Source organism: Lytechinus variegatus, chromosome 18, assembly GCF_018143015.1.
Source record: "Lytechinus variegatus isolate NC3 chromosome 18, Lvar_3.0, whole genome shotgun sequence".
NCBI classification, from domain to species: domain Eukaryota; kingdom Metazoa; phylum Echinodermata; class Echinoidea; order Temnopleuroida; family Toxopneustidae; genus Lytechinus; species Lytechinus variegatus.
Window position 1 is genome coordinate 14,714,858 of NC_054757.1, and position 121,896 is coordinate 14,836,753.

General features: G+C 35.4%; 4 protein-coding genes and 1 long non-coding RNA gene across 6 annotated transcripts; 2 read left to right on the forward strand and 3 right to left on the reverse strand.

Moving 5' to 3' along the window:
* The first annotated feature begins 12,541 nt into the window (after positions 1 to 12,541).
* LOC121431998 (QRFP-like peptide receptor) lies at positions 12,542 to 14,753 on the forward strand. The gene has a single exon (XM_041629806.1). The coding sequence runs from the start codon at positions 13,464 to 13,466 to the stop codon at positions 14,622 to 14,624; it is 1,161 nt and encodes a 386-aa protein (XP_041485740.1). The 5' UTR covers positions 12,542 to 13,463; the 3' UTR covers positions 14,625 to 14,753.
* A 9,259-nt stretch (positions 14,754 to 24,012) lies between these two features.
* Positions 24,013 to 26,000, forward strand: LOC121431762. Its single transcript, XM_041629460.1, has 2 exons — positions 24,013 to 24,455; positions 25,269 to 26,000. The coding sequence occupies exons 1-2, from the start codon at positions 24,156 to 24,158 to the stop codon at positions 25,998 to 26,000; spliced, it is 1,032 nt and encodes a 343-aa protein (XP_041485394.1). The 5' UTR covers positions 24,013 to 24,155.
* A 5,568-nt stretch (positions 26,001 to 31,568) lies between these two features.
* Positions 31,569 to 84,720, reverse strand: LOC121431763 (tetraspanin-5-like). Its single transcript, XM_041629463.1, has 9 exons — positions 83,906 to 84,720; positions 76,671 to 76,721; positions 74,658 to 74,804; positions 55,970 to 56,044; positions 42,721 to 42,819; positions 42,068 to 42,199; positions 41,418 to 41,474; positions 40,341 to 40,457; positions 31,569 to 39,140 (listed from the first exon to the last, which is right to left on the reverse strand). Exons 1-9 carry the CDS (start codon positions 84,296 to 84,298, stop codon positions 39,066 to 39,068), a joined length of 1,146 nt encoding a protein of 381 aa, XP_041485397.1. The 5' UTR covers positions 84,299 to 84,720; the 3' UTR covers positions 31,569 to 39,065.
* LOC121431764 lies at positions 64,542 to 66,567 on the reverse strand. Its single transcript, XR_005972158.1, has 3 exons — positions 66,249 to 66,567; positions 65,258 to 65,360; positions 64,542 to 64,747 (listed from the first exon to the last, which is right to left on the reverse strand). It is a non-coding gene; the product is annotated as an uncharacterized LOC121431764 (long non-coding RNA).
* Positions 84,721 to 89,685: 4,965 nt separating the features above from the next.
* LOC121432076 (glutamate dehydrogenase, mitochondrial-like) lies at positions 89,686 to 121,138 on the reverse strand. Of its 2 annotated transcripts, none has more exons than XM_041629921.1 (12): positions 120,836 to 121,138; positions 115,556 to 115,680; positions 114,779 to 114,920; positions 114,088 to 114,288; positions 113,321 to 113,460; positions 112,153 to 112,287; positions 111,478 to 111,615; positions 109,698 to 109,835; positions 108,921 to 109,001; positions 107,265 to 107,388; positions 105,960 to 106,114; positions 89,686 to 91,545 (listed from the first exon to the last, which is right to left on the reverse strand). In XM_041629921.1, the coding sequence occupies exons 1-12, from the start codon at positions 120,969 to 120,971 to the stop codon at positions 91,426 to 91,428; spliced, it is 1,635 nt and encodes a 544-aa protein (XP_041485855.1). In that variant the 5' UTR covers positions 120,972 to 121,138; the 3' UTR covers positions 89,686 to 91,425. The 2 variants fall into 2 exon arrangements, with proteins under 2 accessions (XP_041485855.1, XP_041485854.1); XM_041629920.1 differs by lacking the exon at positions 89,686 to 91,545 and adding an exon at positions 96,518 to 96,912.
* Between the last annotated feature and the right edge of the window lie 758 nt (positions 121,139 to 121,896).

Below are 121,896 nucleotides of genomic sequence, written 5' to 3' on the forward strand. Positions count from 1 at the left end.
TGTTATAGTCAATGGCAGAAATCAGACTAACCTTAGTTTTCATGTTTTACCAGAGTTTTCTCAGGTAAAAAGTTTTATGCAACAGGCCCTAGGTGTGTTCTTTGGTATTATTGCTGTATTTTAACTGAATTTAGAATAAATGTCGCATATAATGAGAGGGAGCAGTGCCCCCACCACTAAGAGTGCCACAACCAAGAAAAAAAGGAAGGAAACGGTTGAAATGTGATTTTGTGTTCTGAATATTATGCCATAATCTATCACAATAGATTTTAATCTTAAAAAAGTCTTTTTTTTTGCTCGTCGAATAGATAATTTTCCCCATGCATAATGCTCTACCCCTAAAAACGTTTGTCTCATTTCGCTATTTAGCCAGTTCGTAGTTCCTTTCTGCACATGATCAAAAGATTCTGATCAGAGGAAGTTTATTTGTACTAAAGTGACATGGTGGTTTAAAATCTAATGAGATAAGCACCAACTTTGATGTCTTGATTATTAATATGTTCTTTTGAATTGTTGTTTTCATTAATACCTTGGTCACATTTGTTCTACGGCGGCCGTACGGCGAGTCGAGAACAGCCGTTTAACCACTATTTTTTCCAACTATATATAAGTAGTTTGAATTAAAATGAATAAAACGGCTGTTTTCGACTCGCCGTACGGCGGCCGTAGAGCAAATGTGACCAAAGTATTACATCCACAAAAACAACAATGCGTCCACGAACGACTGGTATTTCACAGTTTGCCAAGTACATCGTGCAACATGCTATGATATGCATTCAAAGTAGGTATGCAACAAATACCTTCATAAAGGGTTCATTCTAGTCACCCCCGGTCTATTCAATTTCTTCCTCGTGCTATGTAAGGCAAGCTTACGTAATATTTTGCTTTGAAATCTACCTATCATAATGAAAGAAATGAAAGGTCATTTGACCAAAATTGACCATGAAGTAACTACGAACTGGTTTATTGCTTTGTAGTCAGGTCCAGATTTGAGAAAAGTAGACTGCCTTAGGCAAATCGTGTTAATGCTGAATTAAGAAGTGCTTTAACATAATTTGAGGGCGCTGAGTCCAAATTTGCTGTTTGCCAACCTTGATTTTGATGTTAAAATCCTCAAATTGGCAAAAACAAAATGGCCGCCATTCTACACCCATTTTTACTCTATTCTGACCCCCAAAACTTGTAACAAAAATGTTTGTCAACGGTTTTTGGTACTATTTGATCTAAAAAATAACATACTTAAAATCCACCAAAATCCGTATCCGGGAAAGTGGTTATTTTCAAGATGGCATCTAAGATGGCCGCCATTAACTGAAAATTAAAATAACCGGCACTTTATCTACCCTAGACACCTTTTTCGGTGCATATATGTATTCAATGGTGGAGGGCGAAAAAGGAAAGAGTGAACATAAGCACTCCAGGGTACCTGAAAATCCAAGATTGCGGAAAAATGGCTGCCATGGCCTAAAATTTCATAATTCATCTTAACGTATTTTATTGTCTTTTATTTGGGTTGTATTCATTGGTGATTTCAAGGGTCAAGAAGTAAACCGGGACAAGTTACAAGGACAGTCAACAGTCCTTTATGTCCAAAAATCCAAGATGACTTTCAAAATTGGAGTCTAAAATAGCTATTGTTATCTAAATACCCCAAACCCGACATAGTTTGTTTAATACCTGCCTTGGGCAAATGATGTTGATGTCTAACCCATGGTTTAATGGGTCAAGAAATACGTTGGGACAAGTAAAAAAAACAGTCTATGGTCCTCCATGTCCAAAATCCAGGATGGTTTGCAAAAATGGAGTATAAAATGTCTATCGTTAATTACAAACCAACACAGTTTGTTTAATAACCGCCTGGAGAATATGATTTTTTAGTATAACACATGGTTTAAAGGGTCAAGTATTAGATTGGGACAAGTTACAAGGACAGTTAGTGGTTCCATTATGTCCAAAAATCCATAATGGCTTCCAAAAATGGAGTCTATATTGGCCGTTCTCACCGAAAAACTGACATAGTTTGTTTAGTATCAGCCCGGGGTATATGATTTTGGTGTTTAACCCATGGTTTAAAGGGTCAAGTAATAAATAAGGACAAGTTACAAGGACAGTCAGAGGTCCAGCATGTCCAAGAATCCAAAAAGGCTTCCAAAATTGGAGTCTAAAATGGCTATTGTTAACTAAAAACTGTCATAGTTTGTTTAATATCCGCCTGGGGTATATGATTATCTTGTCTAACCCTTGGTTTAAATGGTCAAGTAATACATTAGGATAAGTTACAAGGGCAATCAATGGTCCTGTATGTCTAAAAATCCAAGATGGCTTCCAATTAAGGAGTCTAAAATGGCTACTGATACTCAAAAATTGACATAATCTATTTAAAATCCACTTGGGAAATATGATGTTGATGTCTACACTATGGTTTCAAGGGCTGAATAATACTTTTGGACTAGTTACAATGGTATGAAGCGGTCCATTTTGCCTATTATTTAAAGTTGGCTTTCAAAGTGAGTCTTAAAATACTTCCATCAGCTAAACATAGTCATAATTAGGTGAACAAAATCTTCACTACATGTATAGTGGTTTGAAGGCTGAAATAATAAATCGGAACAAATAAAAAAGATGGTCAGTTTCCTTTTCTTCGTAAAAAGTCCAAAGCGACTTCTAAAATTGCGTGAAAATGACTGCAATCCCCTAATCATGAAACCATAGGATAGTCCTGAGCACAAAAATGACATGTCTTGATATACTTATCAGTGAATTATGGAAATTTTTAGGTGAAAGTGTACCTTATTTTTTAAAGTTTGTTTTTGGATGTTTACTTATTGTTGCACCACCACCTAATTATGTCACTAATTCTTGTCAAACATAATTTCATGAGTCTTAGAAACCGAGACACCAAAATAGTGGCACTAGATGAGATATAAAGTATTGTCATTTTTGTAACAATGGTGGCCAATTTGAATGTAATTTTTGGAGCGTTCTTCAATTTTTTGACAAAATGGACAACAGTGGTTACCTGTAATCTGTCTTCACCTATATCATATGACCCTTGAAATCATGAGAAAGGCAAAAAAATGTTCTTACATTGTAGGTAGATAGTATATGAACTTTGCAGCCAGATTTTTAAGAAATAGCAACTATTTTTAAGCCATTATTATTATTTTTTTTTGGGGGGGGGGCAAAACTGCACCACTGATAAACCTTGAAATTTTTCCATTGTAAATTTTCCCTTTGGAATCATGATTTTTGTTTTATTCTCGGTAGACCCCAAAGTTATTTCTACCAGGTGGATATTATATGAATTTGGACCATTTCAAAGTTACAACGTCCATTATAGACGCCATTTTGGAAGGTAATCTTGAATTCTCTGACACACTCACTATCTTGTAAACATGTCCTGATTCATTATTTGCCTTGAAAGCTTTTTGATGATTTTGATTTTGAGGATTTACTTTATTTTTGATAATTTTGATAGTACAACGACTGCCGTTGTGGACGCTATGTTGAATTTCCCGGTAACCTTGACAACGTTTTGTAACTATAACCTGTGTCAATAGACTTTGTTTAATCCTAACATGCCTAAGTTTCATGAAATAGACATCTAAACCCTAAAAATTATGAAATTTCAAAAACTTAACCGCGGTTAAGATTTTATGTTGACTTCGCCGCCGCCGCCGTCGGAAAAGCGACGTCCATGTCTTGCTTCTGCTATGCAGGCGAGGAAAAAATGGCGGACACGTTAAAGATATCCAATGTGAATATGCCAGCATTGCCCCCAAATTATCAAACATTTTGCCATATTATTTATCAAGTCAGCAGCTCTGAATCATGGCAGCCATCTTGGAATTAAAGATGGCTGACAAATCAATCGGACACATTATGTTTGCAACCCTGGGTATCAAAAATAACGCATAGATCCCAAATTTTTAAATACAATCACCCATAAAAATCGTTTAATATGGGAAACTGCATTAAAAATGCCGCCATTTTGTTTTTTGCCGATTTGAGGGTGAAAACGTCGGAATCAAGTTTGGCAAACAGCATTTTTGGGTTCAGCACCCCTGAATTACCTTAAAACAATTGATAAATCAGCATTAACACAAAATGCCTAAAGCACTTTTTCTGAGCACATTTTTTTAAATCTGGACCTGACTATTGAACGATGTTGTCTATCAGAAATCACTGAGGGACTGACCATGTATTTTTTTGTGTGTGATGGCTTCCAAGGTTCAGAGTCATAAAATGTGCGTTGAATAAAGAGTTTTCGCCTCGCGCCGCAGAACTGTGTATTGAATCCTAAAACACAGAAATTGTATTGAATAATAATAATAATCCGCTTTTATATAGCGCTTAATCCATCGGAACGACGTGTCTAAGCGCTTTTTACCCCGGTCATCGGATTAAATCAGTCATTCCCGCACACAATGTGTGCACATCCTCCACTCCCTGGGAAGTATTCAAGTCAGTCGCCTGTGAGTCACACACAGTACTTGACAAGCTACAATGACGTTCACATCCTACTGGGTATCCATTTAGCACCTGGGTCGAGAGTGGCAAAGTGTGGATAAACGCCTTGCCAAAGGACGCCAGACCGCGGTGGGATTCGAACACACGACCCTCTGTTTTTCTGTTTTTCTGTTTTTCTATTTCTGTTTGTGGTAACTCCCGTATAGGAACTCGGCATGACAGCATTTTGCTGGAAAACGCCAAGCTGGTATATAACTAATTACCTATGAAACATTTTACGTCTAGGTTAATCAGTCATAGTGGCTGACGTTATAGACGACAGATATCACTCTCGGGCCTTTTTATCAAAGTGGAGACAATGGCAGAGTAGGGATTCGAACTCACAACCTTGCGATTATGAGTCCAATGATCTAACCACTGGACCACACGACCCACGTGTTTACAAGGCGAGAGTCAGAACCACTACACGGCTCCTCCACGGTTCCTCAAAAAAAAAAAAATGTTTTTCAATTTTTATGTACGGACTTGCTGAAAAACAGCCTTGCGGCTGAAAGCAGGTTTTTTTTATCCCGTATTTGAATAAATAAATAAAACATAAACAAACATAACACGAAATGCAGGTCAAATCACAACGAACAACTGGGAGGTCTTTGTCGAAAATTAGTGAACTAGAACGGTAGTTCCGTCCCATATTTCGGAGCTGACAAAAAATTGCTAATATGTCGTTTGTCTAGAGTCCAGAACGAAACCATCATTTCGATTCATCATCAACCTCTGTGACAGAGACTTCATTGTCATGAAGGCATTTGGCAAAACATTTTCTATGTTCCCGAAAGCCTTCTGCAAACTCCATATCAACTCTTCAAACCAAAGCCGTCAGTAGTTTGCATCTTGCCTGGATGGAAAATGTGATACTCGGGTAGCCATGATAAATTTGAAAATATCAAGTTCTGTCACATTTGAAGGATATAATAGTCTGCTGTCCAAACCCTTCACTCGAGTTAGGTAGTCTGATTACGCAGCCCACAATGACTTATTTACTGGAGGACCCTTAACATCAAGTTTTATATGTGCTAGTCCTGTGTGAAGACCCGTTTGTTGAGCAAAGTTTCAATCAGGGTCTGTCTCTGGAGACTAGTTTTAGCCAGCGTGTTCCGATGTGATTGTATGGCAAGCAGCTTATTCGAAACGGAGGGAGGGGGCGTTTTATAAAGCTGTTAAGAGTGACTTTAAGAACGACTTTTTTCCGTTTCTTATGGTGAATGATATTCACCATTAAAAGGTTCATAGGTGATTATGTATAGCGCGTAAGAAAGGATCACCAGTCAAGAGTCACTCTTAACTTACGAGCAGCTTTATGAAACACCCGCCAGGGTGCCGTTTCATAAAGCTGTTCGGAATTTAAAAGCGACTTTAAGAACGACTGGTGATCCTTTCTTACGCGCTAAACCATCGCCAATGAACATTTTGGTGTACACCATTTAACACAAGAAAGGATCACCAGTCTTTCTTAAAGTCACTCTTAACTTACGAACAGCTTTATGAAACACCCAGCAGGGGTGGTATCATTTTGATATAGTGAGAGACGACCTTATTTTTTCTGAACTTCAGGTGTAATATAGATTTGCACAACCGATAACCCTCTTTCTTTTTTTCTTCATCTTTCTTCGTGTTTTTACTACCTAAAAATCACGGGGGTCAATAGCAATCTTGCTCCCTGTAACGCCCACTATAATTGTATTCCAATAAATCATAAACGCAAAACTGAAAGTAAGAAATAAACTAGCAAAATCAGTGTTTTAAGTCACAATTTATCTTTATCTTGGATTTAAATTTCAAAATGATAATTATTTAGCTATTCGATGGATGATGTTAGGGGAATTATTTTTCTTAAGAGCCTATATGACTTGAATGCCTTTCAAAGAAATCACACCCATTAGTTTATTTTGCAATCATAAGATATTTACCTATATGCATTTCATCTTTTGGATAAGTGATAACATTTCCATTTATCATTAGTCGCACCCGGACTTCATCTCAATCCTTTACAGGGAATCCATTAAAGATGCAAGGAACCCTTAAGGGCATGTTGTGATGGGCCCACCCGCCTTTACAATGATATCTTGTAAACAACATATTTTGATTCAAATTACTGTAAGAGAAAATATACACGTTACTAGTGGGCAATAGATATTTTCTGCATTATCAAAATAATTCTATATCTGCCGTGGGGCATGTAGCAGATGGTACTTACATGTTTCTCTTGACGAAGATTGTTTTACTTTGTTCGATGTGATGGTATTGGTTACAAGGAAGGCTGAGTGAGACACACGAGGGAATTCGCATCTACCACTCCTTCTGGTTATACTTGGCAGAGACTTAGGATGTTAAATTATTATTGTAATCCGAAGCTGCTGTGCATAAGATTTAAAGGATTCAGTTGAATCTGCTTCCCTAAAGATTCATGGAGTGCAAGCTCGATAGCTATCAGTAATTTGGAATTGATATTCATCTGAAGTGACACTGGCTGAGCATCGAAATCGGTAATGCATATCCCCTGGCAAAATCTAACCGTATCTAAAATCGTATAGATATCGTCGATATTAGGAAAAATAAAGATACTGGTCAGGATTAGTTCATAAATCCAGAGGCGGCGGAAGCGGGGGGGGGGAGGGGGACAGGTTCCCCCTCCCCTAAATTCTTAGTTGATAATTTTTTTTTTTTTGCTTGCTTGTCAATTTTGTTTTCTGCGTCCCCCCTAAATCTGGTGGACCTCCCTTAAAATGTCTCTTATTCCCCCCCCCACAATTTTTTTTTTGCTTGTCAATTTCTTTTACCTGTGTCCATCACAAAATTTCAGGTGGACCCCCTCTAATTTTTTTGGGCTTCCGCCGCCAATGCATAATTCATCCTCATATCAAAACCATGATGATTTGTAGGATTTTGTTCATGACCAGTCGTCATTGGTAAGCATGATCTGAGAAATTGAGTGATATACTGCAAATACATTGGTGGTGACCGGGCATGATGGCTCAGTGATAGAGCGCCAGCCACATACATGGGAGGTCATGGGTTGGATCCCTGACAGGGTCATACCAAAGACTTACACAAATGTGACCTTTTGCCTTCTTGCCGACTGTTACACTATTACATAGTATTAAACCGTTTTATCATTCTTGATTATGAATAATTGTAAACATTTTCAGACAACACACCAATAATTATATTTCTGAAAAGATCTAGATACAATATCAATCATGAAAATAAAGGAATAGAGGTCATGATAATACTAATAGTAATAATAATTCATGGGATTTATAGAGCGTTTTTTTTTTCAATTTTGATTAAATGCCCAAGGCGCTTAGAAAAGAGCAAAAACAAAAAAATAAAGAGATTCGAGAGGTACAAGAAAAGGCACATTAAACACGAATTAATGTCGTCAAGCTTATTACCTGCGTGCTGGTGAAAAAAATGCGATTTCAGGTTGCCCTTAGAGGATGTTGCAGAGTGTGAGTTCTTCAGCTCATTTGGTAGTGAATTCCATAGGGCATGAGCAAATGCTTAAATACGCTTTCCCGAGAAAATTACTTCTTAATTTACCTTTGCCACCTAACGTAAAAAAATCATACTTATAGTGCTGTAGGCAGGTGGGTACCCCCACAAAACAAAGTAGTCTGTATCTAACTGATATCAATGTCCCAATAAAGAAATGAGAAGGAATGAGCCTCCGGATAGAGGATGAACTGGAAGATATTTTCATTTATTGTGTGTGTGAATGGTTTAGTTTGGATGTTAGCCGAATTCCCTTCAGGCGCCGCGGATAATATGAGATATATAGTATCCTCATTTTTTTCTCTCCCCCCTCCCTTTCTCCCCCGCCCTCTCTCCCTCTCTGCATCGCTCTCTCCCCCTCTCTTCTCCTCTCTTCCTACTGCACCCTCCCCTCTGATTCCCTCTTTCTCTGCCTCGCTCTACCCCCTCTCTCTCTTTCTCTCTTCCTCCCTCGGGTAAGTTTTCTTTCCTGTTTTTTGTTGGTAGTTCCCAATAAGGAATAACATACATAAAAAAAATTATATACCAATATTTGAAATATGCGCAAGATGATAATGAAGGGAAATGCTAAGATAGTGAACTTGAGAATTCCTATATTCCGTAATGACCTTAACCCTAAAAGGACTGCATGGGTTATTTAAGATTTATTTGGCACGAAATTTGGCACGCATATTCTTTATCACATAAACTACAAGCTTGTATAAAACAAAATTCTGAAATTAATTGTTTGTATTTATTATGAATAAAATATGCAAATTTATTCATGAAAAACATTATTTGCATATTCAACACCCAATTTCACTTCAAATTTTTGCAGATGTGATCTTTGTAAACTAATTTAAAGGTTTACATAAAGAAATATTGGGAAAACCAAATTTGTTCCTTATGTATTTCTTTGTTTTTAGAATTTCTTTTGTATATCTATATTTTTTCATCGTTTGTTTTTCATTTTGTTTTTTTCCAATGCAAATTATTACAGACCATTTAACAACTAAATTAAACCCAAAGTTAATTAAGCAGACCAATTAGAGCGAAAAATAATCACCCTTTTATGAATGCCATCTCCAATATAGACTTTGTACACAAGAATAAAAATGAGCCATTTTTCGGCATGACATTGTCTCGTTATAAGTCACGTGACGTCGCGATTTTATACCCGTATGTCGCGAATTTGGTCTCAAAAGTTGGGCGAGACTTCAAAGAAAAAAAATTGCGGCGCTATTTTTTAGTTTGGGAAATATCACGTGAAGCTTCGAGGGGGGATCATGCCCTCTGTCCTTTTAGGGTTAAGATAGCTTTTCGTGTTTCAGTGTTTCATGTAGTTAATCCATTTACCAAGTCATAAAGTTGATTATGGAATTGTTTCTCAATTCAAATCTTTGCGTGCTTTGACATGCTAAATAATGAGTTTATTGGCAAAACACGTGTAATAGTCCAGACTTTTTGAATGATGTGGTCTTTTCTTTAAATTGGTCACTATGCTTGAAAAAATATACCGGGTACAGGGTCTGAAGATACTAATCGCATAATAGATTCATATCTTCATACGAAAGCAATCAGAATTGGAAAGGGTTAAATGCTCATTTTACAGCGACTGACTTCCTGCATGGTGCATATTTAGTGTATTGGCTATTGGGCCTGTGGTTTTGACTCTAAGCCTATGTTTATTTTTTTAATAACGCTAATAAGAGTGCATCCATGAGTTATGAACATGGTATTTCAGAGGATTTGGGGTTCGAATTCCAGTCAAATCGTTTTCTTCAGAATTCATCCACTCTATGATGGATCCGACACATGTGAATTAAATCACATCTTATTCATACAAAGCTTCTCTGTACTGAACACTATTCGTAATTAAAAATAAATAATTTCTCAAAATATGTTCATATCTTCATAAGACAGCATTCGGAATAAGTGCTGAAGTCACACGATAAACATCCGTGATAAATTGGCTTTAATGGTATATTAATGACCTAGTGGTTTGAATCTTAACGTCAGATAGAAGAAAATGCTATAAAATGCATCAGCAAAGGATTTAAAATGCGTCGCTAGTCGGGGTGTATGGATGTGGCATCTTCTCACCCCGATTAATGATTTCTTGTTGCTAATGTCGTAAATGCCGTCGGATTCAGTCTGTAAAAGAAAAAGGAGGATGGAGACCGAAGAAGAAAAAGGCAAGAAAACTTTTTTTCTTGCTTTCTTGATTCCCTTTTATTTCTGTCTCATTTACCTCCCAGACGCAATGGCAGTTCTGCCAACAAGAATTTACACTGAAAGAAAAACATATAAGGTCAACAGTGCCTACTTACTTTGTTCGTTTGCATTGGTCCTTGATAAAGCAATGTCGGATATATATGTTTTGTCATAACAGAAGTAGGTCATCAATATCTAACAAACTTCAGTCATGTCCTACTCATACAATATAAACAGCTTTATATATATTTTTTGTACCGAGGATGAGAAAATAAAACGAAATTTTGGCTATTCATTATTGTCAGATTGCTGATAAATCGTCTTCCTATCCGATTTTTACGCTATGATAGAGTTAGACAGAATAAGTTGTTTAAAACAGCAGCAATCTCGCTTTCTCAAGCCGAGAGATGCTCCCAAATTCACAAATGTATATACATCTCTAAAGAAAAGCAATGAATTTTGGTGCTCGCTTTGTTCGTAGGCTGAAATAGAATGGCTTCGAAACAGCAAAAGCGAGGTCACCAAATCTAGCTATTCTAGGGAGATAATATATTAATGTATAAATTTGATATGCTTCGAACCATTGGAAACGGCTATGGCGGCAGCAAGAGTTCAAGAAGTGTCATCCATGTAAATGTTATCTATTCAGACTCGCAAATCATTACCCTGAGGGAATAATTTGCGACCTGAAATTATACAAGGAATAGATTTAAACACCATTTATACTATGTAATGTTTTTAGTATAGTAGAGAAATGGTAATACCGTACATGTAATACTATGCTATTTTGTAGAAGTTGTATATAGTATTTTATCATCATCTTTATCATCATCTTCATTAATTATAATAAATTCTAGTGCTCTTGTTGCTGCTGTTGATGTTAACTTTATTGCCAGAATAGTCGTGGTATTTCTTCGCATATTTTACAAAGAGATGCTTTAGTTTGTGAACAAATTTTCGGCATCACTCCTATGTGTTTAAGATCGCATGCTCGATCTTGATAAAAATCATAAAGTTTGAAAGTGACATGTCATTCTATATTGATATTTTGATGTACCGAAATGATATCATTTTACCGCCTTTCTCCCTCTTTCTTTTGTTCTTTCTATCTCTTTTTTATCTATTTCTTTATTTATATATCATTTGTTTTATTCATTCATTCATTACTTTCTTGTTTTCTCTTCTTTATCTCTGTGCTTCATTCAATTTCCCTCATCGTTCTCCCTCTTTAATCTTTATGTTCATATCACAATATGAAGAGTTTAGTTGCAAAAGGGGTTAGATCCACGTTGAACCATTCCGTGAAAAGCCATGTTTTTTATTCTCACTATTATTAATTGTGGACCTTACCCCTTTGCAAGCAAACTGAAGTGAATCCAATGTCTTTTGATTATAAAAGTGACTTTTCTTTGCCACTTTCAGTCACGTTTTCATTTGAATTTCAAATTTTCTTTGGTATCATCAGAGTGACTAAAAACTTAGAGGTTTGGAGACAGAAAACAATAAAATTTATGAAAAATGGACCTAGCCCCTATTGACAAATGAGTTCTTCAGAAGAGAGGGGTAAGGTCCACTCCAAGAAAATCATTTTTTTTCCAATATTGCAATATTCTTATGCGAAACTAAATTTACATGATACCCTACCATGAGAACATAAAATTGGGTATGAAAAATATCCAGCTGTCTTCATATTTTTTAAGATATTCTTTTCCAAAAAAATTATGTGTGGACCCAACCCCTTTTGCAACTAAACTGAAATGTACCTTACCCCTTTTGAAAAAGGGTGATTTTTCTTTGCCATTTTAGTTCACTTTTTCTTCATCATCATCATCTTATATAGCTTCTAAAAATCTATACATTGAGACATAAAAATCAAATTTGATGAAACATGGACCTAACCCCTTTTGCAAGTGATGGGCTCTTATGTTTCCTTCAGGATATTACATGAATATTTCCACTATCAGTTTTTCCGTTCCTCCTTCCTAACACCTACTCTCTGTTTTTCTTTCGATCTCCTGCTTTTCTATCATTCTGACAAAAATCATCACTATGCACCCCTCTTCACTCCGACATCCGAGCTCATCTTCACATTTCCATTTCTCTTAAATATCTCAATCAAGACACATGCTGCGAACCTCTCACAAACGCCGCTAAATCTGACGTCATGAGACAGCAAACCAATCACAATTCACTGATGAATTATGCAAGATCGGATCAACAATGCGATGGCCAGAAGACGATAAAGCTTCCAGGTATTGCATTATCGAATAAGGAATCGTTCTCGATGGAAGATGGTTTGCTGCCTAAATCCTCGCGATACGTATTAGCATTGTCATGATCGCTCACCTTAATCGCTCGCGAATTACCCAGTAATTCCTTCGCAGTTAACGAATTAGATGGTTTTCCGTCGAATAATTTCATCCTTGGAAAGGGATTTTCTCTCTGAAGGCATGTTTCTTTGTTTCCTCTCCGCATTGAGTAAGATTCAAGGAAGCCGGCTAAGATTTTTGAGAGGCGGAAGCTCCAAACTTGAAGGAATATTTCGATTTTGTCCTCAGTTCGAGCTTTTCAACTGTGAAAGACAAGCAGAAAGTTTGCTAATACAAACTGTTTGGTGATATTGTTCAATACAGTTGAAAAACAATTGCCGTAAGGAAAGCTGTATATTTGTATGCCTGCTGGCTCTTTTCATGTTCACTTATTAACGATGGATGGTTGCAACATTTACGTGGAAGGATAACATATCTCTAGAACTTGAAAGACTCTTTTTCAGAGTGCTCGCTGAATTAAGTGCACAGATTTATTCTGTTTGGAGAGATATAGACTTTGATGTGTTGCAAGTAATACTTACTGGAACGGATCGAATTAAACTTATTTGGTTATTTTTTTTAGTAGACCCAATTGCATTCCCGGGTTTTTTTCCTGTCGATGATTTAATCATGAGGCCAACACGTATGTTTTGCTCAAATATGCTAAAAACCCTCGAGGGATGTTCAATCGATATTTAAAGAGTATTTTACTTGCATGACCCTGACTGCATTTGAAATATTCGTGATGTATTTCGTTGACATTTGAAACATTCTTTTCACCTTCGAGGTAGAATCATAAATGACTTAAACGCCAGTCGATATTGCGGAGTCTTCGGGTCAAAACCAATGCTTTCTTACGATTCGAGATTCTTTTTTTTATAAGTAGGGCTTGCCTGAAATCCTTTGTATCATTTTGATGAGATAGCGCATACTGCAACGATGGAGAGAGACGAAACTTTTCTTTATCCGGGTACATACTCATTCCAAGGAGAATTGAAAAATAAAAGTCTTGATTACCTTCTTGCTCTGCTAAACCTGAGCGATGCCAAAGACTTTCTGGATTTCTATGACTATGACTTCCATTCCATCGCACACGATCTATCACCCACAGCTGATATCATCTTAATCACCTGCTACACCATTATCTTCGTGCTTGCGTTGGGCGGGAATCTTTTGGTGATCTTCGTGGTGGCGCGAAAGAAGTACATGCAGACAGCCATTAATATCTTCTTTGCTTCGCTAGCCATATCTGATCTTCTAATCGCTGTATTCTGCGTCCCTTTCACGCTAATTGAAGCCATCACGGTAGATTGGGTGCTAGGATCATTCATGTGTAAGGCTCTCAACTATGTCACATCTGTTGGGGTTGTCTCAAGTATCCTTGCCATGATGTCCATTGCGGTAGAGCGCCACCAAGCAATCTGCCATCCTTTGCGCTCCAGAGTCATCCAGACGCCTCGTCGTGCTGTCTTCCTGCTGACCTTCCTCTGGATCATGTCAATGACCTTTGTCTCGCCATTTCTCTTCGTGCTTCAACTCGAAATCAAGATCGACCCCATGACTGCGACACGTTACCGATTTTGCAGAGAACAGTGGTACAACCCCCAACAGCAGAAGAACTACACTCTGCTACTCGTCCTCCTGCTCTACGTATCGCCCTTAGTTATCATGATAGTTCTTTACCTACAGGTTGTCCACAAGCTCTGGATCCGGAAGCCGATCGTTCCTGCTGATTCAGTCCTGACGCAGAACCCAGGAATCAACACGGCTACATCCCTTCGGTACAAGAAGCGAGCCATCAAGATGATCCTCATGGTGGTCGGTCTATTCACTGTCTGTTGGCTTCCGTATCACGTCGTCCTTCTAATGCGGGAGTTCTCCTTTATGGCGGACGGTGAAAGGAACCGACTTCTGTTCGCCGCTGTTCAGTTGGTGGGTCTAAGCAATAGCTGCAACAACCCCATCGTGTATGCGTTTCTCAATGACAATTTCAAGAGAAATTTCGCAAAGGTACTTTGTCGCCGTCGAAAATTTGCAAATTTCAAAGGCTCAGCAAACAATAACGTCAATGTCAAACCATTTGCGTTGGCCACCATATAACTTAATGAAGTTTCTTGTTTATTTTGAATGACACTACTTGTATTATTGCACAGTGGAGTCATCTGGGGAGCGTTTCATGAAAGGACTTGTCGGACGTTTTATCTGACAAGTCCCATTTTATCCGACAGTTACTATAGTAACAGTGCCTCTCAGCCAATCAGAATCACGAAAAGATGTTAGATCTGACAACTTGTCAGACAAAAATGTTGATGAAACGGTCCCCAGATAGACCCATACCCTGTATACTATTCTTGATCGATATAATTTATGATAAACAAATATAATTATATTGGGATGTTTTGTATGAATTATACTGCTCAATTTATCTTCATCGGAAAATTCTAATGCTTCCACATCCAGCTCATAAAAGACGAGTTTCGTAAAACATGTAAAATTACTTTATTTTCACACTTCTCGGAGGATAAACTAAATTTCGGATAGCTTCTCGGAATCATCACAATCTAGGTCATAGCCGCACAATACTCTGACTACGTAACTTACATCTAGGCTCTATTTTCTCACTTCCTTATAAGGATAACTCTTTGGAGACTCTCTAACAATTCCCGAAGGCGCCGCGGGGGGGGGGGTGGATAGGAGGGGGCTGGGCAGTTGCTCCAGTGCAATTAAGTTCGCAGGTTTTCTATAGGTTTTTCACACATTGTTGCGCTCACTGTGCGCAAGCGGTATTAATCAAATATCATTATTAATCTTTTGGATCGATCTTCAACTTCCCCGTCCAAAAGACATGGCCAAGACTCCAAATACTTTGTAAATTCGTATCTTCCCCCATTTTGTATCTTGGATTACAGGCGCATGCCACAACTCTCAGTTAAAGTTAATTTAAAGGGTCTTTTTAAATAACAATTAAAAACAGTACCGAAAGAATGATGTAGATATTCAAGTTTTCACAATTGAATTTCAGAAGAAAATCTACGTCTATTATACTGTTGTAATGTTAGAATTATTCCTGACCGTTTACCATTTTTTTGGATGGGGTTAGAGCAATGTGCACCAAGATGACTGCCAGGCTAAAACCACGGTAGGCCTAATAACTACAATTAGAGCATGCCCTTTCCTTTTTATCATCATTGTCATCGTTTCTTGTTCATTAGATTTTATTTTGTTTTTATATTGGTTTTGTTTATTCCTTCATAAGTTCATTTGGACGATGTAAGAAAAGTTAGAAAGCGGTTGCTATTATGATGGGGTTTTTAAATGGTCTTAGGTTTTTCATTTTTTGATCAAGAAATGAGAACGGGCAATATTATTAGAGCTCCATGTCTCGATGAATTTGTCTTTATTACTCATTACTCGTTCCTTGAACATGAATAGTATTTGGAATGTGAGAAGCCTTTTGTCAGCTTTCTTGATAATAAAATCACAACGCTGTTGCCTTAAAAATATATTACCATTTTCTAATGCGTCATGCGTAAAATTAAGTAAGTTAATATGATGGTCATGATGATGGTGATCATGGTGAGAATGTTGGAAGTAATGATATTTATCCAATCCAATCCAAAGGTCATTTAATATAGCACCTTTTCCTTTCGGTGACAAAGCACTGCGCACACATAACTCCATGTTTGGAGTATTTAAGGTGATGATGATAATGGTGGACGGTGTTAATATTTAAGGTGATGAGGATTTTTGTGAACATGGTAGAAGATGAAAATGATAATGATGCCAATGACGGTAATGGTAATAGTGTTTTTGATGATGTTGGCGATGATGATGGTGATGATAATGTAAATGGTGATGATAATTATGGTGCTGAAGTTTAGGTTGAAGATGATGGTAGTGATTACAATAATAATAATTCAAGGATGATGATCATGGTGATGATCATTATGATTTCGATAATGACTGCCGATAATGAAGAAGAAGGTGATGATTATGATTAAAGATGAAAATGTCGATGTTGATAATAATGATGATGCTGATTATGATGATACTGATGATGCTGCTGATTATGATGATGATGATGACTGAATACCGAATACCTACGAATATAACCTGACAGAAAGTATTCGAGTTGCTTTTGAGATATTGATTCTCGAAGATCTCCACACAATGACAATTATTCCTTGGGGATATCGTAAAGGACGATACAGAATATCTTCTGCTGATATCGATACTTCCTCCACTGTAGCTTAAAAAGGAAATGAGGTCGTATTGTCAGCACTCTCCAATTCTAGAAATTGAATTCGATCCTTTTAGCATCGATCTAGATTGGTCTCGTATTTACCGAGGCCCAGCTGCAATTGAAACACAGAAAAAAAAAACCCGGGTGATCGACTTGGAAGTGAGATAGGGCAGGGAGAAGTCAGAAGACGTCCCCATTTATCCATTATGTTTTACCAAGAAAACCTGCATTTTTTTAAACAAAAAAATCACATTACTTAGTGCTACATTCACATCAACGAAATCGATTCCAAATCGATCGATCCATTCGTAATAACGAAATAGCTTTGATCGGTCTGGAGAGGGTTTCGTTGCTATGACCCTCGAGTAACTTTCTTGCAAGAGTCCCCTCCCCCCCCCCCCCCCCCCCCCCCACTCCTTTCTACCGTTATGACACCGACGACGCCATACCCCATATCGTGCTGAGATACGGAGGTGAAAAGCACTCGGGGTCGTAAAACGAGACCACTTAAAAACACGATGGATTCGAATAACAGAATCAAATGGCGACGAAGTGTGATGTGACACAAGTAGCTTGGAGTATCTATCATAAAAGGTGGTGTATGTAAGTATGTCATCATGAATAACCAGAATAATGATGGGTGCAGCTATTGCCCAGACAGGGAGTCGGACCAAATTGCACTTCAGACATTCGCGATAGGCATACTTCAAATAATCAAATTGCATGAGGGAATATAAAGATTACCATTACAAAGATTTATTTTCATAACATTGCTGTAAATTCATTGTTAACATATATTCCATTTTCTTCCTCTGGATTTCTAACATGAATATAAACTTACCAAAAAGATTGCCGCACTCTCGAAGTGGTTGATCACTGTTTTGACTAATCCTTGAAAAAAGGTAAGGTTTGTCGATTAAAGATTTAGGCATTTTTTTTAATTGCCCAAACTATTCTGTTTAATAGGATGACCTACCGGTCCATCCCGAGTGAATATTTCGCGATGTTGGGCAAAATTCTAAATAACAATATGTTGCCGCCCAACTAGAGCTACCCAAGTCCTTAATAGTGCATTTGCATGCGAATCTGTGAAATGCTAGGAATGGCGTATCGGAAAGTAGAGAATATGGCATTTTCCAGATTACATGTCCATATTTGACAAAAATCCTAAAATGAGAGCAAAATCTAGAAACTTTATTAATATTGGCAACGTTGTATCGATCCTTGATAGTTGTAATGTTTATTGAAGTAATTTAAGTGAAAAGTTGCGCTTGTTGCAAGTAAATCACATATTATGTATGTTTTCTCTTATTTGCGAAGACGCGCTTGAATAAATATCTAACTCCAAATGCAATTAGAAATCTAGCAAATACCACTTTCAATTCAATAGATTCCTAGTATTATGAGATCATTTACAGCAAATACTGGGCGTTCATAATATACGACCTCAGTGGATTTTGTTTTGCTCGCCATTTCTAAGAACTCTGCAATCAATCATGTGGTTTCAATGGTAGTGAGTGACTAGATTCCCTGATATCGATTCGGGGAGGCAGTCTCAAGCCCTCGCCGTCGATTTTTTATTAATCCAATTTATTTGGAAAGGATATAGGATAGAGAGTCTACACCATTCGGATGAGCACACTGGCACATTTTCAATGAGAGGAGGGGGTTGAATTTTCCTACTTAAAAAGAAACAAATTATATTCATTTTTCTCTAAATGTCTTAATTGAATCTTGATTAGAATCGTATATTTCATATAAAAACAAAGATTTTTTTTTCTTTTTTACTATAATACTGACTCAATACAAACTCTTGACTTCAATATCGGAAAAAACCATTTGCTCCAAATCAGTCAAATTCATCACGGGCAAACGAAGGCGAATGCCCTGAATATATACACTCTAAAAAATGAAGTGCTCTTAAAGAGCGTGTATAGTGACTGCACTTCGGAGTGCTGATTTGTCTAGTTCAAATTTGAACTAGACAAATCAGCACTCCAAAGTGCAGTCACTATACACGCTCTGATTGCACTTTGGAGTGCTGATTTGTCTAGTTCAAATTTGAACTAGACAAATCAGCACTCCGAAGTGCAGTCACTATACACGCTCTGTAATAGATAAATTAGCACTTCATCTTTTAGAGTGTACTCACATGATGTCTTCATCGGTTTGTTTTTGTTTTGTATATTGCAAATTTTTGCAAATCCTGATGAGTTAATGTATTTGCCCGTGTGTAATATATAAGAAAATAAACCTACATTTGGGCGATAATCCGTAAAAGACATTTGATACGCCATCAATGTAAATAAGTATTTTTTAACGAGTTTGGCCTTGTTCCAAGCCCTGGAAAACGCCAGCATGAAACTAGATTCTTCGACGGAGCACGTACAAATTAAAATTATGTGTTTGATTGGCGAACACCTTAAAAAAAATTTCCTGAAACATAACATTTCTTGACAAAGCGTCGCAGAGACAGCTCTCTATATAAACAGTGACGTCTAGATTCGTCAGACAGTATACGCAGCAGTCGCCTATACTAACATTATTATACTTCATGTGAAGCATAGGCCTGTTTCGTGAAGAAATAAACAGTTACATTAACAAACCATCAACAGATTAGTTTGAATAAAATCCAGCTTTTACAACATTGAAGTTGATTTCGAGTTTCTGATAATTTGAAGAGAATCCAGTTGCCTGCGGAGCTGCTGCTGAAACTGAAAACATAGAAATTGTTCATACCCTAAATGAGACGGTAAAATATCTTTAATTCTAAAAGAATGGTTGTAGACAATTATGTAGCGATGTCTACAATAATTTTTATAGATAGGCAGATAGTCATATGAGTTCAAATGGAGTTGTTAATGTATCTTAAATCTGCGGGATAAGAAAACTACACTGTGCGTATACTTCTAATCACTTTGCATCTTACATTCTTTATGAATGGCTCCGTCACATTAACTCGAAATCACCAGGATTTATCCGGAACTTGCAGTAATAAAGATGTTTTCAAAATTCATAAGACATTCTACAGGAAATTCCAACTCATTGATACCATGTTCCGTTCAAGCTAGGAGCAACAGCCCGCGTTTTGAAGAGGATTGTTGTCCGTAAGTAATCCTGATGTTCCTCGAATACGACCAATATCGTTCTTCAGGGGCCCGTTGCATGAAACTTTTTACCTGAGAAAACTCAGGTTGTTTTTACCGGAGATTTGGGCCTGTGCTAAAGTCAATGGCGGAAATCAGTCTAACCTTAGTTTTCAGTTTTTACCAGAGTTTTCTTAAGTAAAAAGTTTTATACAACAGGCTTCAGGCATGTCAGGGGTCCGTTGCAGAAAGAGTTGCGTCTAAACGCAACTCAATCGCAAGTCCCAAATGCGCGCTGTTGATTGGTTGAAAATCAAGTTGCGCATGATTTTTAGAATTGCGGTTGATTGAACTCTTTCTACATCTGGCCCTTCTTGGTAGAATAGCTTATTGAAGATTCATCCTCCACTCCGTTCATCTTTTTTTAAGGATTTGCTTTCAAATAGATCGAAATGTTTAAAATTTTCTCCACAAAACTATAGGAAGAGTGTTAAGAGTGTCAGGAATATACACTTGTTATTTTTGCGACCAGTTAAGACTTTCAGTTTTCCAGTGATATACGATTGCACAGGAATGACCCAAGCATCGTTATTCGGACACTTTGAACCTCGAGTGTGACAATACTAGAAGTGTGAAAAATAATAGCTATTTTGAGATAACAAGCTCCTTTTCCCGCCTCTGCAGAAAAAAACAAAATGAATATGATCGTGAAAGATTGATGACTTAAAAGTAATTTTCAGAATAGGCAACAGATAATTATCATGCCTACTTCGTTTAATGTTTTTGGTCGTCGAGGTTATGCATCATACATTGTTCAATTTTTAAGGGCGAGGACGAATTGAATTCGTGATTTCAATTTCTTGGTTTAAGGCGATAGCTGTCTCGGGATGGCCTTCAATTACCCCTTGAAATCGGAAAACTTATGAGACGTGTTTTCAACCAAGCAAATGCCATTTCAGCATTATACCTAAGCATATTACAATCGGAAATTGAAACCTTTAAACTCTACAGGGATTTAAGTAATGCATTCTGTAATTTATGTAAAAATGCCAAGCAAAACAGTCATTAGATAGTTGATGTATCCTTTTATTTTGAAAGAAAAAACCTTGTTATATATTAGGGCCTATATCTCTCATCTTACACAATAGCGTTTTATGATGAAAATGATAATGACATATATATAATGAGAATAATAAATATGTTAATCATAATATAAAAAACCACAAGATATATAGCACTCATATTATGAAAAATGATAATATCGATGATGGGAATGAAAATGATCATGTTATTGATGACGATTGATGATCTCATTAGACTGATATTCGAAATGAGAATAACAATGATGATAAATGATAATGATACTCAGAAATTATTGTATTGATCACTATGATAACAAAAAGCAAAGGAAACCCCTCCCCCCATACACGACCTAACACACCGTAGATTATAACATTGATCAGAATGATAACAATCAGAGGATAGAACCCTCCCCTCTCACACACACACACACACACATACACACACGCTCAGTTATTATTATAGCATTAATCACAATGATAACAAACAAGCAAAGAAAAACCATCTCCTTCAAACACCCCACACCCTACACTTTAACATTAATCAGAATTATTGCAATACACACACATACACACACCCTTGCTATATAACATTGATCATAGTGATAATAACAAGAGCAAAGTGTACCCTAGCTCTCCCTCCAATACTCACACACCCACCCACACACACACACACACACACACACACACACACACACACACACACACACACACACAAACACCCTACAATATAACACTTATCAGGATGGTAACGACGAAATCAAAGAAAATCATATCCTTCCCACACATACACGCACACACCCTCACGCTCCCTAAATTGTAAAATTGATCATAATGATTACAACGAAATGCATTGACAGACCATACAGCTATTAACAGACAGTCCGGACACGGTGGCTCGCTGGTAAAGCGTCCGCCTCATGAACGGGAGGTCGTGGGTTCGATACCCGGCCGAGTCATACCAAAGACTTATAAAAATGGGACCAAAGACTTATAAATATGGGGCCTTCTTTTCAGGCGCTCGATGTGTGAATGGAGAAGGGTAATAACAACATATTATGTTATTATGTTATGCAGGAAGAACAGCTTACATCTGAGAGTTGTTACCCTGGGTAAATAAGAGTTATTATTATTTACCTCCCGCTCCCACTTACACACATTCGCACACAATCCTTTCCTGTATTAAAATTATAACAGAGAAAACACTCTTCCACATAATCACATTTGCTCACCCTCACACACGCAAAGGACTCCTCGCACGACTCCTTGGGATAAGGAATTTGATACCCTTGCATGGATTTTTACAAGTTTTCGCACCTCTCCACAGAACGAATTACAAACTAAGTAAATTTATTGTGAATAAAAGTCAGATCAACAGTTGTGGGTCTTAGACGGAAATTGGTGACCCGAAACCGCAGGTCGTCATGAGTTTCGGAGCTGACAGGAAATTGCAAATATGTCATGTGTCCAGAGCCTAGGATAGTTTCCAAGCAAAGATTCATATTTGACACCTCAATAGAGTGAGGACGAGACGCTGTTGAAAATTATATATATCATGATCTTTACAGTAGATTTTTTTACAGTTTAAACAAACATGCTTGATTGTAATTGAACATTGAATATTAAAAAACTAATTAAAACACTTGTTTAAAGTATAAACAACAGGGAAATTTATATGGTAAACAATAAAAACATCGATCTTACATTGTATGTAGGCTACAGTACATCTCATGTTCGGCTGACAAGTGAAATACTTTTAGTTAAAAGAATCGAAACTCATATGCCTTCCGCTAATGAGAATGTATGTTATTTTTTCATTCGGTATTGTGCACTTTAGACTTGCTATCCGGTGAAACTTGAAGGGTATGTTAATGTTCAAAGAAAATGGTGTATAAGGACGGACCATTAGGAGGTGTGTGACTAAAATCATGAGATATTCTGAATATCTTATGCATTAAATCAGTTGTCAATCATTATTATTTCATTTTCGGTGGTTGTTGAATAAAAGTGATTTCATCTATTCAATTCTTTATTCCATTCAAAACATACAAAATAATATAAAGTAATACAATTCAGATACAATTTTTACAGACGAGCATTCTTACTTCGTAAAAAACCAACAAAAATAATATTGTGCATAAATGGAAATGAGGGGGTCCACTAAAAAGCAAAGCATATGATAAAATACAAAAGAAAAAATGGGATAACATCAGCTTGCTCATACATCCATGCAGACATGTATAGAACTGTTCCACAGAAACAATGTTAAGTTTTGATATGTCATATCTTTTTCGTATTCGTTGTTCGATTTTGATGAAATTTTCACTGTTCTGTTTGTCTGATTATGCTTAAACTGTTAAAATCATTTTATGTTCAGCCTGGGGTAGCCCCCACCCCCGCCTCTTTTTTATGGTAAAGTGAAGTCAGGCCATGAATTATACTGGAATGAAATTGTATTTCTCGATTTCCTCAAAGTTAAAAGGTAATTATCGCGAGAAATATAAAAGTCTACCATTGCATCTGTCGGCCTACATTGTGGCCTTGAAAATAAAGAAATATACGCGTTCAGTTTCAATACCCGCATCTATTTCCTGTGTACTTTGATAGCAAATGTTCAGATTTACACAGAATAGCCCTGGACGTATTAAAACTACTGATTTATTTGTAAATATGATGTTATTTGCTGTGTGTTTTGAAGATTAAATACGTTATTCCATTCATCCATCGCTCACGCTTAAATGCTCATGGTCGCGAGTAATACCAAATGTTTAGCTTTACAAAGAATGGCCCTCAACATATTGAAATACTGATTCGTTTGTAAATATCATGTATCAGTATCAATATGCTGAGTATTTTTAAGGTAAAAGAACATTTAATCCACGCATTCAAGCATTCAGAGTGATCAACGCCCAATCATATCCTCTACATGGTCACGTGACCCCAACGATAGAATATACATCTCAGAACTATGCCAGATGTAGATAGGAGAATATAATTCCGAAGCTTCTAAAGTTACAACAGTCTATAAAAGTACAATTCATATTGATATCCGCATTACAATATGAAATCGAACCCACGCACTGTATTCATGACATATAGCTGATACGGTATTCAATAAACACACAATCACTGTAAATAATGGTAAAATGAACATGTCGTAGACTTAGGCACGGACTACTCTACGAGTCTATTTCTAAGTAGAAAAAATCACTTTGAGACGGGAATGGACGTCGGAATGAATGACACCGCATATGATGACCATACTACACAGTTCATGGACGTTGATTACGACTTCGAAGCCGTGAATGGTTGCGGGAAGATTGCCTTCAAAGCTCTCAACCACGCGTCCGGGGTCGTTCCCGCTGTCGGGATCTTTCTTACGATCTGCACGATGATCATTATCGCCCGTAATAATCGACTTCGCAGGAAACGCAACGTGTTCCCATTCAACATCGTTCTCGCTGATTTCGTGCTTGATGCTGTGTTGTTTGCAGACTACGTGAAATGGGAATTTGGTGTGATGGTAAGATTAGTCCCTGGGGTGTTTCTTAAAGCTGATCGTAAGATACGAATGACTTTACGCACGACTGGTGATCCTTTCTTGTGCTATGTGATATCCCTATGTAATTGAGTTATGACCTAAGAACATGTTCCAGTCGTGCGTAAAGTCGTTCGTAACTTTACGAACAGCTTTATGAAACACCCACCTGGTAAGATAGAGGACTGCACTTCAAATTTATAAAATGTAAAACTGATCCGGATTGGCCCTTGAAATCCTTAGAGGTCAAGTCCACTTCAGAAAATGTTGATTTAAATCAATAGAGAAAAGCAGACAAGCATACTGCCGGAAATTTCATCAAAATAGGATGTAAAATAAGGAAGTTATGATATTTTGAAGGGAGAAATAAACTTTCTTTCACAGGAAAAGGAGGAGAAAATAAGAATAAAACTGAATTGAACTGACTTTAATACTTCACGTCATTCCATGTCTTTGTCTAACAATAATTATTTCATACAAGGGGAATTATTATGATAAACTAGATCAAATCACTGAGCCATGGTAGAATTTCTTATATTTCTATGTTCATGATGTCCATAGTCAGATCCAAAAATAAATTTCTGGGTTTTTATAATTTGTCAGTTTTTTTAAAATATGATGCACAAATGACAAAATTAGATCCGACTTCCCAGATTTAAAGTCAGTAAGGAACTATAATCTAATCCCATGTTAGAAAGGCCGACTCTACTAGGAGAAAACACAATTGTAGCACTTCTAATAAAAAAATAAATGAGTAAAATACTGTTTTCTTTATATTTTTATTTCAATCCATTACAGAGTAATAATGACGCATGGAAATACGCAATAGGAATACCCTATCGGGCTACGCACATGGTATCGACCGGTAGTATCTTTCTGGTGGCCATTGATCAGCTAATAGCCTTCAAGATCGACTCCTTCGGCTCCAGGAACATCCTGACTAAATGCCGCTGTATCTGCCTTTGTGCCGCCCTCTGGGTGGTAATGCTTGTGGTGTCGACGTGCATTAATGTCTGGGCGACCGACCCAAAGAGTGTGCGGTTTGTTCTGTCCAACCTTGCCCTAGTCCTAACCGGTGTCTGCTACTTCTCGGTCTACAAGACAATCTCCAAGCCACAGCCAGGTGGAGGACACCAGCTCCAAGAACGGAGGAAGGAGAACAAGCGCGTCCTGACGACGTATATTCTTATCTTAGGGACAACGTTGCTCTTGTTCACGTTACCAGATTTGGTGTTTTTCCTGCTCTACGATTTAGAGAATAAGTTCTTCCCTTCGTGTGTTTTCTTTGGTTGGTACATCCTGCAGACACTCAATACGATTACCAATTGTTTTATATACTGGTGGCGTTTAAAGGACTTCCGCGCCATTATCGCCAAGAAGATACGCCACATGAAAGAGGTAGGCAGGTTCAAGACGTCTCTGCAGTTGAACACTATTGATGGAAGCGGAGTGAACACTCTGTCCAAGCAGTTTAGCAATAATAACATGAATAGTGAGAAAAGCACTTCTACTGACGAAAAATGTGTATGACATTTCGGAGAAAAGAGGTAGTTCTCTTGGGAAGATTGAGGGACAGTTTGACAGTCATTTCGAGTGGATTCACTGTCCATCTGCGCAAATGAACGGACTGTGGGGTCAAACAGAAGGCGAGTCTCAAGGATTACATCCTAAAAAGCAAATCAACAGTTCACCTAGGCAAATCGAGAATCCTTCGGGACGAACTGCCTCCCAGCCAATACTACAGACCCGTGCATATGATGAAGTGGACAACTCGGTTAGGCAAGTGAACAGTCCATCTGGGCCAACTGACAATGTGTCAGCACATGTTGACACTCCTGGTGATGAAATCCACAGTCCGTCTGGACAAATGGACAATATGTCTAGGCACTTAAGGAACCCTGATGATGAATCCGAAAAACTTTCGGTGCAAATAGACAACCTTTCTGAAGAAATTAGTCTTCAAGAGAAAGAGAATGAGCTAATTGCCAGATTGTCTGGACACTTGGGTAGTCCTGATGATGAAATCCACATTCCGTTTGGGCAATTGCACAGACTGTCTGAAGAAATCAGGCTTCCAGAGAAAGAGACCAGTCAGTCCAGTCTTACAGAGAGTGGGTCTGGACACCTCGACAACCCTGATGCTGAATCCGACAATCTTTCTGGGCAAGTACCTTTCTGAAGAAATACATCTGCCAGCGAAAGTGACCACTCAGTCTTGACAAACTGAAGATGCGTCTGGATGTTTTAAGCAAACCTATTGATGAATTTGACAATCTGTATGGGCAAATAAACAACCGTTCTGAAAAATGACTCTTCCAGAGAAAGTGACCATGCAGTCAGCCATGCAGGGCTAGCGAATGATGTGTCTGGACACTTGAGCAATCGTGAAGACGAAGTTTACATTTCGTATGGGCGAAAGAGAAGTCTGAAATGAGTATTCTGCAAACAGTCAGTCTGAACAAAGTGACAGTGTGTCTGGATGTATCATGGTAATGAAAAAACGCAATCCGTCTGGGCAAATGGAAAAGTCCTTCCGAGGAAATAGATCCAATATGGACAGTCCGAATTAAAAAAATAAACAATCCTGGTAGGTGTTTCATAAAACTGTTCGTAAGATAAGATCGACTTTAAGAACGACGGGTGATCCTTTCTTATGCGCTAAACCTTCGCCAATGAATATACCATTTAACACAAGAAAGAATCACCAGTCGTTCTTAAAGTCGCTCTTAAATTACGAACAGCTTTATGAAACACCCACCAGATGGAGAAATGAGCACTTGGTTTTATCTTTAACTTGATAACCTTATTCATTATTTTCATTTAGGCCTATCTATTTAACGTATTTATACAATATTTTTTAAAAAATCGATTCAATCAGCAAAGTTGTTTTCCATCGAATTCCCGTTGGCATATCCTGACATATCTTAACAAATCTGGAAAAAATAATGCACCAGTCCTGAAGATTGATTCGAAGATCCAAAAGAATGAAAAGGACGTGTCATATTAGTACACGGTCAAACATTTAGCACCTTTATCATGTTTATAGACGGATCATCTTTTTATAAAGACCACAAGTTTTATTTCTCTATGAAAATTGTCTCCATTGAAACAGCAGAAAGTGGACGATGAATCTATGATAAAAGGACAGTCTCATAGCAAATGATATTTCTGTTTGTGCAGAAGTAAAGAACAACAACAAACCTCAAGTCTTGTCAAATAAACAATCGGCATCTAGACCTACATACCCCCCCCCCCCATTCCCGCGACACAGGATCTTTGAAGAAATGAAAAGCCGGTTTGGGTAAATGAGCAATCATTTTAGGTTATTGAACAATATGCTTTGTAATTTATCAGTGACAAATGCATTTGGATATGTGGAAAGTGTAGAAATAAATGTGCAGAATGTTATTCCTAATATTGACAAATGGGCAGTAAAAACTGGTCACATTTCCTTTTTTCAATACGAGAATAAAAAAAGTGTTTCAGTGAAAAAAGCATTTTCAGTTAAGTAATTCTTTCTTGGCTGGAAAAATCTGAGAAAGGATAAAAAATACAAACTATAATAAATATTGGGGGGGGGGGAGTGTGGTAATCCTCACCTACGTTGGAGAATGATTGTCATTTCTAATCGAATTAGAAATCATTCTTCCATGATTGTGTTGTATAGTTAAGAACTACTCGTTTTGATGAGAATCATCATGATTTGTTTAATACGCCTACATTCTAAATTGCTAATGATTTTAGCCGTCTTCATGATATTGACGTAGCTACAATATGCAATGACCAAGGACGCATTAAAATGTCAATTCCTAATAAACAATCAATTATTGTTCATTTAATTTGAATAATGATTGTTAAGGGTATATGATTGCTTCCGTAAAACGTACCCGCATTTTTCGATATTTTTTTATTATTATTATTTACTCTTATTATAAAAGTTCTTGTCTTTCGCTGAATGTTCACCATTTCCCCGGGGGGCCACTTACATTGAGGACTGGATACCATGCGCGACCAAAAAAACACGTAAAAAGGATGTCTTTTTCACGATAGGGCACGTTACGTACGTAACGTGATAAGGGTGTCAAATGCACAAAAATAATGAGAAAAGGGTATCTATTTCGCAGGAAAATTACGTGTTTAGGGTCGAATTTGCGGGGATGATAAAACAAAATTAAGATGTTTTATTAAGGATGTCTTTTTTGCCCCAACACTTCGTGTTTAGAGTCCGATTTGCGCGAGGTGTAGAAGGTGGGATCGTACTAAACCAAATAAGGTAAAGCCGACGACTGAAGGACCCGTAACGATAAAAAAATTCCTGTACTTGCTTAGGGGTTCATTTAAGGGAACATTTGCCAAGAGTATCATTTTGTTTCCAATACTTGTTAAGGGTAAGGTTTCTCACGCCAATACTTGTTAAGGGGTGCATTTTCAGAACATGGAAATTACGTGTTTAGGGTGCTTTTCGAGACCCCATGGTCGCGCATGGTATCCACTCGTGAATGGAAGTGCCCCCCCCCCCCCCGGGAACATTTCGCACGATAGTTTTGATATTTTAGACATTCGATTGATATGATTGTGAATCTATGAATATGAATAGGTTTATTTGAATTTCCAAACACGTAAAGTTATATTCGAAGGTGTGGTTTATGTGTGTAAGTGTTGGTGAGTGTAATGTGTAAAGAGGATAGTGCGAGTCTGCTAGAAAAAAAATGAATGCGAGGTGTTATTTTCTCACGGGTGGTTGCAGAAAAGGTACTGGTTTTTATTATCATTGATTATCTATTATGATTGTAATCATTTCTAGTTTTGTGAATTTATGACAAGAAATAAACGACTATTGTTCTTTTAAATGGGAATTGGGTTTGTTTCTGTATGATTGTGCCTGACTTTAATATATGTTGGTGTCTAATTTACATTTAGTTTGGTATACATAATTTCACCGTTGTTTATGAAACAATAAATGCAATAATCAAACAAGTGGAGCGCATCTGGCAGTCTCACCTGCATTACGCGATTCAATACAGCAGCAGGGCTAACTTTGAAAACTATAAAATAAGTGTTCACAAAAACATTCATGTAGTGATACAATACTACGTTCATTGACCCTAAATGACATTTGACCTTGATCATGTGGCATATAAAAGACTTGTCAGTGATACTTGATTACCCTTATGTCTACATTTCATAAGATAAACTATAAACTTTGAAAGTTATGACAGCAATTTAATAATATAACATGGTCAAAGTTCATTGACCTTATAAAATGACCTTTGACTTTGGTCATGTGACCTGAAACTCGCACGAGATGTTCAGGGATACTTGATTACTCTTATCATGTAAAAGTATTATGAACTAGATACACACACTTTCAGAGGTATGATTATTAAACAAATACCCCCAACATGGTCAAAGTTCATTGACCTTAGATGACCTTCGATCTTGGTCATGTGACCTAAAACTCGCACAGGATGTTTAGTGATACTTGATTACTCATATGAATCAGATCCATAAACATTCAAAGTTATGATGGCAATTCAACAAATACCCCCAACTTGGTCAAAGTTAATTGACCCTAAATGACCTTTGACCTTGCTCTTGTGACTTGAAACTCAGGTAGGATCTTTAGTAATACTTGATTAAACTTATGGCCACGTTTCATGAACTGGGCTTATATATTTTTGAAGTTATGACGACATTAAAAAACTTAAACTTAGGTTACGATTTTGATGTTGATTCCCCCCCAAATGGTCTGCGCTCATTGACCCTAAATGACCTTTGAACTTGGCCATGTGACCTGAAACTCAAGCAGGACATTCAGTAATACTTGATTAACCTTAAATTCAAGTTTCACAAACTAGGTTCATATGCTTTCTAAGTTATGCTGTCATTACAAAAGAACTTAACCTTCGGTTAAGATTTGATGTTGACGCCGCCGTCGGAAAAGCGGCGCATATAGTCTCACGCTGCTATGCAGGTGAGACAAAAAAAATGATATGACAAACAAATTTTTTTGTGTTTTGTATATATTTATTTTGGATTTTGCATCATTTAGAATACTTACATAAGAAACTGCCACTAAATAATTTTGTGTCAGATAAAGCGTGAGAATTTGAGACTAGAAAAGTGCTTATTTAATAAATAAATGTTGAAATCTTTGGCTTAATATGGTAATACTTTGCATACATCAACCTAAACGAGAGAGATACCATCTTGTTCTGTAATATGTTCGTGTGTTTATCATAGTTTCGCTTATTTTTCACAAAATATCATCTTCACAATTTAGTCACATGCAAATAAAAGAATCGATGATGTCCCTCACTCACTATTTCTTTTGTTTTTGTTTGAAATATTTTCAATTTTTACAGATTTCACAATAAGGACCAACTTGACTAAACCATTAAATGTTAAACAATGGTGTTCAGGGACCCAGGACAATGGGTATAAAATTAGAATATTCCATAATAAAATACAAAGGAAATGGTGAGTGATCTCATCAGATCCCTCATTTGCATTCCGACCGGGATGTGCATATAACTGTTTTGTGAAATTACAAAACTTAAAACTGTCATTACTTTCCTAATATACATCCGATTTTGATGAAATTTTCACGTGTTTTGCTTGTTGGATTTTGTCTTTATATTCAAATCAACTCTTTGTTAAAGTGGACTTATCCTTTAACTTGCGATTATGCAAGATAGAGGAAGAAAAAAAATGCATGGTTATGTGTACATTGGAAAATAAAAGGACATCAAATTTTCTAGGTACAAAGAAGTAATATGGGGAATGTACAGTGGAAATGAAATAAAAATTCTGAGTAAGAAGGAAATCCCAGCGTGGAAATATCCTTATTTGAATACCAGCAGAATAATAAAATGAAGAGCCTATGAATAAGCAAAGAAATTTGATACACGATCATTTGATCCAATTTTCTTCTTGTCTGTCTCTCTCTCTCTCTTTCTTACTTCCTCTCTCTCTTTTCTGGATAGATAGCCAGTATCCTAAATGTACTTGCACAAAATACCCCTCCCCTTACGAAGCAATAGACATATTTTCGTTACAGATATATCACGCAAATACACATTCTATTCTTGAAAAGGGACGATAATGTACAATTTATTCATACAAAACAAGTGATAAAGATATCATAAAATCAAAACCTAATTTCAATATATTCCATTCCATTATAGATATCAAACACAAAGTAGGCCTTGGTCTATACATTCAATCAGGATTTATAAAAGAAATGGGGGGGGGGCGGTGTCAAAAGAACAACACTGGCAAAAATTTCACAGAGCTATGAAACTAATGATTTGTAACGACAATCAGACTTTTACAGAAATCTGCAAATTTCAGGACATTTTTGTTTTCTTAAAAATGAACTAAAATTTAGTGAAAACTTTTCTTTAATGAACCAAAATTTGCATATTCTTAAGGAAATCAATTTCTAAGAATGATCCAGCAACTATTGGTAGAGATGGCTTGCCATAGACTGAAAGTAAATGTATTTTCAGTCAAAGTAGTCTAAATGACCCCTCCCCATTTCCTTTTCACTTGCTGAGTGAATTGAATATGGATGGTATACTACTGTCTACGACATGCATACATGGAACAAAGGAAAGTACTCAAATTTCAAGAAATGGATGTGATTTATAAATAATTCATTCTCAGCATCTGACTATTCTTCACAATGTGAAATGAAATACTACACCTCATAATTACAATTTCGAAGAAGAAAATGAAAATGTGAATTTCATATTCACGAATCACTGAAAGTGTGAACAATAATGTGTACAGCATCGAGAAGAACAGCACATATTTGACTTAGATATGTGTGTGGCGCAAAATGTCCATTAATTACAGCAAATTAAGCCATGTTTTATCATGGTGCAAAAATGTAAGATATATAGAGAGCTCAGATGATGTCACATTAGGAAATGAACAGAGAACCTGTGCATTAGAGATAATAAAAACAATGATTCATCATGGTTTTGAAATGGGTGAAAAGTTGCATTGCTTGAAAAGGTGATCACTTATATAGATGTGTATGAACCAACATGATAATACTTTCATATTATATGTTGAAGGAGATCATCTGACATTTTGTGACATTTATAACATCATTTAAAGAAAAAGATTTAAAACACCATAACACATATTCAAAATCATGGACGTTAACATGTACAACTACATACATGGATCTAATAAATTCTTAACAATTTATGTCAACCAACCCCAGGGACAATATCAATAAACTTAAGGAGTTATAAACCTTAAAAATGCTTACTCAACATACCAGATGTCAAAAAGTATTTCAATGTACACATTTTGCCTTACTTTTTCCAGGTTTATGAAATCAGAACAAACTAAAAATGGCCAATAATATATCAAGGCCTCATAACACAAAACTTAGCGATTGATCATGTGAATGATTTTTACCATTGATCATATACAATAATCACGGCGATCAATCGTAGAAATCATCTCCATGATCAATCGCAAAGCTTCATGTTAAAGGGTCTTGTCAAAGATTCTGAAGTGGTATCAGTCAATACCGATTATCAAAACAAAAACAAAAAACATAAAAAGAATGAGACAAATGAAACATTCTGATTGACAGATAAAATGACTTAACATAACACCTAAAATAATCTCATAATACATATAAACACACACACATCTATATAAACTGAATAAATATAGACTTTACTGTTGATTAATAAACAATTGTAGACAGATGTAATTGACATTGATATTACAGGATAAGTCAAATCTGCTACAAAATAGTCAGCTACAGGTATAAGTGATCCAATATTTACATTCTGATGAATTTCATGCAATGCTACAATTACATGACAAATATGTATGAACCTGATAGCGAACATGCTTCATAAAAGTAATTTTGTTTCAACTTATCAGGGATAAAGTAGAATAAAAAAAATCCCAGGAATGTTGTTAGAAAATTATGCTTGAAAATAGTTTGTCATTAGATATCAATAAAGCTTTTTCACATGTATCTTTTATTTTGTTGAGACTTGTTATTTCTCTTTTATTAATCACTACCTCCTGAAAAGGTTTTCCTAAATAGATTTCAGGGAAATCTGAGGCCAAATCTATATCAAATTTAAAAAAGAATTGACGAGAAAAGTCACCTTGCAGAAATAAATATCTTTGTAATCCAACAAAATCATTTCATTTCATCATATATCGGAAATTTATCTAGTAAGTCCATTGTGTATACAGATACTCGCATGAAGAATAATGTTATGTATACAAGTATGGTCATATATTCATATTCATATAACATATATTTACATTACACTGAATACATAACATGTATATAATGATTAAGATATACATGTATATACAAATTGTACTACAATTATATGATCTTTTACATCTATATGCATTGATTCCTGCACGGAAGTTGAAATCTGTTACATATTTAAAGGGAAATCCAACTTTCATAAAATAATTTTCTCTGAAAACCCCCCCAAAAAAATTTCTAAGCACACTGGCGATAATTCAGAAAAATAATGAAAATGAAAGCTATACTGGGCGAACAATAAAAATTCTTAGTCATTAATGGGAAATAACTGATAAAGAAACATAGATGAGCTGAGAGTAAAATCTAGTACAATCATCATACATCTTGTGATCGTAAGAATCATTATTTTCATGAGGTTTAGTCATAAACAAATTTCACATTCGCTCCCACTTACCAAAGTGATAAAAATTGTCATTTCCTAAAGCAGAATATTTTATGTTGTTTTAATTCAAGATTAAGCCATAATCTCATGTATATTTAGAGAATAATCCCTTTGGGGGATAGAAACTGAAAAGAAATATTTATAGCATCAGCCTCCACAAAGGAAAAATTACAAGTATAATAAAGCAATTTCCACTTCTAAGGGAGTGGAGAAAGGGCGAGTCAGAATCTAACAACCAGTGGAATAATATTTCTGGAAAGCATTTTTAGACATTGTCTTCATGTATGAAGTGCTGCAGAAACATGAAATATCATCTATGTTTATTATTGTTATGATCTTTTCCGCAACAAACTTATCTTTTGTCTATAAATCAAAGAGTATTTAAGTATTTTCAGCAAATATAACTTAAACAAGATTGTCCGTTTTCACAATTTTAGTCCATTTTCTTCAGACTTGATACATTTTTTTACAAGGGCAATTAAAAGAAGTCTTTAGAGAAGTTGGATTTCCCTTGAAATTCTAAGAACAAGTTCATGAGTTCATAATATAGGCACACATACATTATCCTGAATAAGTCTCATCATATAATTGCAATGATAGTTATAATTTCATTATCAAGTAAATATACATCACATGTAGGTGTCTATCAGCTAACATGATCAAAGTTTGAAATTTAAATTTTGAACAAGTAAACTGAGAAAATCTATTTTTTGACATGGCTCATGATCAGACTTACCAGAGGGATAACTGACCTATCAACAATTTGATGCAGCTCTAATGGCAACCACATGAGATTGAAGAAAGGTTCTCAACAAGGAGCAAGAAAAATGATTGGTTTTCATACACAAATCAATACAATACAATACAAATAACAAGTTTCACTGGTGGTTAAGTCTCATCACTGATGAAAATACATTCACTTTCTATCTGGTCAGTATCCAAACAGCCATTTCAAGACAGTTATAAATCCGTACAAAATGAAAATTGGATATATCACATCGCATCATCATTCAGACAAGGACATGTCTTTCAACGGAAGTTTCAATCTCGATTTTAAATGCAACCACATGAAAATGCATTTTGTGACATCACTTTTCCGCTTAAACTCAAATAAGGTAAACAGGAGTTTTGCTCTATAGCAGGAAAGGATATACCACCTATTGGAATTGAAGACTTCATAAACATATCTTTGCACGGAGAAGTACTTGTAGTTTCATATAAAATAACAAAAGAAAAGCAAAAGGCACTTTCAGAAGATCAACACTTGAATGGGTGATATTTGGTTACGTCTCTTATTAGAGAAACTTATTAGATCTGGATTAAGTACAGGCATCAACATTTCATGAAATCTTCAAGAGCTTTTCTGATTGTAACACCAAATGACAAAGATGATTTTGACAAAAAAAAGGGATGAAATGCTATATACCTAAAAAAAATGTAATATTGAAATGCTTGTAGAAAATTTATCTGATGAAAATTTGATAAGTTACTGTCTCTTAGATTTCAACTTGTGGTCAGAAAATACTATTTCATTTTACTATAGTGGTAAAACAAAAGATATGTTAATTTGCTTTTAGGAGCAGTTTGAAGCAAAGTAATCTCATCTACGTGGAATCAAACTCATACAAATTGCAAAGTGTGAATGACACACTTGCACGTGCATGTACATCATATGAAAATTTCTCATGCAATGAGGCCCTGTTCACACTTTAAAAAACAGCTGTAAACTTGATCAAAAGTTTAACCTTGATCGTAATCGATGATGGTAATGACTTACATACGTTCTCATTTATTATTCAACAAACTCATAACTGTATCCAGTAACATGATGTAATATTATTTTTGTAATATTACACATGAAATAATGAACACACTCACATATTGGCAACTGACATTTTAAAATTGTTAAGTACAACAATAATTCAGGAGTATTATATTAGCCATTCAGACAACAAATTAATGCAGGAAATCCACAATACAAGAGACTAGCTTGGTGTAAATGATGGTCCACTAAGACCGATAAAAGTGAAAAAATTTGTCTATCAATCATCTTACATTACACCCCGATGAGAAGAAAACCTCTAGAATTTTTATCTTATGAGATACACTTACCCTTAAACCGATAAATGATGATGAAAACAATAATGATGGTGAACAATATGAAAGTTTGTTCACTGTTAAAGCTGTTAAACTGTTAAACCACAAAGAAGGGGGTCTCCCACAAAGATGTTCAAAGCAACTTGCTTGGTGTAAATGATGGTCCACTAAGACCGATAAAAGTGAAAAAAAATTTGTCTATCAATCATCTTACATTACACCCCGATGAGAAGAAAACCTCTAGAATTTTTATCTTATGAGATACACTTACCCTTAAACCGATAAATGATGAAAACAATAATGATGGTGAACAATATGAAAGTTTGTTCACTGTTAAAGCTGTTAAACTGTTAAACCACAAAGAAGGGGGTCTCCCACAAAGATGTTCAAAGCAACTTGCTTGGTGTAAATGATGGTCCACTAAGACCGATAAAAGTGAAAAAAAATTTGTCTATCAATCATCTTACATTACACCCCGATGAGAAGAAAACCTCTAGAATTTTTATCTTATGAGATACACTTACCCTTAAACCGATAAATGATGATGAAAACAATGATGGTGAACAATATGAAAGTTTGTTCACTGTTAAAGCTGTTAAACTGTTAAACCACAAAGAAGGGGGTCTCCCACAAAGATGTTCAAAGCAACTTTACCAACAAACTTATGAACAACTTTAAGGACGACTGGTGACACTTTCTTAGGAGCTAAAGCAAAACCAATTGAAATTGATGTATATGATTTACCACAAGGATCACCAGTCATTCATAAACTTGTTCGTGACCTACAAACAGCTTTATGAAACTACACCATGGTATTCTATGGGGAAAAAATATAAAAGAAAAGCCTTGAATGGTGTGTCTAAAATCCTGAAACACTGTTAACCGACGATAATATCTACAGTGTATTGGAATGTCTGTTAAGAATATTTCCCTTCCGAGAAACAATCTTTTGTCTGCTTATTATCAAAATCACCAAATTGATGTGTTACTGATGTAAAAAATGCATGAGCAAGCCTCTTGCTGCTGTTAATGATAATAATTATACTTGCTCCTATTATAGCGCTTAACACATACTTTATCAGAAGTCTCTAAGCACTCTACGGTAATGCAGCATAATTACCCTGGCCAAAACAAAGCTTCTAACAAAAAAAAGAAGTAAAATTCAACTTAGGCATGTCATCAGAAAAAGTTCAGCCTGGCTTATCCCGTGACCAAATACATAAACAAAAGTATTTCAGAAAGACTATCATATCACAAACTCTAGTAAAGTGAACCTATTTTTAAAGAAAGACACAAATTCATACACGTACCTGTGGCAATACATAGTATTCAGCCAGTACCCCCCCCCCCCATTCCTTCCCCCTCCTGAACCTACTAAACCGACAAAGAAGAAATTTCAATAATAAAAATATTTAAGTTATTCTCTAACCCTTTCTTTCTACCCCCAAACCTTTTTCGGTGGGGGGGGGGGCATCACACTGCAATTTATTAAACAAAAAAGTACAATTTAATGATAATTGATTGATTCTTTATTTCCATGCAAAAATTAATCATACAACATAAAATATATTGACAATATTTCCAGTAAAATAACAATAAACAATCATTGCATGGGAGGGGATAGTCATAAGCACAAAGACTCAGAGCAAATAATACCTTGTTTTCATACTTGGTGCTATTCATTTTACATTAGAGTATTCTATATATTTATGTTTCATATTAATATTTGAAGCAATCAACATGTAAAGATATTAAAAGAAAGCATTGCATGTTGTGCTATTGAGTTGGTGCAGATTGGTTGATGCTAAATACAAACCAAATGAATTTCAAAATAATTTATCTTATAAAATCACATAGCCAAGCCATAAAACTTAAACTGAGTAGGATCATACAATTACACATATTTATTTACAGTTTTATTTCCTTAATGCATGGTACAGTACTTTCAATTATGATTGATTGTAAACAACTTTCTCAAAGCTTTTTTTTATATTATCAACTTATTAAAACAAAGGTTTTAAAAAAAAAATCTTTTGGGCAATTCTGTAAAATAATCAACATTTTTGTACATTTGACCCCCATTTTACTTCTCTTCATAAACTGACCAAGTCATGATCATTTGAGAGCATTACAACAAACCAAAAATTAGAGACAATAAATTTCAAGAAAGGACTCACCTACACATTGGGTCGGTTGTACACATTTTATGGAAATGCCCTTTTTTTATATCAGCTTTGCTGAATCTGTGATTTCACATCAGGGAAGTATGTAACAAGCAAACAGTCTGTGATTTTCACTATTTGTTATAAGCTACAAAAATCCTAGCCTCTGATTGGCCGAGAGTAGATTTATGTGGTCCAAATAAATTTGAATTAGAAATAAATGGATACCTGTGTTTTGTCATGTCAATAACCCTGTAAGCAACATCATGGTTTCAGAAAATTCACAATTACACAGAGTATCTCTCAAAATTTGTACTACAGTATAGGTAATATATCTAGAAAAGTGAGTGAGAAAGGGAAAAAAGTATAAAAGGTAGATTCTTTTTCCAAAAGATCAATAACAATATTTTCATCTCTCATAAAATGTATCAATGTTGAAGTCAAAGTGTGAGCATGAGGCTAAAACCTTGTGAAACACACCTTAGAGTTTCGCCTCATGCATGCTGAGTATAAAAGGTTGTCAGCCAAATAGGTTCTACCAGATGGAACTTTGGTCAGCCCAATCAGAAGGCCGTTTGCTTACGGTTGGCCCAGTATTTGCCATCCCAGACAAAGCGAGGTGTCATACGTTAATGCCGTCGCCATCTTGACATCTGACGTCTGATGTCGCTTGTGAGGGAAGTTGCAAAGCAGAATCCAAAAATCTAATAACGGGAAGAAAGGAATGGAAAGTGATATCAGTGACAAATGTGCCATTCATACATGCCTTGTGACATATCAATCTAAGAACATGGCTTTTACACCGTGTAACTGATTTTAAAAAAAAAAATTGTAGAATGTTTAACGATGGGTAAAGAAAACTTCAAATAATTCATTATGAAACAAAGGATGTATTAAAATGGATTCAATTTGATTGCGAAAGTAAGGCTCCTGTAAGCATGATGCCATGAACTTAATTTGATAGTGAATGCTGCTTTTTCCCCCATCATCTCCTCAACAAAGATTTCATAATAAAATCTCTATCAAGCAGGTATATATGCAAACACAAAATACACACAAGAATCCAATATCTTTGAAGAAAAGGTAACACGAACAATTGATATTCAAAATGTAGGTTTCCTGTTAAAAATAAGCTTTAAAATGACTACATTTTACTTGTCAAAAATATTGGGAAACAATTGATGAAAATAATGAGCTTTACAAGGCATGTATCTTGCAAACAAAATATTGTTAAAAGGTTGATGGAAATGAGCTACAAAATGGCAGTATTGAGAACAATTGTTTTAAATAACGAGATGCAAAGTCGATAAATCTTGCCCATTCCGAATAAACCCTTGTGAAACCACAGAGGAAATCACCAACTTCATGATAAAGAAAAGAGGCCAGGTACCAAGGGAAATTTAGCTTGCAGTGAAGAGATGCAAAGATGCAAGATTGAAGATCGTCTTCCAAATACTTAGCACATTGTTCAAGCAAGGCAGATAACATAAACAATAATTATGGGGCATGCAGGAACACTTTGCACAGAAACTCATCTGTAGATCTGAGTCAACTCTCATTGGGAGATTAATAACAGGAATTGAACAAAGAATCAAAATGAAATGCTAATGAGCCATCCCTTTCTCATGCTAGGATCTTGTACTCTGAACATTCTTGACCCATTTTCCTATGCAACGTGGTCATGGCACTGAGATTTCAAACTATTCTTGCTCATCTATGCATAATCTCTTCATATCCTATTATAATTACGTTGGTATCAAAATGAAAAAGAAAAACTGAATTTCATGCCAATGTATATGTAACACCATAAATGATTCCAACTGTGTCAGAAAAACATAGTGGAGAATCCCAGTTTCTTTTTTTTGGGACACACTGTACAGGCTTGCAAATGCTTCATGCCTCACCTGTACAAGTAGTATGGCACCAGCACCAACCGCTACCACGACCAGATTGGTGGAAAGCCACGCCTTCAGAGCAGAGATACAACCCTGTTCATAGATCTTCTCTGATATGCTGTTACGCTAGAGGGATAACAATCAAATCAAGAGATACAGATTAGAGGGATACATGAATAATTATAATAACAATAAAATCAACGATAATAATAATAATGGAATGCATAAATCACTCATATCCACTCTGGTGAGGGCTAGAGAAGACAACTCTCGTTATTATTCATCGGCTTTAAAAAAATAAATTTTTTAAACTTCCCTTTTGCAAGAATCATGATCAACCAGGTGATATTTTCCACATAATGGGTCAGCAATACCGCACTTTCCATTTCACATATAATGCACCAATGGGTTCTTTTTAAAAGTAGGTCCAAGATGTGAAAATACATTATCATCAGCCGGTCGGGCAAGTAAATTTTTAAATAGTTGGAATATACTTGCCCAAAAATCTACTTTCACTTGCCAGAAAAAATCCTTGAAAAAAAGATTTAACCTCTTCAAAAGAAAGTTTTGTGGTTTTATAAGCCATTTACCTTTTTCTCTCTTTTGACATACACTGGTCTACCTTGTTATTGCATTTCTTTTTCCAAAGTGATTTGATCTTGCTTGCCATGACCAAATTAGGGTCAATATCATATCATATTGACCCTAATATTGGTCATTCTACTGTGAGAACTTTGATTTCTACTGTGTGAATTTTGCTTGCCCAATTCGGGAAAGCAGTTTTGGTCTTTACTTCAAAACACTTGCCCTACTCTAACTTTTACTTGGCCCGGGCAAGGATTTGCAATCAATTGCACATTTGAAACAACCATTCTGATTTGATCTAAATTAGATTTTTGAACAAAATACACATGGATTAATACGCTCATTTATAGGTCTTTGCCATTTTATAATCTATTGCATAACCTTGTGATACAGGGCTAAAATAGGTTAAATCTATTGGATCTTGAATTGGGTTCTTTACAAATATCCTTGATGAATGCTGCCCTCTATGGCTATATACCAGAGAAGTCTAATAGTGCTTACCTGATCTGGTGATCTGACATTATAGCCACACTGCGTATTAACAACATCAGTAGTATCCTAATACAGAGAAAGAGAGAAAAAAAGAAAAAAGCTATTAACAAAATTTAAAAAATAAATAAAAAATGGATTAAAAAACAAGTTATATTTATTTTTTTAATATATATCATTTATTCAGTCATTCATTTTTCTTTATTCATTTATTTCATAAGCACATATAGGTATATCATTCAAAGGTCCAAGGACCAAAACTGAACATGTTAACAAATATTACATTATAATCATACATGAAAGCAAAATAGTATTTGTGATTTCATTCCAGATTCTTTTGGTTACTTATAAGGATGTTCCACAGTAAAAATGAAGTCCATGTCATTCTAAACCAAACTTCGAACAGGTTTACTTTGATACCAGTGTTGGTAAAGTATGCAAAAAAAAAAAAACATAACCAATCATATATTCAGGTTGATGTGCTTTTATTAATAGTTCTCAAAATTTATTTTCACACCATCCATGCAAACATTGTTATAATTCTGACAAGTACCTACACATGTACAGGCGTTTTTACACCTCCTACATGTAAATACCTGCCACTTTATTTGATTGGGGAGGTGCAAAAGGACCTGAAAAAGGAGGAGTTTGTTGATACTTACAGCAGGATCCGGCACACAGCAAGAGAAAGGAACTCCACAAGCCTCTGGGTTGTACCGGCCGGCCACTGTTGTGCAGTTGAAGTAGATGTTTAAGTCCCAGTCATCAAAGCCGTTTACACCACAACATTGCAGCTATTCGGAGGCAAGTAGAAATTATTCATAATAATAATCCGCTTTTGTATAGCGTTTCATACATCAGAACGACGTGTCTAAGTGCTTTACAGATATATGTGTGCACATCCTCCACTTCCTGGGGAGTATTCCAGTCAGTCGCCTGTGAGGCGCACACAGTACTGGACAAGCTACAATGACTTTCACATCCTACCGGGTACCCATTTAGCACCTGGGTCGAGAGTGGCAAAGTGTGAATTAACACTGGATAGCTATATTATAAAGACTTTTACTGCAACTTGAAGTATTATGACTTCATGGATATCTGGGGAGTGCTTCATCAACATTTTTGTCTGGCAAGACCACTTTCCCTGATTTTGATTGGCTGAGAAGCACTGTTACTATGGTAACTGTTGGATGAAAGTGGACTTGACAGATGAAATGTCTTACAGGTCCTTCAATGAACGGCTCCCCATGATTCCTGCTCATCACATTCACTTCACTACGTATATGGCACTAATCAAATGTTACATCCTGCTTACCCCACTCTGGAAACCATCAATAATATCTTGAAAATCAGGGTTGTCTCTGTAGTTTACAATGGCTACATCGTCTACCTTGTCTGTTACAAATGACTCAATCTGTAAAATAACAAGAAAATGAATAACAGGAAAATAAATTGGTGACATTCTTTTTCAACAAAGGGTGCCTTAAATGAATTGTACATAAAAGAAGAGGTCTGCTTTCGGCCCGGGTTGGAACAGACAGAATACCGGAATCCGTGTGCGGCTTCCGGTTTTGTTTATTTCCGTTCCAGTTTTGTTTATTTCCGTTCCAGTTTTGTTTATTTCCGTTCCAGTATTCCGATAAAATAATGTAATACATAGCAATTAGTTAAACATTTTCTTCCTCTGAATATCTTAACATAATTATAAACTTTATTCAGTCTTACTAATCATAACCCAGGTTGTTCCATTTCAGGTGACCACCAAGAAAAATATGATGAGAAGACAGGAAAAAACTTGCCAATGTTTACGTGGCCATCTCCTTCTCTTTATTAGTAACTAAGCTACGAGACACACATAGAGGGCGGCAGACTTTATATGCGTCTTGTAGCTTAGCTACTAACAAAGAGAACAAGATGGCTATGTAAACATTGGCAATTTTTTTCCCCGTCTTCTCATAATATTTTTCTTGTTTTTTTAATGAATATTTGTTTAAAAATGAAATCAATATTGTATAAATTGTGACTTCTTTGTACTTCCCCGTTTATGAATTCATTTATCAAGTGACCTCATTCCAACCAGCGTAACACCGGTGGATTCCGGAACAAAAACTATCTGACATGACTCAGGCCTAGTCTGCTTTATAATACATGCAATTAAATCTAATATTGTGAACAAAGAATGATCAAAATATGAGAAAGATTGAATAAAGCAACTTAAATTCAAGCAAAGTCATGTAATGGATAAAACAAGTTAGAGCAATTAAAGAGAGGGAGTTGAAGTTTCAATGAATTGGAAGTTGTGAAAATTTATAAGGTGAGCTATATTTCCCTAGTCATTTGGAGTTCAACTATTAAAGAAATATTATACAAGTACATGTATGTCCTTGGAGACTGTTTCAGCTTTCACCACCAGATGGCAGTATTTACTTTTTGAAAAACAGTGGGGTTGATGGCAAAACCCCGACAGTGCTCTCTCTCTATAAAAAGACAAATAAGGAAGAATCGACTCAAAGTTTTATTGTGGTTTGCTGGATTCAGTCTGTGGCCGTAAATAAGATGGTCAGAGGAATGAAACCCATCACATCACTTGCATCCTTTAAAAAAGATGGTAATCTTTATTCTGACCATCACGGATTGAAAAAGAAATCAATAGAGTAATTACTTTTCTAAAGGACTACTTCTTAAATCATCTGGTGCCCTGAGTGATTTCTGACAAGTCTGCTAAATTCTCATAAAAGAACTCAAGAAAAGAGGAATGACAGGTAGTGCCAAATGTGTGAAGGCCAGAAATCATTTCCTTTTTTATTGAATTTTCTGCTTCTCCCCCCCCCCCTCTTTAAAAAAATTATAGTCAGAAATTACTAAAGATGAATGGTTCAGCTGGGAGCAACTTTTTTAATCAAATTTCATTAAAACAGTAATTTCTGACTGGGAAAAATGTTTTTTTATAAAATATGACTCGACATATAAGTGGGACCCAAATGAAATTAGGTAGTCATTTAAAAAACTCTTTAGCTTTTAGAATGTGCATGTATCAGCCAATGCATTGTTTGAACTTGAATATTCAAGCTGTTTTGAACATACATGTACACTGTGCAATACCAAGGACAAAGCAATTACATGTTGTTCTCATCCCATGGCACAAAATTCCCCTGACTCCATGCAGCTTCGGAAAACATTTCCTAATAAAACCCAACACATCTTGGCATTAAACCAAGAATGGTTGAACTTGATGTAAAAACAAGATAAACTTTGTTCAGCAGGGTTGATTTAAAGGCAATTAAAATATGAACACAAATTTGTATTGATACTCAATAATGCATATTAATATTAATAAAAAAGTTATGACATACGGCCCTTTTTTAAAGGGATGGTCAAGGCTGGAAATATTTATATCTCATTAAATAGAGAAAAATTCACAGAGCAAAATGCTGAAAATTTGATCAAAATCGGATAAAGTTATTGAATTTTAAAGATTTGTATTATTCCGGTGAAAGAGTTCTAGGCATGTCTTCATGAATATTCATTAAAGTAGGTGGGCTAATGATGATGTCAGAACCCCACTTGTTCTTTTGTATTTTGTTATTAGTTTATTCAAAATTTTTCTAATGAGAACTAAAACAATGGGATCAACAACTGATTTAAGTGCACTAGATATTTATTGCCGCAACTTATTTCATCATAATGGAAACACATCATTTTAATACTCATGTATGAAAAAATGAAACAAGTATGATTTCATGACATAAGAAAAAGGAAAGTGGGGATGTGACATCATCAGCCCACCAAATGAATATTCATGACAATGTGCATATAACTGTTTTCACAAAATATTGATGAACTTTAAAATTTAATAACTTTATTATTTGTTATCCGATTTTGATGAAACTTTCAGCATTTTGCTCTGTGAATTTTACTCTATTTATTTAGATATATATTTTAAACCTGGACCATCCCTTTAAAAGCATGCACTATGTTGACAAATTCTGATGAGATGACAAAAATAGGGAAACCTGTGAGGCAACACTGTCCCCTCCCTAGAGGACCCCACCAAACGTGTTAAAATTACACCTTGAGAATGAACATAACACCAAAGAGTGTTAAAGCACCAACAAAATGTGTTGTAACATCACACACAGGTGATGAACATCAAAATTTTAACGCCGGAGTATAAAAAAGACTGGTGCGGTGTGTACAATCAACCTCACAGTTTTTGCTGTGAATCGATCAAAGTACAGCTATAGCTGCCCTTGTAACATATCACCATTCATATTTTGTTATGTAACAATGTATTTTTTATGTAACATGTATTTTTTATGTAAATTTTTTTATGCAACATATATATATTTTCATGTAACACACAGTTTTATCAATGTTCTCTACAATTAAAGTGCAATGAACGTTTTGTATATTTTGATTGTTTTTATGACGAATAATAAGTGCAAAGATAAAAGAAAAATATATCACCATTTACAAGTATCTTTGACTTTTGCAATTTGATATTGCTATGCACTATAAAGTAAGAAAAAAAGGTGAAGACTATTTTGAATGTAATGATGCAACTTTTGTTGCTGGGCTCACACTATTCTGATTCAGAGTATCTGTTGGTGAACTAATGAAAGGAGTATCATTGGCTCGTCGATTGCTTTCCAATACATTTCACATCACCTTCCACCCCACAAAATTGGCCACACGAAGAAGGGAATGATGGTAATTTACTGATTAAGTTTATGTCTCCGGCATTCCAACAGCCTGGCCAGCTGTTGGAAAGATTTTCTATTCGGGCACATACGAGCAAAATACTGGCACATGTATAGCTGCCAGGGTTCTAAGAATGCCTGACACTGCAGTGACCTTTCGCTAGTTCAACTTGGAAAGAAAAATTAGAGGGGAAAACAAGAAAGATTCAATTTCCTCCTGTTTCTTTACAGTGATGTGAGTCATTAACTGTGACATTTGTAGACTTTAAAAGAGATATATATGAGTTATAAAGCAATAACATTGGATCATATGATGTGAATTATAGACTAGTGTTATCGCTTAATCGTTGATTGGTTTCGTTTGGGAATATTTTGCATGAATCAATCATGAGCTTCCAACTACCATTAACTATAAACATGATTTTGAAGAGGAATTACATGTATACACATACAATGTATACGATGTAGTATTAATAGGTGTTCGGGTTTGACTATAAAAGAAAAAGAAATTTATATTGAAAAAGTATAGGACCTATGTTCTGCAATGATTAGGTCTAAAGCAAGTGAGAGATGCAAAATAATTGTAAATTAATCCCTTACCCCAAACAAAACCCGGATATGTTCTAGGGCCTACTGTATCTGTACATGTACATACATGCACTTTCTGTGTAGTCTTAGTCTGTCTTTTGATTTGTATCACCAAGCCCTGTTTGCATGAATGCTGATTTTTCTTTTTTAATATAAATTCAAACAGTATCAGGCACTATTGTTTGTTTTTGTCAATTTACATGCCTGAATAACTGTCATTAATATTTGAAAAAAAAATATAATATATCCTGTTTTATCATCAAGTATTTGTCCATGGTGCCATGACTCATTGCATTTCCACTGGAAATCAACATTGGTAGTAAGGTCAACTCTAAAGTTTAAACCATACAATGAAAAACAATGCAAAGCCCACAAACCAAAATACATGTACAAAATCACCTTGATTTCCTTTTGCGCCCACTGCAATTTATTTTGAGAATGTTTCAGAGGGCTACACAAATGCTATCAAATTTGTACAAATTTCCAATGGGGGAAAAGTTTTTTTTTCTCAAAATTTGAATGTTTAAAACATTCCCATATCTCTAATTAAAACTAGAAAAAAATATTTCACACAATATAGATTCATTCTACTTTTTGAGAAAAAAAATCAATATTTCGTCCAAGACTGGCTTATACAACTTTTCAGACAAATGTTAAATACAATGACACAACATCAGTGCTTAATATTTCTGTAGCTATAGACTCAAGAACCAAGCAAGATTGAGAAGAAACTCCTGGCAAACATGGGCATATCAGATCTGAATTTGTTGATGAAGCACATAAAAAACTCAGATCAACATGAGAGTGCATTATTATATGCACACACTAGAACCATGTAATATAAAGTGAGTCACTACCTCGCTCATCCGAGCCGGCGCTTACGTACAAGATTTGACTCCTTTACACTTTATCTCTGCATGTGCCCCGTTTTCTGACGTTTTCACCAAAAGTTCCTTTCCGGCTTTTTTTAAAGAGGTATGAAGTAGTACCTGCCTGGACTGAGCTTCTAAAAATAAATGAAGACCTAGATTTTTATTTTCATTTGAATGTAAGGGGGTACCATCAACTCAGCACAGCATATAGAATCTATTCATTAAAATCAATCTACTCCAATTAATGAACCTTATCAGAGGAGCATGCAGCTGATCAGATTTCTACCTTTTTTTAAAAAATTTCAAAAATACCTGTATCTTGTCATTTCTGGTTATGGCAATATATTTTATTTTATTCAATTGTTTGGGGATACTTGTGCAACTGATAACTCTGAAAGGAAGTCACTATGATATGCCAATTTATGTAAGTTTGGGGTTTAAACATCAATGTCATTTCAATTAATAATAGCGAGAACTCTATTAAAAGCAAAAATGTAGAAGAAGGTGCATAGTGTGATGGATCTAATTTAGACATGGAAATCAAATTGGTTCAATTATTTGGATTAACAGGCCTCAATCTGATTGATATCTTCCGGTGTTAAGAATACACAATGCATTTTGAACACAGCATCAAATAGAGTGATAACACCAAAGACAATGTGTTACAATAACATCAATGGGTGTTGAACTGACACCAAGAATTTAACACCAGTTGGTGTAAACTGTTTGGTGTGCATCCTCACTTTCTCTTGAAAAAGCATTGGTACTAGAGTAGTTTGTACAGCACTGTTTTAGAACTGTATCACAAAAGAAAAGTGTAGTGTTTGGTATACATTTACATACATATACCACACCAGTCACTCCAGTCTGGTGTTTAAAGTGTTACATGTACATGTAGTTCATCATGTATGGGTGTACTTAAAACACCTTTGGATGTTACTCTTACACTCTTTAGTGTTGTGTTCAATCTCTAGGGTGTAATTGTAACACTACAGGACATCAAGTGGTATCAGCTTTAACACCCTAGTTTTTAGAGTGTACATGTATGATTAAACTCAAGTGTAAAATGATTTGTATGGTCATCTGTAAACACTGGTGTACATGTAGGTGTTTAACACTCAATTTATCACAGTGTGTAGTTTTAACACTCAATTATCACAGCATTTCATAAAATGACATGGTGTACATTGTAGATTTGACACTTCTCAGTCCTTTGTTTTGTCCCTGCCCATAGGTGACTGCCTTCTGATTCAGATCTGATCCTAAGCCTACGCAAAAGCTCCTCGCGATGACGTCAAAACCTCGTCATACAACTTCCTCCCTTAAACCCATCAAGGAAAAGTCCAAACTACATGGAGAGGCTAATATACAAAAACATCTCTTTGTTCAAAGTCATCTACACACATTGAATATATACTGAAATATCAATGCATAATAATGATGGATGTCTTTCGATTCAAATGCACAAACAGTACTGAATGGTTTCAACAATCCCTGGTGAAACAGTTAAGATTTACAGTGTAATAACACGGTATCCCTTTAAACAATACAACATTCAAATTTTTTACATCAAGTGAAACTTTAAATTGTACTTAACTTTATGATTTTCTTTAAATTTGCATGAAAATTTTCAGAACCATGTTTTCTTGGTATTTCTCTATTCATTAGAAAATCATTGTGTTGTGAACTTCACCTACGAATAAGGCTGTATTGAAAATAAAACTCTCTTTGACCTCTCATGAACAACTTACGTCATTATAATGAAACCTTAAATCTATCAGTGATATCATGTGTCTAATATTAAAGCTTTCCAGTTTCCGTTTTGCCTTTAATGTTTTGTGTATTATACTATACAGTGTAGATGAGTATTGGAGGTTTTTTTGTTGTTGTAGTCAGATCATCAACAATAATAACAGAGTATGAGGTTGCACTCCTTCCTGAAACACTTAGTCTTAGACACCGTTCTCACCACCATCCTAAAATTAGTTAACTGGATACTAGTTAAGTGAAAACTAGTTTATTCCGAGTTAATGAGAACAATCAAACCGGTTCAAAAAACCACCTCGCGATGTAGTTTTGAAGATCGCTTTGCGTCGTTAAACTGCTTTAGCGCAAGTGAGGACACAAGCAATCTTCGCACATTTTGAGCGTGCTAGCCCACACACTGTATGTGGAATGCCTACATGTACGCTGCAGTTTCAAACTTGCGTAAAACATGTCACCCCACTGAGAGTGTTATCTAGCAAGAGGACCGCTCTACGTGAAGTTGATTTGAAAATCACTTCTGGGTGATTAAATGGCAACGCTAGCAAGTGATCTCCCAAACTGGTTTCCTGAACTGGTTTCCAGTAAACCAGCTTTAGGACGTATAATGAGAACGGTGTCTGAAAGCCTTTTATAAGTTTTGGTACATTATATTCCCTCAAAAGAGCATCATCACCATTCCACTTCAAAGTGTCCTAAAGTGATTTTAGGTTGAGAAAATCAAATAAAATGTTGAACAAATGTTGCAATTTCATTATTTTCATATACCAGTAAAAATTCATTTTGGTAGGGTGCCCAATCGAAATAAAACACTTGTGCATTTACATGTAAATATAGAAACCACTTCTCAGTCATGGAATAGGCTGGAAATATCAAGATATAATCTTGGTTGAAGCTTCATTATTCAATTACTAAATTTGCATTAAAGATAAATGTCCAAATAACATAAATGTACTCTCCCTTTATTTATCACAGAAACTTACATGTAAGTCCTCTTGTCGTTATATTCAGGTAACCAGTTTAGAAGATCGCTTTGTTAGTGTTCCCATTTGATCAGCCGTGGTTTTCAAAACCACTTTCAACTGCTATGGGAATGCCCTTAGTGGGGGTGACATATTTGCACAAAATTTGAAACCGCAGCACAGACATACTGTACATGTAGTGTGAATAGCGCGCTCAAAATGAATGCTTCCTAAAGAACGATTGTGTCCTGACTTTACACTAAAACAAGTTTAACAAGGCAAAGCGTTCTTGAAAACTACACCGCGAGGTGGTTTCCTGAACTGGTATGGGGATCAAGACCGCTTCAACCGTTCTCATTACACGTTAAACTACTTTCCAGTAAACTAGTTTTAGGACGGTAATGAGAACAGGGTCTAATCTGCAGGCTTCCAGCACTCACTTCTCTCCTGCCCTTATTTAAGTCATATTTCACTCTTCAGGTAATGAGATCAGGAGTGACAAGTGAAAGTCAAGATTAACATGTTTAATAAATCTTCCTTGACATTTCATATGATCAGCTCATCTGCAATACAGCCTACCTGGGTTCAAAAGATTATAACAGAAAGGCTCGGATAAAATGCGGGGGAAAAATTGAAAATATACGTGAATCTGTTGAACTTGCTCACTCTCGAGCCTACATGTACAAGTACACTGTACAGTGTACATGTAAATGTACCCTGTACACTGTATTTTGCTAGGGCTGTCATCTTTATAAAATTTCATACATTTTCATCTTCTGACTTTCTGTGTTGGTTGTTACTGGTGATGACAACATTATTTCCTTCATTTGTTGATTGTACATGTTTACTAGGGAAAAATGAACTGACAACAATATGAACATTGATATGCTGCAATTTGTATGAAGCTGCCCCCTCCCCCCCCCCCCTACATGTATGAATTGCCCTCAATTTATGTTCACGATAATCATCATTCTTCTTATAGATGGAAAAAATATAAAGTATGAAATAATTTAATGCCTGATTATTAATTCACACATAAAATGATTCAAAATTCTACATATAATTGTAATTAACTTGGACCCTATCACATGATTATATGAGTACCCCCCCCCCCAATAAAAAAACATACACATACATGTAGGGTACCACATTCATGCTTGATTAATCACATCTCTCTAAAACGCTTCATCAATTTCTGAGTATTAATCAGCGTCCACCAAACAATTCAATACCCCAATTACCCCATTTTCTCTCTGATCATTAAAGAAAATTCATCATAAATAATAGACAAGTCATACGTATGCACTTCAGAGTTGGAGACGCCATACAGTGAGTGAAGTGTTGAGATCTAAAGTACATATATGCCTAATGTACAGTAGGATACACTACAGAAGATAACATTAGGAATCGCTTTTCAAGAAATCACTTCACCTAGACACTGCAGGGGCTGTGGAACATTTTTTTCTAAAAAGGGTGCTTAACATGTATGATTATAAAAATCACAATTAGATGGTAATTTTCATCATGTTTTACTATTTTGAAGTATGGGGTGAAAGCCTCATCCCCCCTTTCAGCACTGTGAGAGCAATGTAAAAAACATTCTATTTACTTATTTTCACACCACCTGTATACATTGTATATGAATGTAAGTTTAATTTGTACAAGAGCATATAATGAGTCATTTTCCTTTGCAATGAAATGACAAAGCAGATATTTGTAAAACAATAACACACAGCTGCAAGGACAATCTCTATGTTCACACACAAAAGATTCCATCTCTTTCAAATAGATTTGAAATTTTTTTTTTTTTATTATATTTCAAAATAAGTCTTTTACAACATCAAACCATGGAGGTAGAAACTGACCAAACCACAATCCCAGTTTCTTTATTAAAGAGGTACATGGGGAAATGCAGTGGTCATAAAATCGGATACCCAGGCTCAAAACATGATAGGACACTGCATAGTGTCCCACAAAATCGAAGCATTTAAAGGGGAAGTTCACCCTGACAAAAAGTTTGTTGTTAAAATAGCAGAAAAAATAATAAAAAATATTGCCGAAGGTTTGAGAAAAATTCATCAAAGAATTAAAAAGTTATTAGAATTTCAATTATTTGATTTGTGACGTCATATGCGAGCAGCATTCCTACATAATGAATGGTAAAAAATTAATGAAATCTCATTTTCTCAGAAAATTGAAATGGTTTTTACTGTACCTTTTGTATATCAATGTACAATCATTTCACACCTGATCATGAATAGAAAACAAAATTAAGTCATCAGGAACCATACTAAATTTGAAATTCATGCATTTTATATTACATAACATACATGTACATGTATGGGGCAGCTGCTCCTTTATGACGTCCCAAATTCAAAACTTTGAATTCTAATAACTTTCTTAATCTTTAACGGATTTTCCTCAAACCTTCGGCAATATTTTTCATTCTTTTTTTCTGCTATTTTTACAACAAACTTTTCTTCAGGGTGAACTTCCCCTTTAAATTCCCATTACAAAGTTCCTCAATGACATGAAGCTGAATTCCTCTGACTTTTATACCTAATGCTTTTAATATTAAACTTCTTTTAAAATTTGCCTGAAATAAAGAGTAGAAAGAGTGAAATGCTGAAAGTCACAATTTCTACATTTCCCCCCCCCCCCGACATCATTATCCTTTCCAATGTTGGTTGGGGTCTTATTTATCGGCAGTGAGTTACACTCATCCAAACCACATTGTTACGTGCTTGCAAGCCAATTTAATGAATTGCTGGTTTTAAAACAATTACAATGTAAAATATCACCCCTTTCCAGTAAAATGATAGGGGAGATTTGTGGAAGGCCTCAGTTGACGTATATCCTACAAATATTATGATTAAAAATAGAAATACATTGTAGCATCTACAATGTATCAAATATACAGATTTTATGAACATGGTTTAACAAAATCATTTGAATAGTAGACACTTCTAAACAACTCTTTCTGTATAAATCGATGCATAACAAAGGGTGTATATGCACAAATACAGACAGGAGAAAAATTCATAACTTATATACAGTTAAATGAAATTTTGCTGGGGGCGGAATAAAAGAGCTATTAATTGGTTTTGTTTAATTCAATGTTCTCCTAAATTCATATTTACAGTTGTGTAATATGTACCCCGTTTGCCCCCCCCCCCACTCTGCAGGCACAGACCCTGATTGAAACTTTGATCAACAAGTGGGTCTCCACTGAAAGACAAAGAGGCTGTTCTCATTACGTTTTCTAAAACTAGTTTACTGGAAACCGATTCAGGAAACCACTTTGGAAGATCGCTTTGCTAGCGTTCTCACTTGATCACACGAAAGTGGTTTTCAAAATCACTTCACGTAAATCGCTCTTGTTGCTATGGAAACGCTCTCAGTGGGGTGACACGTTTCGCGCGAAATTCGAAACCGCAGCATAGGCATTCTACACCTGTCGTGTGGAGTAGCGCGCTCAAAATGTGCGAAGATCGCTTCCCGAAGAACGGTTGTGTCCTCACTTACGCTAAAACCACTTTTCCGATGCGAAGCGATCTTGAAAACTACATCGCGAGGTGGTTTTCCAAACTGGTTTGGAAGAGCGCTTCGACCGTTCTCACTTAGCGTTAAACTAGTTTCCACTAAACTAGTTTCCAGTAAACTAGTTTTAGGAACCAAGTGAGAACAGCCTCTTATAGCTGGTGAGAGGGCCTTCAGTACACAAGGCATTATATAGACTGTACATTCAGACCCTGAACTCAAGTAAAAGGTTTGTACAGCAGAATACCCCCACCCCCCTCATCTTGAATAAAAATATGATATCATCTTTCTTTTATTACTTTACAATCATTCTGACACAAATCATGAACAAGCAGGTGAACAGTTTTTGTTTCAAATGTGTGAACACACGATGAGGCACAAGAAAGATGCATATCTCAATGTAATCTACAATTCATATTTCCTAAAGCTCTAAAAATGGCCATAGAAAAAGGGAGAACTATAGTCCCTTTTTGCTCGCTCACTCTACTTCACACGGTGAAGGGAAAATCAAACTTCCTGAAATAATGAAAACTACCTTTCAACTTCCTGCAAAGGTAGTATGCTAAAAAAAAAAGTCAAGAGGGTATTTTTGACTGTGCTCCAAAAGTGGGAATCTAATTCTGGCAAGGCTGACACTGAACTTTTATTTCATGAATCTGTTCTGCTTTACTTTTATTAGATTAATGAATGAATTAAGATATGAGCTATATACCTTGGTGAAGTGCCAGATTATAAAATCAAGAAGCTGCCATATGCTCCTACCAAGATGAGAAGGAAGCTATGTACTTCCATATTCTTCTGCTTTTAAAACAGTAACACCAATTATTATGTCATCTTGGGAGTGATCAATCTCGATTTTAAAATTCAAAGCTGATTATACGTCGATCGTCTTTAAATACCCACACTCTTAAATACTAACATCAGCAGAGCTTACTACGCAGTTTGACCCATCATAGCAAGGGTGCCATATTTTTTGAAGTAATGTGTAATCTTCTACTGCAAGAGCAAACAAAGATGTTTGAAAAAACTGCGTTTATCGTCACATTTTGCGACATTAGCGATGTTAAAGGTTTTATTATTCACAGCCGCTCATCTTTCAAAAAGCACCTTTGTCGGCTTTTAATTAATTCTTCCGAGTTGACATCCGAAATACGTTTACTTTTACGACCGGAAATGGGAGACAATGAACACAGACTATTAGAACTTCTCTTTATATCTGCAAAGTGTAATTACGTTTTACAGTAGGCCTACATCATGATTCATGTTGCTGTTCTAAAATCGACAATGCATACTCCTTTGATCTACAAGACTATCCAGCCCACCCCACCACCAAATAAAAGTTAACAACTCCGAAACATTTGGGAAATTTAGAACATAATTTTGAAAAAGAAAAATTATCAGCAGGAAAATGGCAGAAGTCTACGCCTTTCATGAATTTGTGATCATATTAGGACTGGATATGGATTATTCCTACGTAAAAACACCAAGTAAAATTTTACCCAATATTGGGTAGAAAGGGAACATGCATGTTTGTTGGGTATTTTTTTATACCCCATATTTGGCATTTGGCTATTTCAACGCAACATTGCCTAATATTTACAAAATATTTTTTTACCCAACCAACATGCATGTTCCCATTTTACCCAATATTGGGTAAAAGTTTACTTGGTGTTTTTAGAGTGTAGAAATAATCCACATCCAGTCCTAATATGATCCGCATCCACAATTTCATAAAAGGGATAGACAACACAAAGACAGTCCTATGGATTTGAGGGTTGCTTATTAAAACTGATCCACATTCAATCTCATCTAAGGGGGAATCTTCTCAAATACAATGCTTTTGTGGTCGATTATCACTTGTTTCCCATGTGCCGCAGCACTGCTGTGTGCACATGATCTCATCCAACAACAAAATCTATGCGCTTTATCAATATATTCATGAACACCATACTACATGTTATCACTAAAGCACAACAGGTTTGATCTTCAGTTGATCCACAATCTCATTATACATGTAGCATTTTGCTATGATATTCATGATTTTCACGCCAATTTTCATAATTTTACTTATGTGGGTCTATAAAAAAATATTGATTTCTGGGACTTTCCATGAATATATGAAAAAGGGAAGGACTCACTTGATTTCTGTAGAAATAGATAGCAACTCCTCCTCCAATTTCTAGAAGCAACATTAGACCAAGAACTGTGCTGTACTGTAATTGTAAACAAAATAAAAACAAAGAAAACTGGTTATCAATCAGCAACCCATATCATGCAATAATTACCACACCATGACCAACAAATCTGTTTATAAAATCCATTTAAAAACAAGTGGAATGCCTCTGGCCGTCTCACCTGCATCACGCGGTTCAATATAGCAGCAGTGCTGACTTTGAATACTAACTCGGTTCAGTGATACATGGTTACTCTTATGTCCACTTTTTATGAACTAGACCAATAAACTTACAGAGATACATGTATGATGGTTATTCAACAAAAAACCCCAACATTGCCAAAGTTCATTGACCTTACATGACCTTTGACCTTGATCATGTGACCTGAAACTCGAACAGGATGTTCAGTGATACTTGATTACTCTTATGTACAAGTTTCATGAATCAGATCCATAAACTTTCAAAGTTATGATGGTAATTCAACAGATACACCCAATTCGGCCAAAGTTCATTGACCTTTGACCTTGGTCATGTGACCTGAAAAGCGCACAGGATGTTCAGTGATACTTGATTACTCTTATGTACAAGTTTCATGAATCAGATCCATAAACTTTCAAAGTTATGATGGTAATTCAACAGATACACCCAATTCGGCCAAAGTTCATTGACCTTTGACCTTGGTCATGTGACCTGAAAAGCGCACAGGATGTTCAGTGATACTTGATTACTCTTATGTACAAGTTTCATGAATCAGATCCATAAACTTTCAAAGTTATGATGGTAATTCAACAGATACACCCAATTCGGCCAAAGTTCATTGACCTTTGACCTTGGTCATGTGACCTGAAAAGCGCACAGGATGTTCAGTGATACTTGATTACTCTTATGTACAAGTTTCATGAATCAGATCCATAAACTTTCAAAGTTATGATGGTAATTCAACAGATACACCCACTTCGGCCAAAGTTCATTGACCTTTGACCTTGGTCATGTGACCTGAAATGCGCACAGGATGTTCAGTGATATTTGATTACTCTAATGTCCAAGTTTAATGAACTAGACCAATAAACTTTCAAAGTTATGGTAATTCAACAGATATCCCTGATTCGGCCAAAGTTCATTGACCCTAAATGACCTTTGACCTTAATCATGAGACCTGAAACTTGCACAAAATTTTCAGTGATGCTTGATTACTATTATGTTCAAGTTTCATGAATCAGATCCATAAACTTTCAAAGTTATAATGGGAATTCAACAGATATCCCCAATTCGCCAAAGTTCACTGACCCTAAATGACCTTTGACCTTGGTCATGTGACATGAAACTCTTGCAGGATGTTCAGTGATACTTGATTAACCTTATGGCCAAGTTTCATGAACTAGGTCCATATATTTTCTAAGTTATGATGACATTTCAAAAACTTAACCTCAGGTTAAGATTTCGATGTTGATTCCTCCAACATGGTCTAAGTTCATTGACCCTAAATGACCTTTGACCTTGGTCATGTGACATGAAACTCTAATAGGATGTTCAGTAATACTTGATTAACCTTATGGCCAAGTTTTATTAACTAGGTCCATATACTTTCTAAGTTATGATGTCATTTCAAAAACTTAACCTCAGGTTAAGATTTGATGTTGATGCCGCCGCCGCCGTCGGAAAAGCGGCGCCTACATGTATAGTCTCACTCTGCTTCCCAGGTGAGACAAAAACTATCTTTGTCATTTGAATGATTCATCTCTATTCAACCGATGCATTCATTCATTTATTTATTCATTCATTCATTCATTCAATCAATCATTCCATTCATTCATGCTTTCATATATTTGTTGTTTTGGAGGTTTTTTTTTACAAAACATGATGCTCTCCAGTTTTGATTTGATTTTGATTTATGATCTAATCCATTTTCCAGCACAGAATTCCAGAGATTTTGATGTGTGCTACTTTTATAACCACTATAAAATCGTGATAAATTTTAGCTGAACAGCAAGATTTTAGCAGAACAACTTTGTCATAACCCGGCAGGATTAATTCCTTGAATGCATGAGCGCTGAGAGGCAGCTCGAGCTAAAGCCGGGGTAATAATAATAATAACAATGCGCCTCGGAATAGAATACTTCTAGATAGATGGCGCTATATAAATGCCTATTATTATCATTATTATTAAGATCTCATTTCAATTGAAGAGAATACTTGAAACAATACTGAGAATCATCATTTTCATACAATCCCTATTAAAATGAAAATGTTATCAAAGCCATATTTTGTTGCATGCACTTTGTCATATAACACTATTTCAGAATATTTACTAAAATGACATATTCGTGTGACCTAGATGACAGTTTGGACTTCATCCAATCATAATAACAAAAAGACAATAATTACATTACAAGGTTAGTGCAGTATGGCACTAATAAAGAGCATCATACCATACTCCAAAGAAACTGCTATGCTATTACAGTATAACACAGGGCAAGGATTAAATTCATGCAATCACGCAAGCTAGTCTCATTCACACACAGAAATAAGTATGATTAGAAACACGGTTCTAGATTCTAAAATTCTATTTCTAGTACTTGTCTGCATTCACTGTACCTGAGGAAATTACTAATAAGTTTTATATTTTTTTTATTCAATTTTAATTTTAAACTAAATATCAACAAATTGTATTGACCATTAAAAAAAGCATCAACCCCCCCCAAAAAAAAAACACATACTGGTATACATACAAAATATAAAAAATACTTTTTAGTCAAATGCAAGTTACAAGCTACATATACAGTATATACATAATTTTTTCATAATTTTGTATTGGAAAATTCCACAACACCAAAACACCTATTGGGAAAATGGAATCCACTCGCTTACAAAGGAATCAACAGCCCATACAGGATACAATGATTCCATATCTTCATTACAGTATGTGCAGTTTGTTGTAAAAGAGAGTTTAGAATAAAAATTTGAGTGCAATCTGAAAAATAAGCATTGACAGCATTCCCACATTAAAGGTAAATGGCAGTTTTGGTGAAGATATCAAAATTGAGTTCGTACAGAATCCAATGAATTGACCACCAAAGTGTCTGTTTGTATAAATAAAACATATGTGCCAAAGGATTCTGGAAGAAATTGTGTAATTGCTGAGAAATCAGCAAATAAGCACAGGATTTTGGTCAAGCGTCGGGCCCGACATTCAAAGCAATGATTATACACTGTCCCACGTGCACTTATCTGTGTTGGTGATCTTCGGTGTGAACATTTTTCAGCGTAAATTTCAAGAATTCACGAAGTTCAGTTTATGTAACTGTACCAGATATAGATTTTCAATGATATACTGACAATTAAGCCTTGTTTTACAGACTTTCTCATGATTTATTGAAATCAGTGTTTACTGCAACTACTGGCATTTCTATTTAAAATAAATGTTGTTAATCACATCATCACAATAATATTAATATTTTTGTCTAGTAGACAAAAATATTAATATATTCATTGTGATGATGTGATTAACAACATTTATGTCTACATTCCCAGTTTGATACCAAATTGAACGCAATTAACACTTTCTTGCACTGAACCCCTGAATTAATCCAGACATCTGCGCTCTGAATCTCAGATGTCACTTTAACGAAAGCTTCGACTGCCAAATGATGTTCATTTTCTGGCAGCTTTGCGAAAGCTCTCTCCTAATCTGAGCAAAAAAATTATTCAGTAGGTTGATAGGTTCATATTTCTATTTGCTACTAAATTTTGCAAACCAGTCAAACTTTCAAAACACTATGGGTGTATTCAATGTTGATTTCCAAATCTAAAGAGCAAGTTGAAACATGATTGAAAACTCAATGAGAAAAAACACAACACAATCAGCAGTGCACTGTTCAGTGTCAAAAATATAAAGTCGTTTACATGTTGACAGTTGATCGTCTTTAAATTTCCCACTTTCACAAGAAAGGTCAGTTCTGGCAAACTGTTTGAAGCCGTCTGCACCATCCCGAGTTTTGAAATAAGGGCACTATTTCTGATCTGGCAAAGTATCCCGTTCTGAACAATCTTGAGATTATTTGCAATGGAGACGCAATTATCGCGCTAGTTCATAAGATTAATCTCGAGATTGCCATCCAAAGTCAACTTGGGATTATTTGCAAAATAGCGCGCTATTTTACGAATTATTGCGCTAATTCGTAGGTGCCGACGCACTCGAGATTATTCAACCACGGCGTCAAAACACAATGCATCAATGCCTCGCTAGAGCAGGAATTGCTCTTCTTGCGATTGTGGAGACAGAGTTTCTTGAATCTCAAGATTAATCGCGAAGAGGGCCGATCGGGCTAAAATCTTGAGATTGAGCAAACTCGGAATGGTGCAGCACCGCCTTTTGTGTAGGCTTCAATTGCCAGAGCAAATCTAAAGATGTTTAACTTTTTTATTTCTTGACCATTCTGTAATTAAGATATTAAATTGATAAGCAGATATTGAACTTTTTTTCCATTTGAAACCTGGATACTGCCTGCCAAGTGATTTTTTTTTTTGCATCCTTTCTTACAATTGTTTTTGTTCACTCATGCCTGCATGAGAAATAATGTAAATTAATTCAGATGAAAGAGGAGAGAGACTCTTAATAGCTTTTTAATAATACATGTAGGTCATTTGTCTATTGTATTTGTGATTAAATTATGATAAATCATTGATATCTCGGTTTCGTTTTTTAATGGATCCTAGTAGGATCCAGGGATTTTGTGGGACACACCCTATATGGTAGAGGTGTTGAATCGCTCAGTAGAAAGTCTCCGGACTTTGAACTACAAGGCCCGGGGTTCAAATTCCACCACAGCATTCGCATCCTTTGGTGAGGCATTTATCTGCATTTTCCACTCTCCATCCAGGTGCAGTATTTATGGGTACACACTAGGAAGGATTTCCTTGAATGCTCCTGCGTCCAATAAGGGTATAGTATGCAGCACTAAAACACATTTGTATTATTAAAGCACTACATACATGTAAATGTTGCATATTATTATTATCATAAATCGTCCCTGTTTTCACGAAGTGACGGATGTGCGCGCAACTTTTTAAAAGCCAGTTTTGAGTAAATCGCTTGCAAAGGTTTAGACCTCAATCTCAACCTCTTTAATGTATGCAGGGTGAATAAATATCATATTTTCGTAGAGGGCATATTCTAGACAATCTTCGATTCCAATCATTTGCATTTTCCTTTAGTATTTAAGAAGATAATGAGCTATAAACAGAACCATATTTTCGTGAAAAAAAAATATTACGGGACACGCTTAGATTTATTTTCACGAAGTGACGGATAGTGCTCCGCGCGCATAACCGTCACTTCGTGAAAACCCGAAATTCAAGGACGCGCTTCAATTTTGTTTTTACGAAGTGACGGGAAGAGGTTCCGCCTTAGTCCCACGTATAGCCTTGTGGATGCAATTCCATACATAGGTTTTAGATATACACAAACTCTTTATTTGCTATTGCAAACAAAATTAATCCTAAATGTGAGATTAATAGGGCCTGCAGCTTCCGCTAATAAGTACAAAAAATCACTTCTAATACTGTTTTCTTTTTTTTTTCACGTAATAAAAGGGAAGCCCAATAGACACACGTTTTAAATTCTTAGGCCTATTTTATTTCAATATCATATTCATTTTTGATAGATGAACACTGAAATACGAAAGCTTTGTATAACAGGTCATGAAAAATGTGACTACAATGTAGTCGAATTGTCTTTGTAAATTTATAAAGAGTTTAATTATATACCCTTTGTGTGCTCTGACTCCGTTTGGAAATTGAAAATTCAACATTATAAACTTTTGTTAGTTTATTAACCTCCCTACCCCCTTCATAAAATGAAATCCCGATTGAGTGTCTCTTAAATGTTGTGTATTAATTCTTTGTTAAGGCCGAGTTAGTGATTCAACATTATTCTTTGAGACTAATACCTCGAAAATTGTACTCAACTAAATGTGGACCTAACTTGTCAAAGGCACTAAGAATTGCTAAATTATGATTAATTGCTACCCCCCCCCCAAAAAAAAAAAACACAAGAAATTGTCAAAATAAAGCGAACAAATTTCGAGTTACATATCACTCTCGCCCCCCCCCCCCTCTCATTCTCTCTCTACTCCATTTTTCCTTTATCACAATGGTCATGTATTCTGAAAATCCTGAAAATCCAATTAAAATATCTTTTCATGCAAAATGAGAGTTATGACTTGTCATAAATCATTGAAAATACTAACGATATAAAATAAATTCTTCAAAGTTAGCAATGTGAATAAATTTAGAAGAACACTTTTAATTCTATAACATATAAAATCAGAGCAGCAAGTGACAAATAGAAAATTAAAATATAACATTCTTTTTCATATCATTTCGATAAAGGTATGCTTAAAAAATTCATTAAAGTATCATTTCCATACAATGTTAACAATGGAAATATATTTTTGACAAATTTTTAAATTCAATAATATATAGGACCATAATCGCTAGTGACAAACACATCGACATTCATAATTATTAAAATTAATTTAATATTGCACTGTGAAAGGTATAGGAAATGAACCATCAGGTACACATTGTCAGAATTTTGTCATTTTATACATTTCATAAAACTTGAATATACCGTTATGCAACAATATATTTATTTGTATATCATACCTTGCTAAACACAATCAGTATAATCCTAGTCTGGGAATGCCACATTTAGAAATACAGAATTGCTATCAAGTACCCAATTCTACATTCAAAACATTCCAATGACAAATTAATAAACTTTCAATTACAAGAATACTGGAATATAATCAATGCTAGTGGTGCAGGAAAGTTGTATTCTCTAATGTATATTTGTATTAACATACACATATACAAGTATAATGGCCTATTTCTTTTCCATCAAAATAGAAGTAACATAGTCAACATTACTTATTACATTCACTACTCTTTGGAATTTTTTAATGAAAAGAATGTCATAATTAAATCAGTCGACACAATTGCCTTGAGAGTTATTTCATGTTTTTACACACTGTCAAGGACTAAAAAGTCCAATAGTACAAAAAGCTTATCTTTACCGAAGGAAACATGCAAACCTTTGAATAAACAATTATAAACTATGATGGTCAAAGAAAGAAATATAATTTTAAATCAATAATTTAACGTCATATCAAACAGGATAATTTTTTAAACAAATTTATAATCAAAATCCCAAACGACAGCGACAAAAGCAAAAAAAAATGCAATGATAAAAAATACGAATGACTAAGTAGATTTGTATTTTTTCCATCATTCTCAAGTCATTGGCTAAATAACATTCATCAATACATTTTCCAATCAAACACTTGTTTTTTTTTAATTGCAAATTATTGTCAGAGTCCAAAACAGGAACATATATTAAAATACACCTTAGTTTCTTCCAAATCTGAAAACTTTACAAAAAATCGTCTTCATGGTTTTAGAAAATAACATCTTTGATCTAGTGGGATTAAAAAAAGAGTAAAATTCTTACTACAAATAGACAGAAAAACATGTGCTGCAGTGTATCTTTAACCTCAAGCTAAAAATAATCATGTATTACTTCTTTCCTGAATAACAATCATTAACAAAATCTAACAGTTGGATTTTCGTGAATAAAATTACGACACATCGACTGCATGAACCAGGTGTGTGAGCGATGACAAATAAAGACCTGAAAATTCTGTAAAGAGTTGGGGGATTAAATTGAATGAGCTCTCAAACTATTGTACAGAAAAGGGGGATATCAAGCTTAAAAAGCAAAAAAATAACTAAAATCAGCTTAAGAATTCTCACACCCCTGATAAACCAATAAAATATTACCTCATGGAAGAGGGGGGGGGGGGGGTGTCTGTATTAACACATTTGGCTTTTGAAAATGAATTCACAAAAACCTAATATGATTTTCACCCCTACATCCTTACTAGTAATATATCATGCAGCTATCGAGTTTCAAAATGCATGTCAGTCTAAATTGTATGATTGTTATTATTAAAGAATATGAAGTATTAACACAATACATTTAAGCACAATACAGCTAATAACATTCAGTTTTATTTTAAATGTAGAAATATGCAGTATTTCTGTTTTTTAGATAGCACCAAGCAAAATGAAAACATGCGAAACAAATGAATGAAAAAGGGTAATAATTCTGCATCCATATGTGTACGATGTGTATAAGCAATTTTAACATGTAAGTATAGCAGATAAGTGACTATTCTGAACTTTATATCTGACTGTATATATAAAATATTTTTAAAGGAGTTCATAATCATATCACTATAAGAGCAGAGACGTATAGTTCAAGCAGTATAGTTTCTTTATATAATACACTGCTCTAAAAATGAAGCCAGATTTGAAAGTCCTATCAAAATTAAAACTAAACTTATGTTGAAGTCAAAATCTCAAGAAAATTAGAATTGGTATCAGTTACCCAGCTGGAAAAGGAAAAAGTTAGATGAGAGCACTGAACTTGAAAGGCCACGAGGTAGAGCCAACTCCTTCACATTTTCAGAAGTGTAGACAGAGTTTCATCATTAGAATTGCAGTCAGAGTTCTCAGAAGATGTTTCTAGTTTGGTTACTTCAATAGTTCAAAACCAGGGCACACTATAAAAATCCAGTCACTACCAATTCCACTGTCATGTCACCAAATCAGATCATATCTGCGATGTTCAGGGAATCATCAATGACCCATCTGACAAGCGTGTCGGCCCCTGGATCTAACCTATGTGTGTGGAATGAAATAATGTACAAATTATCTGTTTGTTTTCAAAGTTTTTTGTCAATCCAATATCAAATTTGTAGAATAGATAGCAGACTCAATATTTTAAATTGCCCTTACCAAACATAAACCTCCCCAGTCAGTATGGTACTATACACTCTATTTACCACTGATAATTAAAGCAAATATTTCAATTAGATGTTTCCAATTTATAAGAAAGTTTCAGCTGAAAATATGATCACATGTCAAATTTGTAATGCTCTAGGGCAGTACACCAAGCATCTGTTAAAATGAGAATAATGTTCTTTTACAACTTAGAAATACATGTATATCTGCTAAATTATAACGTATTCCAAAATTAATATTTTCTGATTATAACTTTGAATCAAAGTAGTTTTATAGCTTGTTTACTAGATTTGCAATTGAAATTAATTTTGGTAGTGAGTGAAAATCAATGAATTGCTTATACTGACAGGATGTCATGTGAGTTTATAACACTATGAAAATTCTCACCTGGAATTGTATCTGACCATCAGCATTGTTAAATAGCAAGTGTACCAGTTCCAGGACTTCTCTCATTTGTTCTCTGAAACATCGCTTATTGTATATACTGCATCTGAAAAAAAAATGAAAATATCTTCATCATCATGATTATGATCAAATCCGAGGTGCAGTTATTTATGTAGATTCTTTCAGTTTCTGTAAAACGTTATAGAGATAAGGGCGAGGAAGTGGCCACCAAACAACAAAGTATAAAGCTCTATCTACATTAGATGTAGACTGAGTCTGGACTTGAGATGATTTATTTAAAACATAAATCCCCAGTAATCTTCAGTTTAACTAAGGACTCAACTTATTTGCCCACATAGGTTGGCCACTAACTTTACCAAATTAATTCATGATCTCAGCATTCATATTGTTATTTATAGACCCCCCCCTGGGGGGTATCTTTCCATTACATATTTTTTAAAGTATGTAATTACATGATGAGTTCACTATAGCAAAGCAGACAATAAAATCTATGTATTCATTTGTGATTTTTAATGGAAATTTATTGCAAATACTATTCATATGGCCTGGGAACTTGTGAAGACAAGTTAGAACTTTGTCTTAACGAGTACGAGTTAACACAATGGCAATGCATGTCAATTAGACTAGATCTAGGCCTAAACTAATGCTCCTATATAGGGCCTACGATTATTTCACCAAATCCTCAGCCTTCATTAAATCTATTTAGTCTTGATAAATGTTATAAAATATTCTAACCCTTATGGTTTGACTAAATTTACATTCAAGTTCGATTGAGTGACAAAAAAGTACACGCAATACTCCGTTCAATTTTCACTGACACGAAAATAAATATGTGGGGCAATGTATGTAGAGATTGGACGTTATTTTAAGGATTTTTGCTATCAGAGACGTTTAAAAAGGGTTGAAATCACTCGAAATTACTTTAAAGGCTGCATTACATTTATTTCATTTCCTACATTTACAAAAAACTCACCATTTCATGGTCTTCGGCTGTTCCAAACTGTAAATATTTGCCTTCCGTCACTTCGTGAAAAAACTCTTGAGTGCAAAGCGTATTCGTTTGTTTTCACGTATTGGCGGCTGCTTATCCGTCACTTCGTGAAAACAAGAAATCCTTTTACCCGGTATTTTCTTGAATGTCATGTCGTCATAGCAACGTAATTAGACATTATTGTGATCTGAAACTTTTTGAGGTTCAAGATATAAGTCATAGATGTCCAAAAATGCAAAAAACTCAAAATTGAAAAAAGTGAAAATTTTCCTCTTATCCGTCACTTCGTGAAAACAGGGACGAAATGTAGGCTATATCTTTCTTTCTCCATATCTGTTTTTGAAATATATCATGTTGGGAGAATGCATGATGAACAGAATGGTCATTTGAATGAATATATTTCAAAGAACAGAAGTAAACAATTCTTTGAGAATTTGTGAAATGTAATACATTCACCACAGAAATTGAAACCAATACCCTCGTCCTCCCACTTACACTATTATGATTAAAGCATTCTACAATCTGATGGAACATTTACATTTTCATAACAATACAATAACTCAAGGGCATTTCACTAGACAGCTTGGAAAGTGGAAATGTACATTAATTTAAACATTTTTGTAGTTTGCAATGGCTTCATTGAATGTATCTTGCATTTTAGAAATCTAAAGATTCTCAAAAATTGATTGCCAGCTGAAATAAAAAAGTATAAACATCATAATTTGTTGCTTTTTTAAATTTGTATGAATGCTATATAAAATCTGATATTCACCTTTTACAATTATGATTGGGTCCCCGAATGTTTGCATAAAATATATATTTTCCTATCACTTATCGTAAAACATGGAATGGGATGAAAATTTCAGGATGCATTTCATTGTGTAGTATACATTTACATGTTGCTTTATATTATATATTATACCTACATGTACATGTAGAGTTCAAGTACTGTAAATATGCCATGAATTGGGCCAACAACACAAATAATCAATTAGAAATTAGTGAATGAATGACAGCATCCCCTCTCTCATTTGCATATAACTGAGCTGTGTATATAACTGTTTTGTGAAAAATCAGCGAAACTTTATGTCATAGCTTTCTTGTTCTTCATCCAATTCTGATGAATTGTTTAGTGTATATGCATGTTGGATATTTTCTCTTTTAACGTTGGGGAATTGGGGTGGACTTGTTTTTTCAAAATTGAATTTATTATTGAAATGTTATTGTTAGAGAAATAGTCCCAATACAATACAATTTTCAAACAATTATAATACCTTTTATGAGCTTTAAATCTTCTAGGACAATACACTCAGTTGTTTTTAATGAGAGTACAGGTGAAAGTGAGACTGAAATTAAAACCTTAATTGAGTGGATGAGCAAGAAAGAAATCAAATGCCTAAAAACCACAACTGACATTAATATTCTAATACCACTTTCATACCAACAGCCAAAGTGGAGTTACTCTGGAGTCCAGAAGGAGTAACTCCACTCTGGAGGGCAGTATGACAATTCTAGGATTATTTCGATCCGGATTCAAAACGGAGTACTCAACCGACTTCGAGAAGAGGGTTACAAACAGAGTTAGTCCACACTGAAAGTTCCGTATTGCCTATCTCATGCGTAACTTCATTCCGTGTGGCACACATATGGCGTAAACTCGCTTGGAAACGACTGCGGATACACCACTGCTTAGCTTGCCAGTTTGAAAATGGGTGCAATGTCGGTCCGCAGTAAAAGCGTATCAACTCAATCCGGAGTTACTTCGGAGTCACTCCACTTTGCCTTTAGTATGAAAACACCCTTTATAATTGAAGAATAGTTAATACCATGTGATCCAAGGATGGATTATAAATCTCTTTGACACAGTTTGTACAATATTGGTGGGATTTTTTTTCAAACAATTTAGAACTCAACTTCGTATTGCTAAAATTGGAACTGAGTACAATGTTGGACAGTGTACTGGTCAGTTTTATATAGGGTCCATTTTGAAAGCCAGATCATGAGAGTGCCCCCCCCCCCGAACTGAAATGTAGAACATCATAACCCAAAGAAAGCGAGTAGGAACAACCACCATCTACATGTATTATTGTGATCCCCCTCAAGTTGACTTTGCAGACATTTTGAGATTTAAATAAAAGATAGCCCATGTACATGTAACCTCCTACATGTTAATAGTGCATCTCTATAATTTAAAATATAAATTTCTGCATTTTCTCCATATCTCCATAATATCAATATTTTTTCTGATTGAGATGGCACGGCAGTTCAAATAAAGTGAAAATTTTTGAAAATTTACACTGAGTAAACAACCCAAATATCTCCCCATGGGTAATTATGCATCAATGTCGTTTTTGTCATCTTATGTGATGAGATGAACATCAGTGCTGCATGACCTCACATTGAAGGGAAATTATTTCTTCGCTTTGTCCTTGGCTATGTTCATACAATGAACGCATGTACATTACATGTGTTTCATGTTCGCACTTTGAAATGCCTTTTCAAGAAAAGCACATGAACTCATTTCATTTTGGGCTCAAGATTGATTGATAATTATTTAAGTCTACAATGTACATTGTGCAATTCTTAATTTTCTTTTGGAAAGTCAGATTGGTCATGTGATGTTTTGTAGTTGGTTAACAAGTAATCCACTGCATGAATAGTGTTATGAAAGTATTACAAGTGATTGGCAGCCCTGCATTCAAGCAATATATTACGGCTTACTCCCCCTGCCCCCCACAAAAAAAATGAATAAATAAATAATAATAATTATTATTATTATTATGAATAAAATACAATAATAATAAAGTTCCACAACCAAGAACAAGACAATGAGAATAGAAAAATGGGTCAAATCATTTTTAAAATACTAAATCAAAAATTGGTTTTCATTAGGTCAAATTTTTCGCTCAAAGTGCATTTCGCTAGCTCACATTTTTTTATTTCTTATTTCTATTTTTTTCAATTTTGTCCCAACATTTTTATATGCAGCTCAGAATAAGGAAACTGCCAGCAAACAAGATTACAATACACATTATGAAATTATCTCTTCTTTTTATAATGTATTATATTTGAGCCACATACAAATATTTTCAATGTTACTTTAAAATGTTAAGAATTCAAAAACTAAAATCATTAAAATCAATTTATTTTCAATTCAATCATGGTTTATTTCGCATAAAAATACTGCATATCACCCAACCAATAGGCTGAAATTAACATGGAGTTGAATATTCCGATATGGCTAAAAGCAACATTTACAATTTACAATATATATCAGAATTTGTAGCTTGAACACAAGCATGACTGAGTAGATTTAATGCCTATCTAATCCGGTTTAATCCACATGACTCACACTATTTTCACAAATGCAGGCTTTCTACAAGTATGCTACATTCAGTTATTTCAGTACAATGTATCCAACTAGAACACGAGTCAACTTGGTTCACATTGGTTCAGAAAAGAGTTTTAGGGTGAATTTCAGTACTTAGGCAAAATATACAAGATCATCTTTGAAAAATATCATCCTAATTTTATCTGGGACTGGAATAGCTGTGGATAATTTGACCCCCTGGAAACGCCAGGCTTGTTGCCCCTTCCTGCTCCCCTTATCATATCTGACAGGGAATGATCTCCAGAGTGAGATGTTAATTCAATATTTGAACCAAAGTGACCCAATCACACTGCCTGTATACTGCAATATTTGGCAGGGATTTTTCTAATATATTTGCCTGTAAATTGTGGCAGTATGAACAGGTTTCCAGGTACATGTATTACACTACAGTCAAGGGAGGTGCTGCAAAATTTAACATGAGCTTGCACAAAATTGTTTTTAGTTCCCAACACAGTAGGCTGGGTTGGAACTCACAAGAATGGTATCAATAATAAACATGCAATCCTGTAAAAATGCCCACATGTACATGTACTGTACACTGTAAAAAATATTGGGTAAAATTTTTACCCCAATGAGGGTACATGTAATTATGTGTCCAACCGATTTGGGGCACTATTTTACCCAATGCGGGAGGCATATTGTCCTGTAAGGTTAAACAAGTGGAATGCCTCTGGCGGTCTCACCTGCATCACACAATTCAATATAGCAGCAGTGCTGACTTTGAAAACTACTATAGCTTGCAAAAGATGTTCTGTGATACTTGGTTACTCTTATTTCCACGTTTAATGAACTAGACCAATACACTTACAGAGATATGATGGTGATTCAACAAATACCCCCCAACATGGCCAAAGTTCATTGACCTCACATGACCTTTGACCTTGATCATGCGACTTGACACTTGCACAGGATGTTCAGTGATACATGTACTTGATTACTATTATGTCCAAGTTTGAATCAGATCCATAAACTTTCAAAGTTATGATGGTAATTCAACAGATACCCCCAATTCGGCCAAAGTTTATTGACCTTTGACCTTGGTCATGTGACCCCAAAATGCACACAGGATGTTCAGTGATACTTGATTACTCTTATGTCCAAGTTTTACATGTATGAACTAGACCAACATACTTTCAAAGTTATGATGGTAATTCAACAAATACCCCCAATTGGGGAAAGTTCTTGACCCTAAATGACCTTTGACCTTGATCATGTGATCTGAAACTTGCACAGGATGTTATTATCATTAATTACTTATTATTTGTACTGCACTTTTCCCATTAGGCCCAAAGCGCTTACAATGAATTAATTAAATGTTCAGTGATACTTGATTACTATTATGTCCAAGTTTCATCAATCAGATCTACAGGTATAAACTTTCAAAGTTTGGTAATTCAACAGATGCCCCCTATTCGGCCAAAGGTCATTGACCCTAAATGACCTTTGACCTTGGTCATGTGATGTGAAACTCATGCAGGATGTTCAGTGATAATTGATTAACCTTATGTCCAAGTTTCATGAACTAGGTCCATATATTTTCTAAGTTATGATGACCTTTATCTTTACTTATGTGTTCTTTACTTACGCCTGTGCGGCATGCTTTTTTGCACACCTTATAAACTGTAAATTTCATTGGCCACTGCAAGTTTTGCAAACAATTGCATCATTCGTGTTTGCAGGCTCTCACCTTTACCTTTAAATTCAATCAGCCAAGGTGCTTTCACTTTTATTTTTAGTTTTTCACATTTTTTTTTACACTGCTGTCTCTGATGAAAGGTCAGCATTTCCATAATGAAAGCAATTTCCCAAATTCTGGAACATCCAGGTTTTTTCTGGCTAATTTTCACCGAAATTCAGGATATTGGAGAGAGGTCACAGTATACTCTGACAGAAAATTAATTTGTTAAAGGGGTTTAAATTTCCTCTTGATATCACTTTGGCTTTAACAATGTTTTCCAAAAAAAAACATTTCACTTGATATACATCGACCCCCTCCCCCTTTAAAACAATAAAGATTTCATTAATGAAAACTGTCCATAGTGAACCTCCTAAAAATAAGCCATATATGTACCATTTTTTGTTTGATTGATTTAGTTATAATTTGAAAATAGGGTATACAGGTCTTTTTCTATAGTTCATGTCATGATAAACCAATTTCTTTTTCACGCTTTCATTATCAATTATTTCTCTTTTGTATCAATTAGAATTTATCCTTTATGTGTAGATTTTAGGTATAGAGGATGATAAAATTTGATGAGGGATAATTTGGAGAAAAAAAACTGAATAATTTCTCACTAATTCACATCAAATTGGAACAGCCCTGATTTGGAACACGGGCATATCACCGACTCACAAACAGGATATTGGTTATGCACGTGTACAATGTGCACGTTCCTTCATTTTCATCATCACTTTCTGCATTTAAAGGCCAGATTCACCCCAACCAAAAACTGATTTTAAATTTTAATCACAATTCCTAACTTTGTATAAGTGCAATAGGGACATGAGTAAATATGTTTGTACTATAAAAGAAAAAGTTATCTTTTTATAAACCAACATAGATTTCAGTACAGTACATGTACTTCAATTATTGGAATTTCAATATTCAATCATACTATTTAAAAGCACCATAATGGGCAAATATAAACGCTGATCGGTTTACACAGTATAATGTCAAGTGCCAGCCTGTATCAGTAGGTGCAAAGTACAGAGTATATTTGTTTTCTGTGTATTGTCAATATTGGCCTTCTTCAATCATCTGTGTCACTGTACATGTACTTCTGTGTCATTTCTGCTATGATAATGTAGTACTGTTTAGATTTTAAAGTTCAAATTATTTAAATAAAAAACAAACTTGCTATTGCAAAATCACACACGCTGACCACATTGGCATAATTGTCTAACTCAGAAACCTTGTTAGAGTGGGCGAAATCTAATAAACTATTAAAAAAATGAATGTCAAATTATCTGAAACTCTCCACCACGGCCTTTATTATTGGTATCATTACTATTAGTCTGTTATCATTATATCATTATATTATTGGTACATGTACATGTATGTGTTGTCTTGTAGTATTGTGAATAGTTTTTAGTGATTGTTTTTATTTGTTTGTTATTACGTTGACGGTTGATCCTGCTGTGCAATCAATAAAACACTTCATCTTTACCGTGGAGGCCCTAGAGTGAAACCTTGTGGTACTCTTATATTGTAATGACAGGAAAAGATATTACAACAAACTGTGTTTATAAACTTTCAATAGTTTATAATTTAAACATATCCATGTAAACCTACCCTGGATGCACTTGATTTATAATCATTATCAATCTGAAAATATCTCAAATTTATCAATGAGAACTTCCCCTTCCATTTCTGCTGAGGCAAACTCAATTAGCATTGTTTTTTTCTAGTCCAGCCATGTATAGTATATTATCTTTTTCTTTTTTTTCCATTGTTGTGCATTTTCTCTTGTAATCATCATAAGATTTTCTCTTTGTTTGTAAATGTGTACAAGTAAAGTCTGTGGTATTTGGGCTCAGTGTAGTGTATCCTTTCTAGATATTTTCCTGTCATATCCTTTGCCCGAGGAGTAGTGAAAGATCGGTTAAAAAGCCTGACAAAAATCTGGGTTGGGCTGCCGTAGCATTATAAATACTGTAGAGGGAAAGTGTCCTTTGTTTAAAAGTTGTTCACTTGCTTCTTTACAAGTACAATCAATAAAAACAAATCAATATCAATTTACTGCAGGGTTAAGGAGGGGTGATTTTCAAAAAAGTTTTGTTCTTCGTTTTTATTTGTTTTTTGTTTTTAAGGGGTATGATTACAAGTGCTGTTTATTCACAAAATGCACAATTGTTTCCCTGCACTGCAATGTTCAGTATAAAACCTCAGACGTACAACATAATATACATGTAGTAATGTAGGACTGAATATAAAAAGGTACCAGAATTAACAAGACAAAATGCACATACCCAAATGTCTGCACTTGAATGTATGAAGATCTAATCCATTTCAGGTCAAAACAAAAATATCAAGTAACATTACAAACACGGAAATGGGGTAGAAAGGGAAAGAGGTGGGTGGGGACGAGAAGGACTAAAATACATGTAACTCAAGAATAGGAAGACACTAACCATGCCATGCAAATCTTCAAATGAAAAACATTGATTTATTTTTAATATACTTGCATTTTGTAATATAATTTGTACAAATGTGTGTTCATACATGTACAATTTTTTTAACTCCAGGGGTAATTCCCACAAACAAAATTCTGTCTTTTTTGGCAAGGTTGTTAAGTTTTAGAATAAGTTGGCAAGAACTGCAGCTACATCCATTGGTCATATGTGACCATGTACAATATGTATTGATAATAATAATAATAATAGTAATAATAATAGTAATAATAATGATAATAATAACAATTGTCTTACTGTCAGGACGTGTGTCAGACAAACATCTGAGCCCTGTATAACAATTGAATGTGGGGCTGTTTTGTATGATTGATTGCATTGCTATTATTGTTATGAACCATCGTAATAATCAGCCCCATAATTAATCACTAAACTTTAAAGATACAGAGCTTAAGTGCCATAATCCTTCAAAACAACAAAAGCAATCATTTTATGAGATTTTCCTTGCAACTTTTGGCAGAGTAATTTGCACTAGCTTGGCAGAGTAATTTGCACTAGCCTGTTTAAATTTTCATTTTTTTTTTGTATTTTTTTTGTACAGAATTGAAAGGGCTTTGTTCCTTGTTGCCTAGCGACAATAGAAAGCTCTTTGCCTCTGTGGAGGCAATCACACTTAAGATTTTGTCGTGTCCGTGCAGGAATGCCCTCAGCATCACAATTCCGCGCACCCAATTGGTCCAGAAACGCCCTTGCACAATGCCTTCATGCGCACAACTAAGGGCGTTTCTGCACTCATACATTGCGCGAAAGTATGGTCCTATAAAAAGGGCAATCCTGCAACAACATGACGATTGATTCATGTTTGAACTTACCGTTTTTAGAAGGCAAATATTTTCTCTGAGTGCACCAATGCAACCAAACGTTGCCATGAAGAAGATGATGACACCAACAAGGGCAAACCATAATACAGGATCCAGGTACCATGATGTGACAAATGTGTCTACATTACCAAAGAATCCCTGTATTATAAAACAAAAAAAAGAACATATAAAAGGTTTATCTCCATGATCCACTATGATACAGGTGGTTCTAAGCACTTATAAACTATAAATTACCAAGAAAAATAAAAATGAAAAATAAAAAATGTAATCTTAATTCAAAATAAAAATAAAAATGTAATCTTGATTTTTTTATTAGAAATATATTTGGTAATAAGGTGGTGATTTTTTACATTATTGCTTTAATAGGAAGCATGAAGGCTTGTAAGGAAGCAACCAGAGGACCGACGGCTTAAGGTCCTCTCCGAGGGACCTGGTAATGACGAATAATGCCTTTACCATAGGGTACTAGCGCATCAAGTGGGAATCAAACCTGGGTCATCTGAATCCAAATCCCGTGCTCTACCGACGAGTTATCGCACCTCATCTACCTTCACTACTCACCCTCTCTCTTTACCCTCCTCCTCTCTTCTTTCTTCTTCTCTCCACTCTCCTCCTACTTCTCCCCATACTTTTCCTTCTTCTCCCCACTCTCCTCCTCCCCACACTTCTCCTTCTTCTCTCCACTATCCTCTTTCCTCTTCCCACGCTCCTCCTTCTCCCCACTCTCCTCCTTCCCAGTCTCCTCCTTCTCCCCACTCTCCTCCTTCCCAGTCTCCTCCTTCTCCCCACTCTCCTCCTCCCCACTCTCCTTCTCCCGATCTTCCTTCTCCCCACTCTCCTCCTTCTCCCCACTCTCCTCCTTCTCCCCACTCTCCTACTCCCCACTCTCCTCCTTCTCCCCACTCTCCTCCTTCTCCCCACTCTCCTTCTTCTCCCGATCCTCCTCCTTCTTCTCCCCACTCTCCTCCTCCTTCTCCCCACTCTCCTCCTTCTCCCCACTCTCCTCCTTCTCCCCACTCTCCTCCTTCTCCCCACTCTCTTCCTTCTTCTCCCCACTCTCCTCCTCCCCACTCTCCTTCTCCCCACTCTCCTCCTTCTCCCCACTCTCCTTCTTCTCCCGATCCTCCTCCTCCTTCTCCCCACTCTCCTCCTCCCCACTCTCCTCCTTCTCCCCACTCTCTTCCTTCTTCTCCCCACTCTCCTCCTTCTCCCCACTCTCCTCCTTCTCCCCACTCTCCTTCTTCTACCCATTCTACTCCTCCCCACTCTCCTCCTTCTCCCCTACTCATTTTGTTAACAAATTTTGAAATTTTATTTATCAAGATTATAAAATTACATGTATATGTAGACCATTTCCTAGTATGCTGTGCAAACCCTTTTATAGGGTCTGAATATGCAGCCTACATGTATGATGCCTTGTGTGCTGAAGGCCCTCTCGCTCACAGCAAGTTTTCAATGTGCTGGTCTCTTTGTGTGGAGAACCCCTTTCTTGCTGATCAAAGTTTCAATCAGGGTCTGGTCTGCAGACCGACTTTTTCCTGGTTCTGAGGTTTTTGAAAGAAAAATTAACACCATCTCTTGCCATTCTGGTACACTGATAAAGTGTTCCTCTATATTTTCGCCAACATTGCCAAAGTTACTCTAGCTTCCAGCATATTTTGTACGCTGCCACATGCATTTCACCATTTCACCATTAAGTTCTACATTCATTTTCAATACATACATGTACATCATGTATTTTCACCATGAAAAAAAAATTGTTTGCACAACATGTTTCTGATCCATATTATCATCAAACAGGACAACTGTTCTAATCTACATGTATATGTGTACATGTAGGTACATTGTACATGTACATGTAATGGCTCCAATTATTCATTATAGGCCTAAATTGATTTTCAAAAATATATTACCTACACTGTGTGTACATGCATAATCATTGACATGTAATGTTACTTTTATTTTAACATTATTTAAATAATATTTCAAGCTAAAAGAACCTACCTTATCTAGCCATGCCCATACTCCGATTGCTATAAGCCCAACACCAGCAAGCTGTAGAGGAGAAAAACACGAAGAATTTCAATTTGAGAGAGCTGTAATGTACACATGAGCTTTAAACAAAAATACATAAATTTCTCAAAGTACATGTAACTATACATTTATATATTAAACATTGTTATATTGTTATAAAATGATAACCATCCCGAAAATGATGACCAAAGCCAATGAAAATATCAATAACAATAAAACAACAAATTTAATAAATAAAATCAGAATAAAATATAGGAAAAATAAAGAGCAAGGGGGAGGGGGAGAAAAAGAAAAATAACTGAATTCACATAAAATGGGGTGTCTGAAGTCATGATAAAGTACATGTATTATTTAAAAGCAAAGGATAATTGTTTTAAACAATACATAATTTTATGACATATTCTTAACTTATACAGTGTACATCAGTATATGTACACTAAAGAACCCTGACAAAAATAATTTCATATTTCACCCTTTTCCCTTTCATTTTTCTTTTGAGCGTGTGTGTGTTTCTCCCCCCCCCCCCTTGGTCAGGCAACTTTCAGGGGGCAATGGACCACCTCCCCGCTTCTGTATGCCAATGTGTACATGTACATGCATACATGTAGGTCCTACAAAAGAAAGAGATTTGTCATGTGTACTCTGCAAATTCTGAAAGTTCATTTCAGACCAGTTTGTAAACTGAAACATTGAATGAAAGGGCATTAGTCATCGTCATCACCACAATAGACTCTATACAGATTGGTTATATGAGACATACAGCTTCCCTGTGTGTGTGATAAATGAGCATAATCAAACAATGCAGGGCGTGTACTGACTGTGTCTGGGAAGTTGAGGAGGTTGGTAAACAATCTCAATTTCAAAGTATATTTTTACTCTAGGTCCACATTCACATGGATGTACTTGTATGTTGCTGTGTGTAAACAAATATTAAAACTGAATAACAGAACATACTGTACATTTACATGTAGGTTCTACATTTGGACAAACTATACATTTCATGGGATAATACATTGTATCCATGGAGATGCATGTACATAAGTATGTACATGTACATATTTCCATGATGTACATTACATGTACATCTCTTAGAAGATTCCAAGAGTTGCCATGTAAAGCCGAGGAAATAATATGAAGCGCTTAGAAACATACTGTAGGTATTAAATTGCTATATACAGTAAATGCTTCATATTATTATATTCTTGTTAATGTTTTCATTTAGGGCTACACTGTCGACCAGACTCGACCTTACCTACTGTATACATGTACATGAATGTGTCCTGAACACGTTAATTTGAGTTGGCTCCCACACTCCTCAACCCACGATTGTTACTGTACATACAGCATGTCCATTACAGTGTACAGTGTCAGTGTAGGCGGATATAACTGAAGAAAAAAAATGCATATCCTGACACAGCCCATTAACCCCAAGGTTTGAGCCATTCCTGGAAGGTGATGAGGGATATTCATCAAAACAGGATTTCAATCATATCATTCAGAGGAAAAACACATCCCACAACATAACCCAGATCAGTTTCATAATGGACGAGTAGTGCTTCCAGCATTTTGCATTTAAAGCACAGTACAATACTTGTATGAGCCTATAATACATGTACATGTACGTAGATGTACAATGTACAGAAATTAATTATCCACCCCTTGTGCATATAGTAGTACTGTATGTATGTCGCCTGCATATGTATATTTTCATGAGAATGAAAGGCATTTGTGTTTATAACACATACATGTACACATGTATGTGTACACTGTAGGATGTACAATCATCAATTCAATTTCCATGCCAACCGCACAGTAGGCTACATTATTCATTTCAAATAAAAATGTTTTTTTCGAACAAGGAAATTGACGATAAATTATTGGTAATTGGCGCTGATTTAAAATCAGTTTCCACTGATATGGAAATTTAGAGAGTCTACTGATATTTAATCATTTCATGTCCAAAACAACCACATGCCCGATCGCATCGGGCAATTGACTTTGAGAAGTGCTTTCCTGCACGTCATTTTCACTTGCCACGGGCAAGTCGATTTGTCGTGCCCTGATACATGTACACGTATGACTACATAACATTCATGGTGAATTGATAGTGTACAATGTACTGTCTGATAGATTTGTTGTGTTAGTCTCCATCTGTTGCCGCTAATTATTCCATTCGTCTTTAAAGGTAAATCCTAGTTTTGGTAACGATATCAAAATGAGTTCGTACAGAATCCAATGAAATGACCACTAAAGTGTCTGTTTGTATAAATAAAACGCATGTGCCAAAGGATTCTGGAAGAAATTGTGTAATTGCTGAGAAATCAGCAAATAAGCACGGGATTCGGGTAGGGCGTCGGGCCCGACGCCCTGAGCAATAATTATACATTGTCCCACGTGCGCTTATCTGTGTTGGGGATTTTCGGTGTGAACATTTTTCAGCGTAGATTTCAAGATTTCACAAAGTCCAGTTAATGTAACTGTACCAGATCTAGATCCTCGATGATATACTTGCAATTAAGCCTTGTTTTACAGACTTTCTCATGAAATCAGTGTTAACTGCAACTACTGGAATTTCTCTTTAATATGAATGATAATTCTCTTGCACATACATGTACTGTACTGTAAAGCCATATGATGTTGCACATTGTACATGACTGTACTGTAGTATGGTACATGTACATGTAGTACATGTATATTGTACATTCATGACAGTAACTAGTGTTTTTGATTATGATAACAAAATGCAGAAATTAAAAATGAATGCTCAAATTATTCTATCAAATATAACGAATACTGAACGGTACATGTACCATGTATTGTACTTTCTATACTGCATGTACATGTATTGTGAGGCCATTAGAGACAGATTCGTTATTGTACCAGTACTTCGGCCTTTATCAGAGAATGAATCAACCATGTCAATAATATTGGACCTTATGGCATGACACTTTTGTCTAGAACTACATGTACATGTACATGTAAGTCATTGTACATGAATAGAATATTGATTACCATGAACAAACAATAAATCACCTTCTCCTTATACAGCTGTTACCAACATTTCCAACTATGCATATTAATTACATGTAGATGTACATGAACATGTCCAGTGCATGTACAGTATGGTGTAGGCATGGGAATGTTTATTTTCCTTCTTCCATATTCACTCTAAAAAAAACCTTGAATGCAATGAATAGTGTATCTTTCACTTTACTTCTGACTAACTTACTTCTGACACCCTGCTTTCTCAGCCCAATATCAAATTGTTATCATTATTGGTCCTGTACTACTAATTTTTGCTATTAATAGAATCAATTACTTAAAATGATTAATCAAAACAAAATTTCTGACTTTTTACATCAAGTCCAACAATGTACATATAATGCTCTCCACCAATATGAATAATGCATGATTTTCAAATAACTTTCTGATGCCACAAGTACTGTACGTGTGCAACTCCACTAAAAACATGTAAATTTTTCACAGTTCATGATGACTGAAACTGAAAGCAATTGTTCCCATGAGTGTTGAGAAATAAAATCAATTACTTAAAATGATTAATCAAAACAAAATTTCTGACTTTTTACATCAAGTCCAACAATGTACATTATAATATGGAATTCAAAACATGTGACAGGGAATGCTTGCTTGACAAATAATGAGAAAGTTATGAGCATTTGAATATTGCGATCACTAATGCTATGGAGATAGCAAATTGGCAATGCGACAAAGATGTGTGATGTCACTTGTGAACAACTCTCCCCATTACTTCAGTATATATTTCACTAGAATTGCCTCTTTTATCACATCTATCCATAAATCATGTGTTCTGTCTACATGAGGGAATGTAATACATATTTTTTGAGAATACATCATGGATAAAGAGTTTGTATCATCATAAGAAAAAGCAAAAAGAGACATTTTGAGGGTATTTTATAGTCCACCAAAGGGAAAGTTGTTCATCAGTGACATCACACATCCTTGTCGCATTGCCAATGTGAGGATCTCCATAGCATTAGTGATTGCAATATTTAAATGCTCATAACTTTCTCACTATTTGTCCGATTTTTCTCAAACTTTCTTTATTCTTATTCTTTGATTTTTCTGTTTCTACACAAGCCTATTTGTTCCAGAGGTTTCATTCACCTTTAAAGTGGAAAAAACAGGATGAAAAGACAAGTGGAAAGCCTGTTTTATCATTTTCTTTTTCTTTCTTTTTTTTTTAAAGAGAATATTTCATAACAGGAAGGCAATGGAATATTACTGTTTTGAAAGGATGCTCAATTATTTCCTAATACACAGTTCCTGTTTGAATGATAACAATACTTGTCAGTTTATTCTGGAATTCCTGTAATAACAATAAACATTACGATATAAAAAACTTAAAAAATAGTTAACAATTTACTGTACACATTTGGTTTTGGTATTTTGCTGCTCACAAATGCATAAAAAATTCTAATAAAGGCTAGAATTAAACAGGTGGGGGTCGCAGAACTACGTGTACATGTATGACATAAAATATAGTGATAGCCATATATGCTTTGGTCTGGGATGATAATGTAATTGTCTACAGTTCACCACATTAATTGCTTTCAAATAAAAGCTGATTTCTTGATCAGTAATTAATCCTATTTAAAAAGCTGCATTTACATGTGAGTACAGTATGTTGTTTAGTGTTTTTATTAAACCAACATTGAAGTTTAACCTGTACTTTTACATGCAGAAACACAATACAGCCCAATAATCAACGAAGATCTTCACCCTTAAAATGAACAAATTCAACTGAATGGAAATATGTGAGAAATAATTCATCTCCCAAACTGCAAAGCTTGGCTTGAAATGATTCTGAATCACTACAGTGTAATCAATGTTGTTTTTCAAATTTAAACAGCAACATGAATCATGATTGACACGATCTGCGATGCGCTGTTCAGTGTTGAAAATATAAAGCTGATTATTTGTTGTCTTTAAATTTGGGAGTTTGATGATAGTGACTGATGGTAATCTATACATGAACATTAAAACCAAACAGCATTTTTGTTAAAGAAAAAATAAATGGAGCAGATATTAAAGTGAAATTTGAATAAATTCAGACTAACATGCCCACTGGCACTTTCATAGCCCTCGCCTGCATTATGCAATCATAAGAGTTGACTTTGCAACAATGAAAAAAATCAAAATTTTTCTCATTTTCATTGCCCCCTTGATGTACAGTGCGTCCCAGAAAAAACAAAAACCGAGATTGTGTATATTTTCTGCTTTACTTCTTCTAATTGAAGCCCATCTTAACATTCATAATGCCTTCATGACTAAGTTTAAGAGAACAATGGAAAGTGGTGTTACCAAATATGCACGAGTAAATTGAGATCTTTAGTTAGTTTTTCTGGTTTTAATGCTGTCTATTCAGAAGAAAAGTTCATAATTTTATAATATCAATCTTTTCTTCTTTTTCTTCTTTCATATGAGACATTATGTGATGATAACAAGCTCCTCCAACTGACAATGTTGTTGATTTTATATTTTTCATGGAAAATCAAAGCATATTCCCCTTTTCTCTTTCTTCCTTTTTTCTCCTTTTTTCTTTCTTCCTTCACTTTATCTTTTCACTTTTTTTCTTTCTTTCTTTTTCTTTCTTTCTTTCTTTCTTCCTTTCTATTCTAACTTTTTTCTTTTTTTTATTCTTCTGTCTTTCATTCTTTTTACTGGTATATTTCTTGTTTATTCATTTCCCCTTCTTTGCTTTTTATTTTCCCTTTTCATTCTGTTTTTCTTTCTTTCATTATTTCTTTAGTCTTTTGGTGTTTTCTTTCTCCTTTTCTCTCTTCTTTCTTTCTTTCTTTCTTTCTTCCTTTTTCCCCATTTTCTTTCTTCCTTCACTTTTATATCCTTTTATTTTTTTTCATTTCTTCCTTCTTTTTTTTCTAGATCTAGTTTAAACACTTCTACATGTAGTTCAATGGTTAAACTGCCAATATTGACACTAAAGTGCATTTTGATTGTTAATATCTAGATCTTCTTCATAAAATACCAAGGTTAGATTGCATAATTTCTTAAAGGGATGGTCCAGGCTGAAAATATTTATATCTTAATAAATAGAGTAAAATTCAGAGCAAAATTATCAAAATTGGATAACAAATAACAAAGTTATTGAATTTTAAAGATTGCATTATTTTGGTGCAACAGTTCTGTAGGCATGTCTTTATGAATACATGTATTCATTAGGTTGGCTGATGATACTAGTCACATCCCTACTTTTTTTTTGTATTTTATTATATGAAATTATGTTTATTCAAAAATTTTCTACCAAGAACTAAAATAATGAGATTGACAACCGATTAAGTAGAGTACGGTATGGTAGTGGATCGTATTACCGAACACTTTTCATGAATTTGATCATATCAAACACATTATTCCAATAAAATTCACCAAACTTTCACCATAAATACACAAATACCTACAAAATATAAATATGCAGAAATTTTGCCGAAATTGTTTTTCCTTTTTACGACATCAGCTTCCAATCGGACCCCTCTTCGCAAGTGAAATATTTTGGTCACTTGAAAAGGTATCGTATTACCGAACGTGTGTTTTCTATGGGAAAAGTTGGGAAAACAACAAAGTCACTGATGAGCTATTTTGACCATTTTTTATTGTTTTGAGTATAAAGACTTCAAAATTGTGTTTTCATCATTTTTCTATTTAAGTTCCCTTTGGAAGGAAGTTGCAAAGGTTTGAGCGTATTTGATTATTTTCTGACGCATCTGATGCGCGCGTTCGGTAATACAAGGCCGGTCGGTAATACAATCACTCACTATACATTAGTTATTTATTGTCACAACTTATTTCATTATAATGGAGACACATCATTCTGTATATAAGTAGAGTCTACATGTATGAAAAAAATGAAACATTTGTTTTCATGTTTTTGTAATAACATACATATAAGAAAAAGGATGAGGAGATGTGATATCATCAGCCCACCTAATGAATATTCATGATAATGTGCATACAGACCCTGGCCTGTTTTCACAAAATATTGATGATAAAATGCTGAAATTTTCAGCATTTTGCTCTGTGAATTTTACTCTGAAACTCTACATGTATTTATTTAGATATAAATATTTTCAGCCTGGACCATCCCTCAAACTTCAAGTCAAAGACAAAGTTTTACTTGGAATATTAGGCTAAGAAAGAAAAATACTCACCCAAAATATAAAATTTGCGAAGAACAGTGAATATTTTGTGCACAGACTAATTTCCGATGGTGCACTGGGTTGTCGTTGCATTTTCGGCCTGGCCTGCTGTTGCTGCTGCTGTTGTTGAAGAAGTTGTTGTTGTTGCTGCTGTTGCTTTTTCTTCTTTTGCATCCTACTTCTGTTTGGTTGTGGCTGTGGAACTCCAGAGTTTCTCTGAGGCTGAGTGGAAGGCTGCGGTGAAATCGGTGGAGCAGTTGCGGCTGCCTGAGGAGGAGGAGCACTGTACGCGTTCGGGTAGTCAGCGGCGTACCCTCCACCGCCGGGTCCCGGTGAATAATAAGCCTGAGCTGAAGGTGGCGGATTTGTGCTGTAAGGCGGTGGGTTTCCGTAATATTCACCCATGATGAAGAGATAAAAATACACAGAATCCGAAAATGTTAATTGATAAAATCAGATTTGCCCTTCTAATCACCAGGAAACGATCGTATTTCCCCTAAAAATTCTCTCGAGATACGGCGCTGGATTAGCCGTCGAAACGTAGAATTATTCTGGAATCAACATTGTATTGTCAAAATGTCAGTCAGTGCCGAAGTCGGTGCGCTGGAGCTTATCTTTGACAAAAATATCCGTAGAAAGTGTATTCCTGTGTCACAGATTTTCAGAGATCTCAACAGAAAACATCAATGATGTCAGGATTTAACGTAAACCTGTATATTTTATGACTGAAAATGAGTCACTGACAGCATTTGGTTGAGCTCAGCAGCAGCATACACAATTGACGCATATAGTGGATGTGCTAGATATCGTACCGTACCCCCGCGCTGCACAGATCAAGTGTACTTCGCATGCCAAAGCTTGATGGGAGATACCGGTATCGGTACATGTATTGGCGAGGAACTCGATTTTGTTAGCCTAAAACTATTTTTCTTTGCACTGACCATAAAGCGAAAAGTTATTATTGTCATCTGATATTATCTGGCATGATGAATTTTAGAAAGACACATATTACATACATAAAATGTTATACTTTAATTAGATCGATGATAAGATAATAGATTAGAGCCAGTAATTTGTTAGTGTAAAAAAGTAAACCAAAAAATAAAGAGAGGAGATGCAACATAATGAACAGTAGTTTATTCAGTATGTATGTTATACTTTTTCCCTTAATTAATATCTAGACTGATTATGAAGATAATAGATTAGAGCCAGTAATTTGTTAGTGTAAATAAAAGTAAAGAACAAAAAATTAAAGAGAGAAGGAGATGCAACATAGTGAAAAGTAGTTTATTCAGTATGAATACTTTTTTCCCTTAATTAAACTCTAGATTGATGATTAAGATAATAGATTAGAGCCAGTAATGTGTTAGTGTAAAAAAGTAAAGAACAACATGCAACCTAATGAAAAGTAGTTTATTCAGTATGTATGTTAAACCTCTTTCCCTTAATTAAAACTCTTCCTTGAATTGAATTGAAAAAAACCTGTTTCTTATATAAACTTAACCTGAAATTCCAAAATAAGTGAAGCAAGAAAAAAAGCGTGGCAGATGGCACATCTCCATACACGAACTCTCTCAAGGGCCTCCTATCAACAGCCCCCCCCCCCCCCCGACACATGCACGCACCCCCTTACTCAACTGGTGCCCCCCCCCCCTTCACTACTTGTCATTAGGATCAAGCTGGTCTTTCAGAATTGACACTAACTTGTGCCGATCATTCCAACTTAAGCAGACTAATGTAGGCCTATTATTGATGCCTATATGCCCCAACCCGCAATTATGTCTCTCACGACTATGTTTATGTAACCCAATTTTAGTTTTTTTCGCTGTAATTCGTTTTACTTCTCTTGAAGTTTGAATATTTTGCTAGCTGTATAATGGTCTTCGCGCGCGGGGGGAAGGGGGGGGGGCATCAAGAAGTGATTTTTAAGCAACATAATTTCCTCTTTTTCTTTTCGGGGGAGTGTGGAGAATAATGGCAGAATATAATATTATTATGTATTGCCCTTAAAAAGTACACAAAAACGAGTATAGAATAATTGACAATGCAAACTTTTACATCCTGGTACATGACATCATCGGGGGCAGAGGCTAACTCAACTAGCATTCGATTTCAGGCACGCCCATTTTTTTTTCAACCGATAGAGGTTTCATGAGCCGTGTTATTACTCTCAAACAACAAACAATATGCAAGTATTTCATTGGCTTTTAACAAGTCAATGGTAAACACTGACCTATTCTGATTTCATGATATGCTACCCTGGTCCCGTGCATGAGCCAGAAAAAAAATGAGGCGGCAACACGGAATTTGGGGTCAAACTTCCCTTCTCAAATAATGATTTAAAAGAACAACATTAAAGTGAATTTTTTATCAAGGATCCACACACAATTATGTTGAGCATGAATAATAAACATGCATGATATTTTGCAGTGAGTGAGCTGATGATAACTAACCGTTTTTGTGATGTTTGTATTCATGATATTGGGTTGATATAGGGTTGAAATTTCAAATATAGCTTCATTATTATGTATACTGCATTTAAAAAATGTGTTCCTCTTAACATGGAAATGGAGAGAGTTTCTTTAATTGATGTCCAATGAAAAAAAAATATATATATCTAAAGAAACAAATTTATAATAGAAAAATAATTAAATTCATAAGAAAATTCAGTTCCCTCATACTACCCATTAACAAGGGAAATGTCTTTAAAACTAAACCAGGGACTCTGAATGAATTGAATTTTCAGATGCTATATTGTTCGATATACCCATTTCTTCGAATCGATTTGATGAGATAGCCTGTATGTGAAGTTATAATCAATCGCGTTGGGCAGTTTAGTGAAAAATCACTATTGTTCAACACCGCATTACAAAAAACAATATTGGGCGATATTCTTAGAATTACAGGCCTGTGATCTCCATTCGTTTTCATCGTTTTTTTAGTTTTATATTTAACCAACATTTAGAAATTAGACCTTATTGCTAACTAAATAGATTGGTTGAAATTTATCTCTAGAAGTTAAAACCGATGATGCCTATCACATGTATTTCTGCAGCCCCAAAGATTGCTGGTCCGACATTGCAACAAGAATCTGTAACCCTGGCCCAAGAGCCAATGTAATAGGTAACTTGTGAAAGTATGGATATAATTATGATGGTAACTTCAACATGGCGCTGAATGTAGACCAACTAGTTTCCACGGTAGTTACAAAAATGGAGAATTATTATCATATTTTTGTTGAAGCAAAAGTTATTTATGATGCGATTTCCAGATTGATTAACAGGAGAGCTAAAGTACCATGTACAAGAAGCCCAAAATAAAATTGGAAACAAATCAACATACCTTGAAATAGAGACTCAAATGATACAATGTGCGACTCGTCACTGGCGTTCATGGTCTATAATACACCATTTTGATCAATCTAACTGCCTTTTATTTATAATATTTTGTTATCAACAACTCTGAATTGTTGTTCACGGGTCCTCATTTTGTTCTCTCATATCAAGCTTGATTGCACACTTTGAATAGCAATTTCATTATTTTTTATCAAAATAATTGAGGCGGAACTAGTCAAAATTAAGAGCGTGCAATACAAAATACAATGATTGTTTACAAAGACAGGGGCGGGACCAGTGTATTTTGATGGAGAAGAGGGGGGATCCAGCAAGATCTTTTTAATGCGCCCCTTTCTTCTCTTCCCTTTTGATCCACTTTTTAAAAAACTTTCTTCACAGATATTTTTTTAGCGCGAGCGCAAAAAAGGGGGCACTCTCCATTATTAACAATGGGCATTTTTTTATTACGTGGAATGTAGGGGGGGGGGGGGGCAAGTGACCCCTGCCGCCCGTTTCCACCGCTCCTGATTCCAAATATAGTTCTTCTCAAGTAAACGTGACAAAAATATTAATGAATTGACTTCATCCGTCCCACATAGGCCTACTTCTATGTTTCCTCTTACATGTCTTTTCCATTCCAACTATATCCAGCATCTCCTTTAGCCCCCCCTTTTTTTTTTGGGGGGGGATGTATTTCCCAAATCAATTTTTCTATCTTCTCTCCTCATTCGAATCCTCCACCACATTACCTTTCTTCTTCGCATCACTTTCTTTCTAATCCCTACTCTAAATCTTCTTTTATTCCTGCTCCAGTCGTTCTTCTTCTTCCCCTCTTCCTTCTCATTTTTTCCCTCTCGAGACCAACCACTATCATTCTCTTATCATTTTGTCTGAATTGTTCTATTCCCCTCCAATCTCTTCTCCTGTACTCCTTCCCCAGTCTCTTATACTTCCAGCATCAATATCACTCCACCCCATTCCATCTAGGTTTCATACAGCCACAACAGGAACATGGCTCTACTTAAAAAAAAAACTACTTCATAATTAGGCCCCAAATCATCTGACCATTATTTCACTCATTCACATGTAATACACCTGTATTTCTGCATGTGGTGTCAAATTTGACTATGAATGTATCAGAGCTGGGAGTCAACTATGCTCTGAGTCAAAGTGACTAACATTCTGCATAATTCTGACTAACAAATTGCTTTATTCTCAGATGATGCCACATCATTCAGAGTCAAATTAATCCATAATCTAAGTCACTTGAACTCAAAGTACAATTGTCTCACAGTTGACCCCACTCAGAGTCAAATTTGACCCATGGAAATAAAGAGTGTGTACTCGAACCATGTAAATCAAAAGCAACAATGATAGGTTCACATCATAAACTTGAGACAGGTATGGCTGTTAAAGCTGGCATTGGCTTTAAAAAATGCAATCCTGCATACATGATAAGTGTCTTATCTCATCACAATAATATCAAATGAGACAACAATCAGATTTTCATTATTTTTAATAGGTATTTCCATCATATCTTTCAATAACACACACACTCACTATGTAGTGCACGTTTCATTACCAAAGAACATATTACTATGAGGGCAGCATTTTGTTACTGACCAAAAAGGAAAATTGATGGATTTTGGGCAAATTTGAGGGTGTTTCAAAAAGCTGTTGTGAACTTCTGAACAACTTTAAGAATGACCTGTCTCATTCTTGTGACAATATAAGGAACATCTTTTAAAAATTATGTGAATGGTAATACACATAAAATACACAAAAGAATTATTTAAATCTAAGCAGCTGAGAACAAACCAATCAAGATAAAATAGTTCCAATATTATGAGCTATATATAATTTCATTGACATATGCTAAAAGTATACTAAATATAATTTCATCAATAAGACTATAAGCAACTGAGGAATAGCAGATCAGGCTTTACGTACTATTCAGTTAATAAAATAAATATGCTGGCAAATGAAAGAGAAACTTGGAACTAATAGATATTTTATTTTTAGAACAAAAGGAAAAAGGCAGAGCAAAAGGTTTAAAGTTTCAAAATCCTTTGATAGAACTCTGGATATTGTGAACACAAAAGAATAAACTAAGGACCTTGTTCATTGTCTACCAATGCTATAACTGGTCTAGAATTCAGGGGTACACAGTTTAAATCACTGTATGCATACAAAAAAGACTGTAAATAAATAGGCCAGCTGTATGCATTTGCAATGCACATATATACCCTAAATTTAGATTAGAATCTGTGTGCATGTATACACAGAAACAATCCCAAAGTAGGGATTAAAACTACTGAATTCTGTAATGTTTCATAAGCTTTTGTCAAGCAGCTATCCAGTTCATGCAGTAGGCATTGGATTGACCCGACTGACCACACCTTACAATTTCTATAAACTTTTGTCCAATCGAACCACCCAGTTTCAGGATGTAATGTGTTAACCTGTTAACTACTGAATTCTCTGATTCCCATAGGCTTTGTGCAGGGATCACCAGGTTCCGGTAGGGAATAGGTTAACCTGTTAACTACTGAATTCTGTGATTCACATAAGCTTTGTACAGGGATCACCAGGTTCCAGTAAGCAATGGGTTAACCTGCTGACTACACTCTGTACTTTCTTTAAGCTTTTGTCCAATAACCACCTAGTTCCAGAAGGTAATGGGTTAAACCGTTGACAAATGAATTCTGTGAACACATATGATTTGTACAGGGACCTATATGCTACATGTTCATATTGTACACAACTTCACACCTTAAAAAAAAAAGATACACAAACAGGAATACCTAATCCCTTCTTGCTAAATCAAATTTTACATCATGAAGAACATTAATTCAATCATGAAAACAAAAATAGGTAAGAAGAAACCTCTATATATATCAAAAAGATAATTGATTTAAATCATACAATAAATCTTTCCAAATAAAAGACATTAAACTTATGTGCATTGCACACACTCAAACTAAATAAGACACAAGTTAAACGTAACATTCTTTGGGGTAGTTTTGTACTCTTTGTAAAGGCTGCTTCACACACAATATTCACATTACAGAGGAGATAATATTATAATTCAAAACAAATACGGCAATATTTTTCATACTCCAAATAACAACAGAAAAGCGATATTGGAAATAGACATATATTTCTTTTTTTATTGCTTCTTTCAAGGGTTCACATCATATATTCTGTGTGCAGCGTTCCACCACATATTAATTGTTGCAGTAATATTTCATTTTAGCTGATAAACAAAATATCATCAATTCATTCTATGGATTATTCATGTTCCATGATGAAATTTTATAAAATCATTAAGATTACTTGGTAACAAAATTATGTAATTGCAATTGGATATTTATCTTTTCTTTGTTATGATTTAATATACTAATCACTTTTTGCACCATATACAGCAATACACTCTGACTGGTAGAAATTGGAAACTGACGTTCTCACTGTCTCCCAGAAATCAAACCTACTAATTTCCCCCAAATTATGACAGCTCATACAGCTGCTCATGTATCTTGAAAGTTAAATAATATTTCATCAAGCTAGGGTAAGTTATGAATATTATGATACAGCACCAAATAACCTACCATACAATATTAAAAACACATTACATTTACTATGCAATAACATTAAACAATTCTTCCTTCACAATTATATACTTTAAATAGTGAAATGAAAAGACTTTCAAACTCACTGCTTGGTGTTTCAATGATACATGGCATTTCAACTAATTTAGACTATGATTACTCCTTAAAACATTGTTACCATTTCATAATATATTATAGGTTTGAAGTATCCTGCGATGCCAGTTTATGTAAAGGAGAGAACGACTAGATAGTGGGTTGTTGTTGTAAAAAGTGAAAGATACTTTTTCTATCTCAGCTCAAAATGTTTCAAGGATACATGGTAATTCACTAATTTGAATAATGATTACTCCTTAACATTGTTACCGTTTCATAATATATTTTAGGTTTGAACTATCTTGTGATGCAAGTTTATGTAAAGGAGAGAACGACAAGATAGATGGCTGTTTATGTTGTTGTAAAGTGACAGATAACCCAAACGGCAAAATGTTTCAATACATATTAATCAATTAGTTTCAGCTATATGATTACTCCTTCACATTATTACAATTTAATAATATATTTAAGGTTTTAAGTTTCTTGAGGGATGAGTTTATGTGAAGGAAAGACCGGCTTGATAATGGGTGGTGAAGATCTTCTCAATGGACGATACGTATGCAGCCGTTCGGATGTCGAGACCAAGGTTGTATGTCATCGCTGCCCTCATGATTTGCTGTACAGGAAAGACAATAAGAAGAAATACAAAATGTTAGGATGCAATCCACAAAATAAAACAAATACAGGTAATTTTGCCAAAGTCAAATCTTTTGGGACTCCGGAAATCTGTTCTACTTGGGAGAAAATTGAATTGGAAAAGGAATACAACACAGTTCTCATAATTTGGTATAAAAAATACTTGAATTGGATGAATAATCGACTTCTGAAAGTAGACATAGCTGGACACCAATATTCTGTATCAAAAGTTTTGAAAATACATCCAAGTCTGCATTATTTGACCTATGTGAATGTCAAACAATTTTACAGACTAGATTTGATAGTGTTCCATACACATAAGAATACATTGAATTTTCCCTTTTCACAATTTTCCCCCCTCATTTTTGAAGATTTCTTATATCATCACACTAATCTGATGGTAAACTATGCATATCTTATCTTAGTCCAATTTCTGTCATGGGGCTTTCACACTCAGTTATGTAAACATTTGTGACTGTTGCAATCATGTCCAAAATATATTATACTCCAATAGTAGAAAACATCCTGAACTAGTGTAAAAGCCTCTATTAAACATCAGACAGATATCTGTGAGCCTGCAAGATATAACTTAAGCGGAGATTCCTCTCAGTGTGATAACTTTCTTGTTGCTTTTAAACCTTAACAGGAATGCTTTAATTCTCTAATCCTTATATTAAGGTTCTATTTCAAAGCATTTTTACCCCTTCCATTTTTACCTGGTCCCCCATAAAGATACATGTTCAAATCTGTAGTAAATTTTAGTGGCTGCCAGTCTTTCAAAGAGTAAAGCCATCAACATCTAAAACATCTTTGTTCAAATATTTTCTATCATACGCTGTGCTTGTGAAGATGCTTCATATCGATGTACATATAACTGTTTTATGACTTTAAAGGAAACCAAAACCCAAGAAGAGAAGACTGAAAATGAGCATGTTCCCCTCCATTTATATTCATACATTCATAATTTTCTTTAAAATAGTGTACTTCTCTTTGTTTTCAAAGGACTTTGTGCAGATTTCCTGTAGAAAAACAGTATGACATCAATGGAATTCCATCCAGTTCGGGATGATCGGATTGATTGTTACTATTTGTATGATGGGGACCTGGGGGCATTTCATCAATATTTTCGTCCGACAAGTTGTCAGACCTGACAACTTTCCTGGATTCTGATTGGTTGAGAAGCACTGTTACTATAGTAACTGTTGGATAAAACAGGACTTGTCGGATAAAACTCTGACAAGTCCTTTCATGAAACGCTCCCGGATGTAATAATTGTTTTTATACTATAATAATCCATTTTAGTGCCATGCTTTCATGATCATGAATACTGTACTATCATACTGATATTTCCAGACAAAGATTTCTTGTAGGAGGGCACAAATCATCCAAATAATTGTTGCAAGGTGTGGTCAAGTGGTTACAGCATTGGACTCACAATCCCAAGGTTGTGAGTTCAAATCCCTGCTCTGCCATTGTTTCCACTTTAATAAAAAAGACCTGAAAGTACTATGTCGCCTATAAGGTCAGCCAATATGCCTTATTTAATAAGGTAAATGCTAACAATGTAATTGGTTATATATGTGCTTGGCGTTTACCAGCAAGAAGCTGTCATGCAGAGTTCCTATGGGAGTTACCATGAACAGAATCAGAGTTGTGTTATATGTGGCTATGCGGAGGGAACTGTATGGAAAGGTTTAAGAGTAGTCTGCAGGCAAAGACCCTTGTTTTTGCAATTCGCATAGTGCATAATGCAGAGTCTGAACATGGAGGTAGGAAAGAAACTTTCCTTCCTCCATGGTCTGAGGTAGTGAGACTATATTTACTATGGCTGACAGAGAGAGAGAGAGAGAGCTTGACATCTAGTCTTCATTCAAGACATTGGTATAAGTTAAAGTGTCAAGAGTCTGTGCTTGAAAACTAGTGCGAGAGTGAGACTGTCCATGATTTTCAAGTAATAAAAAGAGAAGGAAAAGAAAGGAAAAAAAGAGACAAGATGAAATCCAATAGAAAGGAAAATGAGGATTCAAAAAGGATGAATACAGTACTTCACAGAATTATAATTCCAACAAATGACAATGAAAAACTGGTAACATTGATGTTCTCTTAACCTAAAATACCCTAGTATTTACTATTGCCCAAGTTCGGCCAACCTTGTGATTATACACTTTGATGATGGGCCAATGGGGTAACAATAAAGATTTATAACTACAAAGAAACGAAAGAATGGTCCCACAAAAAGGGCCTAAAGCCATCAGTCCTCTGGTGGCTTACTAACAAGCATTCATGCTTTCAATCATTAGCACACAGGTAAACTATACACCAGCACTACAATATGTCCAAGGAAGACTATTCAGAATTCACAGGTAACAATAAAAAATAATAATTTACACACATTTTTTTCTTTGTAAATCTTTTATTTCTATGATCATTAATAGACATGATAAGACATGTTTTTGTGCCTCCAGCCAAATGGTTTTCAAAAGTATGAAACATAAATAATGACATCTACACGCCTTAAACCACATTGATTAAATATTTCATGATTGTGAATACACTCACCAGGAAAAACATATTTCATATTGCCTTCTATTTCATTCTAATCCACACAGGAATAAACTTTTGTATAGAATCCTTTCAAAATACATACATAAATAAACTTAGCTTTATATTAGTGACAATTTTGAAGACATTATGCAGTTGTTTTGGTTCGATACAAGGCGCAAGACATATTACAGCATGATCGGATATTCTAGGCATTTGTACACTTTTAAAAATAGACAGCAAATATTCAGATACACATTATCTAAATATAATCTAATTCTGCAACATTATAATAGGCTCAAGAGCAATCAGAAAAAATGGTATACTTTAGTTGATAAAACTAAAACGATAATTCAATCTTGTATGTATTTTATGGTGCAGCAGATCTTAACAGTGGTATACATACATTCTTTGCAGCATATATGGAAAAATTGGAATTTTCCTTTTTCCATTGGCAAAACAAGAATACCTTCAAATTACTGGAAAGTGAAAATCAGGCATGTCAGTTATAAAATAAACTCATGAACTCTATGTAGATTGAACAGCGTAGCTTGCGTATAAATATTTGCACTGAACAACTTTCACATGTATTACTCTCACCACCCCAAAGACAGAAATATACAAATCATTCGAAAAATCTAGCATGATTTGCACCGTTATGACCATGGATTTATATTTTGTAGAAAAAGCAGTAAAAAGTGTGACTGTCGATGATTTGTAAATATACAGATGTGATAATCATAGTTCCTAGCATTGTACTGTCGATGTACAATTTAATCATATTACTTGCAATTTTATATCAATTATTGTAATTGACATTCTATCATATTTCGTTTACAAGGATGCTTAAATCACAAAAATGGTGTAAAAAAGACCCTCACAGTATAACCCTTTCAAATAGTTTCACATTTAATACCCATTTGACATTTTATATGGTCACCTTTTCCCTCAGTGTAAATTAATCAGTGAAAATAGGCTAAAAAATGGAAATCCGAGTTGCAAATTTGGGCTAGAATTCATTACAGCAATCCCACGAGGAAAGCATGGGAATATGTCAGCTTTAGCACACATAAAAAATGGGGTATCCACAAAGAAGAAAATAATAGTCCCATAAAACAGGGATAAAAAGCAAATACGATATCAGTTACCTTTATATAATTTGTGCTGCTTGACAAGGCTAGGTGGATAAATACACCCAGTGTTAACAATGTTTTACTTTTAAGAAAGTCTTAACCTTCATTCTCAACACACAAAGAAAACTCGAAGAATTACCTCAAACACTCTGGCTACTAACTGTAGCCATCCATACCGATGTGACCCGATTCGACCCTAGTGACATAATGATATATGATCAGGTTGAGTTTTCTTTGTGTCGAGAGGAAAAGTTCAGAATTTTGTTACTTACTACTGACACAGATGAACTTTCATGATCAAATTTTATTTTTGTGATTTCTCTCACTGATTTCAGGCTCAGGTAATAGGAATCCCATCCCAAACACCTGTATGATATCATTTTAATATATTCATCACATTCGCTCTTTAGGGCCTGGTCTTACAAAGAGTTGCAAATGATTCATATCAAATTCAAATTGTGATCGATCTTAAATTCCTAAATCGAAATTTGAGATTGATTTGAAAATATTGCAACTCTTTGAGACTGGTCCCAGCTAAGACAATCATTAATGCATTATAAGAGAAAGTACAGAATAATTTGACATTATACTGAGCAATATTCATAAACTTGAAATACAAAGTGAGTCTTTGAAATTCAATCATTCATCACCTAATTTCAATAGTAAATTGGTAATTAATATTCATGATAGCACTACCCAGTATTAGCCCCTTAATATCAAAATAACTTTATTGAAATACACAAACATATAAAGTACATGTCAAGCCTTCTTGTAAGAACATCAACAACAACAACAAAGAAAATACCCTAAGAAATATTAAGCTAGTGGAAAACCATGATCAGTTGCCTTTTTTTATTTCAAAGATGTTCAATTTCCAGTATTAAAATGAGAAATTAGACTTCTTTAACCAGTGCTCTATGATCTGCATTCTCTACAGTATACCAAGTAACGTGCTAGTGCTCTGTCTAATGCTTTGTGTCTAAATACAGTTAATAAACCACATCTAAGCAGCCTGCAAGTGCATTTGTTTCTAACTACATCTTTGTGATTTATATGACAAGCCACGTTTAGTATTCATACCCCCCAAAAAAATTTAATAAATTAAAATAGATAAATATATAACTAACAATAATGATAATAAAATCATAATGAATAACAATCAATATAAAACAAAACAAAAATTAAATTAAAAAGTATATAAAAAACAAAATTAAATGAATAAATGATTGAAAAAATTATTGATTTAGTGAATTAAGGTAAGAATAAATAAATTAATACACAAATAAAATAAATCAAAAATAAACTGAATGAACAAATAAATAAATGTAGCAGAAGAAAAATTATCTTAAATGTAGCACCTAGATATCGTTCAAATGTGCTACAGTATATTAAAGTGCAAAATTATCATTATCATGAGAAAAACTCTGTGGTATAACTGCGACTCAAGCTCAGATTCCAGTCTACTACACAAACGAGGGTATTTTAAGATATTACAACAAACTCCAGGTGCTCCAGGTGAAGGTCACACTGCCATTCAAGGTCAAAGAGGTTTATCAGTTGAATGTCAGGCCGGCATCATGGTATGTAAGGAAGATCTTCTCAATTGAGTTGACGTAAGCCGCCGTCCTGATGTCAAGACCAAGGTTGTACTTCATTGCTGTCCTCATTATTTGCTGAAAGATAGAACATAAAGTATATGATAATTCTGAAGAATTTATTCAGTGTTAAATTTAATCCTTACATTCGGGTATCCCAAATATAATGGTTATCATAATAAGGATTTATGTAGTGCCATCTCAGAAATATCAATTCCAAATTACATGCATCATTACCCTGGCTTATTAACTTGAGCTGCCGTTTCCAGCGCTAAGCATTCAAAGAGTTAATCCTGCCAGGAACCCATTTACCACACCTGGGTCGAGTGCAGCACAATTTCTTGCTGAAGGAAATTACGCCATGGCTGGGATTTGAACCCACAACCCTCTCCTGAAAAGTATGGAGACTAATCCACTTGGCCACGGCGCTCCACATATAAAGTAGAAAATTGGTAGAAATCCAATGGTTCGATGATCTATTTTTTAAAGATAAGCCAAAGCTATGACGATTTTATTTTTTTTGGAACTGGCTTTGATAATCCCCAATCACATTTTAGTCAACGCCAGTGGTTGTATTACTTGGGGGATTTCTCATCACAACTTTCCCTTTTTTAACCCTATCTAGGCCCGGGGGGGGGCCTCCGAGGCCCCCCTCAACGAATTGCGCGATATTTTCGCCGTGCAAATTTTTTTGACCGCGCCGGTCGCTGACTTTTTACTTTCAAGTCTTGCGCAACTTTTGAGACCAATTTTGCGTCACCCGGGTATGTGGTTCCGAAATTACGCAACATTGTGTAAGTGCATGTCAGACCGAAAATGGCTCAAAAACGTGATTTCGTGTACAAAGTCAATGCAAATTGTGTTTTCAACCAAAATTCATAAATGTATGATTATTTTTAGTTTTGCTAGTCTAAATGTATTCATTTTATGCTTTTTATGATCACAGAAGAGTCCCCAACAAATTTCATTGAAAAAACAATGAAAAACAAAAGGTAAAAAAACAAAGAAATACATAAGAAATTGCAAAAAACAATATAATACATAAGAAAATGATTTGATATCACAAAGAGTTTCTATACCAAAAAGTAGTACATTTGGAACTTTGTTTAGGGAGTTAGAGGAAAAAGTATGATTTTGCATACTAATTACGCATAAATTAGCATAATCACTTAATAGCGATTCGCATGAAATAAATTACTATACAATCTTGTAGATTATGTCCCAGGCAACCCACGTGCCAATTTTCGGCGCGATCGCGCGGTCGATGGCCGAGATCTTAGGGGGGGGCCTAGGAGCCCCCCCCCCCCCGGCCATAGGAACTCCCAAAATACCCTGGACTAGATAGGGTTAATTCACTGCTTATTACTCTCATTGCATTTCAACTATTTCTTCATTATGGTATTCAAAAAGGTTTATGAGAATGCATGTAAATGAGGGGTGAAAATCACTGCAAAAATGAAAATATGAAAACATTCTTGCATTCATCGTAGTGGTGATACATGTATGGATGTCACTGACCATAAAATGATAAAATATCAAACATATTTAAGGTATAAACACACACACACAAAAACAGTAAATAAAAAACCTCCAACAATTCATGGACTGTTATATGCATAATGAAAGCACAGCATGTTTGAATAAAGCAAGTACATAAAAATACTAGCAGAGCAAAATAGCACAAGCAAGTTTGAATAATTCAACTTGGCTTTAAAAAACAGAAAACAATTAAAGAGAAAAAAAACGAAGAGGAGAAAAGGGTTGAAATAGAGATTCATAAGACAGTGTTTGAAAAAAAAATTTACAAAAGGTTGAGGAGATCAGTAAAATATCACCTTGAAGTAGTGCTTGAATGTGAAAAAAAAATCACTTAAAATATTCATGAGTAATTGGAAAAAATGTTGCTGGTATGTTTGTATTTTCTCAATGATTTCAATGCACAATACACAAAAAATATGTGCAAGAATGTGTAAATGCGACACATTTGGAATCAAATATACTCACATGACTACAATACACCATGTACATGACTTGTATAAGTTCGGGTTCATATTGTATGATATTCATCAACTTTAATAACCGATTTAATCAAATGAAAAAAAATCACAAAAAGTATGAAATTACACTAATGAGTGCTTACATGTAGTAACTACTTGAGCTTAACACTTTAATAGCACAATCTTTCTTTGTCATTGAAAAATTCTTTTGTGAAGGTACCCAATGATTATGTGTCTTAAATGATGTACAGGTAAATAGTTTGGACTAGATTCTATGGCCAGATTTGCAAGTCCTTTTTTAAACAAGAATTTTACAATCACCCCTCTTACACTGTGATATATTGTGTGAATGATAGAGAGACTAGAAAATTTTGAGAAATTGAGACAATATGTGACTTTAATTTTAGTGGTAGTGTCATGGCATAATCCTTAACACCAAATTAGGCATGGTGCTAAGAATAAAGTCACTCAGTGTTACCCTATCTATCATGTGATGTCTTAAGTTTGGTATTGAAAGCTTATATTGGTCTTAAGTCAATATCACAACCTTCCTTCACACCAAAATGAGACTGGTGCTATAAAAGATCAATGTCACTCAGTGGCAAGCTGTCATAAATGTAATGTTTAAGTCTGGTGTTTAATTGGCATCGGTCATAACCTTTTACACCAAATTATAAATAAGGCTGGTGGCGGAACTGAAGTCACTCAGTGTTTTTTCAGTTTTGTGTTGAAAGCTGGTGTTTGTAAAAGTCCACAATTACATCACCATCCATACCACCAAATTTGAAATGTGGCCAGTGTTGAGCTAGTATCACTGATGTGATTGATAACCTTTTTGATAAACTTGAATTTAACGCCGGGATTCCAGGTTCAATAATGAGCCTAATCAACACTCTCAACACCCACACTTAAAGGGGAAGTTCACCCTGAAGAAAACTTTGATGTAAAAATAGCAGAAAAAATAGTAAAAAATATTGGTGAAGGTTTGAGGAAAATCCGTTAAAGAGTAAGAAAGTTATTAGAGTTCAAAATTTAGGATTTGTGACGTCATAAACGAGCAGCTGCCCCATGTGTTATGTAATATAAATACATGAATTTTCAATTTTGTATGGTTCCTGATGACTTAATTTTGTTTTCTATTCATGATCGGGTGTGAAATGATTTGTCTATTGATATACAAAAGGTACAGTGAAAACCATTTTCAATTTTCTGAGAAAATGACAATTCATTGATTTTTTACCATTCGCTATGTAGGAATACTGCTCGCATATGACGTCACAAATCAAATAATTGAAATTCTAATAACTTTTTAATTATTTGATGAATTTTTCTCAAACTTTCGGCAATATTTTTAATTATTTTTTCTGCTATTTTTACAAAAAGACTTTTTTGTCAGGGTGAACTTCCCCTTCAACCAAACTTGAAGTGAAAAATGAAAACACACAATGGCTTGTAAATAAGATCAACATTAAATTGAAACTCATAGATGCTGCCCCAAAACAACAAGGATAGAGCAGGGACTGAAATTATTATCTTAAATCCCCATTTTCTGTAAAATATTCAAATGGAAGTAAAAGCTTGAAAGAAAATGCTGCACTTAGCATAAAATTATCATTGCCAGATTACAGTACATTTATTTCTATATTTTCATATTCATATAACAAGTCTACGGATTTGTCAAGTCATAATAAATTACATGAATGTAGATGAACTAGCATATGATTTAAGGAAATGGCTTTTCAATAGTGATATTTCAAGGTTGAAATCAAATGCATCTTTTTCTTTTCTTTTTTTACACCAAAATGAAAGCAACTTTTATGACGAATGGCTAAAATCTCTTTATGTATAAAACAAGTCTATGGATTGGTAAAGTTACAATAAACGGTTAGACTGAAGATGAACTAGCGAATGATTTAATGAAATGGTTTAGTGATATTTCAAGGTTGAAAGAAAATATATTTTTTTTTATTTAATATTATTTTATTAAAATGAAAGCAACTTTTATGATGAATGGCTAAAATCATGATCAGAATCAAATGAATGGGATGCCTATCTTTATAACAGAAATCAGGATGTCTTATGGTCTTATAGATATTCTTTTGTGATATCATACAGAAATATATTTTTATTATTTGAAGCTAAACTTTAAATTGAAAAAAAAGAAGGAAGACATAAAGGGCGAAAAAATGAATCTATTCACAAGTTTCCTTGTATTTTTATCATACATACAGCTTTGTGCCAGTATCTACAAAGGCCACCCCCCCCCCCAAAAAAAAAAGGATGTTCCAACTTATAACTAGAAAAAGTTAGGGCTCAGAATAAAATCAATGGAAAAGATTTTCATCTGAGCTTGTGATATCTTCATACATGTATTTCCTTAGGGGGAGATGCAACAATAACAATGACATTATTTAGGATTCAAATAAAAAGCTGGAAAATAAATATGTCTAATAAGTTCAAAAGGTGTACATCAAGAAATATTCAAAAATACATGAACTAGGTAGAAACTTGCAAAGCATGTTGTAAACTGAGTTAAAATAGACATGTATGAAGTTAGATATGGGCACAAAACATGGAGATAAAACTAAAATTCAAGAAACCAACATAAAAACTTTGATAAATTTCAGAACTGAGGGAATTCTCCTAACTTAATCAAAGCATAATATTATTGTCATGTTAATTACTTTTCTACCTACTGAGGCTACTGTAATGATAAATTGTACTGGACTGACTGGCCATTTACATTGCATCGTCAGTAAATTTATTAATAAAAAAAAACACATTCAAATCCTTATAGATATTTTGTGTTTAAAGATTGGATAATTGTACCAAACTGAATTAATCTTAAGAAATTTGAGTGTAATTGGATAAAAAATTTTAAGGCACTATTAATACCAGTAGTCCCTATTTCTTGGCATTTCATATTTTTAAACAATTTTAATGCTATTTGTTGTTAGTCCCATAAATGTATAGATGCAGAATGGTTAAATATGAATGCATGGATACTTGCTTTTACAGGGTGAACTGGTTTATGAAAACAAGGTTTAAATGGAAAAGAAAATCAAAACAAAAGAGATGAAGTAAAACATGGTCAGGTGGAAAAAGACTTATAAAAAAATCAAACACTCCCAAAAGAAGTTGACAACCAAAATGAAAGAATATTCAAACAATTTAAAAAAACTGCATGAATGGAATGAAATGTAAGTGGAAAAACAGCTTAAAAATATGATTATTCATGTATGTTGTTTGATTGATAATAAAAACAAATTTGATCTAGTGCTTACCCAGTGTCTTTGAGCTTGCGTGGACTAACAATTTGTACGCTCCACTTTGAGGTGACCGTTTTCTGCCGAATTGGATGACTTTTCCCTGGCGAGCCCTCCTTGATATTTCTGTACCCTTCCCCCCCCATCCCCTTGGAATACGAGAAGCCGGGTGAGTGCGCACGTTCCAACCCAATATTTTTTCCTTGTTCGTTTGTTTGTTGAAATGTATGTTTTCGGTGCATCTAAGCAATAGCATATGGCCTGAAAATGTCGCTGGCACTTCATTCTGATTCCCGCAAAAAGAAAACTATTCGATTTACTCAAGAAACATGTATGATGTGAACAAAATCTGCTCCTTTCTTGATAGAAACACCATATTTTTTAAGAATAGTCAGCTAACATTAAAGAAAAAGTAATTGCAGCAAACAATTTCATGACAAAGCTTTTAAAATCAAGGCTAATTACCACCATATTATTATAGATCTAGATCTGGTACATGCAAATCAACTCATCTTTGTGAAGTCATGAAATCTTAGCTGAAAACCAATAATTCTGATGGCAACTAACACAAAAAGGCATATGTGGGACAGTGCATTAATATTGGTTGGAAAAAAGGCCTCTCATTTTTTTTATGGAATTCCATGCTTATAATAATCTACATGTACTCTTAAAATCTATGCTACTACTGCTCCTTTAGGAGGATAGTTTAAGACACCAACAATCTTCTTGCTATAATAAGTTTTTGCAACAAACTGAAACATTGCTTGTTATTTTCTATGCTATTCAGTTTATTTGAAATAATCAGATATGCTTTTCACATTGCATTTCTGTAACCCCATACTATCCTTAACCCCAAACAATCATTTTTTGTTCAACAAATTTTCGGCATTACTCCTATTTGTTTGAGATCAGTATGCTCGATCTGTAATGAAAATCATAAGATTAGTATGCTCGATCTGTATGAAAATCATAAATCATACAGATCGAGCATACTAATCTTATGATTTTCATTACAGATCGAGCATACTGATCTCAAACAAATAGGAGTAATGCCGAAAATTTGTTAAACAAATTACAATTTCCTCCTATAAAAGCCTCTTAATTTACTATCTTTTTTTTGTTTCACTGTCTTACTTAACCCCATACTATTTGCTAAGCCGGGGTTAAGGAGTTAACACCTTAACCCCGGAATATCCTACAGCTTATGAATATTGATGATTGGCCACACAGTGTGACTAACAAGCAATTTCAACTTCTGTGATTGGCTAGCCCCCCTTTTCCTTAGCCCGGTTAGGTTTCACACTGCATCTCTAAGCACTGCAAATTGCTGGCTAACCCTGATCTTTGCAGGGCCAGATAGTACCATTTACCATACTATTTAACATGCTAGCCCACTTTGCTAAAACGTAGTGTGAAAACAAAGTGGGCTAGGCTTAACCCTGGGTAATTGGTGAGGCAAAGCCCCCCCCCCCCCCTTAGCAACACCTATTTCCCGGGGTTAAGGAAAATATGTGCAGTGTGAAAAGCATATTACACCACTGGGTGTCAAGTGTGTGATGTTTTAAACTAATCAAAGTAAGGTGACATACCAATAAATTTGAAAAAAAAATTAGAGTGAAATACACCTAATAATGATGTTAAATGATTAAAGAGTTCAGAATAGAAGGGAAGTACATGTAGAGAGAAAATATGTATGGAATTTACATAGATAGAAAAAAGGAGTATGGATGACACACTATTACACAGGTTACTTGAAGCTCGTCCACTCTGCTTTTGTCAATTTGATTAGCCCTCAACATGACACAAACACAAAGTAAAATACAAGTTGAAGCGACCACAAAATCACCACCAAATATATTAAATACATGTACATCTGTAGCTAGATAAAAGAATTAGTAGCCATCCATTCATGGTGGTGCCACACAAGATAAAGAACCCCTATCCGAAGAAGTTTTTTTTTTGCATTTTTTCAAGTTATTCTGATAATATTCTTATACCCCCTCCCCCTTCTGCTGGCCTTTATCAGCCCCCCTCTTCCCATTCCTAAAAAAAAATCGCACATTCCCTGCGGAAAATGCTAATGACATTTTCCAGGTGTGCCCAATGACAGTATAAGTTTACTGTGGCAATTTTTCATTTAATACACAATAAACAGAAAATTAAAAAGGACATACATTGAATAAAGTACAGTACATTAGAAAGAAAAACATGAAAGTGAACAAAATTGTTGAGGTACATTAACTCACAAACTATGAAAGAGTGAACACAAAATTATTTTGTAATGATTCCTTGTATTGAGGATATCAAATCCTTGATGAAGACCAAAAAAAATCCCACAAACTTTTGTACAGGAACATTCATTCATGGGCTAAGTAATTAAGAATTATTGGAAGTGGATCCCACTGAAACAATTGATTGCAGTGCACAGGTTACCTGGCATTTATTTATTTTTTTTGCCTGATGCTTCATTTCACTTTTGACAGGTAAATGATTAACTATTTCTTCTGACCAGGTGGGTTTTTCATAAAGCTGTCTGTACATGTAAGTTATGATTGACTTATGGTATGATAGCTCAGTCGGTAGAGCGGGGGTTTCGGATAACGGTGACCCTGGTTCGATTCCCACTCAGTGTGCTAGTACCCTTTGGTAAGGATCAATGCAGGTCCCCCAGAGAGGACCTTAGGCTGTTGGTCCTCTGGTTGCTCATCCATGCTTTCTTCAGGTAAAAAATCACCACCTTTTACCATTTTACAGCACGACTGCTGACCCTTTCTTATACTCAATGACCAATGACCTTGTAGCTGACTTAGCACCTAAGAACATATTCCAGTCGTGTGTAAAGTCATACATAACTGTACAAACAGCTTTATGAAACAACCAACAGCCACGGTTTCTGGATGAGGATTGAATAACAAAGATCCAGATCATGATATGAAACATACAATAAACACCATTTCACTTGGGCATTAGAATAATGAAACAGTCCAGCGGTAAATGCCCTAGGCTATTATGCCTAAGACATCTTAGAACTGTTCCGAACGAACCTTGCGCATGCCATACTAACGCCCTTGATAATGTGTATAATGTGGATGTTACCAATCCCATTTTGTTTTGGTTTTGCATTAGTTTAAACCAAGATGACCAATGCATGGCTCTGCCATTCATAAGACCATACAATCCTTCTACTTCTTTCCATATCAATAAATGAAACCCTTCATCGCACTTCATGGCACTATCGAGGGCTCTCTTCACCTCTTCACTTACCCTTGCAGACCTCTCCCGCCCTTTTGGCTTAGATATTGTCCCTTCCCTCCTCCTCATATCCCTCAAAAATTCCTTATCCTTTCTGGTTGCACGGGCCTAATCACAAGTGGCAGGCCATATATATTCATTCGAGCCAACCCATTGCTCAATTTTTAAATTTGATCTTGCTAATTGACGAAAATGAATGAATATGATTGACAATCTAACACTGATTCTAGGGAGGGTACCTACTGAACTTCTTTTTTCCAAATTGGAAAGATATATCACCACTATGGAACTAATTTTTATTACTGGCGGAAGAATTAGGGTCATTTTACTCTCTCAAGTAATGATTTTGATCCCGTCAGGTGTAGTCTTCATAAATGCTGATTTATTTTTAAAATGAGCCGGTCGAGGTACCCCTTTCTGGTCAGATATGGAATGTCAGACATTTATCCTATCCACTGGTAGTAAACATTCAACCCTTGAATTTCCTCCTTATTTTTAATGGATTCTTTTTAGGTGCCACTTTAACAGACGAATCTATGGGGATTGAATTAGGCCTGTGATACCTTCCCTCCATGGCACTCATGCACAGAAGAAGGCGCTCTTCACTTACCCTAGCAGACCTCTCCATGGTGTATGAAAGACCACTGTGGACGATGTCTTTCTCGCTGGCGCCAGCGATGCGGTCCTTGAATTGATCTGAAGGGGTGATGGGGATGCCACTACCATGGCGACCAAACTTCCTTTCCAAGCTCTCTTGTACACTCTCTGTAGGAGGATTTTTTTTTGGAAAAGAAAGAGAAATTTGTTTTTTATAATGCACACTTACTAATTTTAATTCGGTTTGATATTCATGTACACGATGGTGACATTTGTACTGGCAACATTTAAAATAGAAATAGAAAATATAGATAGAAAATAAATACTGACTCTAAACATCACATAAATCACTGAACCCCATGAAATCATTCTAAATCAATCTATAAAAGAATCATAATTAGGGATGCCAGTTGGAATTGATCAGAGGGCCTGAAAATCACCTAGAATACAATATTTTGTACACAAAAATGCTAAAACTATGGCCTGAAAATAAATTGCCAGAGCCTGAATTCAGGCTTTTTCCTGAAAACTGGCATCGCTGCATAATAGCCAATTTTATTCATAACTTTCACAACGTGCTAAAAGAATGATACCTGACCACCTGACGAAAATGATACTGTTTTGATTCTCAATCACCTTTTGAACTGACCCAATAATAAAGTACAGGGGCGAATTATTTTGGGGTTGTTTTTTCAGCACCAATCACACCCTGAAGGGCAGATTCTAGAAAGAAACTATTTTTAAAAACAGATTTTTACAACAGATTCAGTTCTGAAGGGTGTTTCATCAACATATCTGACAGGTATTCATGGTGGTTTATTTTCAAGTGGTCTAACACCAATTCATCCAATTACTAACTTGTCTACTATCATTTGGTCTACCATCAGTTCTATCCACATGGTCTCCTTGCATTTCGTCCTCTCACCATTTCGTCTAACCATTTGGTCCAAAAGCCATTTAGTCCATACACCATTTGGTTGGACAAAATGACTGAAAAAAAAATGGGTGTTAGACCAACTGATTAAGAGACGAACTGGTCACAGACGAACTGGTGATTAGACGAAGTGCTTATTGGACTAAATGGTTACTGGACCAAATGGCTCTTGTAAAATGTTGATGAACGGACGACATTTACCTCCATGGTTTTGATTGGCGCAGGTGCCTGACTGTTACTCCAGCTGTCAGATAATAATTATATTTCAGTATCAACAAACTTTCATGGCCCGGTTGCCCAATCTGACCATGTACATAATACATAATTTAAAAAAAAACCTGAGAAAGAGAAAGAGAATGAGAAGGATTAAAAAAAAATACGCACGAAGGAGATGTGTGTTGGAATCTCTTTCATATTTGAAGGTTAGACGACCATAGCTGACATGGTTGAGGTTCTTGAGCCATTCGAAGTACGATACGGTCACACCACCGGCATTGATGAACATGTCCTATGAAAAGAAAGCAAGGCAGAATAATACATAATAATGCATATACAGTTTTCATATCGTAGGGTGGATTTCATTTATCACGAACAAGGAAATTTGTGGAATCTATTTCACATGACGTATGGGGCAGCTGTTGCTCGCATATGATGTCACAAAGTAAAAAGTTTTAAAGAGTTCAGTTCTCTTTTCTTTTTTGATGGATTTTCATTTTCTTCGCAAATATTTTTCTGAGAACTTCTGATCATGGTGAACTTTCCCTTTTAAAAAAATCAAAAGATTATGACATCCATGAATCACCCATCTGAAGAAAAATGTCTAATTACAGAATCATGAATAAAAATGGATCTGAATTATATTCTGAACTTAAATTGGAATATTCAACACTTGTCTAACATAAATTATGAAGTTAATTAATCATTGTTAGCATTGTAGTATCCCATTATGTTAATGCTTGTATCCATTTTCTATTCATTTCATGTTTGTATGAATGAAATTCAACTGAAACGGAACTTGCCAAACACTTACCCTTTGAAAAGACACTGCTGTAATAAGCCATTTTATAATTACAACTTGCACATAAGCAGATAAAAGTCATTAGCCATACACTGGAACAGTGCTGTTTAAATCATTGATGCCAGTATAATGATCCATGCAATTTGAAATACTAGTATGCCTGTTATCCCTATAAAGAATAACCACAAGAATTCAGTCATGTTTTTGGCCATGGGTCAAATGATAGCCACTAAGTTTAAAGCAGCCAATGCAAGCTTTCCTAATTGTAAATTAAAGGAGAATGAAACCTTTGGAACAAGATAACTTGTGTGAAAACAGAAAAATCAAAGAAACAGATCAACAAAAGTTTGAGAAAAATTGGAGAAATAATGAGAAAGTTATGAGCATTTGAATATTACAATCGCTAATGCTATGCAGATCCTCACATTGGCAATGCGACAAAGATGTGTGATGTCACTTGTGAACAACTCTCCCCATTACTTTAGTATATACTAGTATTTCACTTAAACTGCCTCTTTTATCACATCTATCAGTAGATCATGTGCTCTTTCTATATGAGTGCATGTAATACAGATTTTTAAAGAATACATCATGGATAAAGAGTTTGTATCACCATAAGAAAAAGCAAAAAGAAAAATTCTGGGGGTAATTTATAGTCCATGAAAGGGAAAGTTGTTCAAATGAGACGTCACACATCCTTGTCGCATTGCCAATAGGAGGATTTCTATGGCATTAGTGATTGCAATATTCAAATGCTCATAACTTTTTCATTATTTGTCCAATTTTTCTCAAACTTTCTTTGTTCTCATTCTTTGATTTTTGGCACAAGCCTCTTTGGTCCAAAGGTTTCATTCCCCTTTAATGTAACCTAAGTAGTAATACATTTAGGTCATATGCAAAAAGAAGCTCTAGAGCTAATTACATGTACATGTCTTGTCATCTGTGTGTCTCACTCCTTAGTACATGTAGTTGGTCTCGTAAGATATGACCTTGTCAAAGTACAATATCTGTATAGTACTCACCGGTATAACTAAGACTTTCTTTTCCAGAAGGATTTTATCTGCAGCAGGGGTAGTTGGGCCATTGGCACCCTCGGCAATGATCTGAAGAAATAAACAAACACAAAATGATGGTCAAAACCGGGAAGGGGGAGGGGAATCTAAAATTTTAACAACAATCATTCTGTTATAATGTTTTCTATCTAATATTTGTTTGTTTCGATGATGATGCTTTTCATACTTTTCAATTTGAATTTGAATTTCATTCCTGCTGTATCCTATCTTCCAACATTGAATTCAGGGCCACATATCATTGCCTCTATTAGTTGGTTCTTTAAAAACAAGTTCAAGATAAGGAACTATCAGAACAATATTAATTTTCATTGAATCCATATTAAGTTCAACATTTCGAGATACCATAATTTTCCACAGATACCACAGGTTTACTTATACCTCTCATATATATTTTTATTCAGTGAGAAATTAAAATAAAAGAAATATCATATCACTCAAAACAGGTGCTTCATTTCAGTACTTAATAAAAGAATGGTCAACTGCCTACATAATGGTGTGCATGAATTTGCTCCTATACAAACTGACCCATATACGGTTGGGGATGTAACAAAGGCTTTGGTTTTAATACGGTAAGGATATTAAGGTCCCACGTCTGGCATAATGTGCAGAGTTTTCATGGAAGGGGTTGAAAATGAAGAAAATGGAATGGAATCCTGTGCTTACTGGAACCAGGTGTGTCCCTGAAAAACTTACAGGAAGCAAAAAAATTAAGAGGTGAAATATTACCTTGGCCTTGATGTCCCTGGCATTGTCAGCTGTGATCTGTTTCTCTCCCGCACAAGGTACCAGGATGTCACACTGTTCCGTCAGGAGGTTCCCTTCATAGGGCTCTGCTCCAGGAAATCCTACGATGGTACCATGCTCCTGAATATCATCACAAAGCATAAACAACAGATGAAGATGAGGATTAAAAGTAATACTAATAATATAATATTCTTTTCCTGTATAGTGCATATCACATACCATTTAATGTCTCTATTCGCTTCCAAGGGGACTTGGATATTATTACCCTGGCATTAACCTGGCAGGCCGGTTACAGCACACAAGCACTTGAAGTGATACATTTCTGCTAGGTACCAATTTACTTCACCAGGGGGCCATTCCATATAGCTGTTAGTAACTTAAGAGCATCTTTAAGAACGACTGGTGATCCTTTCTTGTGGTAAATGATATTCACTATTAAATGTTCATTAGTGATTATTTACATGTAGCACATAAGAAAGGTTCACCGCTCGTTCTTAACGTTGCTCTAAAGTTACGAATAGCTTTATGAAACACCCACCTGGATGTAAATGACTTGTTAATGAGTGAGAAAACTACGGTATTAGGCCTGGAATGTATTGCTGGGTTTATATCTGGGAGTGTTTCCAAATTTATATTCATGTGTGTAAAATTAGACTTTCCATCATTTTTGCAAGTACAGCAAATGTGATAAAGGCCTGCTGTAGTGAATATGATTTCTGACAGGGGTTTAAGTGTAGATCCACTAGTTCACAAACCTTTTTTTATACTATCATGTCTTCATTGCATTATCTGCCTAATGCGGTTGTGCAAGATATATCAGATATACAGTAACTGGGAATTTAAGCGCAATTGTGAGACATGACCTTCAACGTTGTCCACATTGGCAAAGAAAGTTTCACAGATATTGCCTGCCTAGAGGCTGAATATAAAAAAAAATAATTTCCACAATGGAGTTATATTGTTCCCAAAGGATTATATTTTACCCAGAGCAAGCAGTGCTGAGGGAACATATTCTAAAGAGGGGAAAATATAGATTCGCAGTGGAGATGAAATGTTATTTATCAAATGGATAGACCTGGCAACATCTGGGCCCCGTCTTACAAAGAGTTACGATTGATCAGATCAATCGTACATCTTAAGGAAATCCATCCAGCCATAATTTTTTCTCAAGGAAGTTTGCACAATGTCCTTTTAAACAAAGAGAGGCACACTGAATTTTCAAGAAAACAATGAATGCATGAATATACATCATTGTTAGAAAATATTTTGAACAAACATGCATAATAGACGTTGAGATTGCTGGCGTCCATAGTTGTGATTGATCGGATCAATCGTAACTCTTTGTAAGACGGGGCCCTGTTATACAGTATGTCTGGTTTATGTTGGTTCACCATCAGAGTCTGCAAGGGCTTTATGATAACTCACAATTCTTGATGCACCTACGTCTATCTCATGATAGAAATACACATCTAGCTTATGCTTAATAATGCAGTCTAAACGTACACACTTACACATACATGTACACCATGCGAACCACCTGATAACACGGCTTATAGGCAGCTAGCAATGTCACCTCAGTGAATATAATGCCGTCATTTACAATACAACATAGTAATAGTTACTGGGTTCTGAGGTGGCATCAAAACCTTAAATATAACAAATTTGATCCTTGCAGCTATGATCACAAGATGGCGTATTGATCTATCACTAATTTGAATCTACTTAACCTATGTAATATCAAAGGATAATGACTAATTCTTACCAGCTTGTAGTCTTCAAGTTCCTTGGGATGGATGCCATTGGGGTTATAGATGCTACCATCAATCTCCATCACTCCTACACACCGAGCTCCGTATCTATGAAGATACCTAGTGGAATGAAGACCCACATTACCAAAACCCTGAGGGAGGAGGGGGGGGGGGAGAAACACAAGAAAAAAAATTGAAGGAAAAATGACTGAAAAGCAATTAGGGTGGTGTGATGATGAGAACCAAGCCCATCATGCTTCTTCAAAGAATTTTAGTAAAGTCCCCAGTTTTAGGAGGTTCAGAAAAATTTCATGGATTCGGGAAGAACACAGAAATCACAGAATTTAACAAAATTTCACAGTAAACATGACGATGGTACAATTTTTTTTAATGATGTTAAAAGCTGTGCGCACCAGAATCGGTAGACTAGCTTAGCCGGGGTAATATAGGAGCGCCTTGAGCACCTAGCAAGGTGGATCCGTGCGCTACACAAATCCTATATTATTATTATTAAATAGAGTGAAAATCATAAAATTTACAGTAAAGTCCAATAAAACAAAACCATTAATCAGTAAAAATATGCTAATAATCCATCTCATTTGCACTATATCACATACACAAGGGAATCTTCCTATTTTGGAGTTTGACTTTCCCATAAGCATATTCAAACCATCTACTTTGTATTTTACCTGTACAATGAATGTCTTGTCACCGAAGCCTGGGGTGAGACCGATGAGACTCATATAGGAAGCCTCATTAACAAAGTTCTCTACACCGTGGTACACACCACGCCCCGTAGCTGAGATACGACCATGTATACCACCCTGCATCAAGAAGAAAATTAATACGCTCAAGAGTCAAGAAAGAATCATAACTCTCAAAGAAAATATTTCATTTGGACATTTGCTTCTGTAGCTTCAGAAGCTTACAAACTTGAGACTATTTACAATGTCCAACTAACATTCTTGAGACTATTTACAATGTCCAACTAACATGAGGTGCTTCTACAAATTACTTTGGAATAATATTGGGTCCTGTTGCATAAAGGTTAACCATCCAAAAATAACCTGCATGGACTCCATGATTTTGATTGGCTGTACAGAATTGTTACCATGGTAGCTACTTTAATAGTAACTTTTAGCAACAGGGTCCATGAGATGCCTGCAATGTCACTAACATCCCAAATTCAAATACGTACATTATTTGTTTTATAAAAAGTGTTGGTAGAATGAATCTGCAATGGAAAGTTTGTTCAATTCCCTCAAAATTTTCTGGGATCAAAGATGATGTGGTCACATCATCTGCTGTCTATTATGATATTACTGGCATGGTATATTGTCATGTTGGTGCAAGAACACCCTTAATAATACACTCTAGCACATTGTAAGCGCACAAAAATGCCCTAAACAGCTTTCATAAGTGCATTGCGTAAGGGCATTTCTGCACTGATTCAGTGCGCGAGAGTGTTTTGACATGAGAGTTCTTGCACCAACACCACAACAGAAATTTTATCAGGTCTTCTAGGGAGCGTTTCATTAACATTTCTGTCTGACAAGTGGTCAGATCTGACAACCTTCCTTGATTCTGATTGGCTGAAAAGCACTGTTACTATGGTAACTGTCTGACAAAATGGGACTTGTCAGATAAAATGTCCACAAGTCCTTTCATGACACGCTCACCAGATGTATTTCATGGAGAGCGAAGTTGGCTAAGTCCAATACGCCTTTGAATGTCTTTGACAGATATATGGTGCTATACAAATGTTTTGCATCATCATCGTCATCTTATGGGGGGGGGGGTGGTGTTGTTCGGTTAGACCACAAAGAATGGTCACTTTGACCAGTATGCGGAGCCTACCTGTGTGATTGGTTTTCCTGTAACACAAGCATGTGCATTGATGTCTTGGTACCCAATGGTCATAGCATAGGTATCAGCCATCCAGCTCATCTCCCTCTCACCTGTACCCATGTCAGGAGCAGGTACGTCAATACCAGGTCCTACAGAAATCATCAAAAACATTAGTAATAACAATAGTTCAACAACTTATACTTGGTAGAGTATATACATGTAAGGATACTACAGTGCTAGTTAAAGATATATATGACATATAACAATAAGAAAAATAATAAGAAAAATGGTAATATACAAGGGCCAGTTGATGGACCAGTGAATAAAGCCATTCTTGGTTCTGTCACAGTTCACTTTTAACTTACAGTATCTTTACATTTTTCTAATCTTACATAGACCTATAAAACCTTTGTTGCTCATATCACAAATTTTTCCTCACAGCTCAAACAGCTCCCTTCAGGATTTGTCTTATCACATATCAAAGGGGTCTCACTCTTATAAACAAAGCAATTTTTATACTATTTCATCAAATCTAAAACACGATTGGGTCCTTGAAATTTGCTGCAATGACAATTGCTCCGCTGCATATTCCACTAATTAATGGAATGACCAACTTCAACCCTAGATTTTACACTATATCCTATCCTAAACCTAACCCTTAACGTTACAAAGAAAAACCTATTACATGTACAACCCTTACCCCATATCTTAGGCTAAATAAAGTCTGGAGCAAGTGTCACCAGAGCAATTGTTGTGTCATCACATGATGGACCTACCAATAAAGCCCTTTTTGGCTAGTTCCATGCAGAACCTCCTTGTGATCTTCTCTAGTTCCCTCTCGGAGAACTTTCTCGGGTCGATCTTGATCCCGCCCTTAGCGCCACCAAAGGGGACGTCCACCACGGCACACTTGTACGTCATCAGAGATGCCAAAGCCTTGACCTCGTCCTCACTCACGTCCTCACTGTATCTTATACCTGAATCATATGACATTTAAGGTGTTTCTTATACCCGAGTCAGAACACAGTTTAGGTGTTTATTATACCTGAATCATAAGACAGTTCAGGTGTTTCTTATAGCTGAATCAGAAAACAGTTTAAGTGTTTCTTATACCTGAATCAGAAGACAGTTTAGGTGTTTCTTATCCCTGAATCAAAAAGAGAGTTTAGGTGTATCTTATACCTGAATCAGGAGACAGTTTAGGTGTTTCTTATACCTAAATCACATGACAGTTTAGGAGTTGCTTTATATACCTCAATCAGGAGACAGGTTAAGTCTTTCTTATACCAGAATCATAAGACTGTTTAGGTGTTTCTTATACCTGAATCAGAAGAAAGTTTAGGTGTTTCTTATACCTGAATCATAATGACAGATTAGGTGAATTAGCATGGTCTAAACCATGAGCAACTCATGTGTAACTTACTTTATGAACAGCTTTACAATCACCATCCAAGTTTTACGACATACCTCCTTTGCATGGTGTTCTATGTTGGCTGTGCTGAGCCCTGTAAGCTTGAATCATTTTAAAAGAACCGTCGTCTCTTAGCAGAGGGAAGTTGATACTGAGTACATGGTTGCATGGTTTGAGCAATCTCAAGATTCCTTGAACCTGTGAGCATGAACAATATTTAACGTAGGAATCAAAATTTGTTGTCAAAATTTTTCTGTACAGGTACATGTCCATCATCTCGAAGCAGCAGAAGGTTGATGGTTGCATGGTTTCCAAAGTCTAAGCATACCTTAAACATGCTTTAATAAAACCAACATAATTTTTGCATTTCTTGTGTCAGCAGAATGAGCACCTGATATGGCAAACACTAGTTGCTCCAGAATTTTTGACTCAAACAAATTTTACTACCAAGTCTCTGTCTAAATGCTCCAGTACCAATTTGAAAAACAAGGAAAACAAATTTAAGTGGGTTACTGATATGACTTTTATTATATATAACCTACAGACAAAATAAATATAAAAAAGTTGTATTATTATACATAAAGCCTAGATCGCTCTGAATAAACTACCATCCGCAAGGAGAGAGAAGTTGAAACCATCTCTGTTAATAGCTCCATGTTGAAACTGTGTACCTAGTTTTAGAAGTCTCAAGTACATATTTTGACAATAAAAAAGAGTAACTTTTTAAAAGCTCTCAATAACATTTATCAAATATTTGACTTTTATTATAGACCACATTATTTCAGTTAAACATTACTAAAACTGTCCTGGCAAAAAACTGTAGGTTTACTTACTTTTAGTCTTTTCTCATTTTCCGATCCTGGCCCCTTGAGTGTGTCTACAAGTCTGTCTTCCACCAGGGAAGCCCCTCGATCGTAAAATAGTTCCACCATCTTAAAGAAGTTTGGGTCATCTTGTGCTGGAAAGGATGACAATACAAAATATGCTCTGATATTAGACTCTCATTGTAAATTTTAGAGGGCACCCCATCCCAATGATATTTCAGGTGATAAAAAACGAATTATGATTTTTTGTGGAGAGAAAATAAGAAAGTATTATTAAAGATAAATGTACTGTAGTACATTTTGAATATCCTTATTTCTCATCTCAAAATGAAATCAAACTATTTAAACGTACAGTCATGTCATCTTCACCCCCCCCCCCCTTTGCCATAAGAAAAAATACCCTGGCGAGGCGCTGGTTCCAGCTTGGGATTCAAATGCGTCCCATTACAGTTAGTTTCAAAATTGATCGAATCATCAAAAAATGATTTTTCGCTGACAGAACTGACAGAAAGCAACATGTACATATAGACCCTTGCATCTGATTGAATGATGATAAAAAGAACAATACAAGATATTGTATGAAATGCTCCACTCACAATCACATTCACAGCCTGTGGGAATATTGGATTCATGAAGCTGTTCAGGAAAAAAAAATGTGCAGCCAGGCAAACAGTCCCATCAAAATATTGATAACAGCCCTCATACATGCAAACTGCATTCATTTATTAAATTTAGAAAAAGAGGCATGTTTGGAACAAAAAATAAGAAAATAATATTCCTCCCCTGCCTAGATGTTAGCATACCTTCTCATCCATACTATGTCTCAATCAATAATTTTATGAACGTCCTACATGTACTTCATGTACATGTACCCTGACATTATTTCGTACTAGACTTTTCAAGGAGCCAACACACTTAATGTAATAATAGAGTACACAATATATCTTATTTATACTGGTACACACATGTACATACATGTACAACATGTAAACGTAAAATCTGTCTGGATTCAGAAATGCACAATTGGGACAAGTTTGATAATTTAGTTTTTATCATGTATGACTCTTTGTCCCGGGGGGGGGGGCCACTTCCATTCACGAGTGGATACCATGCGCGACCATGGGGTCTCGAAAAGCACCCTAAACAAGTAATTTCCATATTCTGAAAATGCACCCCTTAACAAGTATTGGCGTGTGAAACCCTACCCTTAACAAGTATTGGAAACAAAACGATACTCTTGGCAAATATTCCCTGAAATGAACCCCTAAACAAGTACAGGAATGTTTTATTGTCACGGGTCCTTCGGTCGTCGGCTTTACCTTTTTTGGTTTAGTACGACCCCACCTTCTACACCTCGCGCAAATCGGACTCTAAACACGTAGTGTTGGGGCAAAAAGGACATCCTTTATAAAACATTTAATTTTGTTTTAGCATCCCCGCAAATTCGACCCTAAACACGTAATTTTCCTAGCGAAATAGATACCCTTTTTTCATTATTTTTGTGTTTTTGACACCCTTATCACGTTACGTACGTAACGTGCCCTATCGTGAAAAAGACATCCTTTTTACGTGTTTTTTTGGTCGCGCATGGTATCCACTCGTCAATGTAAGTGGCCCCCCGGGCTCTTTGTGCAACAGACCCCTCGGCACTGAATGTATACTGGTACATGTAATGAATGCCAAAGTGACACTGATTTTTTTTAATTTGTAATCAAACACAACTTGTTTTGTATGTAGTTAACCCGAGTGAATACCTGACTGACTAGTACATGTAGTAGTACTGTACAGTTGTCTGGCTATGGCATTCTGCCAGAGTGCAAAGGTGCCTCTAAAGGTTACTAAGCCACTACTGATATGACTGGACAACGAGTAGTCTTTTAATCACACCAGTCAAATGATTTGTTTTGTATCCGTAAGGAAAGGAAGTGTAAAGCATAAAATGTACAGTAGAAGCCTTGTAGGGTTTGTTTTGTTAAGTATCTGTTAGGAAAGGAGTGTATTATAATTTGTTACATGTAGGTTTTATATGTTCATGATCCAGGTCTGAGTTGTTAAAATCAAGGATACATGCATGTCCCCCCCCCCCCACCCCACTGCTCCCTTTTCTGAGCAATCTACCATGTCATCAACATTTGCTACATGATGTACATGTATTCCCAGGTATGCACGTACATTGGACCCTACATACTGTACATGCATGTACAGAATATAGACTTTTAGGGCTCTCTTTTCCAGGGTTTTTGGAGGCATTCAGGCATGAGTCTTTGGTTCTTGACATGTTTTATTAGGGTTTGCTATTGTAGAAATGACATGAACATATTTGAATTTATGGTTCTTTGTTACCAGTATTAAAAGGGTGTGTTTAAGGGATGGCAAAACATGCATTCGTGTACATGGTATAAAAACTGAGGCTGAGGTTATGTGTTTACAGTGCTACATATACATACAGTGTGCCCACCCATTCCCATACTTTGTGATTTGTGGTATTATAGATCATGCATGTAGACTCACACACATTGGTGTGCCTACCAAGTTTGATTGCATTTCATTTCTTGAAGTGACATCTGTGAACAGATGCTGTAAAATAAATGAATTCTGTGACCGTATTTCATATCCGATAGCATAAATTTATATACCGGGGTACAAAAAAAAAATGAAGCAATGAACGTGCACCCTCTCAATCAGTTATCTACATCAAAGACAAACTGGTGCCAAAGGTACATGTACATGTATCACTTGATCTCTAATGACTGCTTGTGTCACGAACAAACAGCTGTTTTTTTAGAGTGACCCAGTGCATTCATTAATAAGGTGGGCGGAGTGTCTAGACCAATAACCATGATCTGTGGACACTAGAAGGAGCAGTTACTACATGTATTCACATTATATCTTTACCAGTATTTGAATAATATCTGTAATCTGGATTATCTATTCTTAGAATGACTGAAAACTCATGCACACACAGTGACTCAGAATCTTTGATTGAATGTAAGTTCATTAAAAAAGAGATACATTGTAGACCTAACTAAATGTCTGTTCACTGCTTTCACAAGATCAGTGTGTACGTATTCACACGTATCACACAATGAAGTAAATTCATGCAACTAATTTCCTATTATCTACAATATAATGGAGTGCAGATGCAGCTTTCTTCAAGTGCAGAACTAAAGTACATGTACATCTAGGCCTATATAACAAACTACATTTAATAGTAGTTTTCATAAAGGTTACAACATAACACTATAAAGTATGAACAACAAAGAAAACAATTTATGTTGATTGAGGGATCCATAAAAAATAGCAATTAGCCTTGCTGAGCGACGACCCCCATTACACTACATGTAACGTAAATCCAGTCTTTGCTACCAGTCTATAGTGAAAGCCTCTAATAGCACTTGGCCACTAAAATTATCTCCCATTTGAAAGAAATATTTGGAACCTGAAAAGGCAACCTGTCTCCAGTGGACAACTTTTCTGTTTCCCATGGGTCTGAATGTACACTGTACATGTATTGTCATTGTTTGAAGTTTGTTTGATTTGTTTGTTAGACCGATGCGCATGAGTCGGAAATTGTGCGGAGTAAAAAAGAGAGGATGCAATGTTGAGATGGGGAATTCCGTTTTTTTTAGCTCCGCCAGTAACACACACTAGGAATTGCAATTCCGGCACATGCGCATTGGTCATCCCAAACAGTTTAGCCATTTTCTACATGTACAGAAAAGATCGAACACTGATCTATTGAATTTTAATTTGATTCAGGGACAAGCTCTTTCATTTACCATTCAATGAAAAAACTGTGAGGACAAACATCGATAGAATTCAAATACATGTACATGCATAAATTCAATTCTTTCAAAATAATTTGGGGGTGTTTTGCACACTTGTTCATGGCAACCACCCTGCTGTGGTGAATCCCCAGCATGATGATGATCGATGTAGTAGTATGTACAACACACATATTTAAAAAATACAGTCTATGGCAGGCCCTACATGTACCACTTTCGTAACCAAAAAATATGGCAAGAGTTTCATATGCACCCCCCACTAAATATTGAAAATAAAAACATGGATAAGGTTCAGAATATATCTAGCCCTGTCTGCCCTGATATAGCACATGGGGGAGGGGAAATACATACCAAAATATGTCTTTATTCCATCAAATTTCGAGCAGGATCTAGTGCATGTAATTGTCCATAGACATCAGTTTATTTTAGTCAGGATATGTGAGTCTAGACTACATGTAGTCGAACTAGCTACTGTTAATCGTTAAAATACCCCTTCCGGTTTCAGCGTTTCGCTAGCATAGCGGGAAGAGGTCTTCATCATGCCTGGTCTTGACTGCAGAAAAAACGAGGGGATTGTTCGAGTCCCAAAATAAGGTAAGCAACAGAAAAAGAAATGATAGAAAAATCTGAAGTGAACGAGTCGGAAGTCTAAACAATCTTGTTATTTTTGGTGGGGGTGCAGATAAGGAACTCTTTCCCCAAAATCCTCATTTCCATACAGCTGCAAGTTGGGGTTTTGCACCTGTTCACTGCTACCACCCTGCCTGTGGGGAATCTACAGGTAAGACTATGGTATACCAATGTTGTACAGAGCACACACTTTAAAAAATCATTAAAATATCACTTTTGTGACCAAAATTACTAATTTCCATACAGTTGCAATTTATTTTTCATTAGTAACTCGGGAAAAAATTTTGTATTCACTAGAGCGCTCAAAAACTTGAATTTTGGGCATATTTTCGTCTACGCCCTCTATTGGTGGAAAGTAATATGGCAAGAAAATTTTCATTTTTGTATCTCTATTTTTAATCAAGAATAAAATGATTTAAAGTATTAAATTTAAATAAGAGCCAAGTTGTATGAATAATATGTAGGCCTAGGTGTAATGGAAACTGTCAGTGTAAAAAATCAGGCATTTGCCCAAACAAAAAGAGAAAATAAGCCAAACATTGCCACCCTTATTTTGCCACACATGGAGATATAACTGAGAACAAGGTTATCATAACCTGGTTCATTATGGGGTTTTGTATTTTTCGTATTCACCGTCTCAATCTGTATTGTAGTCTCTCAATTTCTGTTCTTTTTTGTTTACGGCTACGCAATTGAACCTGCAAAAGTGCAAGTAACAAACAATGTCAAATTCATCGAGGAGGTTTTACTTGGCTTGCCTGCCTCAATATATCCTGGGCTATTACTATTACTAGGCCTACTAGGCTATTATTATCACTCACTCAGTCTCACTCTCTCAGCTGGAGCTCAGCTCCGCGGCCTCGCGAGAACTTACCTTCCTCTTCGGCGCCGCTACTGCATGATGCCCCATGTTGCGATGTGGCGACTTGTGGACGAACTCTCAAAAACGAAGCTGTTCCAACTCCTTTTGAGCATTCCCTATAAAGACCTGCAGCAAAATTCCTCAACATTTTGGTAGGCGTATTACCTCTCAAGGTCTCTACAGAGTCTGTTACGGCTAATTTTGAAGAATATCCACGCTGTTTGTAATTATTCTAGGTCTCTTTTGCTTCCCTGAAAACAGGTATATGCCGGATGTGACGCGAGATCGATCGGAGTTCATATGCAAATATGGGTATGGCGGAGGTGTGTCACCACGCCAACCAATGAAACTGCGTCTCTTTAGATGAACTTTGTGACGTAACAATCTGATGGCTTGTGACTCAAACGTGGATTATTGGATGCAATGTACATTTTTCGAAGTTTGAACAAAAAAAAAATTTACAAGATATAGGCGTGCAAGGATGGAAGGATGTACGTGTGTGAGGTGGCGGGGGGGGGGGGGGGTCTTACACGTGTGTGAGGGGGGCTGTACACCAAAAAGTTTCCAGGACCAAGAAAAAAGGGGAAAAGGAATGAAAGGAAAGGAAAAGGGGTGAAATATAACATTACATGTATTTTCCGAATTTGTATAGGCCTATATATCATCAAAATTAGCCGTGTTTAGCAGTTGAACCTTAAACCCAAACGTAAGCGACAACCAGATGCTAGTGATTTAAGGTCACGATCAGACGCATATAGGCCTAAATAAAAAAAAAATCCTCGCACCCAGCTTTTTAGAAAATTTTACCCACCGGCCACAAGCAATGCCTGGACCCTCAACAATTTTGGCTCACTGTGTTATAAACAAGATGAAATATTTCTGTTAAAAATACCTTGTATTCTTAATCTTTTATAGGCAAAATATGAGTATTCAACGCAACTTACAACAGACGTTTACCCACTTATTTATTTATTTTTATTTTTTATTTTAAACGTTACAAAATCTTGACCCGATGATGCCTAAAAAGGAAGTATAGGGCCTATCCATTCTGAATGAAAGCATGAATGAAGCAA

What these genes read in the sequence shown, in the direction of transcription:
- LOC121431998 (XM_041629806.1), top strand. Translation starts at nt 13,464, where the DNA reads ATGGAGAGAGACGAAACTTTTCTTTATCCGGGTACATACTCATTCCAA.
- LOC121431762 (XM_041629460.1), top strand. Translation starts at nt 24,156, where the DNA reads ATGGACGTCGGAATGAATGACACCGCATATGATGACCATACTACACAG. An exon ending in AATGGGAATTTGGTGTGATG is followed by an intron (nt 24,456 to 25,268) that starts GTAAGATTAGTC and finishes AATCCATTACAG; the next exon opens with AGTAATAATGACGCATGGAA.
- LOC121431763 (XM_041629463.1), bottom strand. Translation starts at nt 84,298, where the DNA reads ATGGGTGAATATTACGGAAACCCACCGCCTTACAGCACAAATCCGCCA. An exon ending in TATGGGCATGGCTAGATAAG is followed by an intron (nt 74,805 to 76,670) that starts GTAGGTTCTTTT and finishes TTTATAATACAG; the next exon opens with GGATTCTTTGGTAATGTAGA. An exon ending in GCTGTGTGCCGGATCCTGCT is followed by an intron (nt 41,475 to 42,067) that starts GTAAGTATCAAC and finishes TCTCTGTATTAG; the next exon opens with GATACTACTGATGTTGTTAA.
- LOC121432076 (XM_041629921.1), bottom strand. Translation starts at nt 120,971, where the DNA reads ATGTTGAGGAATTTTGCTGCAGGTCTTTATAGGGAATGCTCAAAAGGA. An exon ending in TAGCGGCGCCGAAGAGGAAG is followed by an intron (nt 115,681 to 120,835) that starts GTAAGTTCTCGC and finishes CATCCTTTCCAG; the next exon opens with CACAAGATGACCCAAACTTC. An exon ending in AGAAAGTCTTAGTTATACCG is followed by an intron (nt 107,389 to 108,920) that starts GTGAGTACTATA and finishes TTCTTTTCATAG; the next exon opens with GACATGTTCATCAATGCCGG.